The sequence below is a fragment of the Protopterus annectens genome, chromosome 9.part0 (genome assembly GCF_019279795.1).
Source record: "Protopterus annectens isolate FY-2018-M chromosome 9.part0, PAN1.0, whole genome shotgun sequence".
Lineage (NCBI taxonomy): Eukaryota > Metazoa > Chordata > Ceratodontiformes > Protopteridae > Protopterus > Protopterus annectens.
The window spans coordinates 1,862,764,087-1,862,908,265 of record NC_056743.1 but is presented as its reverse complement, the minus strand read 5'-3'; positions in this window follow the sequence as shown (position 1 = coordinate 1,862,908,265).

The following is a 144,179-nucleotide window of genomic DNA, read 5'->3' as shown; positions in this document are numbered from 1 at the left end:
TCAAACATGACCTTATTTTGTACCTCCATAACAACCCTATATGTACCTGTAACCATCCTACTTACCTCCTCCTTTTCCATATTCCCATTTCTTCACTAGACTTATCATTAAGACCATTTTCCTCTTTCTTATCTTACTTTATCGAATCTGCTTTTCTTTCTCTCCCCTCCCTCTTTATATAACTTACTTTATCCTACTGCTCTTCTTTTTTCCCTCCTCCCTCTAGATCACTTCATTCCTCCTCTACTCCTATCTTCTTTTGCACTTCCCTTCTTCTGACCTTGTATATAGCTATGTACTATTCTTTGGATTATATTTATTTTTCTTATCCATTGTATCCATAAGTTTGTTTTGCTCTTTATATTGTTAACTTGTCTCTATTTGTATGTATGAACTTGTCTGTATTTGTATGTATTTGTATGTTTTGTTCGGGGCTTTTCCCTTCGGGTCTCCACTGAAAATGGGTAATTTCTTACCCAGTTAGACTAACCCAGTTAACAAATGTGAAATAAATAAATAAATAAATAAATACATGCATCAAAAATTAAGCATTTTACATTTGGAAGACAGAAGTATAAAGGTGAATATTAAGTACAACACACAGTGATTGAAACTGTAGATTTATGTAAGGAACTGAGTATACAGGTTGATCCAGCTTGGAGTTTTCCAAATCATATCATAATCCCAGCCTGGAGTGCAGTTTGGTGTGGGCTGGAGTCAGTTTATGCAACAGTAAATCTCAGGTATAAGCAGTGCACCTCCCATTTGCATGCTGCTTAGAAATGCGTAAACACGCCATAATGCCACTGCGCATGCTAGCACACTTAGTTAAACAGACTCCAACTCTGTTACTCCTCATGCAATTTTGTTTAGAAAAAAAAAAAAAAAATATATATATATATATATATATATATATACAGAGAGAGAAAGAGACATATGTATGTATATGCATGTATATGCAGATCTGTATTGCCCTACATGTATGTGTATGCTTGTATTTCCCTACATACCCATGATATGTGCATGTAGGGCAATACAGACGTACCATTACATGTATGTATATACATGTATGTGTACATCTGTATTGTCCTACATGCCCATATCATGGAGAGTAAAGCTGCACTATGACACTCATAACATTAGACAAAAGACCAAAAATGAAAGGCTCAACATTAGATAATGCAGTTATAGAAATGTGGAAGTGCATTGAATAACATGTGTTACAATTGTAGGACTATTGGGACATCTGAAGTTCACAGTTCTGGCAGTCTTCTCTCACATCATGTGTAAATAATACTACATTGGACAGTAGACCACAATTTACTGTGAAATACACATAACCATGAGTTACACTTGTGTACTTACAAACATCTGGACAATGGTGAGTCATATCACGTCTCCCTAAGAGAGCATTTGAAACACTTGAAATGTGTGGCATGGTATATGAATATGTACATATATTTTGAAGCCATATGTTTGTATCTACCCCAGCAACAACACCCACATTCACTACAGCCCTCTTTGTCTGCTTGATTTCACCAAACACACATCAGCAACTGAGCAATTGGTGTAATGTATTATGTTGTGTGCTCACTCACTGACAGGGTAAAGTTTGTTTTACACAGGTTTGTCCATCCAAATGCAACCAGACACATATGCCCAATACATGTACCATGGTCGGGTCTACTCTATTTATGCGAAAGCTTAAAACAGTGAATGCATATACATCGATCCATATGCATCAAAAGTGTGAACCATTGAAAACTGAAAACAGAAATCTCTGGAGGTGAAAATTTCCATTTACTTCAATGTAGCACAATCTCAGAGTTGGCATATTTAAGTAGCGGGGGTGTGGGGGGTGCAGCCTCCATGTAGGGGTGCAAGGGGGGCTTGTCCCCCTGCCTACAGCTGTTACATGTCATGTTTGTTGTGTAGTTCCATTGTTGTTATGTTTCTATGGTTTCTCAGCTAAATGCATATGGTTTGATGCATATGCATTCACTATTTTAAGCTTTCGCATAAATAAAGTAGACCCACCATGGTCACATAGCTAGGCACAACATTTTCTGACTGTTAGGCTAATAGCTGCAGATGACAGTAGGAAGCAATGTGACTCTGCAAGCCTCAGAACCTGTTAAACACAGGACTTGTTTATGTTCTCTAGGATAACTTCACCTCCAGGTACTTACAAAGGAGACTTGACCCATGGCATGAGCATTAAGTACTGTCATCTGTAGTGTGTACGACTAGATTGGTAGGGATTTTAATCTTTCTCCAGCCCATTTGGTGTGTTTGTGTGTGTATGTACATCTCACCACAAAATAATTGTGAATCCCACACTGACTACCAAATTGCAATGGTTCTGCCCTGTACACTTGATGCAGGCCTCCAAATTCTTGTCCTCCACAAGGCATGCTGATGTCATCTACCATAAGAGTACCTAAAGCAATATCACTGTCAGACTTCTGCTGTGGCAAGCATAGTAAGTATTGTGGCATGTAGTGTGTAAGACCTAGATAGTTAGGGGAACTAATCTCACCCCACCCCACTTAGTGTGTTTGTGCATTTCCATCCCTTCACAAAAGAAGCATGCACCCCCACTGACTACCAAATGGCAATAGTTCTGCACTTTTTGGCCTTAGCACTTAATGCATGCCTCCAAACCCTTGTCCTCCACAAGGCTTGCTGATATCAACTACTACAAGAGTATCTAAAGTCATGTTAATGTCAGACAAGCTGTGGCACTTGCAATAAATACTGTGATCTATAGTGTGCAAAACTAGATAGGGAGGGGTTCTAATCTCACTCCAGCCCACGTCTGTGTGTGTGTGTGTGTGTGTGTGTGTGTGTGTGTGTGTGTGTGTGTGTGTGTGTGCATATTCATAAAAAACAAATATGAATCCCACACTGAGTTAAAATAGGCAGGGTTCTGTACTGTTATGGGCCTAGCAGGTAATGCAGGCCTCAGAACTCTTATACTCCACAAGGCCTGCTAATGTCAACTACCATAAAAGAACCAAAAAGCATGTCACACTTAAGCTGTGGTATGTGCAATAAGTACTTTGATCTAAAGGGTATAACACTAAATAGCTAGTGGTTCTAATGTCACTCGAGCCCACATGATGTGTTTGTCTGTGTAGGAAGTGTCACTTTAAAATGCATGTGAATTCTAAACTGCAATGGTTCTGTACATTTTGGTCCTTGCACTTGATGCAGGCCTCCAAACTGTTGTCCTCCTCAAGGCCTGCTGATGTCATATGTGATAAAAGGAGGTACTGCCAGCACAGGTATCTGGAATTTTGTAAATAATCATGTGCCATTTGTGAATATCAACATGATTCATATGCTTGTGTTACAAATGTATTACAACAGTACGTCAAATAAGATGGCTTGTACAGACACGTGTGCTGAAGAGATGTTTTGTAGAGTACTCAGCTTAGAGATGTGTCCAAGGTGTACCCTACTGGAGGAGAACAGAAGTGTACATAAATTATTGTAGCTGTGTAGGTATATGTATTTAACAGCGTAAACTGGAACATAGAAGATTAACTTGCAAAATTTCAGTAAAATGGTTGAAATTAAATTATTTTATAACTGCTCCAAAAAGATGGTTTTAATGCAGCAAGTAGACAGGATGTCTAAAACTAGGGAACCTTCTGTATTGTCTTGTAAGTATTTTATTGTTGTATGTCTTCCAGCAGCTGCAAAGGATCTGAGGGGTATGAATTTTCACAGTGAGATGATAAATGCTGGCAGTTTTTAACAATGGGGGTTTAGCTTGGGAACTAAAGTCAAATGACCAGAAGTGATGTCATCCTGCATGCTAACCCAGCAGTAATATTTGATATTAATGTAATAAGTCACTGAGAGAGAGAGACATGTCATTTTGAATTTTGTCACTGACCTGACAGCATCATCTGGAAAGACGCACACCATGTCAGGATGGCTGAGTGGTCTAAGGCACCAGACTCAGGGGTAGAACTCCTTCCAATGTCCATGGGAATTCTGGTCTCCATATGGAGGTGTGAGTTCAAATCCCTCTTCTGGCAGGTGAATTTTTGTGGGAGCGTGGCATAATGGTTATGGTGTTTACCTTAGAAACACAAGTTGCAGGGTTTGAATCTCACAGGGGATAATTGGCTAGGCTTAAAATGGTCCATGAGGGCAGTTAGCCTAGTAATAATTTATGACTATGTCTATGACTATGACCACCACATCAGTTTTGCCTGGTACTGTAAGTAGGTTAAGTAGGGTACAGCAATTTCTCTTAGATTCAGTAGGGAATATACTGAAGTACAGTTTAGATGTTTTCTGTATTTATTTGAGACTGTCCTATAATGTTGTTTTAAATATTCCTGTGATTTTGAATTCCGAACTTACTGTGATGATTTACTGAGTATTTTCTTGTTATTGTATTATTATTATTATTATTATTATTATTATTATTATTATTGTTATTATTATTAAATATATTTAAACCTATCAGTGTAGCTGATATTTGTGAGACATATTTAAGCTCTTAGAGTATTAACATAATTATTTGGTGACATTGTGCAGGCCACTCCTAATAGCCTTGTTCTTGGTCAAACTACCATTTGTATTGATAGCAACATTACACAGTAAGCTTGGACACCCCTTGTTAAGGACCTTAGAGTAGCTAATAAAGCATTGGCTGGTGGCAGTAATAACCAACTTATAGCCTGGGCAAAGGGGGGCATAGTAAACCTGTGCAAGCCTTTTCCAGGTGTGTGAGTGCGTGTGTGTGTGTGTGTGTGTGTGTGTGTGTGTGTGTGTGTGTGTGTGTGTTTGTATATAAATCAGATCTCAAACAGTGTGTGCCAGCTACTTGGGCAGGGACACGAATCACTGGTTGGACAGAGAGGGTGATGGAGGTCTTGGCTTGGCCACTCAGCTGAGATCTCATCTCTATAGCTGTGCCAGTGGGGAGTCTTATTTGGGATCTGGAGAAAGAGGGAGAAACCAGCCCCAGACTGACTGTGGTCTCTGAGTGCTCTTAGAGAAAATTGCAATTTATGCAGAGAGCTGCATCTGGAAATTCTGTGTGTGTGTAACTTCTCGTCCTCCCAATGTGTACATCCCACACTGTTGCCAGTGGTGAGGAATGAAGCTCCTTGATTACTGGGCCAGTGGTGAGGTGTCACATATAATTGGTTGGCAATGGTGAGATAGCCATATATTATGATTCAGTTGTGTGGATATTGAATTCCTGCAGAGTGTAAATGGTGGTCACTGAAGAAGGTGTTTGTACTCTCAATCAGCCACACAGTGAACATTCAGAGTTTCATATCACAATAGTTTTATTTATTTATTGTTAGCTTAGTTAGTCAGAGAGAGCAGGCAAGGATGTCAGCAGAGGAGTATGGCAAACTGACAAGGAGCCAGTTGTCTCAGATGTGCTAGGAAAGGACTTGTGCATGCCAACCTGACTAAAGCAGAAATGATTACAGCCTTGGGCTCATCTGCATCACAGACCAGCAACAAGAAGGACAACCAGGCTGGCCTTGAAGATGTACAACTCAGAAAATGGACAGTTCAGCCTTTCCACAGAGGACTTAAAATATGTCTGGAGTTAAAGAGACTTGAACTGGAGGCCAAATAGTTAGAACTAGAATCAGCAGAGAGACTGCCATGTTTGGAGTCTGAGGAAAAGGAGAAACAGATGGCACTAGAATCAGCAGAGACTGCGACATCTGGAACATGAAGAGAATGAGATTCAGAAGCAACACAAGAAGGAGATGCTGACTATTCACCAAGGTCATGGCGGTAACGGGGAAGGGAATAATTGAACTCCAAAAGCAACAAATGTCAGTAAATTTCTTCCATAATTTACAGAGGATGATAACTTTGATAGTTTTATTCATATGATTCAAAGGGTATGTAAACAGTATAATGTTAACCAAGGGCTCTAGGTATGATTCCTGACCTGCTTACTCCATGGTAAAGCTGTACCTACTATTTGTAAATTGTCTGATACTGATTGCTTAAATTATAATACTGTTAGAAATTGTCTATTATAATGTTTTAAGTTAACACCTGAAGCTTATAGGAAAAAGTTTTGTGAGCACAGACACAAGGCAGATGAAAGTGTGTGTGAATATATTGCTGAACTAAGCACTTATTTTCATAGGTGGGTGTCAGGTCACCACTTTTGAAAGACTGGCAGACCTTTTGGTGAGGAAAAAGCCCTTAGCACTTTGCCTGAGGACATGAGAATCTGGTTAGCAGATAGACAATGCAATACTGCAGATGAGTTGGGGAAGAAGGGAGACTTATGTCTAGCAAGCAGGGCATCGCTGCACAGGAAATGGATACCAAGTGCTGTTCATGGGTCTAAGGGAACCCATGAAGGGAAGCCTAAACTGCTGCAACAGAGTCAGCCAGTAGCAGGGGAAGCCACTTGTCCAGGTACACATTCAGGACTAAGGATTAAATGGTTAAAATGTCAACAGTGGGGCCATGTACATGCACTGGAATGGTGCAGTGGTGCAGCGGTAGCATTGTTGCCTCACAGCAAGAGGTTCTGTGGTTCACTTTTCAGCTTGGGTGCCTTCTGTGAGGAGTCTGCATGTCCTCCCTGCATTTGTGTGGGGTTTCCTCCGGGTGTTCCAGTTTCCTCCCACGTACAAAGACATGCATCTGGAGTGTTTCTCCCTGGGCCTCTGCTGAAAATTGGCTTCATTCCAAGTCAGACTTTCCTGGTTAACAAATGTTAAATATTAAATGTAGTATGTAGATGTCCAAGGAGGCAAGGTAGGGAACAAAAGGTGGGAGATCCAATAAGTGGGAATGACAGAATGCCAGCAGTAAGTTGTCTTGTGACTGCCAGGGTACTAAACTACCACAAGAGGTTATATCCTATTTTAGTAAATGGGAAACAGGCCACTGCTAAGAGACACACAGCCTCTGACATAACCATTGTGAAGCCAGAAATTGTTAAAGAGGACCACTACTTGCTTGGACAGTCTACTCCTGTCAGAGCTTTAGGAGGAACTCCATTCCAAATATCTTTGGCAAGGGTTCACCTTGACTGGGAGGGTGGAAAAGGAAACCAGCAAGTAAGTGTGTTTTAGGATACTCCTGCAGATATCCTGATAGGGAATGTTTTTGTATTGCAGTACCTTCTGTGCATACAGTGGCACGCAGTCAGGCTTGGAGACAAGCATATGGGTCTGGTAGCCTGGGGGGATGCAGAAAGACCACAGACTTGAAGCCAGGACTGGTGTGGTGGTTACTTCAGGGAGAGATATCCTGTAACAATGAGACTGAAGGTGAGCCACAGCTGCTTGTGGGTACTGATGCTCCCTTGGACAGAGTGACTGCAAGGGCAAAAATGAGTAATAGTACTCAGGCTAACAGTAAGGCACCGCTGTCAGAAGATACCAGGCTTCCTGTGGAAGGGGAGCCGGGAAGGGTTACTAAGAGAGAGTTGAGACAGGTTCACCTCTCAGACCCTACATTACATGACCTGAGAGAGGCAGCCAGTGAGGTACCTGATTGTCAAAGAAAAGGGGAATCTGTATACTGGGTCAAAGGGTTACTATATAGAGAATGGACTCCTGAGGGAGGGCTAGAGGGTGAGAGAATACAGCAGTTGGTAGTGCCCAGAGCCTACCATCTGGCACTTCTAGCCATAGCCCATGACATTGTATTTGCAGTTCATATGGGCATAAAGCATACAAAGAGACATATTATGCAGAACTTTTATAGGCCTGGGATTTCTAGAGGTGTAACAAGGTACTGCAGGACCTGTGAGCAGCGCCAAAAGGTAGGCAAGGGAGGAGACAATGTGAAAGCTCCTTTGATGCCTTTGGCTGTGATTGAGGAGACATTTCAGAGGGTGTCTATGGATATAGTCGGGTCTCTGAGTGCCCCAAGTTCCACAGGGAAGAAGTATATCCTAGTGGAAGTAAATTATGCTACCAGATACCCTGAGGCAGTGCCATTGTCCTCCATTGAGGCTGAATTGGTGCCAAGTGCTTTGTTAGAGATTTTTAGCAGTGTAGGTTTCCCAAAGAAATACTGACTGACAGAGGTGCTAATTTCATGTCAAACCTGCTGGCTTGTCTGTGGAAGCACTGTGGGGTGAAGCACCAAATGACCACCCCCTACCATCCCCAGACTAATGGTTTGATGGATAGGTTAAACAATACTAAAGACCATGCTACAGGCATTTGCAGGCAAGTTCAAGAGGGAGTAGGACAAATATGTGCCCAATATGTTATTTGCTTACAGAGAGGTGCCCCAGGAATCCATTAGTTTTTCACAATTCAAGTCTTTTTATGGGCATTGGGTGAGGGGACCTCTAGATTTAATTTGAGATGAGTGGGAGGGTGAGTGTAAATTCCACAAGGAGTCTGTTGTGTATGTCCTAAACCTCAGTACAAGGCTTAGGGGACTCCTGGGCTTGGCCCAGGAGAACCTGGCAGAAGCCCAACAGCAGAAAAAGGTCTGATATGACAAGTATGCTTGAGCTAGAGAGTATGCTGTAGAGCAACAGGTAGTGGTTCTCATTCCTGCCAGACGCAACAAGCTGCAGGCAGCATGGGGGGGGCTTCAAAGTGGTTAGGAAGGGCAGTGATGTTAACTACATGGTAGAACTGCTAGGCAGGAGGCAGGCACACAAACTGTATCATGTTAATATGATGATACCTTACCATGACAGGGAGGTCCTTTTGCTAAGTATTGGCAGTAGGAGGCAGGAGTAGTCTGAGAGGGATCTATAGTTATAGGGAGCCAGCCAGCCAAATCCCAGATTACTTTGGTGGAGCATAGGGTTGCACGCATATGATCAGACAGTGAAGCACTGTACTGGGGTCAGCAATGTCAATCCAGCTGGAATGTCAAGATAGGGAATGGGGTAATGTATCCCCAGATAGTCATCCCTCTCAAGCAACATTTTTCAAGGATCACTTGAAAAATTAGCTTGAGACTTCAAGGGTGTGTGTGTGTGTGTGTGTGTGTGTGTGTGTGTGTGTGTGTGTGTGTGTGTGTGTGTGTGTGTGAGACAAAATGAAGTAATGCCTGCACAGCTAGCTGGGATTTTGTAAATAATCATATGTAATTTGTGAATATTAACATGACACATATGCTTGTGTTACAAATGTATTAGAACTGTATGTCATATAAGATGGTTGTACAGCCATGTGCTGAAGAAATATTTTGTAGAGTACTCAGCTTAGAGATGTGGCCACAGTGTGCCCTACTGGAAGAGAACAGAAGTGTACATAAACTATTGTAACTGTGTAGGTATATAAATTTTTAACAGTAGAAACTGGAATATGGAAGGCAAACTTGCAAAACTTCAGAAAAATGGTTGAAATTAAATTATTTTATAACTGTGTCATAAAAGATGATTTCAATGCAGCAAGGAGACATGATGTCTAATACTAGTGAGCATTCTGCATTTTGTTGTGTTGTATTGCTTTATGTCTTCCAGCTGCTGCAAAGGATCTGGGAGCTATGTATTTTTCACAGGGAGATGCTAAATGTTGCAGTTTCTAGCAATGGGGGTTTAGCTTGTGAACTGAAGTCATATGACCAGAAGTGATGTCTTCCTGCAAGCTGGCCCTACAGTAATATTTGATATGAATTTAAGAAGTCTCTGAGAGAGACAGAGAGCATTTTGTAGTTTGTCTTTGATCTGACAGCATCAGCTGAAAAGACCCACTTACCACATCTGTCTTGCCTTCCTCTGTATGTAAGTTAACTAGGGTACAGTAATTTCTTAGATTTAGTAGGGAATATAGTGACGTATAGTTTAGATGGTTTCTGTTTTTATTTGAGGCTGTCCTGTAATGTTGTTTTAAATATGTCCTGTGGTTTTGAACTCTGAAGTAACTGTGATGATTTACTGAGTATTTTCTTGTTCTTTTATTATTTATTATTAAATACATTTAAACCTATCATTGCGGCTGATATTTGTGAGACGTATTTAGTAACCTGCGGTGGTGGTGCTGCAGTAGCATTGTTGCCTCACAGTAAGACACTGTCCAGTTTGATTCTCAGCTAGTGCGTCTTCTGCATGGAGACATGCGTGAATGGGTGTACCTTAGTTGAAGGTTGTGCGTCAGGGCTGGTAACTCGGCATGTAAAAATCAACTACCAATCATTAGTGGATCGGAGTTCCACTATGGTAACCCCTAACCAGGAAAAGCCAAAAGACACAACAAAATCTAAGCTCTTAGAGTACTACCATATCTATTTGGTGACACTATGCAGGCCCGTCCTAATAGCCTTGCCCTTCATCAAACTACTATTTATCAACAATTCACCCACCAAATAGATGAAAAACTTCCAGGAAGGCAGCAGGATATCCAAAACCATAAAATATATAAATATATAAATATTTATTGAACAAGAACAAGAAACGTAGCATAAATCGACAATTCACCCACCAAATAGATGAAAAACTTCCAGGAAGGCAGCAGGATATCCAAAAGCATAAAATATATAAATATATAAATATTTATGGAACAAGAGCAAGGAACGTAGCAAAAATTGACAATTCACCCACCAAATAGATGAAAAACTTCCAGGAAGGCAGCAGGATATCCAAAAGTATAAAATATATAAATATTTATTGAACAAGAACAAGAAACGTAGCAAAAATGACAATTCACCCACCAAATAGATGAAAAACTTCCAGGAAGGCAGCAGGATATCCAAAAGCATAAAATATATAAATATTTATTGAACAAGAACAAGAAACATAGCAAAAATTGACAATTCACCCACCAAATAGATGATAGGGCGAATTGATACAAACTACTATTTATATTGATAGTAGCATTATACAGTAAGATTGGACACCCTTTGTTAAGGCCCTTAGATTATCTGCTAAAGAGTTGGCTGGTGGCAGTAATAACTACCTTCGACTCTGGGCAAAAGGGGGCATAGTTAGTAAGCCTGTGCCAGCCCTTCCCAGGTGTCAGTGTGTGTGTGTGTGTGTGTGTGTGTGTGTGTGTGTGTGTGTGTGTGTGTGTGTGTGTGTGTGTGTGTGTGTAAATCAAATTTCAAAGAGTGTGTGTGTCAGCTACTTGGCCAGGGACATGAAGCACTACTTGGACAGAGAGGGTGCTGGAGGTCTTGACTTGGCCATTCAGCTGAGATCTCAGCTCTAAAGATGTGCCAGTGGAGAGTGTTACTGGGGATCTGGAGAAATAGGAAGAAACCAGCCCAAGATTGACTGCAGTCTCTGTGTAAACTTAAGGGAAATTGCACTTGATGCAGAGAGCTGCATCTGGAAATACTGTGTGTGTAACTTGTCATCCTCCCAGTTTGTATGTCTCCCACTGTTGCCAATGGTGAGGATTGAGAGTCCTTGATTACTGTGCCAGTGATGGGGTGTCACATCATATACCATAAGAGTGCCTAATGCCCTGTTAATAGCAAAGATAAGCTGTGACATACACAGTAATTACTATAAGGAGTAGTGTGTAAGACTAGGTAGGTAGGGGTTATAATCTCACACCAGCCAACTTGGTGTGGTTGTGTGCTGTCCAGTATTCTGTACACATAAATAGAAAGTGGTAATGTTCTCACTGCAGCCAAGTTGCTGTGTGTGGATGTTAGTCAGTATTTTATGCCAGCCTATGATATTATAGGATCATTTTAATTTAGGCCCTAGGGCCTTTAATCCTAGCCAATATCTTACCCTTATCAACAGGATTAGCACCTATTGCCCCTGTCCAAGAGGTACACAGGTGGAACCCCCACGGTGTAATTATGGTCACCCATCTAATATTATAGATTGGATCTGAAAAGGGCCAATGAGGTGCTCTGTTTGACATGAAGTGGGAGTCTGTTCCAAAGGTGTGTTAAACTCTGGTAGACAATTCTCTCCTTCCAGCAGGTTTTATTAATGTTACATACCAGGTTAAGTTCTTAACTGCAAGTAACCTGTTTAGCATTTAACTTACAGATTTGTAGCATTTCCAATACAGCAGGGTCAGAGATTGCCTCATATGCAAGGCAGAGATCACCTCTGAGTAGTCTGCATGACACACGGTAAAGTAATGGTAATTTCAGACAATCCCCATAGGACAGATGCTGAAGACTTGAATTTTCCTTGTGGTTTCTCCATTTGCCACAGGTGTTTTGAGAGGTAGATACCAAAAGCAGCACTGCACTGTGATATTGACCTGATGAGGGAAGAGTACATGGAGGTTGTAACTTAATTTTCTGATGCCCTCATGTATGATATGAACGAGCTAGAATGCCCTTCTCACCATTTTTTAATTTTTCCAAATCTTTTGGGTTTCCAATACTATGATGGGAATGGACCCCATTGCTAAGTCAAAGTACAATTAAAGTTCATGAAATTAGTATTATTTTAGTCTTTGATGTCAGCCAAAAGTGCTTTTTGCAGTACCGGCAATGTGCCCAGTAATGACTCCTTCTGCAATTCATATGTGGTTACATGGATTGGTAACATACCTAAATACGATTGTAGATTCTTTTTTATAAGTCTCATTGCTTTTACTACTTCTGGAACTATCTGAGTATGTTTCTTCCACATTGTTCTCATTTCTGCCTGCAGATTCTGCAGATCCTGATATTTTATGACTTTGTGTCTCTCTGTACGCAAGACACTGCAGTCATTGGGTGTGGCAATTTTAATGATCAGTGCTATCGTTGTCTTCTTTTCATGGACCACTATATCTGGTTTTCTAGCATCTAGCTTTTGAACTGTTGGTAATGCGTGATCCCATGTGATTCCATGTGATATAAACTTCATCATTTTCCATGATACTTTGTGGTTCATTTTTCCAGTGTTTTTCAGCCACTTTAGTACCATAATGTTTGAACAACCCAGTACAACAGTTTTGCAATATTATTATGCCTTTCAGTATACAGTCCTTCTGCCATTAGTATGTCACAACCAGCAATGAGTGTGCGACTGTTTCCAGTTTGGTTTTACTTACATTTGTCTGTTTCTCCCACATCTTCAATGGCCAAGTTGTATGTAACCCACTATCTTGGGCTGCCAATATTAACCTTTCATCTCTTGGTTTGAATTCACCTCTCCTCAAACATACCTGCATTCATTCTTGATCAACATGAGGTTCTGCCAGAAGTTTTCTATACTTGCAACTATATTTATGCTTTTCCACATTTCTTCCCTCCTCATCTGGTCCTTCTCCTTTTATTCTTTCTTTTGCTTTTTCTCAGATTCAATTGCTGCCTGATTTTTATCCACTTCTGGTTTGATTTCCATTCCTGCTTGATGCCAATATGCTTCTGCTAAATTAAGCAGAGAAGTAATGTTAGATTTCTTCTCCTCATGTTTCAAAACTTTCACTATGTTTGGGTTTTGTGAGGTCAGCAGACATGTGTGAAGTCCCATGATTGCAGATCTTTACATACAATTAATTTTCAAGGAGGCCCATCCCTTCTTTAGAATGGGGAATATATAATCTTGGTATGCACTGATTTTTATAAATAATTTAGTGAGCATGAAGCATCCTTCTTGTTTTCCTATCTAATCTATCCAACACATTTTGGGGCCAGTCAATCACCCCAAAAATGTAAGTTAGGACAGGAAGAGCAAATTGTTTATAGCTTGAATTTTGTTCCTAGATGTCAGTGCTGTTTTCAGGATTAATTTAAGTCTTCTGAAATATTCCTAAGTTTTATTCGCATTTGTTCATATTTTATTGTTGATCCTTCATCATTTCTCAAGTATTTATACACTCCTTCTTGCTCAAGTTCTTTTATATCACATTCTTCTCCCAAACAGATGTTTTCCTGCGTAAAGTTTGCTTTTGTACATTTATCAGGACCAAATGGCATTGTTAGATCATCTGAAAAAGTTTTGACAACTTGCAGTTGTGCTTTCAGTTCCTCATCTGATGAGCCATACAGTTTTAAATCATTGACAAAAAGAAGATGAGAAGTATTTACACTTTGTTGTTTTCTAGGAGCCAAATTATAGCCATGGCCTAAACTGTTAAGTAGACAGCTTAATGGGTTAAGGGGTAGACATGGTGATCTAAGGTAAAGTAGCTGGCAACACATGTGACTAGGTCTCTCACCCCTGAGTATGTTCTTAAGTAGTAGCTATTGCTGTGGTACTTAGCAGGAATATTGCTGTTACTGAAATGAATGATAATACATATATTTGTATTGAGTGTAAGGACATGTGTTTGGCAACAATCATCTGTGCATTTAGGACCTTCATTTGGAGATTCTATGACCACTCCCAGTTTTCTGGCATCAGCAAACCTTGTCTGTCACAGACATTTACTTTGCGCTTCTACTTTGGAGAAATTGATTCCAAACAGTAGAGGACCCAAGACTGAACCCTGTGGGACACCATTGGTTACAACCCTGCTATTGGAGATGGATTTCTCTGTTTTGACTATATAACTTCTATCACTGAGACATTTAACAACCCCTCTAATGATATAAGGGTTGGAGCCTATTTAGATGAGATTGTCAATGATGCCTGAGTGGGGGATAGTGTCAAATGCCTTGTCTAAATGCAGGTAGGCTGTATGCACAGAGTTCCCCTTAGTCAGGTCCTTGATGACTGTTTCAAAGAAGTCCACCAGGTTTAACAGGCATGATCTCACTTTGACAAATCCAAACTGTGTAGAGTCATCTTACCTACATCTTTGTTGATAATGTCCATGATGATCTGCCTCATGTCCATGCAGATATGGCCAATCAAGCTAATAGTTATATAGCTTCTAGGGTCAGTGGATGCACCACCTCTGTGCAATTGAATAACAGTGGCTGTTTTCCAGTCAGCTGGGATGAAGCCAGTGGTTACACTATGTGAAGAGTTTCAAAGGGTTTTAGCAATCCATGTTGGAGCCCATGTAGGACACAGCCTGGGATGTTATCATGTTCCATAGAAGCTGTGTGTTTGTCCTTATAGAGGCCATTTATGACCTGCTCTTTAGAAATTCAAGGTAGGTGACAGGAGTTAGGGATGTCATGGTGTACATGTGGTGGGGACAGGGGAATGAAGTTTTTGCTGAGCAAGTCAGCCAAAAGGTTAGCTACGTCTGCAGCCCCAGTATATGTGGTATCATTAAATATGACTTTGGCACAAATCTGGGCCTTTTCATTTAGGTTACAGATGCAACTATAGAATGCCTTGTTGTTGTCCTTTGTGGAGGAGGCTAACTTGGACACATACTAATATGATTTTTATTTGCTTGTTTATGCTGAGGAGGGAGTGTTTCCATTTTAGGGGCCCCCCCTCCCTCCCTCCCATTCTTAGACAGCAATGCCTTCCTTTTATTGTAAAGCCTGTTAATGGCAGCTGTCCACCAGACAGGTTTCCTCTTCCATGAGGAGCTTGTTTTGCACCTGTCAGGTACAGCTGGTTCCATGCAGTTATACAGGTGTTTGTATAAAGCATTGGTGTACAGCTCAGCATAGTTGCCAGTTACATCTGAAGGAGGAGGTGCAGCAAAGCTATTTATACCATCCTGTGAGAGGTTATAATCTGCTTTGGTGAAGTTTATTACTTTATTTGCTGCAAGGGGGGTTTCAGGTGTGATTCTTACTTTGAATGAGACCGATTACTTGTTAGATCTCATCAGACAGGACCACACAGTGGGGGTGCTACTTTGGTCCTCCATATTGTAAGCCCCTCATTAAGTATGTAGGCTCCCCTTGTGGGGGTGTCAACCAGCTGATCCAGGGCATTGTAATTAATGACGATGAGAAACCTTGTGCAAGTGAGTTTGAGCACTAGTAATATACCCAGTCGGTGGGTAGTTAAACTCATCTAAAACCATGGTGTCCAGATGTATCTTGATAGACTCAAGTACATGCAAATAAGCAGAGTGGGTGTCCTGATTCATGGATGGGGCTCCTGTAACTGGCAATTTCTTGACTAGGTGCCCAACAAACAGTCAATAGCACCTGAAATGTTTCCAGGAAATCATATTGTGTAACCAATCTAGATGTGTATGCATCCTTAAATAATTTTTATACACTGCCTCCATTAGTGTGCACGCCCTTAGTTTGAGGTCTGCATGTATGGAAGGAGGTGTAACCTGGTATGGCTGTGTTGGTCTCCACAGCCTTGGACCAGGTATCTATGAATGCAAAAATGTCTGTGTCTTCCAAGGTGAGTACAGCTTCCAATGAGTGGCAATTCGTGTTGACACTCCTAGCATTTAACAGCCTAACCTTGAGGTTGTTTGTAGATGGTCTTTTTAAATTGGAAATTTTGTCTTTGGGGCACCACCTAAAAAGGGCACTATGGGGGTGGCAAGAGCTTTGTCAAGAAGCTGAAATCCCAGAGGTGACAGATGAAGCCCATCTCTGGCAAAGCATTGAGGTCTATTGAGCATGTCATCCCAAGATGACAGATAGTGGATCCTCTTAGAATGACACCAGATGCTAAGCCAATTATTGAAGTCAATTATTTTCTTTTTGTATTGAGGCATCATCCCCGGTAAAGGTAAAATGAAGCTGAAGGTGAAGGGCATACCTGGCTGAGGTGCAGTCTGAGAGCTCAGTCATGTCTCTCTTCATACAGGACAGAGAGGTATGTCTCAAGTCGTACACACCAACAGGGACTACAACATAGTCATACCTCCCGCCCCCATTGGTCCCACCTTTATTACACTCACAAACCCCTCCCATCTTTCCAGTAGCCAACCACAGTGCTAACCCAACTCTACCTCCTCCATCTTCCCACTACTATCACACCTCCTCAACTAACATATACAAGTATATCTTACCTATGCTCATTGCATGCACTCTCCTTGCATATCTTACATCCTACCAAAGCTCCATCATTCCCCCACTCACCACTACCACTGTACTACTACTCACACCACCACTCATGTCTCACCCTCACTCAGCTCCCCTCCCACCGACTCAAGAACCATCCCTATGCAACCCCCACATATTCTACCAACTATATTACTCAAACATAAAGCATCCCTACAATTTAACATAGTAACCCTCCCACCATGCCTATTACCCAAAGAGCACAATCATAAAGTTTCCCTTATAAACAAACACATTCAAAAACTGAGAAAACTAATAACCTCATGAATATCAAAACTAGCCCTAAGTGGAGATATCCACCCCAACCCTGGCCCTACCATCTCCAACCCCATTCCTCATAATCAGACTAGAAACCACAACATCTCCCATATTACAGCCAATAGAAAGCCAAGTGACTTCCTTCTTCTAAGCCTAAATATTAGAAGTATATCCAACAAAGTACATGAACTCCATGCCACCATAGACTTGTACTCCCCAGATATAGTCATCCTGACAGAAACCTAGCTAAAACCTCACATTACCAGTGAGCAAATACTCCCTACAGGTTATGACATACTAAGAGTAGATCGGCTAAACAAGAAAGGAGGCGGTGTAGCTATAATATTTAAACAGCATCTAAACATCCAGATCTTAAAATCAGCAGCTCCATAAATAGGCAATGAAGAAATAATATATACCAACCTCAAAATAAACCAAAACAAAACCATCAACATAATTGGATGCTACTTCCCACCTGGCCAAAACATCCCTCCACTAGAAAACCTCCTCAGCTGGTCTACCCACCATCTCCCCCAAGAAACTATCATTTTAGGTGATTTCAATATTGACTGGCAATCCTGTTCTGGCAGCCATCCAACCCATCATGTAAACCTTCATGGTTTCACCCAACTAGTCCAGTCACCAACCAGGATAAATAAAAACTGCAGCAAGCACACTACCCTGGATTGGATACTAGTTAGTAAGAGCCCCCAGTCATATATAACAGGCTGCTTATCAGATAGCCTCAGTGATCACTCCCCAACATTCCTACTCAAAAAATACCTATACCAAGCTAAACCTGTCATCTCCCATCAAATACACAAAAAAACTAAGCTTTAACCCACTCACATTCATCTCATTCCTCAAAGAATGTAACTGGCATCCTCTAAAGTACCTCAGTCTTGATGACGCAGTTGAATTTTTTAATACTACCTTCCTGAGCATCCTTAACTACCATGCCCCCATAAGACTTTCCAGAATCAAAGCACAACCCTTCCCATGGCTACAGAAAACCACTAAGTCAGAAATGAAAAACAGGGATAAAGCCTGGGAGCACTGGTGCAAAAACCAAAACCCTCTCAACTAGACAGAAATTCCTAGAACTACGTAATAGAGTCAAAAAGCTAATAACATAGGACAAATTCCGATACTACCAGTCTGCCCTAGACTCCTCCCAACACAGCCCCAAACAATTCTGGTCCTCCATAAACTCCATCATCCACCCAGGTAAAGTCAGTACCCCTCCTCCTAACATCCCTCACTCCTCAGAAAATATTGCTACCTCATTCAACAAACACTTCACACAAACCATACTATTACTAGCTAAACAACACAACCCCCCTCCTCTCCAACCCACACATTCAACTAGTAATCTCCCCACTGCCTTTTCTTTTTCTCCTGTACCTACCTCCAACATAAAAAAAAACTCTTAACTAAACGTAAGCCCACCAAATTAGCAGCAGACAACCTCCCAAGTGAATACCTATAAATTGCAGCTGATGCTCTGGCCTACCCAGTATCCATCTTGATTAACCGATCTCTGTCAGAAAGTTACGTTCCCACACTGTGGAAAGTATCACATATAATTCCCCGCCACAGAGGCGGACCCTCCACAGAACTAACCAATTACCACCCCATAGCTATTCTCTCTCCACTCTCCAAAATACTAGAGAGATGGATACACTCTCAGGCTACCTCCATACTAACAACCTCCTTTCCAATACTCAGCATGGTTTCCGACCAAACCATAGCACCACCACTGCCTTACTCTCCTTTACTAACACTATCCTTCAGCATAAAAACAATGGCTATCTCTCCTCTGCTACTTTCCTAGACCTATCTAAAGCATTTGACATGGTCCCACACAAACAACGTATCTCTGTCCTCAATAACCTATCCTTCTCACAATCCGTCACCAACTGGTTTCAGAGTTACTTGTCTGACTGCCAACAATCTGTTGTATGGCAGAATGGCATATCTCCCCAACTACCTGTCTCCATAGGGGTTCCCCAAGGATCCATCCTTGGACCCCTACTCTTCTCTGTTTTCACCAATAATCTAACCTCTGTCACCAAACATGGCACACTCATACAATATGCAGATGACTCGACCATCATCTGCTCAGCCCAGTCCCTACCAAAACTGCAAAAAGTCACACAGGAAGCCTTTTCCTCTGTTGAAACTTGGTTATCCGATGCCCAATTAATACTCAACCCAAACAAAACTAAACTACTCATCTTCCAACCCACCAAACATACTCAAAACAACTCTCACTTTAACATCATGGCAAAAGACAGCACCACTATATACCCAACTGAACACACCAAATTGCTAGGAGTGGAAATAGACAATAAACTAAATTTGACATTCACATATCCATGACCATACAAAAGTCCACAAAAAACTAGGAGCGTTATACAGAAATAAGCAACTTCTCACCAAAGCAGCAAAGATTTCAATAGCAAATTCCCACCTTATCTCCATCCTACTTTATGCCTTTCCAATATATACCAACCTAAGGCAATGTGATCTAAACAAGCTAGAGACCTGCTACAACAAAATCACCAAATTCAGCACAGAGGCATCCTACCGTAGTCACCACTGTCTCTCACTTGCTGAACTGGGCTGGCTTGAACTCCCTCACTTCCATCAATGGTATCAACTCTCACTCGCCCACAAACTATTAAACCATCCACTAAATGTCCCATCCCTCCAGAATCTACTCCAACCCTATCACACCACCAGACCACTAAGATCCAGCAACAAAAATCACTTGCAAATCAATAAAGCCAATAACTCTGCTGGTGAAGCACTATTCTCTTGCACCATAGCCAAATTATGGAACTCCCTCCCACCCACAATTACCTCCATACCATCTTGCTCCCACTTTAAAACTTTACTAAAAGCACACCTAAAAACATGCTGGCTATGCCCTTCTAACACCCACCCCATCCAACCATTACCTTTCTTCCCACTCCACTAACTACCTTGATTATAGCAAGCTTAGATGCTCATAAGCCTAGTACTTATTATACAGCAGGAACTTCTTATTGTAACATTTGTTAATGTCTGTTATGTACTTCACAGATAAAGATTCTAGTTGTCTACTGATGTATATGTTCTTCATCTGTAAATATGTTGTAAGTAATCCCTATGTAAATTGTTAATCGCTATGTTATCCAATGTAACTACTGTCTGTTTATTTTAACTGGGGAGCTTTTCTCCCCAGGCCTCCACTGAAAATGAACCTACGATCAGTCGGACACTCACAGTCAACAAATATAAATAAATAAATAACAGTACCTGCGTTGACAGACTTGAGTGCATGTGTGATATGGAGTATCCTTGCACCTCACAGACAGCTGGATGTAACCTTTCCCTTATGTAGCCTGTTGAGATGGACATCAATATGTCTCATTACATAATCACCTATTATGTTTGACTTTGTGTTTTGACCTTCAGGGGTTTGAGCGGTGAGACAGTGGTGCATGAGTTATTATGTGCACTGATCTGCAGAGGTAGTATTATGTGTAGAATGTTTGTGTTTCTGTTGTGAGGTGTCTGGTGTGTAGGTATATATCTGTTAAGGATCTCCACATATGTAGGTATGCATGATGTGGGTTTGGGTGGAGTAGAAGGTGAGGTGTGAATGTTGTCAACCCGGTCATTGTCATATGTACCTAATGGTGTGTGAGAGAGCATGGATTCAAGGTTTCTAATATAGTTGCACACCTCACACATTGTGTTTGTGTGGACTTCGAGTAGAGGGTTGGGACGCTGTCTGCATCTCCCCAACAGTCAGTGATAATGCTATTATCAATAGATTATTGCTTGTGTATACATCACAGTAGGACATGGTTAGGCAGTAGCCTGACAGAGGCTTAAATGTGACATGTTATGACCTTCATGGTGTCATTCTTAGTTAAAACAGTTCCTGATAGTGTGGGATAACATAGTAAATTGAGTATGCTGCTTTGCCAGGCATGTGGCACTTGAACCATGATCCTGTTATTAGGCAGGGTCGCAATAGCATACTTATAAAACTGGCCATGTACAACTATAACAAAGTAAAGGTCATGCTGCTTCACCGTTGCGGTTCACAGCCTCAAACACACTCTCTGTATGCACTCAGTGAATTGAAGATGTGGATATTCTTGCATACACAGCAAACTTGTTCAACTTTGCAGTCATTACTTTGGCTTTGTAATTCTACAATGCCTGTCAAACAACCACACAGCAAATGGATGTTGTGTGAAATGATGTAGGAACACCGAGTTGTGTTCCAGGAACATAAATGTACAGTATGATATAACTAGGACCCATGGGAGGAACATCAATATTGCCCAAAGGTGATGACTCTTCTTTAATAGACCTCACATCCATGTCATTCAGATCACCACCATGACACTGTTGAAGGGCAGGCTGCATGAATTGCTGTGAAACTATTACTTCACATGGCTCACTGGTGCTGTGGAGCTTGCTACAGCAGCCTTGGGCATCTATGCCACGTGACATTCAATATTATATTGTGATGCAGCAGCTATGCTCCTAATTGCCATCAGGTCAGTGCCCTAGTCAAATCCTACAAGCCTCAGAACCCAAGGCATAATACATGCAAAAATCAAATGAGTGGTCTGGTTAATAATCAAGGTATCTACCTGGAAAAGGCTACAACAAGCCCACAGAGCCTTGCATCATCTGGGACAAGTGTGTGGATCAACAAACAGGCTGTGACCTGCTTCATATCTTGAGCTTAGTGCTAATATTCTGCTTCTGGTAAGAGAAAGAAAATAGGAGCTTTGTATCCCAGCAAATTTAGGCTGTGGTGTGACCAGGAGTAGTAGTAGCCAAGCAGCAGCAATTCAGGTGACTCCTCTCTTTTCAGCAGTTGTTACAAGGCAATTCTTTGTTTTCAGTAGGCACTGCCTGATTAGTGTATAACTTCAGAATAACTGCCTAAATACTCCATCCTTAACTTTATAGGGTGCACATTAGTTCCCCCCAGTATTTGGCAGTGCTCTGTACAGACTCAGACATGTTGGGTGCCATTTTTCTTGGAAACCATGATGGAATTAACTCCAATACCGAGTTGCACACAGGACAGCCAGCATGCAGTGACAAGCACTTTCCCCATAGTTGAGGGAACAGACACTCGTGACATTGACTGATATTCTCAATACAACTATGTCATCAATATAAAGTATCTGTTGCCATGGATATTGACTGTGAAATTTTATACCTTGGACTAATTTGGCATCCTGAGGCAATGTAGAAATTGCATCATGTTTACAGACAAACACTTCATTATCAAAAAACTTTTATGGAATATGACAGCTTTATATACACAATGTCACTGGATTCAAAGCTCTCATGTTAAAATACTCCTAATGTAAATAAGGTAGTCAGTAGAATACATGCCAGAACCATCACACAAAATTCAAGGCAGACATGAGCTGCTGAAGCACTGACATGGGGTCCACTTCAGATGGTCAAACTTTTAAAAGATCAACTTTCATATAGCTGAGACCATATGATCGACCTTTTAAAAGCCCGACCGATCTGAATGGAGATCTCCATGCAGTGCGGAATGGGAAGTTTCACGTTACTGCAATGTAGTGTGATCTTGGACTTGGTATATTTAAGTAGCGGGGGGTGTGGTGGGGGCTGCCCCACACATGGGGGTGCAGGGGGGCTTGCCCCCCTGCTAAACAGAGTTAGTTTTTTTTTTGTGTATTATGATGTCTACTTTACATGGTCGGTGTTTCAAATGTTCGATCATATAGTCTCAGCCATATGAAAGTTGAACATTTGAGTTGTTGATCATGTAAAGTAGACTCCTGACATGTAACATTTATAAATCCCAAAGACCTTTTAGAGAAAGCCCAGACAAAAATTTGCTTCAGCATTCCCATATGCACTCTAAAAAAACACACATATGAACACATACATCTACATGTCATGAAGGACCAAGCTATAAGCCCATAAGGCAAGCAAACACACAATCCAACATCCTGGACTTTACCTTTACCTAGGATGATGCCTCAGTTTAAATAGAAAGTGATTGACCTCAATAATAACCTCAGTTTCTGGTGTCATTCTAAGAGGATACAGTATTTGTCAGTCTGGGATGACATGATCAGCAGACCCGGATGCTTTGCAAGACATGTTCTTCCTGTGTTACCCCTGGGATTTTGGCTACTGGCAAAGTCTCTGGCCACCCCCATAGTTACCTTTTTATGCAGTGCCTCAAGAACAAAATCACTGACATGAAAACTCCATATCACAACAACATCAAGCTTATTCTGCTAAATTCTGGGTGTCTTAACATGAAACTGCACTCACTGGAAGCAGTCCTCACCTTGAAAGACTTACGCTTTTGTGCAGTCACAGTGACCTGATTCACAGCTGTGGGGAGCACCCCAATCATATCAGACTACACCTCCTTCCACATGTTCAGACCATAAACTGAAGGTGTGAAAATTTAAGGAGGGGGTGTTTCCATAATCATTACAGATGACTGCACATCCACATTGGTGACACAGTAGCATTGCCTGGGAATACTTCAGGTGCAATTAGCTGTTGGTAGGACGCCTATTCATGTCATTGCCAACTTCATGATCCCCCTTTGTGAATCAGGACAAACAGTCTGCCTGTTTGGATCTACTTCAGTCTATCAAGATACATACCAACACCTTGGCTTTGGTCGACTTTCAATACTCATCCATTGATCGGGTAAATTAGTCGTGGTTTAACTCACTTGCCCAAAGGTTCCTCGACTTTGTTCATTGCAATGCACTGGACCCCAATAAGGGCTGAAAGCATCCTGGATCTGGTGCTTACCAATATGTGGTGCCACTCTAGCACCCCCACTATGAGGTCTTCCCTGGTGAGATCAGACCACAGGTCAATCACATGTGAACTAAGTATCACATTCCCCTCCACCCCAACCATGAAATGAATTACAACACTTCTCCAAATCACATACGTATTCCTTACAATGGTATAAATAGCTGTACTGCACCCCCTCACTCTCAGATGGAACTGGCAACTATGGCCAGGTCTACACCAATGTGTCATACAAACACCTGTCTAACTGCATTGACTCGGCTGTACCTGACAGGAGCAACACAAGCTCTGCAAGGAAGACCAAACCTGAGTGCTGGATAACTAACATTAACAGGCTTTACAATAAGAGGAAAAATGGCTGTCTAAGACTAAGAGGGAGTGAGTTTTAAATTGGAAATGCACCTTACTCAGCTTAAATAATCCAATGAGTTCTTGTGAAGTCCTCAAAAGCAAACTATGACTTCAAATTAGCTTCCTCCACAAAGAACAACCAAAATGTGTTATTTAGTTATATCTGTGACCTAAAAGGACAGGGCCAGATCTGTGCCACACTGGTAGTTAATCATAGCACATATACTGAGCATGTGGCAGTTGACAGGTTCTGTGCATACCTCACCCCCTGTCCCCACCACATGTATCCCATGACATACATACTATCTGTCCCCTACCTTGTATCTCTATAGAACAAGTTGTAAATGCCATCTGTAAGGTCAAACAAACATTATCTACAGGACATGATAACATCCCAGGCTGCATTCTACATGACGTTGAACAGGAATTAGCAATACCATTAGGTACTCCTTTCAAATGTAGTCTAAGCACTGGCTTTGTCACAGATGAATGGAAAATGGCTACGATTATTCCCTGGCACAAAGGTGATGCTTCCACTGACCCATGGAAATATTGAGCTATTAGCCTGACTAGCCTTATCTGCAAGACCATGGAGCGAATCATCATGGACCTTGTCAACAAAGACATAGGTAAGGCCAAACAGCTGCTGCTAGTCAGTTTTGATTTATCAAAGGGAAATAATGCCTGTGAAACAGTGTGTACTTCTTCAATACAGTCACCAAAGACCTGGATTAGGAGAAATCTATGCATACAGCCTACCTAGATGTAGCCAAGGCATCTGATACTATCCCCAACTCAGGCATTATTGATGAAGTCACCCAGCTAGGTATCAAGTCTTATATTATTAGATGGTTCACTAACTGGCTCACTGATGGAATCCACAGAGTGAAAACAATGGAATCTACCTCCAGCAGCACACCTGTAACCTGTGTTGTTCCACAGAAATCTGTTGTGGCACCTCTACTGTTTGGAATGTAGTTCTCCAAAGCAGAAGCTAAAATTAACTGTCCATGGCTGCGAAAAATGACTGCAAACTGGGAGTGGTAATAGAAGTTCCAGATAATGACAGCATACTAAAAGAGGGTCTTGCATACACAACTGATTGGTGCCAAACTCATGTCCTTAACATCAATGCAACAAAACTGTATTAACATCCCTGTCAGTAAATGCAATGTTCCTGCTAACTCATATATCACTAAAAACACCTTGCATATGCACTCACCAGTGAGAAACCTGGTCACACAGGTTTACAGTAACCTTAACTTTGATGACAAGGTCTCCACAGTGGTAAAAGGGCATTCTATAGTGCTCATGTCATAAGTAAGGTCATTGCACCCAAAAGAGTAAAAGTAGTTATAACCTCTCTGTACTCTCCCCAATCAGGCAGTAATGGAATAGTGTCCCTTTTAGTATGTACCTTTGCAAGCACTTGCAGAAACTGTACAGACCACAAAGGTTCCTCACAAGGGTAATTCAAGGTTTTCAGCTCCTGTCCTATATGGGCATCTGAAATCACTTTTGCTTTATTCTGTTTCATGCAGACTACTCAGAGGATATCTCTGCCTTGCACGTGAGACAATCTGTGACCATGCCTTATTGGAAATGCTGCATATCTGCATATCAAATGGTGCACAAGTTGCTCACTATATACACCTTAACCCGGTATGTGACAGTAAGACAACATGCTGGAGGGTTAGAGTTGACTCTCAGAGGTCACAACACCTTTGGAATTGACTCCCACTTTATGTCAAACAGAGCACCACATTTGTTCTATTTAAATGCAATCTGAATGATGGAATGTGCAATCATAAATTCACCCCAGGGGTTGCACCTGTGTCCCTCTTGGACTGGGACAATTGTTTTCTGATCATGTAAATAAGGGTAGAACTTGGGTAGGCTTGTAAGAACCCAAGGGCAATCAGTCTATTAAGTTCCTATGCTCCCATGAAATGACTCAGTCATAGTCCATGTGGGAGTACATGACCTGTGACATAGCTCCCTTGACTATATGTACAGATACTATTTGAGCTCTGGGAAGACGTCTTTGTGGTCACTGACACACAACTTAAAGCCATGGAGAGCACAACAACAGTGTAAGATTATTATGCCTTTCACACAGTTAGACTAGCTTCTTTACAGGCAGGGACTGAAAGTGGAGGTTTCTCTCTGTACATCAAAATTAAATGCACCTCAAGGTTGGTCAAACAGGAAAATACACTTGAGTTGCACTTGGTTCAAATCACAATAGACAAAATCCAGTACTACATACATGCAAGATGTAGGCCCTCATCTATGGCCCAGCAAATCCATATCATGTATTTAAACCTACTGATAACAGTCCAAACACAAATGTTCTCTTTTGAATTAGAAATAAAACAAGGCCCCCATATACACATGGAATATTCAGGAACTACTGTAAGGCAGGCCTCCAGCTATTAGGTGATGCAATGTCCAAATCTCAAGCCTCCATACACACTGAGAACATTGAGGCCTCTGCAGATGTGTTCACAGAAACCCTGTATGAGCACGTTACTGGCTGCATAGAGGCAGCCATACCCACCAGGGAGAAGTACAGACCTAACTCAAAATCAAGCCACCCTGATGGAATCACAGAGTCAATAAGCTGTATAACAGAAGGAAGAAACTTATGCCGAAGCATAGGGTGCTGCACACAGAAGGATAAAATCACTCTCAAAGAAAACAAATAAATCAGAGGACAAATGACATCTACCACAGCCAGATATGATGTATGTTTGGGCTCCCAGGCCAAGGACAACCACAAAGCATACTTTATCTATGTCCACAACTAGTGTTAAGACACACTTGGGTACATATGTCATTGTAATTTGAACCACCTATAATGGGGCAAATGATATAGCAAACTTCATGGCTCAAAACTGGGCCCCTACCTTACCACTCTCATTCCCTCAACCTTCTCTCAGGAGATACCATCAAATATAAGTACCCCTACTATCATTCAGGATCAGGTCCTTAATGCACTCTCTAAGACCAAGTACACTGCATCAATGGTCCCACACGGTATCTCATCATGCCTTCTATATAGCATGACATATGAGCTTTCAGGGCCTCTGGAATTAGTATTTCACCATAGCCACCAAACAGGCATTGTGCTTTGTGAATGGAGAACAGGAACAGTCACCCCTTTGCACAAAGGTTGGCCATCTACAGACTCCGGTGACTACATACTTACAAGTCTCAGTAGTTTGATATGTAAAGGAATAAAAATAATTATCTTTTAAAAGATCAATAGAGATGAAGTACACATACAGACACTGGGCCAAACCCAGTTTGGTTTCACCATGGGCAGATCATGGCTACCCTACTTGATGGTCCTATTTCAGAAGGTAACTAAAGCAATGGATGAGGGAAACATAATTCACTCTGCCTACCATGGCCTGACAGGCATTTGACACATTAACACTATCAGGCATTGTTGACAAACTCAAGTGGTTAGGTACAAACTAGTATGTTAGCTGATGGATAGCCAAGTGGCTGACAGGCAGGATCCAGAAAGTTAGCACTAGAGAGTCCACCTCTACAATAAGGCCATTCACCAGTGGACTCCCTCACAAACCATTCCTTGAACTGCTCCTTTCAGGCATTTACTTCTCTGCAGGCACAGCCTCTATCAGTGATCTCTGGCTGACTAAATTTGCTGATGACTGCAAATTAGGACCTGTCATTGAATCCCACACTGACACAAAGGTTATCCAGGAGGAGCTGACACAGACATACAGTTGCTGTTATCCTTTGGGTCATCATCCACCCATGGTAACTACTGTATTGACAGCAGACCTCCAACAGTTAACCCAGTAGTCAGGGACTTATGGACACATTGATAATGATCTAGCTTTTGCCTGTAACATGTCTGTAATATTGGGGTAATCATTCCATGTTGCACAACCTATAAACAAAGGTTTGGCAGGTAAATCCAAAGAAATCATTGCTCCACTGTATTCGGCATTCATCAGACCTATCATTGAGTGCAATGCCACCTTTGGCATATAACCAATGAGGCATATCCGACAACTGTAACATCCACAGAGGTTCCCACTAAACCACTACACGGTGTATGTAACATGTCCTATGCAGATTACATCAAGTCCCTATCTGTGTATTCTATCTCATACATGCTTTGGAGGGGAGGTGTATGCCTGCCACGCAGTGCAGTGTCAGACCCCATTGTGGACCTCCTGCATATTCATGAAAAACTAGCACCAGAATTACCTGTTCTACAGACCTACACCTTGTCTGTGGTATAAATGGGACATGTTGGAGAGACAGGGATGTCACCCAGAGACTACACCCTATATGGAACAGGCTCCCTGTCGATGTGAAGCAGAGCTCCACCCTAATGCAAATCAAGTGTAAGTTACACAACTGGATAGGGAGCAGGACAGTAATACCTGGTTTAGGACCAATGTCTCTAATGGACACAGGCAAACTGGAGATGGTTCATCTATCATGCCCTGGGTTGTGGATGTCTCAGCTCCCAAAACCCTGCTTACACTTATGCAGGGTTTCAGACCTTGTCAAAGTTTAGGCATGCATGGCTAGGCTTCAAGAAGCCCTTGTGTTGGTTAGCCTATTAAACACATATTAACCTATGAACCCATGAACTTATAGTGTTTTACCTTTCTGGTGATATTTTTCTTCTGTGCTGACATTGAATCCTGTGCTCTGACATTGATAGTTTGATTGTAGATGTGTAGACATAAGTTAGTCCTACAGAATTCTCGAAGTGAATAGTAAGCATTTTCATGAGACACCTTTCATTGTGTGACTATACAGCCATTACAACAGCATCCATGGTAACGTACACACATTATTATGTTAAGCTCGTTATAAATGGTAATGTACAATATTTGTAAATGACCAGTACAAGTAGCTTGTGAAAAGCAACAATGGATGATACAAATTCATATTAATGTAGATAGTCACCTTGTAAATCAGACACATAGCTTTATTTCCCTGCATCCATGAGAAAGATGACAGGGATGTGGTACAGATATCATCACTTGCATAGGGTGTTATGTAGGGGTGCAGGGGGCCTAGGCTGACCCACTAGCATTGGAAAGCTTGTATGAGTCAGTAAGGGAAGCCGGCAAGATGGACTATGGAAATGTGGTATGTTTGTCTGTAGCTCACCTGAATGTGACAATTGTGTGTGATTGTGTGTGTGAACACAGCCAAGCTCAGTGCTAGCCCTATGTGTCTGTATGTTGGACAGTTGTGAGTTGTGCATTGTAGAACTGACAGTTCATTGTTTCTGCCCACAAACACGTGAAATGGCACCCACATCATTGATATATCATGTGATGGATGCCTGGGAGATGTCCTGTGTTCATAGGCTTGTCAGCAATTCCTCAGTAGGCTGACAGTGATTGTTCTGTAGCAGGACCACCATCAGTGACACCATGATCCCTGGCCATGTCCACTGCTCTTCTTCTTGTTTTGTGGATCATATTGGTGGCATGGTGTCACACGTGCTCATATCTCCTTCTCTGGTTACCGACAGCATTAACATTGTGGACCAGGCCAGCCCACAATGCTGCCTGCTCTTGTCTGTTTGCCCTCTGACTGTACAGTAGCACTTGATGATGTTGGGGCAATGTCTCCAGGATGATGTCATTTTCTGCCTCTGTAAAAAAGGCTCAATGTCAGGGATGCATATTTCCCGAAATACAACAAAATGAGAACACATCAGGATCACATATGTGGGATTACATTATGTAGAGATACAGCAATAAAGGAAGGCTATCAGTATTCACTGCTTGATTATACATCTTATATTCATCAGTGTGCCAAACATACAAAGGGTGCGCACACAACAAGGATAGTAACAATAGTCACCTATTCCTGTTTGTGCCATGACAGATACTGATGTATGATCAGACACCCAACACAGGAGTCCATTGCAGTGTGCCCCATAGGAGTAACCCGCTTATAATCTATAAAAAAAACAACAGTGCCAAACAAATAGCAGTGTGCTATTACAACTGCTATCAAGGGAAGTATCCAGGAGACCTGTGTATCTATTTAACACAAAGCATAATACCCTTGCTGTACTCTAGTTCCTCTGCAGGTGTAACACATCTGGCAATCAATGACATGTTACCAGTACAGTTCTAAGAAAGGCTTACTGATGTAATCCCCATTCCCCCTATGTATATTCAAATATATGTATCATGTTGGAAATAAAATGGTCATATACCTGATGGAGTACAATAGTCCTCTGTTGACTGATACTGCTCTGAAATCTCTGAGTCAATGAGAAAACTATGTACGTCTCATATACAATGGTTCCCCTAGCTAAACTTTTGCCTTTTTAAGATGGCTCTCATTAGCATGTGATTGCCTCTGAACCAGTCTGTGCTTCCTAAATGCTAATTGTAATCTACACAGCTGATTTGCAGTATAATTAACCAATCCCATGCAACTACTCAACAAGATATAAGGCCTCAATGTAGATTCCAAATCCTTTCTCATATGTTGTTGTGGAAATTACTGGGGTAAAGATACTACATCATCACAGACAGAATGTTTGTAGCAAGTACTTTTTAGATACAAATGGATGTGCTACAGGCTGAAGCTAAAGCTGGCATAGCCAGAGATGGTGATGACTTTGCAGGACAACAATTTTAAGAGTAAGTGTGAGACATGTGGCAGTCTTGGTGTACAGCCAGAGCCACATTGAGAGAACACATCCCACTGTAAATTAAGGAATGTATTTAAGGTAAGTATGTTAGCCAAAAGGATCATTAACAGAGTAAAAGGCAATATGCTTGGTGTGTCCTAGAGAAAGGTAGGGGGTACATTAACCATTATGTCAAGCAGTTGGACAACTGCCAAGTCAAGTGTTATGTCATGGCAGACACCTGTAATGTATATTCTGGCAACCCTTGCATCTATCATAACTCCATTTTTGTATGTTGCTAGTGCAGCTGTGGTTGTCTGTAATATCACTAGCAAATCATTGTGGGCTGCACTCTGATTTTACTGGGCCACATTACACACTTCGAAATCCTCTGGAAATTCAGGCTAATGCATAGGAGTATTATTATGTGTATAGCTTTATTGTGCTGTATTTCTCTACCAGAGTTTCAGTTAAACTCTTATTTTTCCATTAATGTTTTAGCAGGTGTACTTTCACATGTTGTAGATAAAATTTCAGCGTTAACTACTGATAGATACCTCAGTTATGTCTATTCTTATGTGTATGGCTTTATAGTGTTGTATTTATCTACCAGAGTCCCAATTACACTATTTTCTATTAATCTCATTAGCTGATATGCATGATGCAGCATGAAGTGCAGCATTGATTAAACACACGTAATGATGGAAACTTAGCAATTACTATGTTTTGATTAAAACACCTGTGTTAACTAACAGCTGTGTGGCGTGGCTGGTAGATACACTGTTCTGCAGGTGCAATGGTCCTGGATTTGAAATATAGCACAAGTGCAGTTTTTGAACGTGATTAATATTTTTTCAAAAACATATATCACTATGCGCCATTTAGTTTAGCTCAGAATCACACAAAAATTATTTAAAGAAAAAAATGGGGAGATAAGACAGTTATGAAATGGGTTGCAAGCAGAGGGAAAAACAGTGAATGGCAGGTAGGTATGTGCTAGAAGGGTATAGAAGAGAACCATGGCTATCCATTTCTTGTACAGCAACAACAGTGCACTTTAACAGATTTTTTTTGGCTGAATTTGAACTGTCACCCCCAGAGAGATGGGTGATGATAAAATAAGTGCATTGTCAAGACAATTGCACCAAATTAAGTGTGCCCAGTGGACACGTGCAAAATGGAGAGCTATTTATGGGACGATTTTTTTACTGTATAGGTACCCATTTATTTTTTATAAGGTGAGAGTGGAATATTGGGGAAGGGACATAGGTATATGTGGGGAAGATCAGTTGGGAAAGTGAGGAAGCTTTTGCAGACAGACAAGACAGACAAGTCAGACAAAGCAGACAGGGTTGATGTGTGACACAAGAGGGGGTGAACACCTTATTTGGGAAGGCTGTTGTAGAATCACAGTCCCCTGGACATCAGAAATGGTAGCAGTGTGACTCATGTCCTCACCTATGGGACTGTCAACACTGTACCTTCACCAGTCCTATGCAGGCAATAGTTGTCATTGGCACGCCACCAGGATGGACAGCATGCTCCCTAAATGGCATAGGTATGTCTCAAGAGTTTGGCACAACAGTCCACCCACCATGCCTGCTCAATATTGCTAAATAACATGGTACATTGTGCAAACATGCCCAAAAAAATTTTAAAAATCTGATTGAATGCATGCAGTTTAAATTTTAGATGTCTGGCACATGTCTTATGACTGGGTCACTAAGCTAAGCATAGTTAGCAATGCATCTCACTGTTCAAACAAGCGCAAAAAATATTAAAATTGAATGCATCTATTTTCAATTTTAAATGTCTGATGTTTGGTTCCACAAAGCTAAGCATAGCTAAGTAATGCACCACACTGCACAAACAAGCAGCTAATGGAAAAAATATATAAAAAATCAATTTAATTTCGTGACATAAAATGTCTGATAGACATTTTGAAAAGGATTAATGGGATGAAAGGTATCTGAGTGTACTATCACTCTTACACCAATTCAGCATCCATGTTGATGGGACCTTTCTTAGGCATTCACCATAATTAATATTTATGGCATGCTGCTGAAGGAGAACTATGGTCATGTGCATGGATACATTCCATGTAGGCTGTACACAGAGCCTACATGGATTTTATTGACTCTAGACATCAGTCTTTTATACATAATGGGGCAGAGAATTTTTGTGACTTAACATATGAAAATGAGGGACTGATGATGAAATTTCTAGAACTAACACAAAGAAGGCCATTTATCCATAGAACAATTATTTGTTTTCTTCTGGTAGTAACATAAATGTCAAAAAATGTTAATTTGCAGTTTAGAACTGGTGAACTGGAAAAAGATGGTGTTAAAATGTATGCAGAGTTTGTGAGAAACTCTTGATAACATTGTGAAAGATACAGATGAGATAATCTTATTTAATTAAAGGTGAACATTGGAGGATGTTTTAAAATGTGAAAACAAACAAAAAATGTGTATCACTTGCCAAGTGTTATTTTTGTGGCTGGTCCTAGAGTGACATAAAGATATGGCAGCCAGCCTAAATCATATTTCTTTTGTGGGGACTTTTCTAAGTTAATTAATGAGTGTGACAAGGTACAATATAACCAATGTGGGGAGAAAGGATGTACAGTGAAAAAGTGTGTGCCTGAATGCAGGTTGTGTAAAATAAAGTCACACTTTTGGATGAGTTGTCAAGAGCAAACAGTAAATAATGAAAAATAAGGGAAAAGGGAAGAAAACATACAAGAGGAATGACAAAAATAGTCTGTGGAGATGGTAACATAGGTGAAGAAGAAACTGTAGAAGAAGAAAAAATGTGTAGGGGAAAATGAGGAGAGACAGTACATGCAGGAAGAGAGGTCAGAAGAAGGGACTGAAACTAATATATATATATATATATATATATATATATATATATATATATATGTGTGTGTGTGTGTGTGTGTGTGTGTGTTTTGAATTTCAAGCCAGTGGAAAAAATCTGATTCTGAGGTTCAATGATTATTTATACATAAACCCAAGAAAAAATATTCAGATGGGGAAAGAGTAAAAATAAAAAAATGGTAATGTAAAAATATTTCCCATAAACTTATAAAGAAGGACAAGCAACAATTTTAGAGTACTTTTAGTAAATGGAAACAGTTTATTAACATTGCAAGAAGGACAGGGGCACTGCAATGGTGTGATGAATGCAATGTGGATGTTATTCTGTTAGAGGATATAAGATCCTGGCAATTAACACAAATGTGGTGTGGAATGTCACACTGATTAAAGCCTAAATACACATTTGCATTCCAGAGCATTTTCTGAAATGTTTGTACTGTGTGGTATCCTAAATTAAGTCTTTGTGCCATTTTATTAATATTTCCCTGCCTTTTTAAATTCTGCCTTTTATAAGCTGGTGAATCACTTAGTTAAGGAAGTCAAACTCAAGGTAGATCTGGACACCATAAGGTGTTATGGGTGTTAACTGGAAAGGCGCTATAGGCTTGAAAGACTGCAAACAGAAGTATTATGGGGTGGAAATATAATATGTAACTTAGGAAGTGAAAGTTGTTCTGGAGTGGCTGTGCTGTGTAAAAAACTGAAAATACTAGATGTGATGTTGGTAAGGATGGGAATGTTAACTGTTGTTGATGTGAGGTGGAAGTAACATTTTTTATTGAATTATAGCATTGTAGGTACATATACCTAGCAGGGAAAGAGAGGATCTTTTCATCTAATATTACACTATATGGTGCTTACAGTGAAAATTGTAACTGTAGGGAACTTTAATTGTGATTTAAGGGAAAGATGCAAAAAGAAAGGGAACAATATAAAAAACAGGAAGTAATAAACTGTGTTAAATTAGCTGTGTGGAACAAAGTTCACAGGACTTACACAGGGGAGGGGGCACTTGGATCTGAAATTGATTATTTTGCATTATCGGAACATTTGGGGGTATCAGATGGCAATACAGTTGTGGCGTTTTTTTCAGATCATTTTACAATATGGATGGAGGTGATGGGAGAAAGGGAGCACATTAAAATAGGAAAAGAAATAAATGACAACTTATGGGATGACATTGGAGGCTAGGAAGTATGGCAGTTATGAAAGGATCATATAACCATGGAGGACTGCTTTAAAAACTGGAATGAATAGTGGGGAGAATTTAAAAGAAGCATACAAATGTTTTTTTTTTTAATTGCAGAGTGATGTAAGAAAGGAAGAGAAACTGATGTATGGGAAAATGTATAGAAATGTATTACAGAATTTAGAAAATGAAGACTCAAACTCCATCGGCAGCAATAAATATCCACAGACAAAAATTTGATTTTTATGCGCTTTCATTCTTTAACTCATTCACTCCAATTGAGCTCAGGAAGTTTGCACTGTAACTTCCAATTGGTGGAGCCTAAGTCTTTTCACAGAATCAAATTATGTTCTCACATTTCAAACAAACATTCATATCTCTGAAACCATAGGAATTATGAAAGAAGTATAAATGGCAAACTCTTCAGCACAAACTATTTTTATAGTGGAGTATTCTTTAGGTTCTTGATCTTAAACTAAATTTTATAAGTCACATTAAACACAGTCCCCCAGATTTAATAAAATCCATGTAGGTGTAGTGTAGAGCCTTCATGGAAGGTACCATGTCCGTGCATTCTGTTCCTCCTTGGTAACGTACCATGTATATTAATGATGTCATGTTGCAGATGGAGAGCTTTTGAACATGGTTAGTGAATCAGTGTAGGGAGTGTGTGTTCTAACTGTGTCCACAGGTGAGTAACAGACTCCCTGCACTGTCCAATACTTTATCTGAATGCTTGTTAGAAATCCATGCATAATGGGGTGCTTTTCTCCCTGCAGCTGCAGAGGAGAGAGCTTGCAACATTGAGACACATGCTGGCACTTGGTCAGGCTGCATCATGAGTGTGGTGAGTACAGATGCATTTTGCAATCTATAGTCAAGTAATCAAGAAAGAGTAAAGCATTAACTGCCAATAGGTATATACAGTAAAGATTTTTGTAATGCAATGAATGGAAGACTAAAGCATTAACCCTGATAAAGTAAATTAAATAAAGTTTATACTGCAATAATTGTGGAATTACAACTGTATTGCAGCACCTGCATCATATCAACTGTTGTGCAATAAAAATCTGTGTTGTGCAATATGTGTGTAATTAGGGCTGTTTTGCATGAACTTGTTTACGACAACTGCTCTGAAATAAAAACATGAAAGAATACCAGTACTTGCCTTAAGGTATAGCTAATAAAGAGTGTTATGCAATAACTATAGATTCAGAGCTGTATTACAAGAAATTAATTATGACACATGTTCTGCAATAACATATGAAACAATAGCAATAACGCCCAAGGTATAGTGTGTATATCAGGATTGTCTTGTTTTAACCATTGCATTTCAGCTATATGCAGTCAGGCTCCAAGATACAGTGCTGCAGACAAGTATAACAGTGTAATAGCTGTAGACTGCAAATATACTATCTGCAACTGCATATGGGTGAGGAAGCCAATCCAATAATCTGATATGGTTTGTAGACTTTACAGATATTTCCACCCACTAACAATATATTGTGTACACCTGCATTCTATGTAATAATGTATAGTTATCTTGTACCTCTGTCATGCGTGAATTTCATGCATGTGTATTCAATTGCCACTGCTGTCTAGTATAAATCTATAGTACTATTACTAGGTCATATTTTGTTTCCAGGTAAGCTGTAGGCAAATATCAGTCAGTTAGTAATCAGCAAAGACTCAGTGGTTCAGTTTGTTAAATGCTCTGTATGAAGTACATTTTGCCCCACACAGACCAGGGTTCAAATTCAGTGCCATATAGTAATAAATATTACTGAATCATTTATGTATTGATGCCAGATGTTCTCTCCACAGGAAATACAGGTAAATGGGTGAGGTAGTCCATATTATGAGTAAATAACTTGTGTGTTCAGATGTAACAGACTGTTAACAGCATTGACCAAGAATATGATAATACTGCATAACTTAAAGGTAAAATGTATAATAATAATAAAATAAAATAAATAAAATGTGTAATCTTGGCATGACTGTATGCCTGGAGTGTCTGTGAAAGTTTGCTCCAGTTCTATCCCCATGCCTGCCAAGCAAGGCAAGATAGTTGTTTATTCTCTGTACTGTACACATACATGTCTCTCAAGTATCACACTATCATGGCATATAATTAATGTTGAGTACTCCCTCTGTCACAGATGTATCATCAACATGATTATGTCAATAACAAGGTAACACTTCATCAGTCTACATACACCTTGATAGTTATAAAGGTCCACTCTCTCTGTAGTTGTGTACCTGCAGGTGTTACTGCTTGATCTATACTGTCCAATGTGGATAGCTTGAGAGGTATGTGAGTGCTACAGCAGCTATAGGGCAATGTTATACATAAAGGAAGGACAGACCTGTAGAGCAGATAGCAGCAGTGTTGTAAACTATATAGCCTATACCAGTATTAATGTACTTTATTTCTCTCTTTCTCTCTCTCCCCATTCCTTATCTTCATCTATATTTATTATTGTTATTCACTGGTTATGGTTTACTGTTTACATATGTTGTTCTATAAACTTTATTTTGGGGCATGTGTTTTATTATTGTTATGTATTACAATGGTTGCATATTAACATATCTTGTTGAATTACCTATGTTGTTGGCCTTATGCCATAACTGTTACTGGCATGCTGTTAATATACTGCTATGTTATTTATTGTTGTGTTCCATATAATATGTATTGAAATGTTACTGGGTTATTTCCAATGTTCTGGCATGCTGTTATAACTATGCAGTGGTGCAGCAGTAGCACTGTCACCTCACACCAGGAGGTTCTCCAGTTCGATTCATGGCTGGAGTTCTTTCTGTGCAGAGTCTGCATGTCCCTGTGTTTGTGCGGGTTTTCTCTGGGTACTCAAGTTTCCTCACACATTACAAAGACGTGTCTGGAGCATTTCTCCATGGGCCTCCACTGAAAATTGGCTTCGTTCCAAGTTGGATTTTCCCCAGTAAACAAATGTTAAAAAAAAAGCCTAATAAAATGATTTGTTCATAACTAACCTATACACATTGCTATTCCTCTATCACCACAGCATGACAGGGTAGGCTGGTTCCTACTGATCTGCCTACTATACGTCAGCTGGCTGTGGCAGTGAGTATCAGTGTGTGTCTGGGACATAGGCCAGTGATGGCCCCTCTGCTGGGCTTGCACCACCTTTGCATGGGACTGCCTCAGGGAACAGTCCCTCCCCTGGAAGCAGTGGCGGAGGGACGGTAATCACTCAAGCTCAACTACCAGCCATGGTGTACAGGATTGTGCATAGGATCTATGAGAAATGTGTGTTCCAGATTGAGGGGAGAGTCAGCAACCTGCTGGGGCCTAGTGGCCCTGGCACCCAGCCTCCAGGACAGCCACCTTTGGGGCAGTGAAGGAGCAGTGTTGACAGCCCATGGGTTGGGATGGCAGTCACTCTGCTACCATCTGGAGGTACATGCATCTCTGATTCCATAACACCCTCACCATCCAAGGTGTTTACTCCCCTCATGTGTCACACACTACACCTGTATGCTGTCTTGTCTGTCTGCAATTGCAACCTCTCCTACCCAGCTTACCTCCCCACACATACCTACATCCCTTCCCCAACATTCCACTCTCTCATTATAAAAAAAAAATGGGCACGTGTCCCACAAAAAAAAATATCACCTCATACAGAGCTCTGCCTTTCACACACATATCCACTGGGCAGAACTAATTTGGTCCAATTGGCTTGACAACATATTTATGTTGTAAGCCCCTCACTAACACTCTTCAAGAAAAAAACTTGACGAGTGGATGGTTAACAGAAAATAGACCCCTGGGGTTACTTCATTGGCTCTTCTTGACAGAGGTGCAGTTAATTAATCAATGGGGTGGTGAAATCTGACACACTCTGATTAGGTTTATAAATGCCCTCAGGCAGACAGCCTAGTACCTATCTATGAACCTATGAACCCCTCTCTCTAGAGTTTGAGAGTCCAAATTCATTTACACAATCCGTAACAATGCACAGCTGTTGCTATACAAGAAATAGAAAGCTATTGCTCATTCCTACACCATTCCTGCACATCCCTACCTGCTTTTCAGTATGTTTTTCCCCCTGCTTGCCCTCATTTCACCACTGTCCTATCACCCCCTTTTCTTTTTAAATTTTTAGCATGGTTTGTGTGGAGCTAAGCAGCACACCATGCAAACCTGTGCAAACCCACTTAAATGTGCTTTAATAATGATCTTATGTGTTTCTTACAGTGCTAGGCACATCTACAAAGTAATCACCCTGCTAAATTTCAAACCCATGCCCCTGTCAGCTACAGCATATGGTATTAGCCCAGTATGCCACTCATATATTGATTAAAATAGTTGTTTCCAGCAAAATATACTGGTTGCCACTGAGAGACTACAAGTACATATAATGGGAAACATGGGAGTGTACCTGGGACTGTGATACAAAATGTACATCAGTACAAAGCCAGATAAATAATAATGGATGTATGTGAGGCCTGGGGTAGCAGATAAATGTTCCTTTTTATCAGCAGCATCTTTAAACACACCTACTAAGTCAGCAATGGCAAAGTTCATGTGTGCAAGTGGGACCCTGCTGCATGACAACTGCCTTTGAAAGCCATGCACATACTGATGGAGGCAGACAACACGTGTGACAGACTGTACGTATGCACATATATCTTGCAAATACAGATGTTGCAGCATAGGTTCATAGGTAGGTACTAGGTTATCTGCCTAAGGGCATTTATAAGCCTAGCTAGAGTGTGTCAGCTTTTGCCGCCCCATTGATTAATTAAATAAGCCTCTGTCAAGAAGAGCAAATGAAGTGATCCCAGAGGTGTATTTTCTGTTACCCATCCACTTGTCAAGGTTTCTCTTGAAGAGTGTTAGTGAGGGGCTCTGCCTAATGTAGTTAGGAATTTTGTTCCAAAGCATGGGGAGTCTCTGTGACAGGAATCTATTCCCCCTGCATGTTCTATTTACTGTTATGGTGAGGTTTAGCTCACTAGAGTGAGTGGCTTGCAGTGATTTGGATTTCTTTAGGTGGAGCATGTCCATCAGTTCTGTGTTGGACATGGCTTTGTAAGTCAGGCAGAGATCACCTCTAAGTAAGCGATATGCCACTGAGTACAGCTGAAGTGTTTCCAGTCGTGCTGCATAGGACATATGTTTAAGACCAGTAATCCTCTTGGTGAGGTACTTTTCTGGGCTTTCCAGCTGTTGGAAGTGTCTTGTGAGGTACATCCCAAATGGGGCATATGATGGGTCTGATGAGTGATGAGTAGAGGGGCACTATAACCTCTTTATTTCTAGATGCGAACCCTTTAGTAATTAGATGGGCTACATAAAAGGATTTCCTAACTACTTTGGCAATATGATTGTCAAAGGAAAGATTACTATCTACCTTGGTCCCCAGATCCCTTATTGTCTCTTCTGTATTAAGGGGGCTGCCACCTATGTGGTAATTCATGGGTGTTTTGTTTTTCCCAAATGGGATGACTATGCATTTTTTGGCATTTAACTTAAGACCATGACTATGACACCAGGTGTCCGTCTCAGTAAGGCCCTTTTGGAGAATGTCTGTGTCAGCCGGAGACTCAATTATGGCTCCCAGTTTGCAGTCATCAGCAAACTTGTTTAGCCATAGTCCTCCTGTGTTTGCCTGTACTTCTGAGAAGTATATGTTGAACAGTAGGGGTCCCAGGACCGAGCCTTGTGGGACACCACTTGTGACTGGTTTAGAGTCAGACCTGGAGCCCGCTATTCTTACCGTGTGAGTTCTGTCTGTAAGCCAGTTGGCAACCCATCTCATGACATAGGGGTTTATGTTCAGGCTGGTGAGTTTTTCTATAATTCCCGACTGAGGAATGGTGTCAAAAGCCTTGGTGAGGTCAAGGTAGGCTGTGTGAACTACCTTTCCCTCATCTATGGCCTTGGTGACTGTCTCGAAGAAGTCAACCAGGTTTAGTAGGCATGATCTGCCCTTAACAAAGCCAAACTGGGTTGGGTTAAGTATTTGGAGGTTCCCAATGTCTTTGTTAATGAGTTCCATGATGATGTGCTCCATAGCCTTGCAGACCAGGCTAGTCAGGCTTATGGGGCGATAGTTACCAGGGTCAGTTGTGGCCCCTCCTTTGTGGAGCGGAATAACCGTTGCTGTGTGCCATTCTATTGGCATGTAGCCTGTGGAAGAGGCTGAGGATGAACAGTGTGTTTAGGTGGGGGGTTAGTTCATTCCATAGTTTGTGCAAGATACAGCCTAGGACACCATCTGGCCCCACTGACGCTGTGCTTTTGACTTTTGAAAGGGTTGCTTTCACCTGTGTGTCTGTGATTTTCAGGAAACTACACTTTTCCAGTATTGTTGTGGGCCCTTTTGTGGGTGACGGGGGGGGGGTGAAGTTTGCACTGAATCTATCTGCCAGGATGTTGAAAATATCAGTGGGTTCAGTATATTTTGTGATATTTTGCACTAGCTCAGAGTATATCTGTGAGTTGCCACTTAAATTCTTGACATAGCTAAAGAAGGCTTTGTAGTTATCTTTTGAATCCTTGGCTATTTTTGTTTCGAAGTTAGCCTTGGAGGATTTTATGAGAGACCTTAGTTTCTTACTGATACTGATCAGGGATGTCTTTCCTTCTTGGGATTTGCTTTTTTCTGAACTAGTTACCTCCTTCTTTTGTATAGCCTGTTTATGGCAAGGGTCCACCAGACTGGTTTCCTTCTCTTAGGGGAGTGAGTCTTGGTTTTGCTAGGGATGGCATGATCCATGCATCCTTGTAGGTGCTCATAGAGTGTATTTGTAAAGGTTTCTGCATCTTGGGCAGCATTATCTTTTAGCATGGGGGCTGTGAAACTTACCACCTCTGTCTTAACTATGTTGAAGTTTTCTTTAGAAAGGTTTTTTACTGTGGTTTCCTTAGTTGGGGGTGGTGGTGGGGTGTGGACATCCAGAGTGATAAGTCTATGGTCTGATCTAACCAGTGATGGGTTGACCTTTGGTGTGGAACACCTGTCGCCCATGTTGGTGATGACCAGATCCAATATGTTTTCACCTCTGGTAGGGGAGTTTACCAGCTGATCCAAGGCATTTGAGTTGATAAATTCCAGGAAATGCTGGACCTGGGAGTTTGTACTTGAGTAGTTTTCCCAGTTAATGATAGGGTAATTGAAATTGCCCAATATCAGGGTGTTCGGTAGGACCTTCATGTTTTCCAGTGTCTCCAGAAAGACGGAGTGGTGGTCCTGGGTCATGGAGGGTGATCTGTAGCAGGCCACAATTTGCATTACAGATTTGCGTGATGTTAGTTGCACATGGATGATCTCTGAGGTATAATGCTGCACCACTAATCTGGAGGTATAGGTATCCTTGATGAATATGGATACACCCCCTCCTTTTGTGTTTCGGTCCATGTTCTGTGGCCAAAATGTGTGGTATGAGTTGTAGCCTGGTAGTGCTGGGGTGCTCTGTGGAGCCTTGAACCAGGTTTTTGTTACTGCACAGATGTCGACGTTCTCCATACTAAGGAGTGCTCTGAGCGCATGCATTTTGAGATTTAAACTCCTGACGTTGAGTAGCATAACCCACATTTTTTTATTTGTGCTGTTTATGGAGGTGGGTTTGACTTTTGAGCCTTGCCTAAAAAAGGCACTATGGGGGCAGCAAGAGCCTTGGCCAGTATTCGAAAACCTAGGGGTGACAGGTGCAAGCCATCTCTTGTGAAGCAAGAGGTCTGTCGAGCATGTCGTCCCAGGCTGACAGACACTGGATCCCCTTTCAATGGCACCAGAAGCTTAGCCAATTGTTGAAATTGATCATTTTTTTCTTTATACTGCGGTATCATTCTGAGGGCAGGATGCTACTCAGGGTCAGGGTCATACCCGCCTGGGCTATGCGATCAGAGAGCTCTTCCATGTCTCTTTTCATGTAGTCCAGGGAGGTACATCTCAGGTCATTCACACCAACATGAACAATAACAGAGTCATATTTGTACTTGTTCTGGAGTGACCTGAGTACTTGTGTTATGTGGCGGATTCTGGCTCCCAACAGGCAGTTAACAGTAACCTTCTCCTTGTCCAGCCTAGTGAGTGGGACATCAGTGTGCCTGACTATAGAGTCACCTATTACTAGTGTGTTAGGCATGTTATTTCGCCTTAAGGGCTGTGATTGTGCAGCACACTGGTTTTGTGTTTTATGTGTTGTCTGGTTTGTGATGAGAGGTGCAGATTTTTTGGGTGTATGCTTTGCAGGTCTGTGATGCTTTTGCAGGTTTTTATTTAGAGTGTCCGAGTATGATTTTGTGTATTTATGTGTATTTTTTGTCAATGCTGGTTTAGTATGTCTATGTGAGGCTGGATGTGTGGAGCAAGTGTTAACCTTCACCTCATGACTGCTTGTTCCAGTCTTGGGTGGAGAGAGCTTAACCTCCAATTTAGCTATATAATTGCATCTTTCGCATATGTTAATGTTTTGTGGTAGGAGGAGAGGGTTGTCTGTGTACATAAGGCAGCTGTAACATTGCCTCAGGATACCCAGGTTCATCAGCTGTACTGGAGAGTATACCTGAAATTGCCCTTTGGTCATGCCTGAATAGTAGGGTGAGCTGCTTAGTCACTTGGTTGGTGAGGGGTGAATAATGTGCATTGCCCTGCTGGGCAATCAAGTGTTGGAGTATATTAGTGCTTGCTATTAGGTCTGAGCAAGTGCTGGACTGTAGGATGCTTTATAAGTGCTTAGCTTGAGAGTTAGACTACTTTCAAGGGAAAAACTGAACAGGAGACTTGGTGGAGCTGGGATAAATTTACCCCTAGCTAAATGGCACTGACTGGACGGGCAAAACCGTGCAAACATGGTTTTACAGCAGGGAAATTAAAGAGATAGAAATTAGCCCAAAATGGCCCACAAACAACTAACTTCTGGGCTGGAACCACTCCTCCAGGGACAGATGGCTGCTCAAAGCTCTCTCTCTCACAGGTGAACAGAGAAATATCCCTCTATCCAAGTAAGGTATGGGCAACTCAGAAAATTGTAACAGCCCTGAATTCAGCAATAGCCTGAAAACTGGACTATAGTAGCTTAGAAAGGTCGGAAACAAGGACATTTTTTTTGAAAAGATAAGGCAAAAACAGTAAGAATACACTTAAAACAGCTTTAAACGACTACAAATAGTAAAAAATACACTTAAAACAGCTTTAGATGACTACAAGCAATTAGAAAAGGCTTTTAAATAAATTACCCAATTAACCAGTAAAAAAAATCTCAAAACTGAGCCCTGTTCCTTAGTCTTCAATCAGACAAGTTCTAACTGCACACTCCTGCCACATGGGTGCAGGGGAACCTTCTCCAAAATGAAGGTCTAGATTAGTGCTCAAGTTATACAAACAAAGCTAGATTCAGCAGCCCTGGATCTAGTCTATGCTACAGCAAACAAGGTGCACCAATTTCAGTAAGAAACAGATCAAATATACAGGCACTATAAGCCTTTAACCAGAAATTCCCAGCTCAGAAGGGCAGATTTCTGCCTCTCCTCCCTCAAGTGTGCAGACCACGAACCTTCTTAATGTAAAATAACTGGCCTGAAGCTCAAGTGCTTAAACCAGAACTAATACGCTTTCAGAATAACAGACACTGATCCCTCAATCAGCAGTTCCCAACTTAGAAGGATGTAAGCTGCCTATCCTATCACAATGGTGCAGACCACAAACCACCTTAATGTAAAACAACTGGTCTGAAGCCCAAGTGCTTAAACTGAAAGGCTTAGAATGATAGCTACACTTTAATCAGGTTACTACCAAGCAGTAATAAATACAACTGAATACTTTTAAGAAGGCCTGGATTAGTGCTCAAGTTATGCAAACAAAGCCAGATTCAGCAGGCCTGGATCTAGTCTATGCTACAGCAAACAAGGTACACCAATTTCAATAAGAAACAGATCAAATATGCAGGCACTATAAGCCTTTAACCAGAAATTCCCAGGTCAGAAGGGCAGAGTCCAGCCTCTCCTCCCTCAAGTGTGCAGACCACGAACCTTCTTAATGTAAAATAACTGGCCTGAAGCTCAAGTGCTTAAACCAGAACTCATACACTTTTAGAATAACAGACACTGAGCCCTCAGTCAGCAGTTCCCAACTTAGAAGGGTGTAAGCTGCCTATCCTATCACAACGGTGCAGACCACAAACCACCTTAATGTAAAACAACTGGTCTGAAGCCCAAGTGCTTAAACTGAAAGGCTTAGAATGATAGCTACACTTTAATCAGGTTACTACCAAGCAGTGATAAATACAACTGAATACTTTTAAGAAGGCCTGGATTAGTGCTCAAATTATGCAAACAAAGTCAGATTCAGCAGGCCTGAATCTAGTCTATGCTACAGCAAACAATGCTCACCAATTTCAGTAAGAAACAGTTCAAATATGCAGGCACTATAAGCCTTTAACTAGAAATTCCCAGCTCAGAAGGGCAGAGTCCAGCCTCTCCACCCACTAGAGTGCAGACCACAAACTTTCTTAATGTAAAATAACTGGCCTGAAGCCCAAGTGCTTAAACCAGAACTAATACACTTTTTAGAATAACAGACACTGAGCCTTCAATCAGCAGTTCCCAACTTAGAAGGATGTAAGCTACCTGTCCTGCCACAACAGTGCAGACCGCAAACCTTCCTAATGTAAAACAACTGGTCTAAAGCCCAAGTGCTTAAACTAAAAGGCTTAGAATGATAGCTACACCAAGTAGTAATAAATACAATTGCGTACTTTTAAGATGACGCAAAAGCAAAATAAAGTAGGAAGAAACACAAATACAGTAAAAGCAGATGAAAAAGGTGCAATTTTTTTTTTTTTGTTTGAGTGAGCAAATGAGATGGGCCCAGGAGGAGTATCCAAATGCAAATTTACAAAAGAGGAGCGGGCAGTTTCAAAGCCACCAAGATTAATACCAAAAACAAAACCAGGGAGGGTGAGTAGGGAACTAACTGAAAAAACTGAGCCACAACTCCCAGCTAGATAGTATTCAATGCAACACAAATAAATCAATTTAAATGCTGTATTATTTGAACAAAATACAGATAAAGAATTACATAAATTCACTTATACGTCCAGTTGATTTGATTTCATGTAGGTCTTAGCAGGCCAAAGCTCAGAGTTTAAGCAGAAAATATTTCAAAATGTACCACTTATATAAGGCAGGAACTGAATAACAATGAAGTAAACTACCCCCACTTATCACTGGCTATTCAAGAATTCTAACAAGCACTAACTGAAAAAATAGAGCCACAACTTCCAGCTAGATAGTATTCAATGCAACACAAATACATCAATTTAAATGCTGTATTATTTGAACAAAGTGCAGATAAAGATTTACATAAATTCACTTATACATCCAGTTGATTTGATTTCATGTAGGTCTTAGCAGGCCAAAACTCAGAGTTTAAGCAGAAAAAAATTCAAAATGTACCACTTATATAAGGCAGGAACCGAATAACAATGAAGTAAACTACCCCCACTTATCATGGCTATTCAAGAATTCAAACAAGCACTAACTGAAAAAACAGAGCTACAACTTCCAGCTAGATAGTATTCAATGCAACACAAATAAATCAATTTAAATGCTGTATTATTTGAGCAAAGTGCAGATAAAGATTTACTTAAATTCACTTTTACATCCAGTTGATGTGATTTCATGTAGGTATTAGCAGGCCAAAGCTCAGAGTTTAAGAAGAAAATATCTCAAGATGTACCACTTATAGAAGGCAGGAACCAAATAACAATGAAGTAAACTACCCCCACTTATCACTGGCTATTCAAGAAATCTAACAAGCACTAACTGAAAAAATAGAGCCGAAACTTCCAACTAGATAGTATTCAATGCAACACAAATAAATCAGTTTAAATTCTGTATTATTTGAAAAAAGTGCAGATAAAGATTTACTTAAATTCACCTATACGTCCAATTGATTTGATTTCATGTTGGTCTTAGCAGGCCAAAGCTCAGAGTTTAAGCAGAAAGTAATTCAAAATGTACCACTTATATAAGGCAGGAACTGAAAAACAATGAAGTAAACTACCCCACTTATCACTGGCTATTCAAGAATTCTAACAAGCACTAACTTCAATGCAACACAAATAAATCAATTTAAATGCTGTATTATTTGAACAAAGTGCAGATAAAGATTTACTTAAATTCACGTATATGTCCAGTTGATTTTATTTCATGTAGGTCTTAGCAGGCCAAAGTTCAGAGTTTAAGCAGAAAATAATTCAAAATGTACCATTTATATAAGGCAGGAACCGATTAACAATGAAGTAAACTACCCCCACTTATCACTGGCTATTCAAGAATTCTAACAAACACTAACTGAAAAAACAGAGCCACACCTTCCAGCTAGATAATATTCAATGCAACACAAATACATCAATTTAAATGCTGTATTATTTGAACAAAGTGCAGGTAAAGATTTACTTAAATTCACTTATACGTCCAGTTGATTTGATTTCATTTAGGTCTTAGCAGGCCAAAGCTCGGAGTTGACTCAGTAGTTCAGTCTGTTAAATGCCTTGCATACAGTACATTTTGCAACCCACAGACCTCGATTTGAAGTGTGTTGCACTTCAATTACATTGTTGTGAACACAGCAAGTAATGACTTCTTCATGCAATTTTAACCCACACAGGTTGCTGCTACTGAATTAACTGCTACCCATGTTTGCCGGTTAAAGGCCTGTAGGTAGGGACACACTGCACATGTTTATATAGCCTAACTATATGTCGCCTACTACTATGTTACTGACACTGTTACATGACAGATGTACCTTAAGCACATGCCTCGACTGGACTGTAAAGGGTACCCTTACCCTGGCTGTGCTGTGACGACAAGGCTAACACTGCTGCTACAGTTACACACACAGCTTGCTATCCTACAAAGTGTTCACACTCCCCCCTATGTTTCCTAGGCTGTAGCTGCAGCCTGGAGCATACACAGCTGTTTGTTAAGCTAGCTGCTACAGACCTGCCATGCCTCACAACCCCCTAGAACAAGGTATGCAGACAAAACCATACATAAAGGGGAGTGGGCAAAGGTCCAGCGATCAAGATATGTTTCACAGTTTGCCCCTACAAAGATAGTGAGCTGATAGAATAGCAGCTACTGCATAAACATGCATATTCTGATGGGTATGACATCTGACACTAACATGTCTCTCTCTCCCTACTGACTTGAACCCATAATGTTTAACACTGAATGGCCAGACAATCACAATGTCATGGGACAATGGCCAAACATATCAGGCAAAACTGGACATACCTCATAAATCTTAACAGTGAACAGTATTTGTACCTACTCTCTGTGATGCTGTAGGTTCCACATCTCACTAATGTCCATTCCAAAGACTAAGAAAGGGGCCAAGGCCTACATGAAGGCCTTAAATGTTGCAATGTGGTGCCATGTCATTGGCTAATGAAAGTACAACTCAGCTATTTTGGATGCAATTAGCAAGTCTGAGCCACAAATTGTTGCACAGACAATTGCATGGTAACAAGCATTACCTACAAAAGGCAAGCAACTGCTTATGGACAACAGGTCTGTATTCTGTTTTCCTCAAACAGAAAATGGTTTTGCAAGATGTCTGCAGAGGTACACATCAAAAAAGGATTACTTAACTCTACCAGGTATATAATAGATGTCCCCATATAATGGAATGCAGATGGGAGGATGGAAACATGGGAAATAGGGAGTACAACAGTAGGCCTGTAATACATCTATGGTATTGACATGTTGGTAATACTCTGCTGTCCAACAGCTACAGGTATGCCTCTCAACTGTCCCTTCTTTGAATCATATTACAGCTCTGCCCCTGTTACTCCCTCCTACAACAGTCGGGTGTTGTAGGAAAGATAGTGAATTATGAGTTAGACATATTTACACTAAGTAAGGGTGTACACAGCTGTCATATCAAATGATGTACTGTAATTCACCTCATCTCAGTCTGTCAGTGTCACACAGAAATAGTTCAGACATTGTAAAGTTGTCCTTGACTGTCCCTGATGTACTCTGGCTAGGTCACTGTTTTGTTGACATTCATACCTCATTGCTTAAGAGCTGTGGCTAACATACCTGTCAACCCCTTACAGCAGGAATTCAGGTCATAGCCATAAATAGTGGGGGAACACAGGCCCAAACTCAGCAATGGAGTATACATATTGGCCATGCAAAGTAAGACTCTGAATAGACTAACAGATATTATTCTAACATAAGTGTTTTCTCAGGGGTTTGGCATGTGACAGCCAGATTGTCTATTTTCTGACAGCAACCATCAATGATTCACCTGTTTGTCAGACATCCACATGTTTGTGGCAAAAGGACTGAGGCACGCATTCACATTTCACAAACATCTGTGTAGGGGAGAGGTATGATGCCTACAGGGAAGATATACTACAGCAGGATTGATTTGCTGTCTGTCATTGTGGCACACTGGTGCTTCTGGACTGTCCCCATATAGTTGTTGTAATAGCACACAGCTATTTGTCTGGCAGTGGCTGTATGACATAGTAGTGGGACTTTGCCTGTAGGGGACATACCACAGCAGACTGCAGTGACGAGTGCAGAGACATACAGCAGAATCTGTCATGACACACAGGAATATACCCAATGTTGCTTCTATCTTGATGATAGCCACACATGTAGTGTGTTGCTAGACTGCAGGGTATGACATGTGAGGAAGCGGTGGATAGTGCAGTGAAATGCATTTTTGGTGAAGTGGGCTGCCTGAAATCATTTTTGACCAAATGTAATTTGACCAAAAGCACTAGACCCATATATGTATATATATATATATATATATATATATATGTGTGACATACTGATAGATAGGGTAATTATGTGTGAAGGGGTTAGGGTGAGACAAGTATGTATACATAGCTGTCTGTATGCACAGACATATTTCCACATAGCAGTTCTATGGGCAGATGAGGCAACAAACATGGGTTCAAGTTAGCTAAGTGCAGGAGCATGCCCAGTGTGACTGTTAGTACTTACAAGGTGACTCCAGCCCAGACCTACCTGTACTCCAGTCTGGGATTTTGTGTGCTGCAGCCAATTGGCTGCTGCACCTGTTTCCACAGTCCAGTACCTCCCTGATATTTTGTCCAAGGCATTCCCCGGCTGTTTGCTGAATGTAATATAGGACTCTTGCCTGTCAACTGTACTGATTGTAATAGAATGTCCAGAGTTTTCATCATATTTTTGGTACATTTTACATGGCATTGTGCTTTTCTGGGACATTAGTAGCAAATCATTATAGACTGACATTAAGAAATGATGGCAGATATTTGAGTTTCTGACTCCATACATATACAGTCTGTTATTCTCTGAACTTTTCACATTTGTCTGGGCAATAGTTAATCCTTCTCCTTATATTCGGTCCTCTGTCCAACTATTGTTCATGGCTTTGTCCAGATTTCCTGCTCTAAGAGGTTGAGCAGTATGATGTGACTGAACACCATAGACAGGGTGACATTCTTAATACCTTTCACTGTACATGTTTTTGCAGAATGTCCAGCATTCCACCCCATATGTCTTCTCTATTCCTCATACAGTTGTGTTTTTCTGGTAATATGCTATAAAATGCAGTCCACTGAGTTGTTGTAAGTACTGAAAGAGTTAAGGGATGGCCTTTCATCCTGCAGCTAATCTAACCTGTTGCAACCTGCTTTATACTAGCCACCTTCTAGGTTACTCAGAGCATGTATAATGTCTTGTAGGTTTGGCCCTCTGTCCCCCCATTTTCTCTGACTTTGTCCAGCTTTCTTGCAACAACATATTGCATCATTATGACAGTCTGTGGGACTCCTATCATGAATAACTCACATGCAAAAGTTGTAGAGGCGGCCAGCTTCGAATCATCAACACCATCAACCATGCTAATGTCCTTAGCCCAGTGAGCCACACCAGCCACCAGCAAGTGAGGTTTAATTCCTCACACTATCAACAGCACACAGACATATACTGTGACCCCCTGCTGTGAACCCTGCATTTTGTGGAAAATACAGCACGTGTCCAGGTTCTATGTGACAGCCCTAGGATTGTGCAGTCTGCTGATATATCCTTGAAAACATACTGTTACTGCAGTTTTTTTTTATTTCTCCAAGTCTTTTGTGTTTCTAATACCATGACAGGAATGGACCCCATTCCTAATTCAAAGTACGATTAAAGTTCATGAAATTAGTATTGTTTCACTTTTTGATGTTAGCCAAAAGTGCTCTTCGCAGCACCCACAATGTACCCAGTATTGACTCCTTCTGCAATTCGTATGGTGTTACATGACTTGGTGACATATCTAAATATGATTGTAAATTCTTTTTTATAAGACCATTTGCTCCTACTACTATTGGAACTGTCTGGGTATCTTTCTTCCACATGGCTCTCATTTCTGCCTGCAGATCAAGGTATTTTATGATTTTGTGTCTCTCTGTATGCAATATACTGTAGTCACTAGGTGTGGCAATTTCAATGATCAATACTACTTTTGTGTTCTATTCTTGGCCACTATATCCAGTTTTCTAGCATCTATCTTTTGGACTGTTGGTATTGGGTGATCTCATGTGATGTAAACTTCATAATTTTCTATGATTCTCTGTGGCTCATGTTTCCAGTGTTTTTCAGCCACTTCGATACCATAATGTTTGCACAATCTCCAGTGTAACAATCTCGCCACATTATTATTCCTTTCAGTATACAGTCCCTCTGCAATTAGAGAGCTGCAACCAGCAATAAGATGTGTGACTGTTTCCATTTTGGTTTCACAAAACCTACATATGTCTGTTTCTACCACATGTTCAATGGACTTAGTAAACCAGCATGTATGTAGCCCACTATCTTGTGCTGCCAATATCAACCTTTCATTTCTTGATGAAAATTCACCTCTCCTTAACCGTTCCTGCGTTCTTTCTTGATCAACATGAGGCTCTTCCAGAAGTTTTCTATACTTGCAACTATATTTATGTTTTTTGCACATCTCTTGCCTTCTCATCTGGTCATTCACCTTATATTCTTTCTTTTGTTTTTTAGAACATTCATTTGCTGCCTGGTTTTTATCCAGTTCTGGTTTGATTTCCATTCCTGCTTGACGTCGATATGCTTCTGCTAAATTAAGCAGAGATATCATCTTAGATTTATTCTCCTCATGTTTCAAAACTTTCACTACATTTGGATCGTGTGAGGTCAGTAGATATGTGTGGAGTCCCATGATTGCAGATCTATACATGTAATCAATTTCAAGAAGGCCCAGCCTTCCTTCAGAATGGGGAATATATAGTCTTGGTATACACTGATTTTTATAAATCATTTGGCGAGCATGAAGCATCCTTCTTGTTTTAATATCCGATCTATCCAACACTTTTTGGGGCCAGTCAATCACTCCAAAACTATAAGTTAGGACAGGAAGAGCAAATTGATTTATAGCTTTGATCTTATTCCTAAGTGTCAATGCTGTTTTCAGGATTAATTTAAGTCTTCTAAAGTGCTCCTTACTAAGCCTTATTCACAGTTATTCATGTTTTATTGCTGATCCCTTGTCAATACCCAAATATTTATACACCCCCTCTTGCTCAAGTTCTTTTATATCACATTCTTGTCCCAAACTGATGTTTTCCTGGTGCTGCAATTTTCCTTGTTTAAAGGTTGCTTTTGCACATTTATCAAGACCAAATGACATTCCAATATCATCTGAAAAAGTTTTGACAACCTGCAGCTGTGCTTTCAGTTCCTCATTTGATGAGCTATACAGTTTTAAATCATCGACAAAGAGAAGATGAGAAGTCATTAGACTTTGTTGTTTTCTAGGAGCCAAATTATAGCCATGGCCTAAGCTGTTAAGTAGACAGCTTAATGGATTAATGACAAGGCAAAATAGCAACGGTGAGAGGGAGCCACCCTGGAGTAGCCCCCTTTGGATTTTTATCCCTGGGATAATAATCTGTCCTTTATCATGGCTTAATTGCAAAGTAGTCTGCCACTGTTTCATGGTTACTGTAATGTAATCAGTCAGTGTAGGATGTACCTTATACATTTTTAAGCACTCTTTTATCCATGAATGTGGGATACTATCAAATGCTTTTTTATAGTCAATCCATATCATAGTTAGATTCTTCCCTTTCTTACAGTTCTCCACTATAACTTTATTTAACAACAAATGATCCTTTGTTCCATATGACTTTCTTTTATTGCCCTTTTGTTCTACTGCCAAAATTGAGTTTTCTTCTAAATGACTATAAACTGTCGGCGTCAATCCCTGTGTATAGTTTATACGTCGTTGGAAGAGAAGTTATTGGTCTATAATGTTTAGGGTAGCTTGCAGGTTCACTCTTAAGTAAGAGCATTGTTTTTCCTGTTGTTGACCAGTGCAGTGTCTGTTTGGGGTGTGCATATAAATAGTTCTTACTCATGGCTAGATCCTCGTGTAAAGAAGTTAATACTTTAAGCCAAAAGTTAGGTACTGCATCTGGGTCTGGGGTTTTCCACTTAGAGGTTTTCTCAACTTTGTTTCAGTCTCTCTGGCTGTTGTTTCATCCCATTTCATATCCTGTACCTTTAAACTTCTTATTCTTTCTTTTACTTCTTCCATCCATTTAGCATCTTTGTTATGCTCCACAGGATCTTCATAGATACTTCTCCAAAATGTATCGACATCCTCTTTTTTTGGCGGTCTATCAATTCCTTTTACCTTATTTCCCAGTTCTTTATAAAACTGTTTTGGGTCATCAGTAAATTGCTTATTTTGTGCTTTTCCCTTATATTTACCTTTGTATCTTCTGAGTCTTTCCGCCTGTTTTGAAATTTTTAGTTTGTTATCTCCAATAGTGCATAATAGATCCTGGTCTGTTCTAATACTGCACATTGCTTTTATCACATCTATCTTTCTTAATATTTTTGTTGAACTGTTGCCTCTTCTATAATCTTCTAACAATGACACTTTGTGCCTTAGCTGCTTTATATTTTTCTCTATTCAATATTTCCAAGATGATATTCGCTTTCACCTCTCCCCCCTTTCCCTCTCTACCCTATGTTCCCGTGGTAGAATTTTATCAGTTATTAATTTAGCAGCACAGTAATATATTCTGTTTACTTCTGTTATATCGCATGGATCTCTATGGACAGTCCTAATTACTGTGTTCATTTGTTTTATGAAGCTTCTGACTTTTAGGGTTTTATTAACCTTCTGCAGTCTGTTTCTCTCATTAATCTTGATATATCTGTCTTTGTCTATTAAATCAAACAACTCTTCTCTTAATTCCTTTTCTTCCATACTGAGGGCACATCCCTTGTTTTCCATTTCCTTGGGGATTCTATAACATCTTCTTGTGGCAAATTCTCTTCAATTTCATCCAGTGTCATCTGTTGCTCTGTCATATGGGAACTCACTGGCCTATCACTCCTCAACATTGACTGCATCAGAGTTTCCACGGTTTCCTGTTCCTTTTTCTTCCTGTCTAGCGTCAAGTGAACTTTTATACTGGTTTCCTGTGGGAAGGCTCCAAAATATCTTGATATGGCACCTGACCTGTTGCTTCCTGTTCCACTGGTTTCCCCTTAATTTGGATATCCATTGGTCTATCCTGTTGCGGTGCTTTCTGCATTTGATTTTCTATACTGAATCCTTCTCTTTGCAGCTGTTCCATTACCTCAATTTCTATTTGTTTGACTTCTCCATCACTAATCTCTTTTTCTACTTTTCCTCTTAGTCTTCTTATTTTTTTGTATTGTAAAGTTTTCCATATCCATAGTCCTTTACCTTTATTTTTCTTCAAATATCTTAGGTGCTGCTCTTTTTGTATTAGCTAGTTTTGCTTTCTCCTTTGCACAAATATTGCACCATATTAGATCTCTTTTCCTTTCCCCTGTCCATATTTCTTCTTCGTGTGTCTCCTGATCTTCTTGATTTTCCTTATTCTGGGGACTCACTCCATCATGCTGTGATGTAGTCTGTTTTAGACCTTCTACATTAAAATCTTTCACTTAGCAGGCATTCCATAACTTCAACTTCTATTTCTTTAACTTCTACTTTACTAATCGTCTTTTCTACATTAAATATTTGTGCTTTTAGTCTTTTTTACTGTCAAATTTTCCATACCTGGATGCCTTTGCCTGTATTTTTCTTCAAATGTCTTTGAAACTGCCTTCTGTATATTAATTAACTTGGCTTTCTCCTTTGCATAAATATTGCACCATATCAAATCTCTCTTTCTTTTCCATGTCCATATTTCTTTTTTATATTTTTCAAATATCTCTAGGTTTTGTTTTTTATATTTTCTCACTTCCTCAGAGGCTTTTTTTCCAAAGAGATCAAAGTTTCTTGATCTATATACTGTTTTTCAAAAATCTGTTGTATTAATGAAAGCAAACTTTTATTTGAATCTTGTGACAGTTTTTCCTGCTGAAGTATTTTTGTTTCCTCTAATTTCTCTCTTAATCATTTTGTATATCTTGTGTCTGGAAATTCTAGGATTTTTACATAATAATAAGTCCAAGAAATATCACTCCCCACAGGATTAATGCTACCTGTGCCAAACTCAGTCCAAGCACATAAACTAACATGAAAGGCACAGTAGTGATGCAGGCAGTAAACACAACACTAACCAAAATGCAGGAAACAAAGTTGAAAATAACACTTTCATGAACTTTAAAATTCTGATTTATTGTGATACAAACAGAAGACGTGGTAAGCACTTTTACTTGAATAGGCTTCTTCAGACCAAAAGAACCCCCCATCTTGTACACCCTTATATGGCAAAAAAGGCACCAAAAACAGATAAACCATTAAAGGCACAGTACAACTATCATAGTACACAACATAAAGTGCTTACTCTAAAATACATTAACCATAGTAAAATAAAAATGCCTATACCATTCATAAAACATGAACAGCAATGTATAAAAACAAAAAACTGCATAAATTCATACTAATTGCACAACACTGACAATAAATGCTCTCATAAAAATGCTCTCATAATCTATGTAAAAAGCAGTCATACATATTACTTCAATCTCCTGGTCTTCAGGAAAGGTCTCAATGGTACTTTTTCATTCAGTCCAGGAAAAACATCTGCTCTAAGTCTAACAATCCATTTAGATTCATTACTCTAAGTTCGTGTTGTGCAATTAGTATGAATTTATGCAGTTTTTTTTGTTTTTATACATTTCTATTAATGTTTTATGAGTGGTATAGGCATTTTTATTTTACTACGGTTAATGTATTTTAGAGTAAGCACTTTATTTATGTTGTGTACTATGATAGTTGTACTGTGCCTTTAATGGTTTATCTGTTTTTGGCACCTTTTTTGCCATATAAGGGTGTACAACAGGGGGGTTCTTTTCATCTGAAGAAGCCTATCCAGGTGAAAGCACTTACCACGTCTCCTGTTTGTATCACAATAAATCCAAATTTTAAAGTTCATGAAGCAGCGTTTTTTTCAGCTTTGTTTCCTGCATTTTGGTTAGTGCTGTGTTTACTGCCTGAATTGCTACTGTGCCTTTTATGTTAGTTTATTTTTACATAATAATAACAATACATAATTTATTTCTTATCCTCAATAGTTCACTCTGTTGTCTTTATGACTCTTGCTTGGCCAATCAATTTTTATTGTTTTTGTGCACTACTACTTCCTTCTACAACAGGGGGGCCATCCTCCCCCTGAGCATGGCCAGGCCCCATTGTAGGAATGTTTTTGCATTTTGAGGATTCTACACTGTCATTTTTTCAAGTCCTGACACTAGTGTGCCTAGCAGGATTTTATTGTGGGTTTTGTGCACCTAGCTATCTTTTTTATTTTTGATTTACTTCTGTCCATGATATATGCTATATGCTATATAAATGCAGTCTATATATCAGTGTCACCTTGGTGAGATTTTGTGAAAAACAGGGTCCACCTCACAAAGGTAGTCACCAAGACTTGAGGATGAATTCAATTTCAGCACTACTATGCTCCTTTGCTTGCTGACTTTTCATCTCTCCATCAGGATCCCATACTGCAGTTGTATGGGAACACTGATGTGTTGGGAGTAGGGGACTCTGGCACTGACAGTTGTGCCTCTGTCCTATGACCCCACTGTTTGGCATTTCCCTTGCATAATGCAGTGGGGTGTCCAGCCATGTGGCCTAATGAATATTATGAGACACTAAGTATTGGACAGAGTACCTGTTGTCCCAAGTAGCTATTAGTTCTCTGCAAGTAGCCTAGTAGCTCACTCTATTTCCTTGCATACATGCAGCAGGTCCATACATATGCAACCGTAGTCTAGTACCCTGTACATTTATTTTATAGGAGAGTGATTTATCTTGCAAATGCAACAGTTGAGAGATCTGTGTTTTAGGGCTGAATCTGTCTGATGCATGCAGTATGCAGCCAAAACATGGTCAGGTACAGGTTGCGTGGTCTGGCTGGTATCGTTTTTACTATGTATGTGAGTCAGAGTAAGGTGCCAGTCCCTAGGACCTTAGGTTGTCAGTGCATGTGCTATGCATTGTCTCTTGGTCAAGGCCAGGGCATACTGGGCACACCTACATCTGCCTACAGGGACAACCTCAAGGGGTTCCTCCTCTGAGTCCCCCTTTGGGTGTGGCTGTGGGGACCTCGGCACCAGTGGGGGCTGTCTGTGTATCCCTTCCCTCTGATGACCCTGCCACAGCTGTTTCTGCAGGATCATATTGTGTAGCATGGTACATACTGTGAACATCTGTGCACATGTAGATGGAGAGTACCGCAGGGCTCCACCAGATATATCGAGGCACCAGAACCGTGAGTTGAGCAGCCCAAAAACATGCTCTGTAATGTTCCTAGTTTGTGTGTGTGCCTCATTTGGCACTTTTCGGTAGGTGTGTGTGCATTTCTGATGGGTGTCAACATCCATGATTCCAGTGCATAGCCAGCATCCCCCAGTAGATGACCATACAGGATGTCCCCTCGGCAAACATCAGGTGCAGCTGTGATGCATGCCACATATGGGAGTCATGATCAATGTCAGGGCCAACGTACACATTCGTGATAATGCTCTGGGTATTGCACATGACCTGGCAGTTGATGGAGTGATACTCCTTGTGGTTGACATATACTCTCCCATCCTCACCAGGTGGTGCTTTGATGTGTACATCAGTGCAGTGTATGGCACCTACTACCTCAGGGTAGTGTGCTACATGGTAGAAGAGATGTGCTTGCATGGCATCCAGGAACTGGTGGAGTACCCTGGATGAGGATGCCAGTGAGACCCCTAGCATGTCCCCAGTTAGTCTATGGAAAGTGCCTGTAGCTAATATCCTAAGGGCTACACATACCTTTGTTTCCACTGGGATGGCCTCCCCTCTGTTGACTCTGAGTCTGAGTTGAGGGTGGCAGAGCTCAGTGTGTTTTTGCAGTATGTCCCTATCCACCCTGTAGCACTCTACAATCTGCAGCTCATGTAGCTCCTGGAAGGTTACCCAGGGCCTGAACACTCTTTTCCTATTGTTAGCAGCAGCATTCGCAATGACCTCAGCATCAAGCACAGACAGATGTAGCAGAGCCGCAGCAGGCCCTAGCATTGCTTTACTTAAAAATCCCATCTTTGTACTTCACTGGTGCAGAGTATGGGGGTGAAATCAGATTGTAGAGTGTAATGAAATCTTTTGTATGGAGAGGCCTAGCTGTTTTTTTTTTTTTTTTTTTTTTTTTTTTTTTTGTGGCAGAAATAATCAGACTAGTTTGATCTAGCTAAAAGCATTCCCGCATCATTGTTATTTTTGATTAGATAATTGGGCTGGTTTCTGTTTCTCTGCTTTTAATAGCCAGTGTTTTAAACCAGTTGTACTTATTTGCTCAATCTGTTCAAAGCTGCCGTGAGAGGCCTTCTGCCATTTGCTCTTCTGTGATATTGGAAAAAGATAAGTGCTTATTTTCAGCTGTTTTCTGCCCTTCTGTTTTCCCACCCAACTGTTGGTGGTCTTAAGTCTTGGTGGCACTGGGTTGCCCGCCTCTAGTATAAAGTTGATACTGGACATTCCCCCATGTCACTGTACACCAGCTCATTCTACTGTTATAGTGAGAACTTAGTAAAGGCCCACCCCTTTAGCTTCTGAAACTTGAATTATCTCATTATCTTCTGTCTCTTCACTTTCGACTAAAAATAAATAAATATATATATATATATATATATATATATATATATATATACCTCTTTCTACTTCATTTTGCTCTGTTTATTATTGCTTGTTGGTAGCCTCACTAAATTGATGTATTTTTTCATACTGTGAGTTCAATTCTTTTGACTGTAAGTGTGTGATTCATTGTGAGTTTTTTTCTTATTGAGTTCTTAACTTTAAAACTGAGTAGCATAGTCTAGGCACAGTTCTGCAGCATCCAGAGCTTCAGCTGCATGGTTTTTAACCCTTTTTGAGGTATTCCACCTACAAGTTTTCCTTTAGTAGCACTTGTGTTATCATCTAGTAGTGCTACTCCTAGACCTTCCTCCCTTTACCCTCTTAGCCCTTTCAGTTTTTGATAAATATGGATGGAAAATGTCCTACATTTTCTCCTGCCAGTCTGCTCAATATAGGCATACTGAGACAGTGGAGCAACTGACTCAAGTACACCAACAACCCTCTACTACTACCACCTAGGAACACAGTTTGTGAGAAATGCAATTACATCAAGCACCTAGTGTCATTGCTCTCTCCCCCACAGACCAGTATATCTGACACTGAGAAGCTTGGCAACATGAATACCACACCTCAAACATCACCCACACCTACACAACACACTCCCACATATACAGAGGTCCTCAGCAAATGCATACCTAAACAAAGAAACCTCTGAGGCATAAACACACACAAACTCCACTGCCCACCACACCACACACCACACATAGTCCACACACCTGTGTCTCACAGCCACTAAGAACTAAACATAAACCCAACATATTAGTCATAGGAGACTCCATTGTGAGACACACAGATGTGCCGCTCACCAGGCTGGATAAGGAGAAAGTCATGGTTAGTTGTTTGTCGGGTGCCAGAATCTGCCATATCACCAATGGACTGAAGTCTCTCAACAGGGGTTATGACTCTGTCATAGTCCATGTTGGAGTGAATGACTTGAGACATACCTCCCTGGACTACATGAAGAGGGACATTATTAAGCTTGCTGAATATGTGTCCCAGGCAGGTATGTTCCTAGCCTTAAGCAACATTCTACCATCACCCAGAATGATGCCTTAGTACAAACATAATATGATTGACTTTAACAACTGGCTTAGTTTCTGGTTTCGTTCAAAAGGGATCCATTACCTGACAGCCTGGGATGACATGATTGACAAGCCACAAAGCTTTTCCAGAGATGGTCTGCATCTGTCTCTCTTGGGCTTCAGGCTCCTGGCAAAGGCTCTTGCCTCCCTCATAGTGCTTTTTTTAAGCAATGCCATGAGGGCAAAACTGCCAACATGAAAATTTCATCAAAAACACAAATTAAAGGTCATGCTGATGAACTTTAGGAGTCTCAGCATGAAACTGCACTCATTGCAAGCATTCTTAATACTGGAAGGAGCTGACATTTGTGCAGTCACAGAAACTTGGTTCAAAGCTGTGGAGAGCAACCCAGCCATACCAGGTTACTCATCCTATCATTCATTCAGACCCCAAGCCGTGGGCAGCAAAACAAAAGGAGGTGGAGTTGCAATATATATAAAAGACATACACACCTCTAGGCTTGTCAAAGAGTATGATGCACAGGAAATACTCCAGATGCAGTTAACAATTGACAAGACCCCTAGTCAAATCATAGCTAGCTACAGGCCTCCAACTCTGACTCAAGATGCCCACTCCACCTATCTGGACCTCTTTGAATCTAACAAGATTCAACCCTTTACCCTGATCCTGGGTAACCTTAACTATCCAACCATAGACTGGAAGAAATACTCATGCCAAAACACAAATGCCCAGATTTCTTGATTTTGTCAATACAAATGCCTTGGACCAGCTGGTTGACACTTTCATAAGAGGTGAAAGCATCTTGGACATGATATTAACCAACACGCGTAACCACTGCAACATCCCTGCAGTGCCATCCTCCCAGGTAAGATCCAACCACAAAGCAATCACTTTTGATGTCAACATCTCCCCCGACCCCCGACCCCCCCCCCCACTAGGGTCAAACAAAAAAACTTTTCCGAAGCTGATTATAACCTCCTGAGAGAAAGTGTAAAAGGCTTCACAGCCCCCTCTCCCACCACAGAAACTGGCACATATGTCCAAACTTACACCAAAGTACTATATGAGCATTTATATAGCTGCATGGAATCAGAAATACCAGACAGGATGAAATCCTCCTCCTCAAAGAAGAGTAAACCTGTCTGCTGGACATCTACAATAAATAAACTCTATAATAAAAGGAAAAAAAATTGCTGTCCGGGACCAAGAAGGAGCAGGTGTCTAATTGGAATCAATCTTTCCTTAGCCTGAACAAGCAAATAAGAGCACTAGTAAAATCCTCCAAAGCAAACGTCAAGTCCAAACTGGTCATATCTACTAAAGACAATCATAAGGCTTTCTTCACATATGTCCGCAATCTCAAGAGAAGCACCCAGATCTGCTCAGAACTGGTGTTCAAGGACACCACATACACAAACCCTGTAGATATAGCCAACCTGCTGGCAGACCAATTCAGTGAAAACTTCATTCCTCTGTCCCCCATCAGTAAAACAGGACATCCCCAGTAGCTGACCCCCTCTCTTTATCTCTAGGGAGCAAGTCATCACTGCCCTCTCAATGGCAAAAAATACAGCCTCCATGGGACTTGATAACATCCCAGGCTGCATCCTACATGAACTCAGGCAGGAACTTGCAGCACCATTAGGCAACCTATTCAACCAAAGCCTGAGTACCAGCTTCATCTCAGCCAAGTGGACAACAGCTACTGTCATCCCTTGCACAAAGGTGGATCATTCACGGATTCAGGAAATTATAGACCCATCAGCCTAACTAGCCTGATCTGCAAGGCCATGGAGCAGATTATCACGGACCTCATTAACAAAGACATCAGCAACCTCCTGCACACCACCTACCTTGACCTGGCCAAGGCCTTCAATATTATTCCCCACTCAGGTATAATAGATAAATTCTCCCAACTAGGCATTAATCCATATGTTACCAGATGGGTAGCAAACTGGCTCACTGATAGAAACCTAGTCAAAATAGGGGAAGCCACCTCAAGTAGTAGACCTGTAACAAGCTGTGAACCCTACAGGTCGGTCTTGGGGCCTCTGCTGTTTGGGATATACTTCTCAGAGGTGTTAGCCAAATCTAGTGGGCTATGGCTGACCATGTTTGCATATGACTGCAAGCTGGCTGCTGTCATCAATTCCTTTACTGATATGGACATCCTCCAAGAGGGTCTCACCCAAACAAATGACTGGTGCCAGAAACATGGCCTCAGACTGAATGCCAAAAAATGCAACATCATCCCTTTTGGGGAGAGCGATGTCCCCACAAATTACCACATTGATAATACTGAACTAAGTATGCAATCAGTTGTGAGGGACTTGGGAACCCAGGTTGATAGCAAACTGACTTTTGACCACCCTAATGCCTCTGTTGTATTCTAATGAAGTCCTGAATTTCCACAGACGAAAGCACTTGACTGGAGGTTTGTATTATTTTGGATGGAATATTGTTCAGTGGAGTACCATTAAACTTCTCCTACTTCAGGTGGTTTTTGGCTATTTCCTAAGAGGTGTTGGTGTTTTCCAAGTTGTGATTTACCTCACTGTGCACACTATTTGTTATTCCGTTGTATAGAAAGCTTTCTACATGGCCCACCTCATTTGTAAGGGTATCTCATCCAGGGACAAGGTGGTCAAAACATCCCTGTATTCTTCTCTTATAAGACCAATTTTTGAATAGAATGCCCCTTTCGGCATGTACCTCACAACACACATGCAGCAGCTGGAGAGACCACAGAAATTCCTCACCCAGAGAAACCAGGGCCTCAAACATCTACCCTAAACAGATAGGCTAAAAGCCCTGACCCTCTACTCAGTTTTTGACAGACTCCTCAAGATGACCTCTGCCTGGCATGCAAAGCAATCTCAGACCCCACCCTGATGGGACTGCTGCATATCCACAAGTCAAGCTCTGATGAAGTAACCCACATGTGAGATGTCAATAGGACTTGTTAGCAGAACAGATTTCTATCCCAAAGACTCCCCTTTTGTGGAATAGACTCCCTCTCCACAGAAAGCAGAGTACCTCATTAAACCTTTTTAAGGACAACCTAAATAACTGGATGGGGAACAGAAAATACACCCCTGGGATTCCACCTATGTCCCTGCTGGACAGTGGCACAGGATGCTGACTTGTTGGAACATGGGCTAATTTTTTGGCTAAGCTTGTAAGGGCATCAGGGCCAGTAGCCTAGTAACTTCCTATGATCCTATGCAACATTTCTAGTGCTTTGCTCTAGGTGCAGCCTCTGTGATTGGCCACCTATGATGCATTACACCTGCCACGTACATCATTATAAGTGTTTTAATGGGCTAGTTTAAGTGGTACAGGGGTCATCAGTAATTTATATATGATTAGTTTTCCCAGGCAATTTTTTTTAACAGCCTTCTCTGCTAAGCACTGCAGTGTGGCATACAAACCCATGCCACAAGTATAAACAATGCTCAGCATTCAATAGACACCCCTCCCCCCATAGACAGGCATGCTCAGCACAGTAGTGCACCATGCAAACACACTCAAACCCACTGAAACATGTATCCTGGAGGTAAACAAAGCTTACCAGGCACTGGACATACCCCCCCTGCTCAGTGGCATGCCGCACAAACTGGTGCTGCTGAGCTCCAATGTGCTTAAAGAAATAGAGACACACCCCCTTTTGATGTCAGCTACCTCTTCTGTGGACACCAACATTGTTCTGGGGCTACAAGGATGGGCTCTGTGGGCACGGATACCCATTTTTGATATTCAGTAACCCCAGCTCATTTGCATACTGATTAGTGCACACATCCAGAAAACTATACTAGTCCAGGCCCTGCCTCCTTAGCAACAACATACATCTACCATTGTACATACTCCATGCAAGGATCTATAATGCATTATTGTCACATATTTTTTTTTTGTTTTTACACTTTAATTTTTTTTTGCATAATGGCATGTTTGCTCACTGCTGTGTGCCATGTAAGCATAATATGCATATTAAAAAAATCATTTATTTTAAATTATTTTCCATTACATTTTGGACACATAGGGCATAGTTTTGCACATGCCTGTGTCTGCTATGCTATTTCTGTCTTTCTAACTGGACTTTTAAAGCCCCTATTTTCTTTTTTATTTCATGTACATGGAATTTTTCTGTGTACACTTTGGACACAAACACAGGGTCTGCAGGACTGCCTATTTGTTTGCTGGATTGCTCCAACACTTTCATTGCATGCAATTCACCTGCTTATAAGGTGATTTGCATGCCATGGACACTTCCGTGTCCGCACACTTGCGCACATCTTTCAGCTCTGTTTACTGGATCGCACAGTTGCTTACTTCAATGTAAGCTCTGTGTCACTATGCCTACAAAGAAAATAAATCCATGTAGGCTTTATTTAATTCCCCCCGTAAATATTACATTTGTAATATTTTGTAAACAACTTACAATATCTCAGCAACCACCCAAGTTACGCACATACTGTCACCAGCATTTTATTTATCTAGCTGAGAGCTTTCATATGAGGTTAAGGAGTTCTGTTTGTGTTACTTGATTGTTGAAATATTTAGAACAATGTGAAAATTATATCTATATAAATTAATATCATAAAAAAAAAAGTTAATATCTATTTACCTGCACTAGACAGAGGACAAATATTAATGCAGCTGAGTTTGCTATTGTTGAAGCTTTAAGATGAAATTATATAGCATGGTTTTGGAATTATTGAAACAAATATTAACAAGGAATATTTGACACCTAGAGGCATAGTTAAGAGTTACCTGCAGATGCACCTGAAGGTGTCACTTGGATGTAATGAGTTAATTTCATTAGAACTTCATCAGATGATCTGTGGATATTCATTGCTGCCGGTGGACTTTGTTTGAGTCTTCAGTTTTTAGTTTTGAGTTTGTGGTGCAGTGTTTCTATCAGAATTTAGAAAATAATACTGTGATGACCGTGCCCTGGCCCAACAATCAAGGAGCCTCAATCCTCACCACTAAAACCAGGGAGGCCGTTTCATATAAGAGGAAAGGATAACAAATATGCACAGTAAAGTACAATTTCCCTTAAGTGCACACAGAGATCACAGTCAGTCTCCGTCTGGTTGCTCTCTTGCTCTCCAGGTCCCCAATAAGACTCCCCACTGGCACAGCTATTGGGTCCAGATCTCAGCCTAGCTGGCAAGCTAACCTCCAGTACCGTCTTTGTACCACCAGTGCTTCGTTTCCCTGCCCAGGTAGCTGACACACTACACACACACTTTGAAATAAGTATTTATACAACTTCACAGACACTCCTGGGAAAGGCTGACACATATTCTCCAGCTGTGCCCTTTTACTCAGAATATACAGTAGCAATTTCTGCCACCACCAGCTAATGCTTATCAGCTACCCAAAGGCCCTTAAAAGGGTGTCCAATTATTACTGTGCAATATTATCATCCATTTGGCAATGTGACTATTCAGTCTAAGGCTTATTAGAGTGGCTTATTACAATAAACTCTGCAATGTACTCTAGAGCTTGCTTAACTCTACTCAAACCAGCCACAGGTAAAAGGTTTTAAAAATATTTAATAATAAATAATTAAAAACACAAGACAATACTACTACACCACAGTGATATCTAAGAGTTCAGAGATAATACAGAAACTTAAAATAATACAATATGAACGTTCTACTACAACAGAAAAATACTTGTCTAAATTTCTTTTAAGTTTCTAGCTATTACTACAAGAAAATATATTTCTAAGACACTAATTACATACGGCAATAGGCAGAGTGCTGATAAATGGGATATCAAGATCAAAATGCTCACAGTCTCTCTCTGAACAATAGTTTTTAAACTCACTAACAAACATCTTTGCTAGGCTCTCCCAAATTACATCACTTTGACACTTAGGTTTTCCCAGTATACGCATTACATCATTTTGACACTAAGTCTGGAGTTCCCAGGCCAACAAACTGCATCATTTAGCAATCTGACACCTGCTCAGGAAACTACAACAATAAAAGACATTTCACATGAACACTCTAACAATTATTCCTTCAGTTAAGACAATAGAAAGAATGTGTTCAGCCAGCCACTTTGGCACCACTAGTTATATAATTTTAACTTCAAAGGACATTTGAAATGCTTGGCTTAGTTTTCCTTACAGCAGATGGCAATGTTGCAACAATCTTGAAGTTCACATTTTACAGTGTTTTCTTTCATTTAAGAACACAAGCCTTTATTTTACATTTATATATACAAATGATAGAATTGTGTATCAAATTCTATTTGACTAGGCTGGCAGCCTTCACCCATCTTTCCCCAATCTTCACAAATACAACAGAGTATTATGATGTGGAAATAGAAATCTGTAAAAGAAATCAAGAAAAGTAATGCATTATTGTTTCCAGACAAATTACTTACATGGAAAAAGGGGAAAAGGTATCTGCATATTTGGGTAAAATAGTAAAGGAGAATATTAGTACAATGAGGAAAATGAAAAATGCAAAAGGAGAGGTAAAATAACATGAGAAAACTATGAGTATTGTAGTACAGCATGTAGAAAATATGTATACAAGTAAAAAGAAAATGAGAGAATGGAAAGTAAAAATCGAGGATGCAATAAGGAAGCATTTGAAAAAAATACTATTAGTGAATTGGATGAAGTGCTTAAGAAAGTAAATTTTGAGTCAGTATCAGACCCAGACTGTATAGGGTATGTAATGTATAAGGAATTAATGTACTGACAAAGACAGTTTTTTGGAAATGTAGTGAATGAATCATTGAAGGAAGGATTTATTTATGAAGAGTTATGTAGTGACATATTAAAATGTATATATTGTGGATATTATAAGTATGATATGTGATATTAACAAGGTGTAAGGTACAATAGGACATGATACCTGGGGGTCTATGTCATAGCACTGACACCCATATAGTGGAACCCATTTTACTGCAAACTCACTGAAAAGCAGCTCCGCAAGAAATATATCCTAAAATGATGTTTTTGCTGCAACCTCTACATTCCCTAACTTATATATACTAGCTCCATAATTTCACACCCATGAAGAAAAGAAAACCAACACTGCAGACAGTGAATCAGAGCTTAAGAGAGGGCCATGGTGGTGTAGTCGTTAGCAATGCCACCTCACAACAAGAGGTTCTCTTATTCAATTTTCAGCTGGAGCAGCTTCTGTATGGAGTCTGCATGTCCTCCCTGTGGTCGAGTGATGTTAAAAGACATGCAGGTAGGTGCATGCACGAATGGGTGTGCCTTCTTTGAAGGTTGGGAATCAGGCTGGCAACTCGGCACTGTAAAAATCCACTGTCAACAATTAGTGTACTGGAGTCCACTGTGGCAACCCCTAAGTGGGAAAGCCAAAAGACAAGCAAACATGGGCATATACAGATCTGGGTTTATAACATGATGCTGACCACTGGAATTCACACATACTGTGCCAGACTCACTTCCCTAATAACTCCTATGATAAGAAATTACACCACTGCATACTTTCTGCACACTTCTACACTTTTATATGAAATTATTTTTCACTGAAATGGGTTTAACCATCTGAGTTTCAGTGAAATAAGTTTTCAGTGTTATGATAGGGACCCAGTTCTTTGTGCAATGTTATGGAGAAGTATGGACTAGGAGAGACTGTGCATGAGCATGTCAATATAAGAGAGTGAGAGTGTTGGTGAATGGGTGGCTGAGTAAAGAAATATGCATAAAATGTGGTATAAGACAAGGATGTCCCATGAGTGGAATATTGTTTGCTTTGGTAATGAATGTGATAGGGAGTGAAGTAGCTCATAAAATGAAGGGTGCAAGATATGTGATGCAAAAGGAGGTGGTGATTCCAATAGTTTGGACATATGCAGACTATATTATATTAGTCTTAGTTTCTAAGAACAAAATATAGATAAGGGAAGCATTGGTTTGCCTGAATGGATGTTTAAAAGAAATGAGAATAACCATGAATAAAGATAAAAGCAAGGGTTTAGCTGAACTGGTGTAATTTCAGGATATGTTTTTTTCAATGAGCTAAGTGTCTTTGCTGGAAATAAAATTTGGGAAAATAATGTAATTATGATGCAACTGGGGGAGGGGTTGATAAAAGAAATGAAAGAAATAAGTCTAATGTGGAAGGATGTATATATTAGCACTAAAAAAAGGTTTATCGGGTGATTTCAGTATTAATTGGAAAAATAGCATACAGGTCAAATGTTTATATGATTCCAGAAAAATATGAAAAGGAAATTGTCCATTTGGCATGTTCTTTCATATGGTGTTCAAAACTGAACCCAGTAAAAAGAGATGTGCTATATATGACTGAAGATGAAATGGGACTGGGGTTATTAAATCCAGTGGTTTATCCTGCTTCTTTAAACTTGTGTAGAGTATTAATATGGTAAATGAAGTGAATGAAATTTTTATAGGGAGAATGTTTAAATATAAGTACAAAGCATTATGGAAGATGATGAAAAGAAAAATAGTATTTAAGTGAATAAAGCAAAATTTAGCAAGAAAAAATACTAACAAAAAATACAAAGAAAGAATGATATGGTATAATAATGTGATGAAACAATATTATGTAAATCCATGGAAGAGTTTACTAGAAGAAGCAATTAGCGCTATTAAAGTAAGGAAAAAGTTGTGTACCAAGATAACAGAGAGTCAGGATTTCCTATGGACTCTAATAATAAATGAGTTACTAGTAAAGGGAATTATGTCATATAAAAAAGAAAATTGAAAGAGTGTGGGCAGGATTCACAAAACCTCCATGTAAGAGTTAATATGTCTTACATGGAGGCTGCAGTTAAACGGAATGATGTCAGCATGCCATGCATATTCATGAGGGCATGTTGAATCACACCCTAGGCTAACACGGTCCGTGTAGGAAAGTAGGGGGCATGTCCGAATGCCGAGAATGTCCGACACGCCGCCAGAAGAGTCAGAGTCCTGAAAGTAAACTCCAATGAGCGAGTCTGCAGAAATGTCAAGAAACACAACACCATACATGCCCCCACAGACTATAAACCCAACTGTAATGTAAAACGTAAAAATAGTAGTTTAATTTTTTTTTTTTATAATTTCCAAAATGTTTGCCCGCAGTTGTGCTTATTTGCGTGGGTATGCCCTCCGCTCAGCCACAGTTAGCAGTCATTGAAAAGCATATAAGATCTAAATATGCAAATTAAGCCAAGTAGCAATAGCGTAGTGGTAGAGACATTGGCCAAAGAGGAGGTAGTCATGGTTCAAGCCCCCACATCATTTTCTATTTTTAGTTAAATAAGCATGAAACAATCCCCTGACATATATAATTTAAGTAAAATGTAATGAAATGGGCCATGTATTTTTGAAGAAACCCAACACAATAAAATATAAAAAAAACTTTATAAGTGCCCATAGCTGAGCAAGGCTTTAAAAATCTGAATATGACTGCCCATAGGTGAGCAGCGGTTTAACAGATGTAATATGAGTGCCCAGAGTTGAGCAGTGCTTTAACATGCTTAAAATGAGTGCCCATAGCTGGGCAACACTTCACACAGCGTAATATGTGTGCTCATAGCCAAATAATGTGTTACCCAGTGTGAGCTGTTTGCGCAGAGCTGCGCAGCGCGCCAACCGGCTTACTGGCGGGCAACGTTGAGCAAGCTGTATCAAAACCGCCTTTACACAGACACACCTTCAAGCCTGTCTAGACAGTTGTAAAATAAAAGAAAAAGCAATGACCAGGCTTGAACCCAGGATACTGTGCACCATATTCAAAGTACTGAACCACTAAGCCATGAGAGTTGTATTGAGGAATGCAGTATTAGCATATATATAGGAATGAATAGAGATAGAAGCATGACAAAGCAGGTTTTTTAAGCTGATAAATTTCCAAAATGGCCAATCACAGATAAGTGCGGGTAAACCAGCATATATAAGCCCCATAGGCAGGAATACACAGCATAACTGATTGTGGTACCCATCTGCAGTCAGGATGGCAGGTGCAGGATAGGGCAGTCACTTTAGAGCACAGAGGTGGGGTGTTGAGGAGTCCAAATATATGGTTTGGCTCCTAGTCCATGATCATGAGGCTCAACTCATGCAGGGCCAGGTTCCCTGGGGTGCATACAAGGCAGAGGCATGGAACCAGTTGGCACATGAGCTCATCAGTGCCACAGGCATATCAACGACTGGTGAACAGGTCCGTCACCACCATGTGGACCTGAAGAGACGTAAGCAGGACCAACTGAACTGTTGGATCCAGGATGCCCGGCAAATGCCCAATGCCCCACTACTGAGCAAGTATCCATGTAATTAAGTATGCAAGAAATTATCCTAGCCTATATTATAGAGATGTATGTTCCAATATTACTTAATCTATATTACAGCTGCAGGTGTCCATTCCATGAATCGGCGAGCCTATGCTGATAGGCTGCAGAGTTGCGCCACCAGGCAGGTTAGTAATTATTTGCTGGAATTGTTATAGAATATAAGTGAGACAGCTTGTAAAAGAGTTCAGTGTTGTTACATATTAATAAAGTTCAAATAAGCCTAGAAGAAACATTCTGCTAGTACTGTAAGATTATATAAGTGATGCAGTCTGTAATCCAGAAATAAACATTAAACAAGTCTGAAATAGAGTTTCCCCCTGTATTGTAATATCAGATAACTGCTTCAGCCTGAAAATAAGTGCTAATCAATCTACAAAGGATAGACTTGTGTCAAATACATCCCCTTTTAAAATCTGCCATATGAAATAAGTGAGTCTGTTGGAAAGGATTGTTGTAACCAAGTAAGAAATGTTAATAATGCCTAGAATTAAGTACCATCTTGAATTGTAAAAATAAAACAAGTGAGAGTGTGAGAAAGAGGATATGGATTGACCAGGAAAGCTGTAATAAGTCTGGAATAAAGTTATACTGCAGTCAGTACATAATAAAATGAATGAGACAGCCACAACCAAAGAGTTAAATGGGTGTAATAAAGTACTGAATTTGGATATGTTGCTGTACCCTTGCAATATGGAGATAGTATGGTTGTATGAAATACTGAACATCCACAGTTGTCTAGAGCCATATAAATCAAATGTAGCAGGATGCTGTACCTGAACACAGCCAGATATGAACATGTATAAATAAAAATGGAATTTATATTAATGTAGCAGTAACATTCCCATCACCAACATTCCTAAGGTTACATACAGGAAACTGTACTAATACATGTAAGGGATATATATCTGCAGCTACTAGGAATGTACAGCATATGTATATGAAGTTTAAGTTGTTAATGTAATATTTCTTCACCCAACCCTATTTTCACAAATGATGCCATTCCACACCAAATTGGGTGTATGTATACACAATAATTCCCATGGACATTTGTCCTGTTGGTTCGTACATATTTGCATGTACGTTGATGCATGTGCCCTGTTCACATATCCAGACCTGATGGCCTGTTGCCATCAATCAACCCTGCATGCTGTTGGATTGTGTACAGTTGTTCTAAATATGCATGTGTTATGCTTGCTGTTCAATGTTTGGAATTCATGGGTGTTTGGTTAATGGGAATACTGATGCATGCTGTTACAACTAATTTTGAAAGGTGTTGTTTGTTACTAACCCAAAATGTCATAAAATACTGATAAACATAGGACAACAGGGAAGGCGGGTTGCAGCGGACCCACCTCTCCCACCTCAGCTGGCGAGTGCACCTGGCATCAGTGCCCAAGCCGGAACCTCCTCCGGTGGCCCTGTGCCACCTTTGGGTGGAAATGCTGCAGGGGATGGGGCTCATCCCCCCTCTGCAAGCGTGGCCAGAGGAGAACGTCCACTCACCCTCCAAAGTGTCCGGTCTGTGGTGCGTAGCGAGATCAGGCGGTCTGTGCTTGATCCCCTTCGCCAACTTGAGGCGAGGGTGGCGCAACTCACGGGTGTTCCTGCCTGTCCTATACAGCCCCCAGCACAGCCCCATCCTGGGCAGTGAAGGCGCTGTGGTAACTGCCCATGGGTGGGGATCTCAGTTCCACTGTTGCCATCTGTGGGCTCATGGGCTTGCGATATCCAAACATCCGTCACCGTCAATTGTGTTTACCCCCCACATGTGTCATACTCCGCCCCTGTATGCGTCTTGTTTGTCTTGTCTGTTAACCTCCCCTACCTACCTCCCCAAATATACTTGCTTCCTGTACCTCACATTCCACTCTCACCTGAAAAAAAAATAAAAAAGGGCACTCTGTTCCCACAAAAAAATTACGCGCCATACATAGCTTCCCATTTTGCAGACATGTCTGCTGGACATGTCAACTGGCAATTAAAATTGGCTGTACAACATATTTTGTTGTCCTCGCCCCTCTCTCAGGGGTGGAAGGTTTCAAATTTCACACCAAATTACACACATATGCACAGCTGTTGCTGATAAAGAAATGGGCAGCTATGGGCCTTCCCTACATCTTTCCTGCAAATCCCGAGCTTGTTTTCCTACTGTCCTACCCTCTTTGAGCCCCCTTTTTCACCACTTTCCTATCTACCCATTTTCTTTTCTTTAAAAGAAATTAGCGCTGGTGTAAGCGAGAGTAAGCACTTTTAAGCAGTAGTCAGCGGGTGTGCGCTTGTGTGCACTTAGCTAAGCGTGTGTGCGCAAAGCTAAGTGACTGAGCGCATGCGTGAGCACCGCACAAACCCGCCCAAACTCACTTACAACTGCTTAAATGTGCCTTAGTCACTCTGTATGACAAGGCCTGTAGTCTGCTCATCAGCAAAATAAAATTCCCCTGTCAGTCTTGAACCCAGGACCTTGGAAACACTAGTCTGCATGACTTACCACTAAGCCATGACTGATATACAATAACTTTGTGCTGAAAGCAATATATCATGAATGTAAAGGGAATATAGGAAGGCTATTACACAAAGCTTGTTTCTTGTATATTTACTGGCAATTCTTGTGGAATTGCATTACATTAGTGTGATAAGAGAAACAGCCATGCTAGGAGGTAACAATGTTGGAGTAGCACCTTACAAACCACACACGGTATCAGAGCAGGATAAACACCACCATATTTGAATAGGTATGAGGCCAGAGATCCCAACTGTGACTGATTTACAGGGATGTCCTTCATTAGTCAAAAAATGTTACCTATGCCCCACTGACTCCCTGTGAAAATGTACTAACAGTAAGCAGAAGGTGGGGAATCCCATGTGATGGTGACCGTCAATAAGTTAAAGTACACACTACTTGCATGTCAGAAATGGTGTAGTAATACATATGCTCAAAATACCCCACAGTCACAACTGCAGAATATCTGAAATATATCACGGGTGTATCCCACTGATATGTACTGTTCCCTGAGGCTGCACAAATATATACCTGAGAGTATCTGAGGCCTACAAGTGTCAGAAACACACAGGCATATCAGCCTGTCTGCTGTTACACACTCTGCGAATAGCTGTAGAATTGCTTCCACAAGCACACCCTCATGTAGGAGTACAACCCAGAAATATCAAAGGATGAAGCCATCTAACAAACTAAGGACAGTATAGCAGTTTACAAGCACTGCATGTGCCTGATATTCATAACTGTTAGTACAAAGTACAAGGCCCCACTACTGCTCAGCAGCAAAATAAGATACCCTTGTAAGTGTCAAGCCCCAGACCTTGGCCTCACCAGACTGCATGCAGTGCCACCAAACATATAAGAAATTACTGCTGAAAGAAATATATCATGCATTACAAGGAGTGAATGCAAATGGAAAATAGGAAAGCCATAGCAACACATTCCAGTAAAGACAAATATCAGGCCTTCAAGAAGTGAATGTAAAGGCAAAATAGTGAAGCCATAGCAAGAACTTGCAAGAGCTACTATTGTATACCAGTTAATCCACAAGTCCCACAGAAAAGTACATACTCCCATGTAAACAGTGTTAGCATTATTAGGTGTGAGTTAGCATACACACTGAGAAGAATGAACTGGAAGAAGCAACAGTCAGGTTTCAGTACAACATGCATTTCAGTGGCTACAATACAGCCTTAGATATGAGAGATGTACCAACCTTTTGACTGACACAACAGTGTCCACAGCAAACCAGCATGGTCCCCACCTTGAAAAACTGAAAGGCCTACGCCTACCTAACCTAACATTTTATAGCACTGTCCTGAAATCACAGTGAGAACTGCAATTACCAACAGCAGGCTGCATGCAATTAGTAAATGCTGGCCAACAATTGGTGCAGAGGCCATCACATGCACATGTGCAGATACCTACAAAAGCAGCCTGTACCCCCAGTCCACACATGCAATAATATAATTGCAGCAACTGGAGGGAGAGAGAGAGAGACAGAGACAGAGAGAGAGAGAGAGAGAGAGAGAGAGAGAGAGACCGACCAAAAAACAAACAAACAAAAACAAGCCATCAAGCCAGCAGCAAGCCAGTTAGCAAGCCAGCCAGCAGCCATTCAGCAGCAAGCCAGCCAGAAAGCCAGCCAGCAGCCATCCAGCAGCAAGCCAGCCAACAAGCAAGCCATCCAAAAAAGCTGTCAGAAACAAAGGTAATGTAAACTACATAATCTAATAATCTACATACTGTGAACCCTCCATATGTATTAGCAATCTGTATCTATATGTATATGAAGATGTGCATAGGGCAAGAGACATACTGCAACTGCTAGTGAAGGCTGGACATACATATGTAGTTGAAGGTTGCTATGTGCACATATCAATGTAGGTTGTAGTACAATGTACAATGTACAATGTAGGTTGTACAGCAATGGATGTTTAGAAGTATGTTAGTGTGTGTATGTGTATGTATATATATATATATATATATATATATATATATATATATATATATATGTGTGTATGTATATATATATATATATATATATATATATATATATATATGTGTGTGTATGTGTGTGTGTGTGTGTGTGTGTGTGTGTGTGTGTGTGTGTGTGTGTGTGTGTACATAGATAGAGAGGTATGTATAAATAGATAGACATGTATAGATAGATAGAATATGTATATACATATAGATGTAATAGACACATACATATATATATATATATATATATATATATATATATATATAGATACATACACATATACAGACAGATATGAATGTCTATAGATATGTATGTATATGAATATATCTATCTATATATATATATATATATATATATATATATAGAGAGAGAGAGAGAGAGAGAGTAAGAGAGGCACATGGGGGCAGATGTATTGCAACAGGTGCCTGGTGAAGAAGGCATGGACTGAACACCAGTGTGGATACTGAAGTACCATACCCCATTTCAAAACACTTTAACCACTACCTGCCACATAGGTGGTTGCCTGGCTACTACTGGAGGTGTCAGAAGGGAACATGGGGAGCAAGTGTACAATAGCCTCCCCTTTGATATTCACAGTGGCACACTAGTCTTGTAATCCCTGTACATGGTATGTGTCATCACAAATGGTGTGTCAGCTAGGGAAATGTAGGTCAGTGTACCCCTCTACACCTCACTATGTCCTACATGGTATGTACCTCCCATGACAACTACAACAAGGGAAAAGGCCACAGACATACCTAACAAATAGTGATAATGCCCTCAAACACATTCCCTATGCAGAGTGACTGACAAATCCACAGATAAAGTGCCTTTCATACTACCTACACAGAGGTTACCACTGCTGGATATACAGAGTTATGTCACACCCATACCAGTTGTCAAACCGCCATGGTAACACCTCACAATCTGTCCAGCCTAAATGACCTATGGCCCTCATCCTTGTCACCGCAGTAAAGAGCAAATGCTGGAGGTACAGGTTCCTATCCACAAATAAGCCATACCCTGGACTAAACCACCCAGCATTAACAAGCAAGGCTCTTTATTAGTAGATGTCAGACATACCACTGATGAATGTTATGCAGATAGGTAATATGCAGTATGAGTCACCTCTGTGTAACTGTTTGACAGGAGCAAGTACAATCACATTACATGTGTCCCAAGGGGCAGGGTAGCATAAGACTATGCTGCCATAGGCCCAAGGCCAATAGCATAGTTCCTACCTATGACACAATGCACACACACACACATGTACTCATTGCAATACCAACTATGTGAGGTGGAATGAGTGTGACACTGACTGTGTGCAAGGTCTGTAATGGTGTGATTGCTTAGCATGACTTTGTGTCTGTCATGGTAGTGTATGTCCTTAGTGTGAGGCCAGAGAAAGATGTGTCAGTTATTGGGATACAAACATACTACATGTGCCCGTGTGCATCTGTGGTAATATTGTGTACACATTGTAAACTGTGTTTCCTGTCTTCCTCTCACAGGTTCTGGTGTTGCTCTGTTGGCGTGCAGCAGGGAACCTGAAGCCACTGCTGGGGATAGTGATAATGATGATACATGTGTAATGGCACAGGGAGGCGTGAAAGGGTCTGTTGTTGGTCAGCCAATCGACAGTACACAGCAGTCAACCCCATCAATGCGCACAGTCATCCTGCCGATACATCCATTGTCACCAATGTCCTTAGCTGAGGGACAGCATACAGTGGGCATTGACCAGGGTAATATGGTATCAGTGGCACATGCATCCCCTCACAGCAGCCATGGCCAGAGTCCTGACATGGTACCACACAGGCAGATGTCCAGGGGGTTCTCGTTGGAGCATCTGTGGTCGTACTGCCCCTGTAAGACGTGTCCACAGAGGTCTTTCAACCTCACCTATGTTCTGGGCTGTAATGCAGGCACAGGCACGTATGGAAAGGTACACCAGACAGGGTCTGAGGGAGCTTAGAGCACATTGCACTGCTATGAATGACACTATGCGTGACGTTGCAGCTACCATCCATACTGTCAGTGAGGTCATTGACAGACGTTGGGGGGACACATTAGATCTGTTCCACAACTACATGTCCATGAGCCAGGGCAATGCAGGATGGTTGAAGCATCAACGTGGACGTATGCCAGCAACATCATCAGCTGGCAGTCATCGCAGATGACAACAAACCCGCAACCACTCCCATAGTGCCAGTACCAGCCCCAGCAATGCTGGGTCTGTGCTGTCATCAGACCGCCCTAGAAGACCACGTGCACGTGGCTCTGGACAGTCCCAGCAGGGACATGTGTCCAGTCATCAACCAACTGCTTCTGATGACAGTACCCAGTCTGGCTTAGTACCTGATACTGTCCATAGCACCCCTGCCAGGCACAGGTACCATGTCCGTGGCCAGAGACAGTGATCTGTATGACCAGGCAGGTACAGTCTGTGGCTGTCCACAAACACCCGCATATGGCAGCCATGAGGTGGAACTGTGTGCATGCATACACACATGCATAATGCTAACACCTAGAGCTAACACATACATACACACACCGCATCAACATTGCTCCATGTTGCACTGCTGTCCCTCTCTAACACACACACACACACACACACACACACATACATGTTGATTGGATGTGTCAATGGCAGACTCTGGCATACCAAATACACAACCAATGCATATGATGAAACTGTGCCTCCTCCTGCAATCTGTAACATTGATGCAGGAACAGAATAGCATGGTGCTGATGTACAGGGTGACTACATAGCACTGTAGTAATAGTATTATGTTGTTAACAGTACAGTGTAATGATATCATTGTGGGTATATCCCAGCATGCCTGATGCATTAACAGTATGATTGTCATTGTAGTTTTTTATATACCAATGTTAATTCCAAAAGTGTAATGTCTGCACATGTTTGCATTCTGGTGGTAAGGCTGAAAACACAAACCCACCTACATAGGTAGCACAGGGATAAGAAAATGGAAGTAATGATACTCAATGCTAGACATGTAAACCACAAGATGCATGCAGTCCAAACTCTACTCAGCATGGAGAATGTTGATATCTGTGCAGTACAGAAACCTGGTTCAAGGCTCCCAAGAGCACCCTAGCACTACCAGGTTACACCTCATACCATGCTTTACAGCCCCAAAACATGGAACTAACTATGAAAGGAGGGTGAGTATCAATAAATGTCAAGGATACCTACACCCCTAGGTTGGTGCCACAGCGTGAAGCATCACAGACTATCCACGTGCACCTAACAGTGGGTAAAACTGCCTTCCAGTTCATAGCCTGCTACAGACCACCCTCCTAAACCCAGGAAACCCACTTGGCCTACTTAAGAACATATGAATATATGAAGGTGTCTCCAAACAACATTATATTTGGCAACTTCATCTACCCACACATAGACTGGGAGCATTACTGTAGCTCCAACACCCTAGGCCAAAGGTTCCTAGAATTCATAAACTCAAATGCTATGGAACAACTTGTTACCACTCCCACAAGAGGGGAAAACATACTGCACCTGATCATCACCAGCATGGGGACTCTATGCTCCAGACCATAAGTTTATCCCTCACTGGTAAGATGAGACCATAGAGTAATCTCACTGTATATTCACATACCAACCCCAGCCCCTGCCCAGAAAAACCACAGTGAAAAAGTTGTGTAAAGCAAATTCCACACAGCTCAAAACCGAGACAGAGGTGTAATCCTTCAAAGCCCCCAGGCCTGTGGAAAATACGGCCACACTGCTGAATCCTTTATAAACGCATTCTATGAGCACCTTCAGGAATGCACAGATCATGCAATTCCAGATATAACAAAGACCCAATCCTCCAAAGACAGGCGTTCTTTCTGGTGGACCCCAGCCACATAACAGAAAACAATAGAAGGAGGAAGCTACTACATGATCAAGCAATATCTCACAAAGGGAAGGCATCTCTGATCAGTATTTGGACAAAAATTATGGGCACTCATAAAATCGTCTAAGGCCAGCTTCAAAAGAAATATTGCACAAGACACTAAGAATAATCACAAGACTTTCTTTACTTATGTTAGGAATCTGGGTGGGAATTCCCACCCAGATATGCTCAGAATTTGTCCTAAATGATAGCAAATATATATCCCAGCAGAGTGATGCATCCCTGAAATCTGAGATGCTCAGTTGCCCTCTCCAAAGCAAAAACACAGCATCAATGGGAGCAGACAGTGTCCCAGGCTGCATCCTACATGAACTCCAAGAAGAAATAAACACAAACATAAAACTACTATTCAATCCCAGCCTTACTACAGGATATGTACCCAAGGAGTGGTGTACAGCAACAGTGACCCCTCTCCACAAAGGTGGTGCCTCAACAGATCCTGGAAAATATTGCCCTATACACCTGACTAGCTTGGTCTGCAAAGCTATGGAAAGGATCATCATAGACCTCATAAATAAAGTTATTGGGGACCTACAGACACTGGATCCTACCCAGTTTGGCTTTGTTGAGGGCACATCCTGCCTCTTAAACCTGGTTGATGTCTTTGAAACAGTCACCAAGGCCAGTGACAAGGGGAAGGTGTTCAACACAGCCTACCTGGACCTCACAAAAGCCTTCAATACAATACCTCACTCGGGCATTATAGAGACGCTCACCAGCATAACTATAAACTCCTATGTCACTAGATGGATTGTAAACTGGCTCATGGACAGAACACACATGGTCAGAATTGCTGGAGCCATGTCACACTCCAAACCGGTTACAAGTGGCGTCCCACAAAGTTCAGTCCTGGGACATCTCTTGTTTGGTATATATTTCTCAGAGGTACAGGCCAACACAGAAGGACTGTGGCTGAGCAGGTTCACAGATGACTCCAAACTGGGCGCCATAATCAAGTCACCAGCCAACAGAAGCATCCTACAAAAGGGCCTTATAGAAACAGACAGCTGGTGCCAGAGCCATGACCTCAAGCTAAACGCCAAAACCTGTATAGTCATCCCCTTTGGCAAAAACAAAGTGCCCACAAATTAACACATAGGTGGTAAGCCGTTAAGTACTGTACACATGATTAGGGACCTGGGGACCCAAGTTGATAGCAAACTGTCATTTGACAACCACATGGTTGTAGTGGTTACACAGACAGTTTATACAGGCCACCTAATCATGAAGGGATTCACAGCTAGATCACGGGAGGTCATCGTGCCTCTTTAGTCATCCCTCATCAGGCCCATAATTGAGTACAATGCCCCTTTTGTGGTGTACCTTACCAGACACCTGACCTGCAGCAACTGCAAAAGTCCACAAAAGTACCTCACCAAGGGGATCAAAGGGCTCATACAGATGCCTGACATATAGAACAATGTCCAGCCTGGAATTAATGGACATGCTGCACCTCAGAAAATTCAAATCCCATGGAGCTATGCGCTCATGACACTTGCACCTCAGCACTTACATAAATAGGACATGCTGGAGGGACAGATTCATAACCCAGAGGCTCCCTTCACTCTGTAATAAAATCACAGTTCAGGTTAGGCAGAGTCCCTTAATGACTCTCTGCAAGAGGAATGTTGCTGAGTGGATGGGAGATTGTAGGTTTACCCCAGGTATCACTTCTGTGTCACTGTTACACAGAGGCTGAGTATACTAACCTGGGAAAAAGGCCATATCAAAATTCATTTAACATGGGTGGTGAAAGACAAACACAGTCTGGCTAGGCTTATAACTGCCCTAGGGCAGATAGCCTAGTATGAACCTATGAACCTATTACATGATGTATCCTCAACTGATACACAGATGTAGGAAACCCAGTGTCAGTGATATCCCTGCAGTACTACACTATACCAGTAGCCATTCTTACTGAGCCCCACACATCCCTGTGAAGAATACTGTTTGGCATATAGCAGTCTCACGTACATGCCAACACACTAGCGATATGTTAATCCACAACTGGAAATGTATACAGTGGCCTACAATGCATTCTGCACATGACACACATGACCACCACAAGGGTATCATACAGATGGATACCTGTTGTCCAAGCTATGCTCTATTACTGTAACACAACTGTAACTTTGTCATCAGCATGTACTTAACATAGTATTCCAGTAGTACCATGTAGGTGGCAGCACCCATCATGTAGAATGGGTAATGGTGTGTACATATGGACAATTGCTTTCTTGTCTATCCAGTGATATTCACATTTCCAAAGATATTGTGCAGTCCCTTGGTGTATCACCTAAGCAAGAAGGTGTCTTTATGCATATCAGCAACAGTTGCCATAAACCTACACTGGATGTCCATTACTCACAGACTTTGCTGTGTTATAACATGTGTGACATATACTCCAGACATGAACCCTCAGCCACATTAATATATCACAGCTTTCATGAGTATGTGTCACCCAGTTGGCCTAGCACACAGATCACTGCAGTAGCCTGCATTGTCAACAACATACATGTATGGCATACAGTCTGGGAATCTGCAGGACAAGCTGGCACAGGTAACAACTGTATTCACATGAGGCAGGCTTCACACAAAGGAACTATTGAAGGTCACAGATACATATCTGTATGTGGCACACACATACCTGATGTGTGCATTGAAATTACTGTTATAATTATATGTCATACAATAATAAAAGCAACACCCACCACACACTGACAAACTCACACATGGCATTTGTAGGATTCAACCCCCTACCTAACTATGTTATGACACTTGAGAGAGATGCATTAGCAGAGCATGCTATTCACATTACTGGGTGGTTTCGCTTCTCCTGCTATACTTATTGGGTGCTGACATCATCAGTCTTTACAAAGAGGAAAGTACATCATGTAGTGTGTTATTCCAGTTGCCAAAAGGGCCATTTCTTTCAAGGAGAATTGCATACACCCTGCAGATAAGGCTCCCCTCAGTCTGGAATTGAATCCCAATTAATGTTAGACATAGCCCCTCACCAACCCTCTTCCAGCAAACTCTAGCCACATGGATGTGACATTGCAAATTCAACCCCTGGGATCTCCACTGTGTCCCTGCTTGATGGAGGCACAGCACACTAGCCTTAAACGGTGCCTTCTGTGACCTACTTTACAGAGGCACAGTAGGCTACTGTACTGGGAAGGCAGACGCCAAATACACTCTGGCTAGGCTTATGTATTCCCTAGGGCAAACAGCCTAGTATCGACCTCTACACCCATATGTTTATGTTTCGGATGCACAATATTTGTTGCTGATAAACTGTTTGCAGGTCTTTATTACCATAGCTTTCCCTGTTTCTATGAACAACTTGTGCATCTGTGGAAGATGTTTGAATATGAGAGGGTTCCAGTATATTACTTATGTTTCTGTTGTCATTTAACTGTGTGCACTGGGCAGATTGCTGTATTGTGGGAGGTTCCTGGCTTAACACATACAAATGCCAGATATGTGTGGCCAACTGCTATACTGAGACATGGCTTAAGTGTGTGAGCATGCCCAGTTCAGGCTTTCCATGGTTTGTTGCCTGACATATGTCTCATTTATCAAAGTGTGTGAGCATGCCCAGTGTGACCTTTCCATATGTTGAGATCTGAGGTCCACCACATTTGTGGTTGTGTGTGAACTTGAACAATATTTGACATTTATAGTTGTGTGTTGGAAGACATGTTGTGTTCTTATTGCCCAACTGCTTTGTGTCTGAACCCAGCAGGGATTATGCTGTGCCTGAAGGGTTTCCATGGGATAGTTTGCATACACTTGTCAACATTCTTTCATACTGACCAAACACTGTCATAGTGTAGTGGTTCAGTCCTTTCACTGTGGTGCACAGTATCCTGGGTTTGAGTCCCATCACTGCTTTAAATATTCATACTGAGCACACCAGACTGGTTAATGGCCAGTTGTGCAAATATGACCATGTTGCATTTTGTTCAGCTATGGCCTACTTAAACCAGGCTTGTCCAACTTTAGTAGTGTATTCCACAACTTGGGTGGACATTGACAAACACTAGGCTATGTGCCCTAGGGCCTTTCTAATCCTACTCAGAGTGTGTTTGTCCTTCAACACACATTTTAACTGGAGTTTGCCATGACATTTTTCAAGGTTAGTATACTCTGCCTCTGTCTAACTGTGACATAAAAGTGATACCCAGGGTAAACCTACAATCTCCCATCCACTCATCAAGATTCCTCTTGAAGAGAGTCAATGAGGGACTCTCTGGCTAACCTGGACTGGGAGTTTACTCAAGAGTGGAGGGAGCTTCTGGGTTATGGATCAATAACTACAGCATGTCCTATTTATGTCAGTGCTGAGGTTCAGGTCTCTCATGTGCTCAATGGGATTCAGATTTTACAAGGTGCAGCATGTGTATTGATTCCAGGTTGGACATGACTTTATACATCAGGCACAGATTGCCTCTGGACAGGCAGTATGCCACTGTGTGGAGCTGCAGTTTGTTTAATCAGGCAGCACATGGCATCTGTTAGAGCCCTTTGATCCTCCTGGTGAGGTACTTTTGGGGTCTTTCCAGTTGCTGGAGGTGTCTGCTAAGATATATCTCACAAGGGCCATTGTACTCAATTGTGAGCCTGATGAAGGATGACTGAAGAGGCACGATGACCTCCCCCCTGATCTAGATGTGAATACCTTCATGATTAGGTGGGTATATGAAATGTTTCTCTAACCACTATGGCCACATGGTTGTCAAATGCAAGATTTCTATCAACTTGTGTCCCCAGGTCTCTTATTACTTCTAAAGTACTTAATGGGTTACCACCTCTGTGGTAATTAGTGGGCACTTACTGTTTTTCCAAAGGGGATGACTATACACTTTTCTGCGTTTAGCTTGATGACATGGCTCTGGCACCAGTTGTCTGTGTCTATGAGGCCCTTTTGTTGGATGCTTGTGTCAGCTGGAGGGTCAGGTATGGCACCCAGTTTGTAGTCATCTGCAAACTTGTTCAGACACAGTCCTTCCATGTTGGCCTGTACCTCTGAGAAATATATATTAAACAAGGGAGGTCCCAGGACCGAGCCTTGTGGGATGCCAGTTGTAGCTGGTTTGGAGTCTGACATAGCTGCAGCATTTCTGACCATGTCAGTTCTGTCCTTGAGCTGGTTTGCAACCCATCTACTGACATAGGGGTTTATATTTAAGCTGGTGAGCTTATCTATAATGACCAAGTGGGCTATTGTATGGAAGGCTTTTGCAAGGTCCAGGTAGGCTGTGTGGACCACCTTCCCCTCATCAATGGCCTTGGTGACTGTTTCAAATGACTCAACCAGGTTTAAGGGGTAGGATCTGCCCTTAAGAAAGCCACACTGGGTAGGGTCCAGTGTCTGTAGGTGCCCAATATCTTTATTTCTGAGGTCCATGATGATCCTTTCCATAGCTTTGCAGACCAAGCTAATCAGGATTCTGGGGTGATAGTTTGCAGTATCCATTCAGGCACCACCTTTGTGGAGAGGGACCACTGTTGCTGTACACTGCTCTTTGGGTACATATCCTGTAGTAAGGCTGAGATTGAGCAGTAGTTTTACTTGGTGTTCAATTTTTCTTGGAGTTCATGTTGGATGCAGCCCGGGACACCATCTGGTCCCATTGATGCTGTGTGTTTTGCTTTGGAGACATTGGCTGTTACCTAAGCATCTGCGATGTCAGGGGCCCAGCACTCTGCTTGGATAGATATTTGGCCTTTTGGTGGGGGGTGGGGGTTTGCACTGAACCTGTCTGGTCGGATGTTGGCAATGTGTGTGGGTTTGGTGTGTTGTTTGTCATTTTGGACTAATTCTGAGCATATCTGGGAATTCTCACCCATGTTCCTACCATCAGTTAAGAAAGCCTTGTGATTATCCTTAGTGTCCTGTACAATTTTTATCTCGTAGCTGGCCTTAGAGGATTTTGTGTGGCCATAGTTTTTTGTCATAATACTGATCAGAGATGCCTTCCCTTTTTGGGTTTTGCTCTATCATGTAGTAGCTTCCTCCTTCTCTTGCATGGTTTGGTAATGGCTGGGGTCCACCAGACAGGATGCCTGCCTTTGGAGGATTGGGTCTTTGTCTTATTTGGGATTGCATAATCCATGCATTCCTGAAGGTATTCATAGAATGCATTTATAAAGGGTTCTGAGGTCTGGCCCATATTTTCCACAGGCACAAGGGCTTTAATAAATTCTACCTCAGTTTGGAGGAGTGCAAAAAATTTGCTTTACACATGTTTTTCACTGTGGTTTTCTGGCCAGGGACTGGGGTCGGGATGTGAATATCCAGTGAGATTACTCTATGGTCTGATCTTACCAGTGAGGGATACACTTCTCGTCTTGGGCATAGAGTCCCCATGTTGGTGATTATCAGGTCCAGTATGTTTACCCCTCTTGTGGGAGTGGTAATAAGTTGTTCCATAGCATTTTGGTTTATGAATTATAGAAACCTTTGGCCTAGGGTTTTGGAGCTAGAATAATGCTCCCAGTCTATGTTTGGGTAGTTGCAGTCACCCAATATAATGTTGTTTGGAGAGACCTTCATATTTTCATGTGCTCTCAAGTAGGCCAAGTGTGGTTCCTGGATTTAGGAGGGTGGTCTGTAGCAGGCTACAAACTGGGAGGCAGTTTTAGCCACTGTTACTTGCATGTGGATAGTCTGTGCTGCTTCATGCTGTGGCACCAACCTGGGGGTGTGGGTATCCTTGACAATTATTGATACTCACCCTCCTTTTGTAGTTTGTTCCATGTTTTGGGGCTGTAAAGCATGGTATGAGGTGTAACCTGGTAGTGTTAGGGTGCTATTGTGAGCCTTGAACCAGGTTTCCGTTACTGCACAGATATCAACATTTTCCATGCTGAGGAGAGTTTGGACTGCAAGCATCTTGCAGTTTAGACTTCTGGCATTGGGAAGCATTACTTCTAGTTTCTTATCCCTTGTGATACTTATGGAGGTGGGTTTGTGTTTTGAGCCTTTCCTATTCAAGGCACTATGGGGGTGACAACAGCCTTTGCCAGTATCCAAAACGCCAGGGGTGATAGGTGCAAGCCATCCCTAGCAGGTGGAGCATTGTGTCTTGCTCAGCATGTCATCCCAGGCTGACAGGCATTGGATCCCCTTTGACTAACAACAATACTTAAGCCAATCGTTGTAATTGATCATCTTGTCTTCATACTGTGGCATCATGCTTGGTGAGGGTAGGATGTTAGTCAGGGTCATCAAGTTTGCATATACTACATGGTGTTACATTGCTTAACACATGGCAATCATGCCTCAGGTGGTGCTGCAGGGCAGCCTATGTTGGATGCACATACTACACTCCCTGTACATGTTTGAAAGCAGGTTGTGTCAACTTAGGCATCCCTTTTACTATATGTGTGAGTCAGAGAGAGGTATAATTTTCAGGGTTCCTACTGAGCCAGTGTATGTGCTATGCGTTGCCTCATTTCCAAGGCCAAGGCATGCTGAGCACGCCTCCTTCTGCCTACTGGGGCAGGCTCAGGTTGTTCCTCCTCTGAGTCACGCTCTGCCTGTGATGGCCTTTACAATGGTGGGGGGCTGTTTGGCCCAGGCCTATGCTGGTCCTGCTGCAGCTGTTTTTGCAGAATCATATTATGTAGCATAGCACATACTATGACAATTTGGGTACATGTAGTTGGTGAGTACTGCAACACTCCACCAGATGTGTCCAGACACAGGAACCATGACTTGAGCAGCCCAAACACACACATTATTACATTACGTGTTTGTGCGTGTGCCTCATTATGGCGTTCCTGTTCAGGTGTGTGTGCGTTTCTGATGGGTGTCATCAGCCACGGCACCAGTGCATAGCCAGCATCCCCCAGTAGGTGACCATGTGGGATGTCCCCATTGGTAAATGTCTGGTACAGCTGCGTCAGATTGCAGATATGGGATTCATGGTAGCTTCCAAGGCAGCCAGCACACACATTCATTATTATGCCCTGGGCATCACACACGGCCTGGCAGTTTATGGAGGGGAAGCCCTTGCGGTTAATGTAGGCCCTACCCTGCTCACTGGCTGGTGCTTTGATGCATATATGCGTGCAGTCTATTGCACCCACTACCTCAGGGTATTCCGCTATTTGCTGGAAGAGATGCATATTGCTGGCCAATACCTCACGGGAATTGGGGAAAATATACATGATCACCGACATGTGCTGACATGGCATCCAGGAACTGGTGCAGTACCCTGGATGCCTGTGATATCCCCATCATATCACCAGTTGGTCTCTGGAAGGTACCTGTTGCTAGTATTCTTAGGCCGACACATACCTTGGTTTCCACTGGGATGGGTTCCACTCTGTTGGTTCTGTGTGTGAGGTGTGGCCTGCACAGCTCAACTATTTGCTGCAGGAGGTCTCTGTCCACTCTATAGTGCTCCACTATCTCCAGCTCATGTAACCCCTGGTAGGTGACCCTGGGCCTGTACACTTTTCTCCGTCTCCTCACTGTGGGTTGTCCGGCATCATTTGCATTGTCACCACCCTCAGCATGTTCCATATGTCACCTTATAACAGCTATGGCAGCCTCTAGCATTTTTTGTCTGAGTGAAGCTTTTATAGTTTTCACTTCTAATAGCTTACTCCAGTGTTGCAGTGTCTCTTGAGGAAACATACTGCACTGTTGTTTGCAGAGTTTTAAGTGCTGGGCTGGGCTACTGTTCTGCCTGTGTAATTGCCTGCTTCTGATTGTTTTCACCTGCTAGCTCTGCTAGTATTCCCTGGTAGCTTCCTACAATTTCTTCTGCTTCCTGTTTCCTTTCTGTTTACTCAGGGGGAGCGACACGCATGCAAGTGCAAACATGCTCACAGCAGCTCACAAGTGTGCACACATGCTTACACGGACTAAAACTTGCTTATTTGGGTTAAAACATGCATGCACCAGCACAAACAAGCTTACAGGTCTTTAAACAGGCTTCTACATGCTTACTCCAGCTTAAACGCGCACACTCACGCTTACACGCACGCACTCTATCTTACTCGGGCCTCCCAGCACGCACACGCGCGCATGCACGCTCAGCTAGAAACTTTGGTGTTATCCACAGTGTACACCTTCTATTTCTTGGCTTTCCCATGTTTACCTGTTGACACACCTCTTTCCATGATGTGCGACTGACAGCTTTCACATGCCACTCTGCTCCAATGAGCTTCATTTCTTTCATACATACCCCGCTGTGATGTCACCTATCTCCTACTCTGTTACTCCCCCTTATCCTACTCCTACACTCCAGGGAATGTGCTCATTTGCTATGTGAAAGTGCGATTCACTATCCTAACACTCATTTACATAAGATTGCCTACTAATGCTTAGTTACATGTCTTACACTGAGCTTCCCCCCTTAGCAACCCCTACTCGGTGGCCATGTTGTTTTCAGCCTGCTATTCCCTTACATTGTAAATTGATGGTTTGCATAAAACCCACATTTGTGGGTTTTAAATTTTTATTTTTCTGTTTTTTTTACAGTGCAGCCCGTTTGTGCGGCGCTACGTTTAAACATTGTCTGGTTATCCTCAGTCCACACCTGATGCTGTTTAACTAACTGAGAAATCTATTCACTTGTACAGAGTTCTCCTCTGGCAAAGGAAAATTTGTATGACCAGGAAAATAAGGACACTTGTCTCTCTAGTCTCTTTTCTGCTTAAACCTCTTTCCTATATGCTTCCCCAGTGCTCCCCAGGCCCTAGCACTGCTGTTTTCCTGAACCAGCAAGTTTACTTGCTCAAATATAAGAAGCTTTCTTCAAGACAATGGTTTTAATTCACTCATTTAAAAGTTTGTGCAAACAAAATTAAGACAATTGACTTTCATGACTCATTACTGTCAAAAGCCCCTTTCCTGTATGCTTGACCAGTGCTTCCCAGACCCAAGAAATGCTTTTTTACTGAACTGGGTCTCAACACCAATGAAGTCTACTCAGAAGAAGGGTTTTATGTTCACCAACTGAAAAGTCTGTGCAAACAAAAAAAATAAGAAAACGCGTCACCTGTGCCTTTAATACTGAATGATATTTCTCTGTATTTTTGCCTGGTGCTCCCCATCTCCTGACTCTCACTGTTTCACCTAAACAGGATGTCTGCAGGTTCAACAATAGGGGGTTCTGCATGTGATGAGAGCTTCTGTTCACCTATTTAATAGTTTGTCCAGTCCATATAGGAACATAACAAACTCACCACTCAGTTAAAAGTAAGATGTGTATGTTTAGTTGACTGTCTGATTGACCTTAAATAATATCCCATATTGCCTAAAGGGAAAAAGCAAATTGGAATTGTGGCTCTAGTTTACAAAATTAAAAAAAGAGTCTGAAATCAATATACCTGTTTAAGTATATTAGATTTTTGAAAGAGACTCAGCTTTTCTTTTTATATTTTCCCACAACAATGCTAGTTTACTAGATTCTCCCCCAGATTTACTAATCTTCTGTGCAGGACTAGTCTAGTCCTGCAAAGAAGCACCCATTTAGGAGCAGGACAGCAGCGTACCATGCATAGTAATGAAGGTGCACTGCCTGAGCTCCCAGGCTTACACAGAGCATGTATGAGTGCAGGGGCTGTGTCTGAAAGCAGAGCTCTCAGAATAAACACACCCCTGCAATGTTGAACAGCATAAAGTCTGCGAGCAGAGCTCTCAGAATAAACACACCCTTGCAATGTTGAACAGCAGAAAGTGGAAATAAATGAGCGAGACCACTCATAGGTGTCCACATATCCCACCAAAAGTCCCCCATGTGTATGACAGCAACAGGACATAAAAATCAAAAGAAGAAACCCATGTATTGTCCTCTAAAACTCCAGTACAGCTAATCATAGGTGCACGTGTGTGCCCATTGCTTAGCTATGGTTAAAGCAGCTGAAAAGGCTGAAGAGGATAACAAGGACGACATATGCAAATTAAGTATCTCAGCAATAGTGTAGTGGGCAGAGTGGTCGTCTAACAAGCAGGCAGTCCCAGTTCGAGTCCCACTGCAGCAGAGTCTATTTTACATGGCAAAGCATGGTATAAGCAATATTTGTATTGCAAAACCCACTAAATAACATATATTTATGAACTGGAGTACTGCAGGAAATGCACATGTGAAGAGTCAGTATCATAATAAAGAAGACAGCAGTAAGCAGGTGTAAACACAGATAAGCAGTAGTAAGCATATGTAAGCACTAGTAAGCATGTGCAAGTGTGTTTGCATGCAGGTAAGCACTGTCTACACAGATTAAGCAAAGGAGAAGCTAACTGGGTGTAAGAAACTGTGGCTGGAAGTTAGCAGTGCTTACCTACACACAAACCTGTGCAAACCTGCTTACAACCGCTTTAAAGTGCCTTAATCACTCTGTATCCAACAGCCGGTGTTCTGCCCAGTAACAAAATAAACAGCATCTGCAAGGCTGGAACCCAGGACCATGCACGCCATACACAAAATGATTTACCACAAACCATGCCAGATATGCATAAATCGTATGTTGTCAGAAACATAACCCCAGCCCAGTCATGCAACAATACAGAGAATGTATATCTACATGTAGATGGGCGTGTGTGTGTAAATATATTACTATCCAAATGGATACCACATATCCATAGATGTAGTCTTACACATAAATATATATATATATATCTATATCTATCTATATATATATATATATATATATATATATATATATCTATATATATCTATATATATATATATATATATATATATATCCAGAAATATATGCATATATATATATATATATATATATATATATATATATATATATATATATATATATATATATATATAGATATATGTGTATATATATATCTATATATATATATATATATATATATATATATATATATATATATATATATATATATATATATATACACAAATATATGAACATATATACATGCAAATGCCGACATCTACACATATAAATGTCAACACCTATATGTCCACATATACACAGTAAGTTGCATATATGTACGCAGATATATATCTCCGTAGGTATATACGGAAATAGTTAGAAATATGTAAGCAAATATATATACCCATATAGGTATATATGGCCAGACAGCTGTAGATAGCAATGGTAGATGAATAGAAACATATATGTCCACATGCACCGTTAATGGGCTTGTGAGGCCCCAAAAAATATATGTCCCGTACGAATTGCTATACCCCCAACCAAACACGTCCATCCTGCAAGACACTACCAAGCTTATTGTATTGTAAGTGTTAGTCCTCTCTTATGTTACACATTTTGACATCACATTCCCCCCTCCCCCACCCACTAGGCGGGCCGACCATTACAGGCCCATCCAACCCAGGCCATCCTCGACCCCTACATTCATTACCCACAGTTCTGCTCCCACCCTTTCCCGCTGCACACACGCAGCCACCATCCCTTCCCTGGTTACCAGCCCATAGATACCACACCACCACACATTGCCCTCCCTCCACTCCCCCCTCCTTGGGATCCATCCTGTATGTTGTCCCGACCCAAGTATCCTAAGTGTGGCATATGCTGTCGTCCTTGCACATAGCCATGGGTACCTTTGCAGCTCTGTTTTTTGATGAAAGCTGAATACCCAATTTTTGTGTTGTCCTGCATGGAATGAATGTTTCCCTAGTACTTACAACAGATTTCATGTGTGACTTTGTTGACACTAATGGATTTATTTATAGGTACTGCAAAGCATTCGTGGCACACAAGGTTGGCCGGTATGCACACGAAACATAGTATCTAGCAATGCCAGTCTACATTACAGGAGAGGTGTGTGTGTATGTGTGTGTGTGTGTGTGTGTGTGTGTGTGTGTGTGTGTGTGTGTGTGTGTGTGTGTGTGTGTGTGTGTGTGTGTGTGTGTGTGTATATATATATATATATATATATATATATATATATATATATATATATATATATATATATATGTATATATATATATATATATATATATATATATATGCATATATATATATACCCATAACTAAATAGAAATATACCTCTCCCTCTCTGTAGTTCATATGTATACATATATAGACATACATTTATATAACTACCCACATATAGCTATATACATATGCAGACACCCATACATCCACATGTCGTTAGATATATATATATGTATATATACAGCAATAATATATATATATATATATATATATATATATATATATATATATATATATATACGTGTGTTTGTGTGTGTATGTGTGTGTGTGTGTGTGTGTGTGTGTGTGTGTATACATACATATATATATATATATATATATATATATATATATATATATATATATATATATATAGCAATGATATGATACAGCACATAAGAATGACATATGGTCACAGGCCGTGCCAATGGGTGTGAGGGCCCACTCAACATACGTGTAACACATAGCATTAACCCCCAGCCAGACAGGGGAAACAAACACACAAACAAAGTAAACAATCAACTGCTCCCCAAACCACAGGCAGGACACAACCAGTGGGGTGAACACTGTGTACCCGCAATGTCTAATCTTGCAACAGAGACAGGACCGTCCCTTGTGAGATACCCCAAAATTTGTGATGTTTGGAGTCCCGTCCGTGCAATAATTTATCAAGGCAGGGCATGTATGTACTTGGACTACAAGGTTGGGAAAGTGTGATGACCCATGGGTCGAGACAACATATGAGATGGGTCCCGAGAAGTGGAGAGTGGGCAGTGTGTAGTGGTGTGGTTAGACCCGAGCTGCACCAAGAGTAAGGAAGAGTGCTGAAGAGGAGGTGCGGGGGGGGGGACTATGGATATGAAATTATGGGTTGAGGTGTGCAGGTGTTGGCTGGAGTGGTTCTATTCGGACTGCTCCAGGGATGTAAGGAATAGTGTAAACTGGGCAGAGCTGCCACCTAACAAGCAGCTATTTCCAATATGAGTCCCACTGCAGCACAGTCTATTTTACATGGCAAAGTATGGTATAACCAGATGTGTTGTTGCAAAACCCACTACATAACACCAAAGAACACCTGGTTGCAACACCCCAATGTAGGCATGTAAGCTGATCTAACTGGCATCACAAGTTATTATTGTAGTCCTCACCCCCACCCAGGGGTGTGAGTGTCCAACTCAAACTCCAAATGCAGTGTATATGTACAGCTGTTGCTGTATAAGAAGTGGCCAGCTGTGGACCTTCCCTTCAGCCTTCCTGCACATCCCTGGATAATTCCCCTACTATCTCTCCCTCTTTGTGCCCCATGAACACCACTTACCTATCAACCACTTTTCCATGTCTATGAATGTTTAATGTTACAAGTAGGTGACACCCTTTTCCCCAGCTATATTGACATAATCTGGAACCCCCTGCCCACATGTATTACCTCAGCTGTCCCACAGGACACATGTAAATAACACGTGAAGGAACACCACAAGCACACTTGGATCAGCACATGCTCACCACCTGGTGAAACCCCCCCCCCCCCACATCTTGCACTATATATCCCTACATCAGCTAGTGAACTGACACCTCTTGTCCTGTCTCACATACAAATCCCAACATCCATCAAACATTCCCTATTGCTCCCCCACCAATCATTCCAATGGCTTACTATATAGTTACAATGTCACCCCTTCTACCCCTTCACTATTCTCTTCTACTCTACCACACAGGTATGGAATAACTAATCTCCCCCTCTACCTACCTACCTCCTCCTTCACTATTCTCTTCTACTCTACCCCACAGGTATGGAGTAACTAATCTCCCCCTCTACCTACCTACCTCCTCCTTCACTATTCTCTTCTACTCTACCACACAGGTATGGAATAACTAATCTCCCCCTCTACCTACCTACACCTTCACTATTCTCTTCTACTCTACCCCACAGGTATGGAGTAACTAATCTCCCCCTCTACCTACCTACCTACACCTTCACTATTCTCTTCTACTCTACCACACAGGTATGGAATACCTAATCTCCCCCTCTACCTACCTACCTACTCCTTCACTATTCTCTTCTACTCTACCACACAGGTATGGAATAACTAATCACCCCCCTCTGCCTACCTACCTACACCTTCACTATTCTCTTCTACTCTACCACACAGGTATGGAATAACTAATCTCCCCCTCTACCTATCTACCTACTCCTTCACTATTCTCTTCTACTCTACCACACAGGTATGGAATAACTAATCACCCCCTCTACCTACCTACCTACACCTTCACTATTCTCTTCTACTCTACCACACAGGTATGGAATAACTAATCTCCCCCTCTACCTACCTACCTACTCCTTCACTATTCCCTTCTACTCTACCACACAGGTATGGAGTAACTAATCTCCCCACCTACCTACCTACACCTTCACTATTCTCTACTCTACCACACAAGTATGGAGTAACTAATCTCTACCTACCTACCTACTCCTTCACTATTCTCTTCTACTCTACCACACAGGTATGGAATAACTAATCTCCCCCTCTACCTACCTATCTATACCTTCACTATTCCCTTCTACTCTACCACACAGGTATGGAATAACTAATCTCCCCCTCTACCTACCTACCTCCTCCTTCACTATTCTCTTCTACTCTACCACACAGGTATGGAGTAACTAATCTCCCCCTCTACCTACCTACCTACACCTTCACTATTCTCTTCTACTCTACCACACAGGTATGGAATAACTAATCTCCCCCTCTACCTACCTACCTCCTCCTTCACTATTCTCTTCTACTCTACCACACAGGTATGGAATAACTAATCTCCCCCTCTACCTACCTACCTCATCCTACACTATTCTCTTCTACTCTACCACACAGGTATGGAATAACTAATCTCCCCCTCTACCTACCTACCTACACCTTCACTATTCTCTTCTACTCTACCACACAGGTATGGAATAACTAATCTCCCTCTCTACCTACCTACCTCCTCCTACACTATTCTCTTCTACTCTACCACACAGGTATGGAATAACTAATCTCCCTCACCTACCTACCTACACCTTCACTATTCTCTTCTCTACCACACAGGTATGGAATAACTAATCTCCCCCTCTACCTACCTATCTATACCTTCACTATTCTCTTCTACTCTACCACACAGGTATGGAGTAACTAATCTCCCTCTCTACCTACCTACCTACACCTTCACTATTCTCTTCTACTCTAACACACAGGTATGGAGTAACTAATCTCCCCCTCTACCTACCTGCCTACACCTTCACTATTCTCTTCTACTTTACCACACAGGTATGGAGTAACTAATCTCCCCCTCTACCTACCTACCTACACCTTCACTATTCTCTTCTACTCTACCCCACAGGTATGGAATAACTAATCTCCCCCACACCTACCTACACCTTCACTATTCCCTTCTACTCTACCCCACAGGTATGGAGTAACTAATCTCCCCCTCTACCTACCTACCTACCTACTCCTTCACTATTCTCTTCTACTCTACCCCACAGGTATGGAATAACTAATCTCCCCCTCTACCTACCTACCTACACCTTCACTATTCTCTTCTACTCTACCCCACAGGTATGGAGTAACTAATCTCCCCCTCTACCTACCTATCTATACCTTCACTATTCTCTTCTACTCTACCACACAGGTATGGAGTAACTAATCTCCCCCTCTACCTACCTACCTACACCTTCACTATTCTCTTCTACTCTACCACACAGGTATGGAATAACTAATCTCCCCCTCTACCTACCTATCTATACCTTCACTATTCTCTTCTACTCTACCACACAGGTATGGAGTAACTAATCTCCCCCTCTACCTACCTATCTATACCTTCACTATTCTCTTCTACTCTACCCCACAGGTGTGGAATAACTAATCTCCCCCTCTACCTACCTATCTATACCTTCACTATTCTCTTCTACTCTACCACACAGGTATGGAATAACTAAATCTTAACCTGAATACCTGAGTGTAACCTATCCAGAACTGTTAAACTGGAATCTGACTTCACCTTAAACTGACCTTTGCCAACAGTCATACCTGACATGTAAACCTGACCTAAGCATGTATAATACCTACATGTTAACATAAACTATGAATGAATAATATGTTACTTAGCAATGTTAAGTCTGCTACTCTCTATGAATGTGAACACCTCTGTATTACTTGAAATGAGCAGCTGGGGTTTACTGTGGACCTCTACTCCCCGGGCCACCGCTGAAAATGGACAAGCATCCAGTCGGATTGTCCTTGTCTAGAAATGTAAACTAAATACCTGAAGTGGCAAGGGGGTATGTGGGAGCATGCGGGTTTAAGCCTGTTTGGACAGTGGTAAGCAATGCCCACACAGATTAAGATACGACACCGCAACCGGAGGTCAGTAATACTGAGCCTTGTGCAAACCAGCGCATACCCGCCTACAATTGCTCCACAGTGCCTTAGTCACTCTGTAGCCAACAGCTCTCATCATGCCCATTAACAAACTAATCTGCACTCCCAGGTTGCAACCTCCGACACTGCACACTATAGTCTAAGTGAGTTACCACTAAGCCATGGCAGATACGCATTCAGCTGCTGTTATCACAAACATATTATCCAGCAGTCATTCACCAGTATAGGAAATGTATGTAAGTATGTAGATTAATACCAGCAAACATGTGTACATTGCTCAGTCACAGTATTTTGAGCAGTCTATGTGTATCAAAGAACAGTGCCTGTCCAATTATACTGTGAGAACAATAGTCTTGGATAATACCGAAGAGAATAATGAAAAATGGTGCATGCAGTGGGGGTGTGTGGGCGTGCTTCATGCACAGAATGTCACACCTGGGGCGTCAGTTCCGCGGAACCGGGAGATGAGGCTGGCCAGGTATGTGAGCAAAACATTGCTTCTCACACCCCTGGCAGGATGCTACCAGTGGGAGAAACAGTGTAGACCAGCTAAGTCTACTCGACACAACAACAGGTCCGTCCCTGGTGGGACGAACCAAACATTGTGAGTCACATCGATGTCTCGACCAGTATCAGAGGAGGATCAAGGGAAGACTCGTATGTACATGGACTAAACAGATGAAGAGCCTGCAGAAGCTTAGGTCAAGACAGTATACAGGTGGAGTACCGAGGTGTGCAGAGAGGGAAATGTGTGGAGGTGTGGTATGGCTGGGCTAGCAACTGGAGAATGGATGAATGCTGTGTACGTGGAGCCTGGGGGCCGGGGGAAGGAAACATGGGTATGACATTATGGTAGAAATATGCAAATGAAGCAGAACAGCAATAGTGTAGTGGGTAGAGCATCCGACCAATGAGCAGGCATTCCTGGTTCAAGTCCCACTGTAGCACAGTCTAATTTACATGACAAAGCACGTTATAACCAATAGGTTTGTTGCAAAACCCACTAAATAGCATATATATCTATCTATCTATATATATATATATAGATATATATATATAGATATATATATATATATATATATATATATATATATATACTGGAGTACTGCAAGAAATGCACATGTGATGTATCAGTGTCAGACAGAATAAGGCACTAGTAAGCAGGTGTAAGCACAAATAAGCAATAGTAAGCATTTGTACGCACTAGTAAGTGGGCTTAAGGCCTTACAACTGCTTTATAGTGCCTTAATCACTCTGCATCTAACAGGCCTTTGTCAGCCCAGCAACAAAATAAACAGCCATGCAGGTCACGAACCCAAGACTCTATACATCATAGTCCCAGTAGCTATCCATCAAGCCATCACAGAAATACAGAAGAATGAGGTAGTACTAAACATGTCCTCACCGTAGTATAACCAAACTGAACCTGTGAAAGGCATCAGTAGACAGTCATATGTGCCACAACTGACTACAGAACATACATATGTGAACTGGAGTACTGCGGTAAGGCCATATGTGAGGTGTTATTGTAATTAAGTGTAGAAGTTCCCAGGACCCCATACAGTGTACGTACACATGTCTCAAGGATACAAGACACATATATAACATGTGATGAAGGGAAAAGCAATGCCAAAAGGCAAATATCATGCATACAAATAATATGCACCACTAAGCATAGCACAGCACTGCCCCCCAGACTACTGGCAGGATACTACCAGTGGAAGACACAGTGTCAACCTGCTAAGTCTAATCTTAAACAAACACATGTTTGTCCCTGGTGGGATGACCCAAATATTCTGATAAAAAGAGTCCTCGGGGTAACATACCATGCCTCAAAGGTAAGCAAAGACAGTAACATATGTTCACGGACTACATGTGTGGGAAGCCTGAAGATCCATGGGTTGGGGCAACTCAGGAGAAGGGTCCCGATAGGTGGAGAGTAGGCAATGTGTAGCGGTGTTGTTAGATTCAGCTGAAACCTGTAGACAAGATGATTGATGTGGAGGAGGAATGGTGGGAAGGGAATGATGGATATGACATTATAGACCAAGGCGTGCCAGGGTTGGATGAACCTGTACTAATGGGACCGGCCCATGGATGTTAGCGAGAAAGGAGGAGGGGCACAGGGAAAGTACTGAGACATACTATTTCCCATGCCAAACCACGTTATGGGTAATATGTATTGCATAACCCACGGAATATATATATATATATATATATATATATATATATATATATATATATATATATATATATATATATATATATATATATATATATATATATATATATATATATATATATATATATATATACATATATATATATATATATATATATATATATATATATATATATATATATATATATATATATATATATATATATATATCTATGAAATGTATGAAATGGAGTACTAAGGCCACAAAATAACATATACACATATATATATATATATATATATATATATATATATATATATATATATATAACCTGGAGTACTGCAGGAAATGTACATGTGAGGTGTTGGTATCATAATGCATAAAGCAGTAGTTAGGTTAAGCAGCAATAAGCTGTAGTAAGCATATGTCAGCACTGGTAAGCGAGTTTAAGTGTACAGGCTCAGCACATCTGATGCAAACTATCTGTAGACAAATGTAAGTGGAGGTTTGTGTGAGTCTATGTGTACAGGCTCAGCACATCTGATGCAAACTATCTGTAGGCATATGTAACCAGTGGTTTGTGTGAGTTTAAGTTTACAGGCTCAGCCAATCTGACGCAAACTATCTGTAGGCAGATGTAACCAGAGGTTTGTATTTGTACGATGGTAAGCACTGCGTACATAAAGTAGGCAAATTTAAGGCTAACCTACAAATATGTAGCTGCCCTGAATGTGCTGGTTCTCCTGTAAGAGGTATTGTTAACACTGATGCCCACACACAGGAAGAACTGTACAAACATCCACAGAATGTCCAGGTTATGTCATCACATATAACCCCTACTGTACATAACATGTGAAGCAGTCTGATATCTCACTGGCTTGTTATCAGATATGATGACACTACTTATGGTGTACAGCACATATGCACCACGTCATGCACAACATATGTACACAGGTTGACAGAGTTGTGTCTGATAGCATATACACAGGGCCAATAATGACATGTTGCTGTGATAACCTCATACATATACTGTTGTAACAGGGTTTGTGGCAACATATGCCATATAATGGATAAGAAGCCGGTAACTGTCACAGCATTTGCCGTCTACAGACTGCAATTCTCACACTACCATTTGCAATCCACAGATAGATGCTCCATTGGTAACACATGAAGCCAAAGCACAACACATTGCCCTGTCTGCAGCTGACCCTGCAGATGGGGATTCCACATGAACATGGAACTGATATGGGAGCTATGGAGACATGTAGGAAAGTCATATCCACACACACACACTGTGAAACCAACAGTACTCCACATGCAGTATAGCAGTACTTACAGTCTGTAGTTAGGTCAGGCACATCCCCCTCCTGTGTGTTGCCCTGTTTCCACAGTGTCTGTTATTAGAGGTATATTCCCAATCCATCTCAGATGCTGTTTGCCAACCAACAGATCTAGTTCCTGCTCACAGTGAATGACAAGGGCCAACACCAACATAAATTTCCTAGATAATGGAGTGTGTTCCCATGCAATTGGCTATGGGAATGTTACCACAGCTGTTCCACATGCAATCAGCTAGGGGAGGGCTGCAATTTGTGCAGAGGCCGTCATCTGATCCTGAGCGTCACTTAAAATACACATGCTGCTGCCTAAGCAAAGCAGGTGTAGGTCTCTATATCCACCAGAGAGGGAGTGAGAGAGGCAGACAGAGGCAAAGACATGTCAGGGAAGGGCAGGAGAGTAAAACTGTGCTTGTTTGTGTCACACACCTACCTGCACAGGGTATCAAACCCTGGCAACTATGTAGTGCTATCACAGTTCGATGCAGTTATTGGATGCACCACATGGGTTACCTGTTATGGAGTCCTCAGAACATATATGTGATGGTGAGTGATATCTGCAACAGGGATACGGTAGCTATACTGTAGATGACATACACATGCCTGTCCACATGAACAGGTGCCAGTGTCAACACAGCCATACTCTCACAGGGAGACACACACACATCGACACAATTGGCAGGGCCAGGAGTACAAGTCATCTGTAGCGGGATTGCCACAACACATCACTGTGCAGGTATCACATGCACAACACGGGTCATACGGAGGTTGTATGGGCAAAGGGCATGAGGAGGTGTCTGACATCAGACATCATGGTTCATTATGCCCATGGAGGTTGTAGTGAGTGTGGATACAAATGTACGCACCATACAACACACAGACAGACACACAGGATGCCAGCACTGACATGCATGGGTGCATGTCTGCACCGATGTGTGGTGGTCAACTATGGCAGCAGGCTATACAAAGGTAGGCTGTGGGTATACCTTGGTATCAGGCCACATGACAGTGGTCCGTATTGTGTGTCAGGGCTGTAGTGTCTGCATTTGCCCACGCAGGTGTGACTATTGTGTGTGGCCAATGCTGTGCATCACTTGCCATGTATGTGGTCCTTAGTCCATGACATGGACGGTGTCTGGGATGTGCACACCTCCCACATGCATGTACAGTGACATGTGGAACTGTACCTGGGGTGTCTGGCCCATGTCGTGAACACACATTAGCATCATATGTGCCAGTCATGCCCACCTGTGGTGGGGACCGGTAATGGGCATCAGGTTTACTCTGCACCTACATTGATAGCATGCTTACATCATTCCCTGGTGTCAGTGGCATCTGTCCATACAGGTCATGTTGTCAGGCAAGGTATGTCCATTGTGGGTCACATGTGATGGCACCACAGGTGGTGCAGGTGTCCAATGGGGAACATGAGGGAGGTGCACTATCAGCATGTACGTGCATATTGGACAGATGGACAGGGTGACATGGCCACTGTGGCCCACTGTTATCACTCCATAGCTACTAGCAGTGGCCAATATGCAGTGTACTACCCATATATTTGCTGTTGTCTAGGCATATGTGTGTGTGTATGAGACATGGGTTGGGAGTGTGCCCTGGGTAATACTGGGGTTGCTAACTGTGATTGCCTGGCCTTGATATCACATGTATGGTATGGCTTTGCACCCGAGCCTCTCAGCTATTTCACATCTGGTATCCCTGTACAGTGGACATTGTGATATATAGTAGGGCCACCATATAAGAAATATGCAAAACCCACTCCACATTGGCCACAGGTGTCAAACACTCCCAACCACCTCCCTACAGGATATGAGTTACAAACACACACACGCACACACACACACACACACACACACACACACACACACACACACACACACACACACACACGCACACACACACACATGCTCACATGCACATGCACACCTGTCATGTTTGGGAGTTGGACCCCTACCTAACTAGTTTATTACACCACAGTACTATGAAGTTATAGTATGCGCCATGCACATTCCCCAAAGGTATATTTCACAATGAATGACATCAGCAGGATTGCCGAAGTAGGTCATTTGAAATGTACTGCAGGTGACTAGCCTAAAATGCATTGCTCCCTACACAGACAGTGAGACACACACAAAACAACCACATCCAACATGTGTGGGTATAGAGCTGCTGACAGAGGGCTATATCACACTACAGCATGGAGTTTTTATATTGGTTTTATATTGTTTTAAACTATTTTTCTATCTTTAACATTGTTTTTTAACATTGTCTCTTTAAACAAGCAGAGGCTTACTGTTTGCTAGCAATTATCTAATCAGTGCTTAATTGGTTAGTTTGAGCACCAAAAGTTTTTGTTTAAAAGGTTGTTACTATTAATGTTTTATTACACCTGAAGAAGCGTAGTATACCTCTGTGAAAAGCGCTGTTTTTTACTCCAAATAAAGAAGCTTCCTGTACCAGTGATTATCTCCGTGTGGTGACTCCAGTAGATTTTGTGTCTTACAGCATGGAGTTGTTAAAGGATGCACCAGGGGGATTACTAGAGAAACTGTCCCCAATGCTGTATTTCACAATGGATGACATCAGCTGGATTGCTAAAGTAGGCCATGTGAAATGTACTGAGTGTGACTAGCTTATAATGTATTGCTCCATATACAGACATTGAAACACACACACAAAACATCCAGAAATGCCATGGGTGGGGATGGAACCCTACTACAGTTCTAAATCACAATCCAGCAGTAAGCAGTTACAGGACACGCTAAAGAGATTACTGGGCTACAACCTTCCCAGAGGTGTATGTCTTGGTGGGTAACATCAGCAGCCTTGCCTAAGTTGAGTATTTCAATCGTAAGGAGTGTGAGTACCCTAAAAAAACATTGCTCTCTACACAGTCAGAGACAGACAGAAATGCACACAAACACACACACAATCTCACAGTTGCCAAATCTGGGTTAGAACAACTACCTAGCTAAGTTATCACACTACAGCAGTACGCAGTTACAGGATGTGCTATGGAGGTCACTGGGCTACATACTTCTCAGAGGTGTATTTCCAGGTGGGTGACATCAGTAGCCTTGCCAAAGTTGAGTATTTGAATTGTAAGGAGTGTGAGTACCCTAAAAAGCATTGCACTCTACACAGTCAGGCACGCACACAAACATACACAGTTACCAAGTCTGGGGTTAGATCAACTACCTAACTACTTTATCACACTACAGCAGTACGCAGTTACAGGATGCGCTATGGAGATTACTGTGCTACAACCTTCCCAGAGATGTATTTCTAGGTGGGTGACATCAGCAGCCTTGCCTAAGTTGAGTATTTTAATCGTAAGGAGTGTGAGTACCCCAAAAAACATTGCTCTCTACACAGTCAGACAGACATGCACACAAACACACACACAGTTGCCACGTCTAAGGTTAGAACACCTACCTAGCTACTTTATCACACTACAGTAGTACGCAGCTACAGGAGGTGCTACAGAGTTTACTGGGCTACAACAGTCCCAGAGGTGTATTTCTAGGTGGGTGACATCAGCAGCCTTGCCAATGTTGAGTATATGAATTGTAAGGAGTGTGAGTACCCTAAAAAGCATTGCACTGTACACAGTCAGAGACAGGCAGACACACACACAAACACACACACACACAGTTGCCAAGTCTGGGGTTAGACCTCCTACCTAACTAGTTTATCACACTACAGCAGTACACAGTTATGGGGCGTGCCACAGAGATTACTGGGCTACAACTCTCCCAAAGGTGTATTTCACATTGGATTATCTCAGCAGGCATTTTATAGTAGGTCTATGGGGAGGGTGGTGTGTGCATGGGCCATATCCATTCATGTGTAGGTTGACATGCCACATGCCGGTACACACAGGGTCATATATCAAAGATATGTGTATTCCGCTGCTGGATGAATACTTACTTGTGCAGTCATGTTACACAGCTGGCACATGCACCACATAGTCTGTAATGATGACAGATACTGGTGGCTAGTATCTGTAGTGAGTGACATGTGCACCTCATGTGTTTGGGGCCCTTTGGCTGTGTGCTGGTTGGGACATGCCTGGATGGCTCCTTGTCACAGTCACCCTTTCCACATATCTATGTACATCTACCTTTGCTTTATTATAGTGTGTCACCCTGACGTATATGTCTGTATTTCTATCCACTGTGTGTGCAAGGCATGAGCGGTGCATAGTGACAAGTGCCTGCACTAACATCTGCAACTACCACATATAGGTTCATAGGTTCATAGGTAAGTACTAGGCTATCTGCCCAAGGGCATTTATAAGCCTAACCAGAATGTGTTGGCTTTCACCACCCCTTAGATTAGTTCCCTGTGCCCCTGTCCAGCATGGCCATTAGTTACCTGCACCACTGTCCAGCAGAGCCACTTCAGTGATCCCCAGGGTAAATCTTCTGTTTCCCATCCACCCATCAAAGTTTCTCTTGAAGAGTGTTAGTCAGGGGCTCTACCTGATATATATTGGAATCCTGTTCCAAAGCATGGGAAGTCTCTGGGACAGGAATCTATCCCTCCAGCATATTCTATTTATCGTTGTGGTGAGGTTTATATCTCTAGAGTGTGTGGCTGCCCAGGATATGTTTTTTTTTAGGTGGAGCATGCCCATCAATTCTGGGCTGGACATGGCCTTGTATGTCAGGCAGAGATCACCTTTGAGTAAGTGGTATGCAACCGAGTACAGCTGGAGTTTCTTGATTCGGGCTGCATAGGGCATCTGTTTGAGGCCAGTAATCCACTTGGTGAGGTACTTTTGTGGTCTTACCAGCTGTTGCAGGTGTCTTGTAAGGTACATCCCAAATGGGGTGTTGTATTCTATGATGGGTCTAACGAGTGATGAGTAGAGAGGCACAATAACCTCTTTTATTCTAGATGTGAACCCTTTTGTGATTAGGTGGGCCACATAGAAGGATTTTCTAACCACCTTGGCAATATGAGTATCAAAGGAGAGATTACTATCTACTTGGGTCCCCAGATCCCTTATTACATTTTCTGTATTTAGGGGACTACCACCTATGTGGTAGTTTGTGGGTACTGTTTTTCCAAAGGGATGACTATGCACTTTTTGGCATTTAGTTTGAGGCCATGATTTTGGCACCAGGTATCTGTCTCAGTGAGACCCTTCTGGAGGGTGTCTGTATCAGCCGGGGAATCTATTATGGCACCTAGTTTGCAGTTGTCTGTGAACTTGGTCATCCATAGTCCTCCTATGCTTGCCTGTACCTCTGAGAAGTATATACCGAACAGGAGGGGTCCTAGGACTGAGCCATGGGGGAAGCCACTTGTAACCGGTTTAGAGTCGGACATAGAGCCTGCAACTCTCACCATGTGGGTTCTATCCATGAGCCAGTTGGCAATCCATCTCATGTCATAGAGGTTTATATTCAAGCTGGTGAGCTTGTCTATAATACTAGAATGGGGAATGGTGTTGAAAGCCTTTGCGAGGTCTAGGTAGGTTGTGTGGACCTCCTTTCCCTCATCTAATGCCTTGATAACTGTCTCAAAGAAGTCCACCAGGTATAGGAGGCATGATCTGCTCTTAACAAAGCCAAACTGGGTAGGGTCCAAGGTTTGGAGGTTCCCAATGTCTCTGTTAATGAGTTCCATGATGATGTGCTCCATTGCCTTGCAGACCAGGCTAGTCAGGCTTATAGGGCGATAGTTCCCAGGGTCTGTTATGGCTCCACCTTTGTGGAGCCGGATAGCTGTTGCTGTGCACCATTCTGTGGGTACATAGCCTGTAGAGAGGCTGAGTTTGAACAGTGTGTTTAGGTGAGGGATTAGTACATTTTGGAGCTCTTATAAGACACAGCCTGGGACACCATCTGTTCCCATTCAAGCTGTGTTTTTGGCTTTGGATAGAGCTGTTTTAATCTGTGTGTTGGTGATTGACAGGGCCCTACATTCTTCTGGTATGGTTATCAGCCCTTTAGGGGGTGAGGGGGTGAAGTTTGCACTAAACCTGTCTGCCAGAATGTTGGCAATATCAGTTGGTTCAGTGTATTTTGTGCCATTCTGCACTAACTCAGAGCAGATATGAGAGTTTCCACTTAGGTTCTTGACATAGCTAAAGAATGCTTTGTGGTTATCTTTGGAGTCATTGGCAATTTTTCTTTCAAAACTAGCCTTGGATGATTTACTGAGAGATTGTAGTTTCTTGCTGATACTGATCAGGGATGTCTTCCCTTCTTGGGATTTTACTCTTTTCTGTACTAGTTTCCTCCTTCTATTGTATAGCTTGTTTATGGTAGGGGTCCACCAGACTGGTTTCCTTTTCTTGGAGGAGTGATTCTTGGTTTTACTTGGGATAGCACAATCCATGCATTCATGCAGATACTCATAGAGTGCCTTTATAAAGGTTTCAGCTGCTTGGACAGCATGGGGGCTGTGAACCTCTCCACCTCAGTCTTAAGTAATGTGAAGTTTGCTTTTGAAGTTTTTCATGGAGGTTTCCTTGATTGGGGATGAGGGCAGAATGTGGATATCCAAAGTGATTAGTCTATGGTCTGATCTAACCAGCGAGGGGTTGACCTCCGGTGTGGAACACCGGTCGCCCATGTTGGTGATGACCAGGTCCAATATGTTGTTCCCTCTGGTGGGGGTGTTGACTAGTTGATCTAGGGCATTCGAGTTTATAAATTCTAGGACGCGTCGGGCAAGGGAGTTAGTACTTGAGTAGTTCTCCCAGTTTATTTTTGGGAAACTGAAATCACCCAGTATTAGGGTGTTTGGTAGGACCTTCATATTTCCCAGTGTTTCCAGAAATGTGGAATGGACATCCTGGATCATGGTGGGTGATCTGTAGCAAGCTACAATTTGGATTGCAGTTTTGCTCGTTGCTAGTTGCACATGGATGATCTCTGATGCAATGTGCTGTGCCACTAACCTGGAGGTGTGGGTATCCTTGATGAATATGGATACACCCCACCTTTTGTGTTTTGGTCCTGGTTCTATTGCTGAATGGTATGGTTTGAGTTATAGCCTAGTAGTGCTGGGGTTCTCTCAGGAGCCTTAAACCAGGTTTCTGTTAGCACAGATGTTGATGTTCTCCATACTGAGGAGGGCCTCAAGTGCATGCATTTTGAAGTTCAGGCTTTTGGCGTTGAGTAGCCTTACCCTCAGTTTTTGGTTACTTGTGCTATTTATGGTGGTGAGTTTGTCTTTTGATCCTTGCCTATAAAAGGCACTATGGGGGCGGCAAGAGCCTTGCCCAGTATTCAAAAGCATAAGGGTGACAGGTGCAAGCCATCTCTTGCGAAGCAACGTGGCTTGTCGAGCATGTCATCCCAGGCAGACAGATACTGGATCTCCTTTGAATGACACCAGAAACCTAGCCAATTGTTGAAATTGATCATTTTTTTCTTTATACTGTGGCATCATTCTTGGTGAGGGCAGGATGCTACTCAGAGTCAGGGTCATACCAGCCTGGGCTACATGATCAGAGAGCTCTTCCATGTCTCTTTTCATGTAGTCCAGGGAGGTACATCTCAGGTCATTCACACCAACATGGATAATGACAGAGTCGTATTTGTACTTGTTCTGGAGTGACCTGAGTGCTTGTGTTATGTGGCGGATCCTGGCCCCTGACAGGCAGCTAACTGTAACCTTCTCTTTGTCCAGCCTAGTCAGTGGGACATCAGTGTGCCTGACTATAGAGTCGCCTATCACTAGTGTGTTGGGTATGTTGTTTTTGCCTTTAAGGGCTGTGATTGCGTGGCACACTGATTATGTGAATTATGTGTTTCATTGTTGGTGATGGGGTGTGGATGTTGCTTGGATGTCTGCTTTGGAGGTCTCTGTTGCTTTTGCAGATTTTTATTTAGAGCCTCCGAGTATGTTTTCATGTATTCCTGTGTGTTATTTGCCAGTGTTGGCTTATTAGGTCTATGTGAGACTGGTTCTGTATTGCAAGTATTACCTTTCTCCTCTTGACTGTCAGTTCCAGTCTTGGGTTGAGAGAGCTTTGCCTCCAGTTTGGCTGTATAATTGCATCTCTCACGTATATTAGTGTTTGGTGGTAGGAGGAGAGGGTTGTCTGTGTACATGAGGCAGTTGCAACATTGCCTCAAAATGCCCAGATTCACCAGTTGGACTGGAGAGTACACCGGAAACTGCCCTTTGGACATGCCTGAATAGGTACAGTAAGCTGTTTTTTCTGACTGGCTGGTGGAGACAAATAGAGAGTCGTGTCCTTCTGGACAGTATAGGGGGGGTCTAGTGCTAGGGTTAATTAGTGCTTGCTATGAGTTTTAAGCAAGTGCTTGACTGTGAAATGAATGGTTTGAGTGCTAAAGTTGAAGGTTTGTCTAGATTCAAGGGAAAAAATTGTAGAGTAGACTTCGTGGAGCCAAGAATAGTTTAACTCTAGCTAATCTGCACTGCCCGGTGTGCAAAACCGTGCAAATGCAGTTTTTATAGCAGGGAAGTGAAAGAGATAGAAATGAGCCCAAAATGGCCAATAAACTACTAACATCTGGGCTGAAACCACTCCTCCAGGGACAGATAGGCTGCTCAAAGCTCCCCTCTCTCACAGGTGAACAGAGAAACTTCCTTCTATCCAAGTAAGGTATGGGCAACACAGAAACTTGTAAAACAGCCCTAGATTCAGCAATAACCTCAAACTGAACTATACTAGTTCAGAAAGGTGGGAAATGTCTGCTCCCCTGGTGTTTGCAGTCATGGCTTTCATGTATTTAAGTGTGTGAGCATGCCCAGTATGGCCATCTGTAGTGGATGTGTGGATCATGTCCAGGTAGTTTGTGCTGCAGTGCTGACCTTTGTGTTGTATACCAACATGTAGCATGCTGTGTTCTGCAGGGTATCCATCCATCAGTTGGCTTTGACTGTTACTACATTTCTGCATAGCTGGGGGGGGGGGGGCGCACCTGACTGTTTCTACATTTATACACAGGAGTGAGGGGAGGCACACCTGACTGTTACTTCATAACTATGTAGGATGGGGGGCACACCGGACTATTTCTACATAGTGTTGGGGGGGCACACCTGACTGTTATTACATTGCTATGTAGGATGGGGGTGGCACAAGTGACACTTGTACACATTTGCTATGACTCTACTGGTATGTCATGTACTCCATTTCATTCTGTATTGCTAACTATCATGCTGACTAGAGGCACACCAGTGTAGTACAGATCATGGCTTTGGTTGCCCTACATATTCATGTCTGACTTCCTACCCTTCAGAACTAACATCCCACTGCCTGCCCTGCTGTGGTCTGTCTGTGTAGGCCTGGGGGTGGGGTTAACCATAGTCATCATTCCGTGGCCATGGCACAGGTGTTGTTTGGGTTTGCCTACACCTGTCCTGCTGGCTGTGAACGTTGTTGGGTATGTGAACAGTCCTGACAGGCATGTGTGGGTCATATGGACACATATGTCGCTCAGCACAATACCTGCAGTGGGTTTTGTCACCCTGTGCAGTACTGGCTACTCTGGTGACTCCAGTATGTGTTACACATGTCAGGGTGCCATTATGGGTGTCTACTGTCTGCTGCCATAACATTCAGCCACCCAATTCCCTTGCATGCTCACATCCATACTGTAGCTACAGGTAATAACACATTCTACTCCATTTGGCAATTGGTAGGTTGATTGACTTACCTTGTGGGTGTGCCAGACTTGCGTATGGTGCTGGAGGGCTGCCTATGTTGGATGTACATAGTACACTCCCTATACATCGTTGAGCACAGATAGTGTCATGTTTGGCATCCCTTTTACTGTATGTGCGAGTCAGAGAGAGGTGTCCTTCCCTGGGTCACTACTGTGTCAGTGCATGCACTATGCGTTGCCTCATTGCCAAGGCCAGGGCATACTGGGCACACCTCCTTCTTCCTACTGGGGCAGGCTCAGGTTCTTCCTCCTTCAGGTCACTCTATGCCTGTGCAGGTCTTGGCATTGGCGGGGGGCTGTGTGACCCTGCCCCATGCTGTTCTTGCTGCAGCTGTTTTCGCAGGATCATATTGTGTAGCATAGCACATACCATAACAATTTGGGTGCATGTAGCTGGTGAATACTGCAAGGCTCCACCAGATGTGTCCAGACACCGGAACTGTGACCTAAGCATCCCCAACACCCGCTCTATTATACGTCTGGCCTGTGCGTGTGCATCATTATGGCATTCTTGTTCAGGTGTGTGTGCATTTCTGATGGGTGTCATCAGCCACAGCTCCAGTGTATACCCAGCATCCCCCACTAGGTGACCATAGGTGATGTCCCCATTGGCAAATCTCTTGTACAGCTGCTTCAGATGCCATATGTGTGAATCATCATAGCTTCCAGGGCAACCAGCACACACATTCATTATAATGCCCTGGGCAGCACATATGATCTGGCAGTTGATGGAGGGGATGCCCCTGTGGTTGATGTAGGCCCTAACCTGCTCACTGGGTGGTGCTTTGATGCATATGTGCATGCAGTCTATAGGACTCACTACCCCTGGGTATTCTGCTATTTGGTGGAAGAGATGCATATTGCTGGTCAACACCTCACGGGTGTTGAGGAAATATACATGCTCACTGGCATGTGCTGACATGACATCCAGGAACTGGTGGAATACTCTGGATGGTGATACCTGTGTGATCCCCATAATATCCCCAGTTGTGCTTTGGGAGGTACCTGTGGCTAGTATACCAAGGCCTACACATACCTTGGTATCCACTGGGATGGGTTCCCCTCGGTCAGTATGGTGTGTTAGGTGTGGCCGGCACAGCTCTACTATTTGCAGTAAGAGGTCTCTGTCCACCCTATAGCGCTCCACTATCTCCAGCTCATGTAGCCCCTGGTAGGTTACCCTGGATCTGTACACTCTTCTCCATCTCCTCACTGTGGGTTGTTCAGCAGCATTCACATCCTCACCACCCTCAGCCTCTTGCACATGTTGTTCTATGTTGCCTGCTGCAGCCCTTCTCATTTTGTAGGTTTGTTTGTTAAAAATTCCCTGCTTGTATACACCGGTGGTGTAGAGTGTGGGAAAAACCAGTGAGGAAGGTGTTTGCTTAGTATATAGTAGTGTTCTTGGCTGGGCTGGGCTGCTGCCTGTGTAATTGGCTGCTTCTGATACATCTCACCTGCCAGCTAGGCTAGTTCTCCTTGATTACCTTCCTACTGCTGTTTTCCCTTCTCATTGCCTCCCTGTTTGAGCCTGTGTGTGCGCCGCGCAAACGGAGTGCTCAAATGTGCACATTGCAGCTATTTCCTGGCTTAACTTAATTCTTCTTCCTGTAGAGCCCGGTGCGCGGTGCATACACACACGCTTACACTTTTTAGAGAGTGCTAGGCAGGTTTTGACACACCCCCTAGCTTAGCTGTGCTATGCTAGGAGCACACCCGAGCCACAAGCCTCCAGTTTGCTTACAGTATGCCTGACACACCCACCCATGATGTCACCTACCTCCTAGTCTTGCACTCAGCTATTCATACTCTTACACTGTTGGGACCTGCCTCACATGCTGGGGAAAACTGGGATCCACTGTCCTTCCCCTCATTTGCATAGGATTGCCTGCTAATGCATAGTTACATGTGTCACACCGAGCCTCCCCCCTTATCAACCACTATTCACTGGCCAGGTTGTCTTTTGCCTGCCATTGACTTGCATGGCAGAATACTGATTTTAGTTAGAATGCTTGTTTTAGCTTTATTTTCTTATTTTCCCACAGATCCCATTTGCACGCTGCTGCCCTATGCTTAAACAGCCGCGATCGGCGAATATAAAATAAAAGTTGGATTTTTTACTTTTTGTATTGTTTGCAATGCCACTGGCCTTGTACTTGGCCATTGGCATGCTTCCTCAATGATATGCAGCCTTTATTTGGAGCTGTCATGTCTCCGTTTTGGATTTTGCAGAACCGTACTCGGTTACTAACCGAGTACATTTCTACAGGTTACGCTAGTCCTGCACGGCCTGATTCCAGCTTCCTGGATAGCAGATTTACCTCATTTGCATGGTTTTCACCTGCAAATGGGGTAATTTGCATACAGAGGCTGGGAATGTGCAGGACTAGTGCAAGAGCGTTCATGCATGTCATATGGGCATGTACGTGGGTCGCTCGGCCGCCATATTGCCAACATTACCTCTTACACTAATCATGCACACCATGCAGGGCTTGCTGAATACAGGGTCTGTCTATCTGTCTTATTCCACAAGCTGTGAAGACTTTCTGTAGCTCATTCTAACACTGTATTCATTATTGTAGGGTAGTTACAGTATGGGCAACACTCTGTTATGTTTTATTTATTTTAAAGATTTTCACCCTGGGGATCACGTTAGTCACCCTACTAGACAGGGGTCCAGGGAAGTATATAGTTTGAGAAGAAATAGCCAGGGAAATTGTTATGGCTAGGCTTGTATAGGCCCTAGGGCCGATAGCCTAGTACCAACCTAAGAACCTATGAACCGAAGAGGAGGAGTGCATTTGTCTTTATTTCTAATGCCTAGTATACATGAGATTTTATTTTGAGTAAACATTTTAAATTGTGGAAGATCTGCTAAGTCCATTTGGAAGTTGTTGCTAGTTTTAAGTTTTAGACTGCAATGCATCTCATGCCTCACCTGTACATTGTATACTAATTCTATTTTAACCAGTCTGCTGTTCAGATTCATAGGAGGGCATTGACTCTCTTACATCAATTTTAAATTGTTTTGGTTTCATAAATTTATAATTAAGTACCAGGCTAACTCCGGTTGTGAGCCATTTTAAGCCTAGTCATTTCCCTTGTGGTGCTTGAATGAACCATATGATGTTAAATTGCATTACCCATCCCATAGTCACTAATTATAAATTACCCCTGGTAAGAATAACTGGGATCATAGCATAGATAATTTGAGGGGACTCATACATAGGATAAACCATTTAGGAGCTGTCTCTGTCCATTGATAGTATAGGGGGCAGTACTGAAGTAAATGCTCTGTTTTCCAGCGGTAGATCCAAGTTGCAATTTAATATAGATGGGGGATAAGCTTTGCTTTACTTGGGTGTTGCAGAGCAGCGGTATCCTGTGCAAGATATACCCCGCCCCTTCAATGTAACTCATTGCCCACTGCTATTATAATTTTACAGTGTGTATGTCTCTGTGTGTGTGAGTGTGTGTGTGTGTGTGTGTGTGTGTGTGTGTGTGTGTGTGTGTGTGTGTGTGTGTGTGTGTGGACACTCTGTTTCTGTTTTTATTTGTGTTTCCTGTAGGAGTTCGATAGCAGAAGCCTAGTCACAAATGGGTAAAGAACACATCAGCCAAGGGAACAATAGCTGTGCTATTTTTATTTTAAAACTCTGCTCTTTCATATATATTCTACCCTCTTTAATAAAAGCTTCTATGAATATGAATCTGGTTTTGCAAGAAATAATATTTTTTTTTCCACCCTCCCTCTTTTTTTCTCATAGACTTAGTACCTGCAGATTTGACAGCTGTTGTGTTATTTTTGTCAACATCTGATTCTTGCGGCTGAAGCTACACTGATTGAAATGCACTTGTCTGAGCTGTGCTAGTTATGGTCACATTACAGCTGTCATTATTCCCACAACAGTTACCACAATATAGACCATATTTCTGGTAACCATTTGCTGTTTTTCATTTAGCTCTTACCCTTACAGCTTCTGTATTCTATATACTTAATCCTCTAATATTCTCTATCCCCACAGACCTTTCCCCTTTCTGCCTGTCCTCTACTTCTTGGCCCCACCCCCATACAGTTCTGCCTCACCCCCATACAGTTTTGCTGAAGCAGAAAGTCTGTGGACCCAATAATAAGGCATTCTTCTCAGGACAGAGATTTCTGTTCACTCATATTAAAGTCTGAGCAAGCTGAAAAAATAGGAACTTATCTTTCCCTCTCTACACTGCTGACAGCGAGAGGTCTACTTTCAGTTGACTGACTGGCTAACCTTTAATAATAATCAAATTAGTTTTGAAGGGGAAAAAGACATTGAACTTGGAAGCTGCAATGTATAAAATTAAATTCTGTTCCATGAGCTAAAAAAGTAAAGACAATTTTTTTAACAACAATAGGTCCTGGAAATAGTCTTCCTTTTCTGTTTTTACCACCCACCCCGCCCTACAGAGTAGGATTAATATAACATGTTTTAACCTACACTTTTAATCAACAACTTGTGTGGAGATTTCTTGCAAATGACAAAAAAAAAAAAAAGAAAAAATCTGTTACCCTATATTTTTACTTATATTTCTACTACTATCATTATTTATACAATTTCTCTGTATATTCTTCTAATATTGTGGTTCTGAAAACCATTGCACAATTGCACATGACTCTAGCTTTGAACTCATTATTTTAGGGTTACTTACTGAAGAAGAAGAAGCATTCCACAGAATCTCATCTTTCAAATGGTTATTTCTAGTAAGCTGGCTCAGGAATTCTTTCCCTCATTTACTAAGATGGATGAGGATTTCCATCCCTGATTATTTTGTACTTTTCTTCACTCTGGGGTTCTTCCCATAGATATGACTGTAGAAATGCTTTGGTGTTATGATCACCTGTGACGACTCTAGGCATCATATTTAACAGTTTCTTAACCCTCCCTAACAGTATTTCTTTCTCTCCACCAACTACCTTTTGATGTGAGGGTCTATTTAAGCATATTGTATTATACGTTTTCATTGCCTCTCCCTCACTCTTTATTATTTTAATGTAACTCAACATTCCTTTTCAGGTGCAATGCAAACACATGAGCAGCTGTTAAGTATCTAAATAATATGGCACTAAAGTAGTCAACTTTCCCCAGTGTGTCTTCCTTATTTGTGCAAGTAAGAAACAGTACAAACTGCATAATGAATAGTACGTTTCAAACCTTGATGATTGTTTTTGGTGATTATTAGGTGATAATGTGAAGCTTCCAGGTGGCATAGTACTGCTCCACTCTCCAACCCTGTTCCCCCCTCACCCCCACATCATTACATTTATACCCAATCAAACCCCACCCAACATAAACAATCCAATCTAAACAAGTTTCTAAAAGCACTGCCCTCTTAACTAAGACATCTTCCAAGAGCTCATAGCACTCCACCTGCTTTTTCTCCATCCAGAACAGGAATCCGTTTTACTTGTATCATAACTATTGTCAGATACCCTACAAAATCAATTCACCACTTTTGCCTCCTTCCATTATTAACCTGTTTTACTCCTGCAACATGTTTCTTCAAAACTCTAAACCTGGATCCTCCTCTCCACCCTGCAATGTACTACTCTAAACTCTTATTATTATAAACCAAGACTGTCTTCTCTATTCTGCAATGTATCTTTTACATAGCAAGTCCCTTAAATAACACAAGACACATCTGTTTCCTAACATCCATACAACAAATGCCTTAGTTGACAGATAAGGCAATTTGTGAGGTAATGCCTTATTTATTAAACAATCTCTACTGTACCTCTCTTAACTAATCAACAGCCTTAGTTGAGGGGTAAGACTATACAACTCTTGGGCAACAGAAAAGATACTTTCTGCTGCTCTAAATGGTAAATAAGATATCCTTGAAATACATTCCTGTTCACTAAACTCCCTGCTATGTCTTTGTTCACTACACAATCACTACTACATATTCCTTAGCTAATCAGCAGCCTTACGTGAGGGATAAGGCCATGCTTGCTGTTCTAAATCTTGACGTAACAAGTACCCAAGATGGCGGCTGTGGTGCTGTTTTCTTCTTTCTCTTTCCTTCTTATTTTATTCACTTGCATTCCCTTTCCAGCAGTACAGCATTTCATTTTCATCCTCAGTGAATCCTATAAAGTTAATACCTACATTACTTATGATTGGTCTACTACTATTTTGTTCTGTCACACTAATAGATAATACTTCACAATATTAAAACCAACCCCAACCTCTCTTGTTCGGTACATACTTCTCTGAGGTTCAGGCTAACACAGGGGGATTATGGCTGGCAAAGTTTGCAGATGACTGCAAACTGGGAGCCATAATCGAATCTCCAGCTGACACAAGCATCCTCCAAAAGGGTCTCACGGAGATGGATGCTTGGTGCCAGAGCCACGGCCTCAAGCTAAATGCTAAAAAGTGCATAGTCATCCCCTTTGGGAAAAACAAGGTGCCCACAAATTACCACATAGGTGGTAATCCATTAAGTAGGGAAGAAGTAATTAGACATTTGGGGACCAACGTAGATAGTAATCTCTCCTTTGATAATTACGTTGCCAAAGTGGTTAGAAAGACCTTCTATGTAGCCCACCTTATCACGAAAGGGTTTGCATCTAGATCAAGAGAGGTCATTGTGCCCTTCTACTCGTCTCTCATCAGGCCCATAATTGAATACAATGCCCCTTTTGGGATGTACCTTACCCGACACCTGCAGCAACTGGAAAGACCCCAAAAGTACCTCACCAAGAGGATCACGGGCTACAAACAGATGTCCTATGCAGCTCGACTAAAGAAAATCCAGCTATACTCAGTTGCTTACTGCCTACTCAGAGGCGATCTATGCCTGACGTACAAAGCCATGTCAAACCCAGAATTAATGGACATGCTCCACCTCAAAAAATCCAAGTCCCTTAGAACTACACGATCCAGGGAACTAAACCTCAGCACAAAAATAAATAGGACATGCTGGAGGGACAGATTCATTTCCCAGAGGCTCCCCTCACTCTGGAATAGAATCCCAATTCATATTATACATAGCCCCTCGCTGACCCTCTTCAAGCGAAATCTGGACGCGTGGATGGGAGATCGCAAATTTACCCCTGGGATCTCTTCTGTCTCCCTGCTAGACAGAGGCACAGTAAACTAATCTTAAAAGGGTACCTTCTGTGACCTACTTTAAAGAGGCACAGTAGGCTAATCTAATAGGGAGGCGAAAAACAAATACATTCTGGCTAGGCTTATAAATGCCCTAGGGCAGATAGCCTAGTATCTACCTATGAACCTATGAACCAAAAAGCAATAAACATAAAATATGTCTCAAAATTTACCATGAAACCTTTTGCATGTCTTAGAAATGCATGCTAAATAATTATTTCACACACAGAAGCAGTTACAAACACAAATGATCTCACTACAGAAATAACTTAGTTTTTCAAACTTTTGGAAATATAAATTATCCAGACTTTGCCTAGCTCACTTAAAACTAAAGCAAGCAGGAAATGCACATACTAACTGCTCTGCTACCCATGAGTCATCTGAAGTAGTCTTTTACCAACTTGCAAAATACAAATGCTTAAAATTGCTCTGCTGAAAATAAGGCTTTAATATTGTTATGGCTAAGCTTGTATAGGCCCTAGGGCTGATAGCCTAGTACCAACCTATGAACCTATGAACCTATGAAAATGCACACAACTCAGATTCTGGACCTTAACTGAGTAATGTAATATAACGGCTGTAACAGACACCTAGTTGACAGCAGCTTCTATGCCTTTTCTTTTATACTTAAAGATACTCTCTTCATGCAGACACTAGAACAGGAAGTAGAAGAGGAGGACTCTGTATACTCTTATGACATACAAATATAAAAGGCTTTAGAAATTCCAAAAATATATATCTCAGTCAAACAAAGAAAAAATATGACATCCTCCAATTTGCTAATATTATATGGAGTCACAAAACACTTTCTAAATGTACATTGCAAACTGAAGAAAACTGCAATACTCATTTTTAATATGAATGCTTTAGGTCCTGAATTAACTTAGTTTAATAGGCCACTCAGTGCAATGGAACTAATACAGCTGGTTAATGAACTCACAAAATTCCACCAATGAAACATGCAGCTCTCCTTGGTTACCCTAATAGTTAGAAACACACTCTATAGATGTTTAATACATCAGTTCAAGCAATCAATAGAACTGATCATGTATAACTTCTTTCCTCTCAAGCAGGCCAAGACGGGTTCCTATTAGCTTGTCAAATACTCAAAAGAGTGAATGCTCTTTGATCGACAGCTAATAGTCAAAACCACAAAAAGTCAAATGGCCGGAACAGCAATTTTATTTTTCCAGGGAAGAAAATCGCTGGGCCATTGTCAGGACTTTGCAGTTTCCTCCAATGTGGTGCGATCTCGGAGTTGGTATATTTAAGTAGGGGGGGGGTGTTGGGGCAAAGACCCCCACTTTATTTTGTTTGTAGATTTTTTTGGGGGGGAGCAGCAGTTTTTTTTCCCTGGGAAAAAAAATTGCTGTTCTGACCGTTCAACTTTTTGTGGTTTTGACTATTAGCTGTCGATCAAAGAACATTCAGTTTGACAAGGTAATATGAACCCGGGCAAGACTAAGAGGTCAAAAATGTCCTTGGCTCATCTCTAATATTAAAGTAACATACAGTCAGACAAAAACTAGAAGACATGGAAGGTAAACCTTCTGAGTGACAACCTTCATCAAACATCTGCATTATTAATAAAGAAAAGTAGATTATAAATAAATTCATCCAAGAAAACCTGTTTAGGAGTCTGGAACTTATCATGGCATCTTCACCTGGGCATCACTGGAACAGTAATCTGGAACAATGCTGGAAGCAACGTGAATACACTCAGTACTGATGAGCCAGAAGGAAAGCCAGCCACACAGGAGATGCCACACACTGATTTATTATGAAATGAATTGCACAACAAACTAGAATAATCTGAAGTATATAATTCTAAAAGCTTTCATCCCAACTTACATAAAAGAGTTTTAGTTTAGGGACAATTCTTTAGGCTTGCAAGAATGATCTCTGACAGTCTTACTAAGGAGTTTTATGGTTTATTACAAAAAATTCTTGATAGGGCTACCCCCAAAGATACAGATGGACATTTTAACTAGATGTAGTAATATATATGGACATTTGTTGGGTACTGCCCTGGGCAGAAATGATTAATTCACAACAACTTATGAAATTAAGAGATGGAGTTGGGTTTAACCAATGTTATCATTCCTTTGACAAGGCATTGGTTTTACAATACAATACTGAGACTCAAGCACTTAAACAGATTAATAAAAACAATTGGAATATTTTTAAAACAAATAATGCTTTGTTAAAACTACTGGGAAAACAACCCAGTTTTGTTTATAATATGGACAAAAGCATGAAAAACACTTATGAAACTTCTATGAAGCATATTAACTCACTTGGGTGTGTTTGTCATAATTGTTAAGGTCTTCACCTCATAGACAAAAGGCACAGGTTTGATTCTCATTTAGAGTTATTGGGCAATTAGACAAGTATTCTGCTATGGCCCTATGAACCTTTTTGAAAGGTACTACAAAATATGGCTTATGTAACCAAGGTAGGTATATATTGGAGGCAAAATCTGTATTTTTAGTGAAAGAGACTTGGACATTGGACAGTGAACAAGTGAAAATTAATCTAAAAGAAGGTAATTCTACTAGCACCTGAGTAGTCTATTTAGCTAAGTGCTGCACGTGCCCTACCATTTATGGAGGTAAAACCAATAGAGTTTTAAGGAAATGCATTTATGAAGACTGTAGGTTCGACTCCTGCCTGGCTTGGTTGGCACATTTTTGGGTGGCCATGGTGGTGCAGCGGTTAGCATTGCTACCTCACAGCAGGAGGCTATCTATTTTGATCCTCGGTTGGGGTGCCTTCTGTGTGGAGTCTGCATGTCCTCCCTGTGGTCATGTGGGTTTCTGGTTTCGTTCCACATCCCAAAGACATGTTGTAGGTGGATTGGACACTCTAATTTGGCCCTAGGCATGAATGCGTGCATGTGTGTACCTTCTGTGGAAGGTTGGGTGCCAGGCTGGCAAATCAACACTGTAAAAACTCCACTGCCAATTATGAGCAGACAGATGATCCTTCACTGTGGTGACCCCTAACCCTATAAAGCCAAAAGAAGAAGATTTATGAACACTATTATGATATCAGAAGCGCTAATAGTAATAATGCAGTTTATAAGCATTCCATGCCATGATTGATTTTGATATTCTTGATAACGTAATCCCTGACTTGAGTGTTAGAGCTTGGGAGACTACCCTTGAAAATAAAGAGCTCTTATGGCAGTTAAAGTTGACTGAAGCTGTAGAACCAGGTTTAAATGACCATATATCAGTTTTCTTCATTCTTAAATTAAAAGCTGCCAAATTATGAATTAGGTCTCATAAGATTTTTTATAGTATAAAAGAATGCTTTATGATTTTTTTTCGAGGAATAGATTATATTTATTTTTCTTAATTAGGTTTTAATGTGATGTAAAATGTATTTAAATGCATTTAAATGCATTTACTGTATATTTAAAATGTATTGAATTTGGTGTTTATGTATATTTCTTTAGTATTTGCAGACTTTGGTGGCTATGTGAGCTTACATTATAAGTTGATTGGCTATCTGAACAAGAGACTATGTACTGAAGAAGTCCAATAGTTTAGATGTATGAAAGTGAATGTGAAACAATTTTACTTTGTTGTGTGATTTGTTTCATAATAAACCATTGTGTGGTATCTCCTGTGTGATGCATTTTCCTTCTGGTTCATCAATACTGAGTGTGTTCACACTGTTTTCAGCATTTTATCAGGTTAATAATCATTGCTTCTTTTTTTTTGATCACTGGAAAAGTATATTGAATTGCAGGAAGCATACAAAGAAAAACAGGAACTTGGGCAACATAATTCTAAATAACTTCCTATCTGTGGTCAGTACTACACAAAATATAACAGTAACACCAAACACATCACATACAAGGCATACCAATATTCCAAGTAATTAATCTACTCAAAATTTACTGGCAACCCATCTACCTTGCATTGTGATACTACCTATCAACATTCCACTTCAGGAGAAATCATTGCTAAAGCACTAATTAAACATTAAGGTTGACAAAAAAATCAAACATATGCATACCTACTCTTCTGCATATTTAAAAACATTTCAGTTTTTCATCTAGAGAGTCCTTTTGCCCATATTGTTCACCTGTTAATCACTACTGGTTTAGTAAGGCAACTGAAACACTCTCTAATACTTCTTTATAAAACAACTGAAAAAAAGTCTTGCACTTTTGCCCTATTTCAAACAACAGCCCACACAGAAAACTACTTAGAACGCATATCTCTAAAGAACTCATATCAATGCCCATGGACTTTAAACAAATGTCCAACATGGCTTTACAGAAGGTTTCAGCATCATCTCTGTGGTTACAAAGTAACTGATATAATTGATAATAATATGAGCAATAACCTTTATACAGAGGAGAGTTTGTAGATATGACTCATGAAGCAGTAGACCATGTTCTGTTACTAAATTTAAATATTAACTTCTGTCCTGGTATTATAAACTGGTTTGCAAACAATCTAAGCAGCAAAACATTTCAATTACTAGCAGTAAATTTAACCTTAAGCACTAGCCATTTATCTTCACATGCCTGCCAGGTGTAAGTACTTCATGTGTCAGCCTGGTGTCAATACTTCACATGTCCACCAGGTGTCAGTATTTCATGTATCCACCAGGTACATGTCCACCAGGTGTCAGTACTTCATGTATCCAGCAGGTGTCAGTAGTAGACCTAGCCTCCTCCGCTTCTTTCTAAATGATTTCAACTTTTGTTTCTCAAACACTCACTGAACCATCTGTGTGAATGGCATCCTGCTTCTTAACTCCAGTAAATCTCTATCAAGTCTGCAAAACAAACTTCAGAATTCCTTTTAGTACACAGCACATGATAAACTGACAATTAACTATAAGATTATAGCCCAAATGATATTTGTAGTGAAGGATATAAAATCTATGGCACTTAAAGACCCACGTAATGTAATCTACTACAGATAGATGGACTTTGCCTTACCTTTCATACAGAAAAGTGAGAAAGCAGTTGATAAGTACTCCAAGTGAAAAGGATGGGAAACAAGAAAATCATGGACTAAAAATGTATTACTACCCAAACTAGAATATGTCCTATATGTCATCATGTTAAACTCCTCAGTTAACACCAACTTACTTCCAATTGCAGTAAATAAAATACACAGATTTATTTACCCGGCTAACTCAAGAACTCCTCATTGCTTACTGCTCCAAAGGGTAAACTATCTACCAGTAACAGCAAGAGGAGTACAACTGTTACCCACATTTCTATTTAGTCTAATAAACAACACACTTACCCTCCCCTAAGGTCATAAGTGATTGTAAGATATGGCACAGAGGTATAAATCCCTTACTGTGCCCCTGATAACCTCAATTTGACAGTGACATGAGTGCTGGAAGGACTAGGCTAGAACGTATGGAAGAGAGTGAACAATGTCAGATGGCTCATCCTGTGGGGAGGAAGTCTGTCTAGGCTCACTGTGACAACAGCATTAAGACCCTAGCAAGCTCCATGTTGAAAAAGGTATGCCACTTGGTCAGGAGTTTGTACATGTGCAGAAGCTAACATGGACCTCCCAAAGGCAGCTATCATGAATGTCACAAAGCTGCCACTCAGTGGGGATAATTAGGGCACAATCCCTGTTAGCAGTATGATACTGTGTCAGCATCCTTGACCTCATCATCCTGAACATGTTTGGTTGAGACAGAATTCTAAGGTGGGTCCAACAGACCTGGTAAGCAAGGACAGGAGCTATTGTAACTGATGCTCAAATGCGACGGTAGGAGAAATGATTGTAAGAATGACAACATGTGAATTAAGGCATCACAATGAACACAGTATATATCTTAAAAGAGCAGCTTTTGGTACTCCTGTAATAGAAAAGGCTTTCTGAAAAGTTAACATAACATGTTGGAACAGTCTAGTAAGATTGTGAAGCAACAGAAACTGACAGCTTTTTAAACTTTGCTGAAAACTATTTATTCAAGGAGTACAAATGCAAATGCTTGGAGCAGCAGGTTAGAATCTTTATACTTTTTAGAGACTGGAGTTCAAAATATGGAATTGAAATTGGTTGAAGTGGGATTGATTGAATAAATATTATTGAGTCCCTTTAGTCCACTACTAAATACAAATAAACTGACAAATAACACAGAACTTCAGTGCTAAGAATAACATGCCCCCCAAAAAAGCACTGAAGACCAGCCTCTGCCACACATACCTTAAATTAAGAGCTTAAGTCTCTTAAAATTACATAAAACTTCAACATATTTCAAATATAATAGAATCAAAATTAAAATAGTTTAAAATACTGCTATTGGAAACATTGGAAATCCATAAGTTTTGATGAACCTAGGAAATAAAATTCTGTTAGAAGTGTGAGGGAGCATTTTATTTAGTTGGTTTGTAATAGGAGTCTTGGTTCTTTTTCATAGTTCACATCAAAAAAGGCACCCTAGGACCAAGTGTCAGGTTGTCAAACCAAAGAAAAAAAGAGCGTGGGAGTTAAGGAAAAGGAAACTAGTTTAATGTTTTGTAATTATATATGCATAATCCAGCTGTTAAATATATATATATATATTTTAACAATATAAGTTTTTATCTCATGTTTTAATTAATGCAAAGCCCCTTTAAGGAATCTAACAACTGATTGACAACACTTGTTTTCAATTAATGTGTTACCCATGGTTATATAAAAAGGTTTGGCTTCAGCAAATGCTTTTGTACTCACTTGCAAAAGCTCAGGATTACCCTGAGCGAAAGCGCTTGTGTTTATTTTTTTTTGGACCTACTTGAATAAAGGATTTTCGCATTCTACATCAGCTTTTGTTTTTTTGTTCCTGGTGGCTGTGGAGTCGTGTTACTTGGATTTCTGGCATCTTTTTGAAATAATTGAATAAATAAATAGGCTTAAAAGCCTTAAGCTGAACACATATCCAAGGCAGCAAAATTACTTTGCTAAGTATACTGTCATTCTAATTGGTCTCAGTAAGTAAATGCTCCATGAATTTTGTCACAGTCTATAGTATTTTTTGCAAATCCCTTAAACACTCTGTATGGGAAATAATCAATACTTAGGGTTGTATCAGCTCCCCAGTTATCAACAGTCCAGGAGAGCATGTTAAATTGCAAAGAGAATCAAATAAAGTTTTTTAAATATGAATCAGGTAAAGAATATCTACTGATGGAATAGCAAAATAAAAAGATAGCAGTTTTTATTATTATATAGCAATGTGCATTATGAAGGTAAGTTAATTGTTGTATTTCTAAAAAGTTGATATGGAAAACATTATACAGGAGTAATAAAAATCAATGTATGTTTAGATTCTTTCGTTAATAGTCAATATATTTATTAATAATTATAAACACACCAGTCATTATTTATGCATTTTTCAAATCAGTTAGCAGCAAAACATTTTAGATTTTAAAGGCATTACACAAAATACAGACACTTAGTATTAACACACTCAGGATTGCTGCACTCACCTCTTAATTATAACATCAGTAATGCAATCACTTGGAGTGGGAAGATAACTCCCAGCCTGCTCCTCTTAAAGCAGTAAAAGTGAGTATATTACTTGCTCAGCCACTGATGCTGTCATAATGTAAATGTCTGTCATTTTATGCTACTGACTTCTCCCATTTTGGACTCTTTATAGCATGGATATCCCTTTAAAAGAGATTTCCAGTCCGACTTTGATTTTGTATTTCGTATGCATTGTGTTGCCCTATGCAGCCATATCGAGCTTTTTTTTCATGTACTTACATAATTATCTCCATTGTATTATAGTCCCTTCATTAATTGTTTAGCACTTGGGAAGCGCTGATCCTGATGCCTCATCAAATTACTTCATTTTGTATAAACTTCAGGTGATAATGTGCCCACCACCTTTCCAAATAATATTTACAAATTAAATGATCAGCATATCTGTTTAGCCCCTGGCATACAATCCACTTTTCTCCCTGTATCTCGATTATTATTTAAGCATAGGGAGTTCAGCAGTTGCTGTTAATTTTCTCTGTTGTACCATCCAATGGGTCCTACAGTTACTCCTCATAAAATAGAGGTCAATATGATGGTATCCCCTTATGCACCAGAAATAAATGGGGTTAGTTACTTGATTATAAGCTTTGCTTATCTGAGGATTATTTGTAAAGCAGTCATTAAACATTCTGTGACAGTTCCTAGAATCATATGCTTCAATAGCAATTCTCAAGGTAAGCAACATGGGGACTCTATGCTCCAGACCAGAAGTGTATCCCTCACTGGTAAGAACAGACCATAAACTAATCTCACTGGATATTCACATCCCGACCCCACCCCCTGCCCAGAAAACCACAGTGAAAAACTTCTCTAAAGCAAATTTCACACTCCTCAAAACCGAGGTGGAATCCTTCAAAGCTCCCGGGCCTGTGGAAAATATGACCCAGACCGCAGAATCCTTTATAAACGGATTCTATGAACACCTTCAGGAATGCATGGATCATGCAATCCCAAATAAAACCAAGACCTATCCTCCAAAGGCAGACGTCCTGTCTGGTGGACCCCAGCCATAAACAAACTATACAATCGAAGGAGGAAGCTACTACATGATAGAGCAAAATCCCAAAAAGGGAAGGCATCTCTGATCAGTATTAGCAAAAAACTACGGACACTCATAAAATCGTCTAAGGCCAGCTTTGAGAGAAAAATTGCACAGGACACTAAGGATAATCACAAGGTTTTTTCTTTAGTTATGTTAGAAACCTGGGTGGGAATTCCCAGATATGCTCAGAATTAATCCAAAATGACAAAAAAATACACCAAACCCACAGACATTGCCAACATCCTAGCTGACAGGTTCAGTGCAAACTTCTCCCCCCCCCACCAAAAGGGCAAATATCTATCCCAGCAGAGTGATGCCCCCCTGAAATCTCAGATGCTCAGGTAAGAGCCGCCCTCTCCAAAGCAAAAAACACAGCATCAATGGGACCAGACGGTGTCCCGGGCTGCGTCTTACATGAACTCCAAGAAGAGCTAAACCCAAACATAAAACTACTGTTCAATCTCAGCCTTACTACAGGATATGTACCCAAAGAGTGGCGTACAGCAACAGTGGTCCCTCTCCACAAAGGTGGTGCCTCAACGGATCCTGGAAACTATCACCCCATAAGCCTGACTAGCTTGGTCTGCAAAGCTATGGAAAGGATCATCGTGGACCTCATAAATAAAGATATTGGGGAACTACAGACACTGGATCCTAACTATTTCCACTTTGTTAAGGGCAAATCCTGCCTCTTAAACTTGGCCAATTTCTTTGAAACAGTCACCAAGGCCATTGATGAGGGGAAGGTGGTCCACACAGCCTACCTGGACCTTGCAAAAGCCTTCAATACAATACCCCACTCGGGCATTATAGATAACCTCACCAGCTTAAATATAAACCCCTATGTCACTAGATGGGTTGCAAACTGGTTCAAGGAGAGAACCCACATGGTTAGAATTGCTGGAGCCATGTCAGACTCCAAACAAGTTACAAGTAGCGTCCCACAAAGCTCTGTCCTGGGACCTCTCTTGTTCGGTATATATTTCTCGAAGGTACAGGCCAACACAAAAGGACTGTGGCTGACCAAGTTCGCAGATGACTGCAAACTGGGTGCCATAATTGACTCTCCAGTTGACACAAGCATCCTACAAAAGGGCTTCATAGAAACAGACAGCTGGCGCCAGAGCCATAGCCTCAAGCTAAACGCCAAAAAGTGTATAGTCATCCCCTTTGGCAAAAACAAAGTGCCCACAAATTACCACATAGGTGGTAATCCATTAAGTACGGAAGAAGTAATTAGGGACCTGGGGACTCAAGTTGATAGCAATCTCTCATTTGACAACCACGTGGCCAAAGTGGTTAGAAAAACATTTTATATAGCCCACCTAATCATGAAGGTATTCACATCTAGATCAGGGGAGGTCATCGTGCCTCTTTACTCATCCCTCATCAGGCCGATAATTAAGTACAATGCCCCTTTTGGGATGTACCTTACCAGACACCTGCAGCAACTGGAAAGACCCCAAAAGTACCTCACCAAGAGGATCAAAGGGCTAAAGATGTCATATGCTGCCCAGTTAAAGAAACTCCAGCTCTACTCAGTGGCATACCGCCTGCTCAGAGGCAATCTGTGCCTGACATATAAAGCCATGTCCAACCTGGAATTAATGGACATGCTGCACCTCAGAAAATGCAAATCCCATCGAGCTACACGCTCGAGAGACTTGAACCTCAGCACTGAAATAAATAGGACATGCTGGAGGGACAGATTTATAACCCAGAGGCTCCCTTCACTCTGGAATAAAATCCCTTCACTCTGGAATAAAATCCCAGTCCAGGTTAGGCAGAATCCCTCACTGACTCTCTTCAAGAGGAATCTTGATGAGTGGATGGGAGATCGTAGGTTTACCCCTGGTATCACTTCTGTGTCACTGTTAGACAGAGGCACAGTATACTAACCTCGAAAAAGGGCATAGCAAAATTCATTTAAAATTTGTGGCGAAAGCCAAACACACTCTGGCTAGGTTTATAAATGCCCTAGGGCAGATAGCCTATGAACCTATTTTTGCCTATACAAGAGGCATTTTCAAAGTGAACCAAGCAACAGTAATGTCTAGTGAAATGATATGCACAACTGTTGTTTACGAGCAGTTTCAGTTGGTTAAAGAAATTGGTACAATAATAAATTGTATATCTGCTGAGCAGAAACTGATTCTCATTGTTTATATCAACATACTACATGACTCTAAGAAATGTGTCTAATAAAATGAAAGCTTACAGGTAATGTAAAAAGTAAGCATTAGTTATTTATGGGTTCTTCATTATTTATAATAACTAAAATACAAATTAAATTACATAGAGCAATTGCAGGTTTTCTTTTAACTTAATCGCATTCTATACAGCAGCTTAATACTGTATTACACATCTTATAAGTGGCAGTAATGTTTTAAAATATCACATATTAGAAGTTAATCCACATAAAACATTTCTCACCTTTGAAAATGCATAAAGGAATCAAAAGGAAGAGGAGGCTGAATGCATAATCCCAGCACTGCATGTTGTGATCTGTGGTTGTACTACAAGGCAGCTGAATTCTAACAGACTATCTCTCTCTCTCTCTCTCTCTCTCTCTCTCTCTCTCCCCCTCTCTGTCTCTATGTATATCTATATCTATCTATCTATCTATCTATATATATATATATATAAAATGAAGGGCGTTTCATGGTAAACATGTCAATACCTACTGAAAAAAGGGACAGAGAAACAGAAATAGAGGAAGGAACTTAATAATTCTTAAAGTAGCAATGCTGCTATTGATAATACACAGATAAAACTATCACACTGTTACTTTTTCTGCTGGGAGTCACAGTGTTATTTGCATGCTGTAATGGAGTCACTCAAATTTGAGACGGCTTGTGTGGACTGGGGCAGTAAATGTGCTTCTCCTGAGCTATAGTGGATAGAGTCAGCTGTAATTATAAAGGGTTGTGTTGTATGCAGTGGGAGGTATTACCCTGCACAGACAACTGCCATGGAATAGTTTTTGCTCAGTTTACATAAGATTTCCTGAAATGGTTTGATCACATTTCATACTTCTAAACAGGAAAACCATTCAGGTGAGACTGGCAGAATGAGGAGCTTTATACTGAATTGATAAAGTGGCCATTTTATGTTGCAAAGCTCCCTCCAATATCCTTCACACCTGAAGTTTCACCACTGTGGTATCTACTTATTATATTTAGCTCTCAAGAGACTAAACCTCAGGACGAAATAAAAAATAAGTAAAACACTTCTTGTTATTGAACATTGATTCAGTTACTGATAACTAAATGACTCTTGTATTAAAAAGCCGTCAGTCATATGACTTATTCTCAAGCTACAGAACATAAGGATAAAGTACACGAAGCAATCAGGTTATTTTGTTTCCAAATATTTACTCTCTCAGCAATGTTAGCTTCATGTAGGTGAAACCTCACTGCCAAAAAAAAACTTTACTGACTCCTCAGAATGTAAATGTGTCTTACAAATATTTACTGAACTATATAATATGATAATTTTGCCATTAAGACTGTGAACTGCTAACAATTTTCATCCTGTAACCCAAGGTTTGATTCCCTTAGCCACTGTTTACCTACTGTATGACAATGATCAAGTCTCACACATACACACCATGCATATATATTTAACAGATAGTTAGACAGAGATATAAATGTTCTTTAGAAATAGCTATAGATTGATAGATGTATATATGGAATAAATTTGGTTCTGGCAATAGATGCATATATGAAATCTTCTTCTTTCAGCTTTTCCGGGTTAGGGGTCACCACAGCAGATCACCTGTCCACTCATGACTAGCAGTGGTGTTTTACAGTGTCGAGTTGCCAGCCCAGCACCCAACCTTCCACAGAAGGCACACACACACGCACACACGCACACACACACACACACACACACACACACACACACACACACACACACACACACACACACACACACACACACACACACTCCACCTAGGGCCAATTTAGAGTGTCTAATCCACCTACAGCATGTCTTTGGGATGTGGGAGAAAATCGGAGAACCTGGAGGAAACCCATGCGACCACAGGAAGGACATGCAGACTCCACACAGAAGGCAGCCCAGCTGAGGATTGAATGAGAGAACCTCTTGCTGTGAGGTGATAATGCTAACTGCTACACCACCATGGCCACCCAGGTGTATATATGAAATAAATTGGGGAAAAGTTTTTTTTTCAAAAGTGTTGAAGGCATGACTCATAAACCAATTTCTGTAATGCTATTTCAGATTACTATTTCCTTTTCATTTCAGCAAAATTCAGCAATTGTGCATTTATTGATGAGGACTTTAAGCAATTTGCAAAGCATATTTTCTATTCTTTTCCTAAGGGAGGATGGATTCAGAGACTCTGCACCCATGTTAATAGAAAAATTAATGCAACTTAGTTACTTATCTAGCACAAAAGTGAATCTCCAGTTCAGAGACATGATAAATCCATATTGAGAAATACCTCAGTAAAGGTTAATTATTACATTTCTGAACTGAACACCATACCATCAGATGTGACATACCTAGTGTTCTCTCCATTGTTGTAGTGTAGGCACTCCCAATGTGCACATACACACACACACACACACACACACACACACACACACACACACACACACACACAAGCAACACTTGATAATACACTTGTATGTGCACATACAAATATGTACACATGTAGACAAACACACACACACACACACACACACACACACACACACACACACACACACTAACACATACACTCAGACACATTCAGATACCCCTACACACACATATACATGCATACATAGATACATACATACATACATACACACACACACACACACACACACACACACACACACACACACACACACACACACACACACACACACACACACACACACACACACACACACACACACACACACACACACACACACACACACGCATGCAAGAAGCCATAGACAAGCTCCTACACACTTTCTTGTATCACAGAAACACTCAATAGCACAAATGCATGCTCACACACGCACACACACAAACACACACACACACACACACACACACACACACACACACACACACACACACATACGCGCATGCAAGAAGCCATAGACAAGCTCCTACACACTTTCTTGTATCACAGAAACACTCAATAGCACAAATGCATGCTCACACACGCACACACATAAACACACACACACACACACACACACACACACACACACACACACACACACACACACACACACACAAATAGCTTCTTTACTACCTCCAGCAGGGTGACCACACACACCCACACACCCTCACATACACACACAGACATGAACCTACATACAGATACACACACACACACACACATACCCATCTATGCAGCTGCATTCATGCCCCTAAAGACAAGAAAACACGTGTCCATGCACATACACATATTCCCTTGGCTTCATGATACTAGCAGTTCCATGTGGTGAATGGGTTATTGCTGTCAAAAGATGGGTTTCACTTTTTCTTTTAACAAAGGAATTTGAAATGCTCTACCATGTTAATCTGCTGTTCTCATCATTTTGGGAGAGAGCACATGGCTAATTTTCATTTTGTAATACATATTCACCAGGAAGATTAGTCTATGTGCTATGGCCATGAACAGTGGAAAGTTATAGTTGGACAACAGTCTCTGTATTGCTCCAACTTACTGTATTACAGAAACCTTCAAATATAAAATGTCCAGGTTGTTGTAAGCCTTTCTGTATTCCCCTACTAATTTTTAGCTTTTTTTTGTTATGCCTCTTAACTTATGGCATCATTTAACATTTTAAGGAGGTTTATGTTGATATAGACTTAGCTATAATTTTAATTAATTTTAAGTTACTCTAAGGTTTTACATTTTAGTGTGAATTGTCATCTATACATTTTTGATTGATTACATGCAGTTTGTTTCATTTTTTTTGCTTTCTTTTTTAATTTCAGTGGTTTACATTTTAAAATGATTATATTTTATTTCCACTGATTAATTTCTATAGGCAGTACCACACACACTTGTGTCTGTGTATTTTTGTTTCTGTTTGTCCAGAGAGTTTATATTGATTAAGTTCAAAAATGTCTGGGCATACATGTTTGAGGATGTGCCAGTCTCAAGATTAATGGAAGGATATCTGAAGTCTCCTAGAAAAAAAGGTGCTTGGCTTAATATATAGGTACTCTTTATAGGTTAGGTAGGAGGAATAGCTGAGGGGACTATAGATGGGGTCCTGTAGGTAGCTATGATATGATAAGAGGTATTGTTAACTATGTTGACATGAAGAAGTGTCTAATCATGATCTTGTCTAATGAGTCTGGAGATGATTTTTTTTTTTACATTATAGAGACACAACCACTCTTAGTGCAGTCATCTAATGTGATGGGCCTGAATGTGTGGTAGATATTGAAGCCCTGCACTGATGGAGTACTATCACTGGCCTAGAACAAGATCTTTGTGATGATGAATATATTATTTTTTCCAAGGTAAGGAGTGATTGTAGGTTTTAATATACTTCTCAAGTGTACAGATTTCTGCAGATTGCCCAGATTTTTGCCTCATACTTTTGGTCTGTTATGAAATTGTTGTTTTCTGACAAAGTATTGACAAGTCATTGAAAATTAACATCAGAAAATAATGACAGACACTTGAGTTTCAGACTTCATACTCTTCAGAAAATGCATGCAAAAACAAAAGATGTTATACTGTCAACTTTCTAAGTTTGTAAGAGCAATATTTAAAATTGTCCCTATTTTTGGGCTTTCTTCCCCATAATTCATAGCTTTGTCCAGATATCTTGTTGTAAGAGGTTGAGATGTATGGGTTGAGGAGTTTCTAGTTTAGACTCCTAACATTGAGCAGTAAGAACTTTATGTCATCCAGGTTCTGTTTAATTGTGTTGAAAGCTTTAGAAGCTTGACATTGCTTAACAAGACGCTATGGAGATAGACAAGGATTTAGCCAATAAAAGAAAACCTTGAGGAATAGGTGCAAGCCAATTCTGTCAAATCCCAAGAGTTGATCCAGTGGTCAGGGATCTAGGTACACATGTAGACAGTAGGTTGCGAATTGGTGTAATGGTTAAGGGTTGTGGGTTGGTATAATGGTTAAGGTGTTTACCTTGCAGACACATGGTTCAGGGTTTGATTCTTACCTTTACATTGTAGCCTTACCTTTGACCACCACATGGCCACAGCTGTGAGGAAATCCTTTTATGGTGTAAAACCCATAAGTAAGGGCACAGCATCTATGTCCTAAGAGGTCATTATCCCACTGTACTCTGCCCTTATCAGACCAATCATAGAGTACAATGATTCCTTTAGTATGTACCTGACCAGACATATGTAGCAATTAGAGTGACCTCAGAGGTTTCTTACAAAAAGAATACAAAGTGTAACAAACCTGCATTATGGAGAGCTCATTAAAACCCTTTCCCTCTACTCAGTGTCCTTTAGATTGATGAGGGGTGATCTATGCCTGGCTTAAAGGCATCCACAAACCCCACACTTATGAATCTCCTGTCATCAAATAGTACCAGAAATACAAGGTATAAGGACCTGAATTTTGTCTGTGACTTAAAGAGAACATGCTGGAGAGACAGATATGTCCCAGAGACTATCACTTCTATGGAACAGGCTTCCCATCCATGTAAAGGTGAGTTTGTCTATTATTCAGTTTAAAGAGAAAAACAGAGCCAAACAAGTAAAACAAGCTAGGTGGACCTTAGAGTGAACCAAACAGTCTAAGTATCAGCAAGCCAACACAGACAGTGTTAAATCCACGCCAAAGCAAGAACTCTCCAACTTGTTTGAAAGGTTTATTGAAGCGCTTTTCATTTGCCTTCCTAGGCAAACTTCTTCAGAAAATAATAGTATAACATTGCACTTGCTTTAAGTATCATGACATCACTAATAAATTATTCAATTGCAACTAATTAAGTTAATTGCAGTAAAGAATGTAAAAAGGAAAATAACTTGTAACTTGTTGCCAATACAAATACATTTAAAAGCATATAAATATTTCTGTCAACCTAGTAAACATGTTAAGAGTGTGCCAAAAAATTGATATATGCACGCTATTTTAAAATTAGGCATACAAGTACAAAGTGGATGTAAACTTTAAAATTAAATTTAATTTAACTTTAAAAAGACTACAAGTGTGTCCTAAGTACTTAGTACTACCCACATATAAAAAATGATACAAAAAAGTATACTTGAGTGTCTCATACCAACTCAGAAACATCAAATACTATTTTCAACACATATAAAATATAAAACTGGTGTCTGATATAAAAATATATGACGCAAGGCAGACCCAGTAATGGTTTTAAGCAAGGAAATAAATGAGACAGTGCTAAATGATGACTGAGTGAGTGAATGTACGCATATTATATATAATGTTAATCTCATCCCATTTACGTCTGTTGAATTAGCACCATGTTCATCTCCTTAAACTCAACATACGAAGGACACAAGAAATAGAACAGGATTCATTCAACCCAGGACTGTGATATGCTTCCAGCTTAATCTGCCAGTATAATTCCCTCTCTAGTAATCTAAGATGAGTTGGTCCACCTCTACTGTCATGTGTAACCTGTTCAATGCCTATAAATTTGAAACTGTGTGTGGGGAATTCCTGAATATGTTTAGCCAAGGCATTAGTCTCTTTACATTTTCTGATCGCATAAGAATGTTCATAAATGCGCTCCCTGAGCCTACGCTCGGTTTTGCCTACATAAAATCCTAAACAGTTTTGGCATTGTGCCAGGTACACCAACATAGAAGAATTACAATTCAATCTAGATTTTAACTTAAATTCTTGATTTTGAACGTGAAATTGGTTAGATTCAAGTACAAACCAACAGAAATTACAACTTTGGCACTTAAACATGCCAGGTGATCTGACTTGGGACAATTTCTGTTCAAAAAATGATTTAAGGTTTTTGGCTTTCCTATACGTAATTTTGGGAACAGGCCCTAATTTTGAAAAAACCAAGGGGTCAGCTCGAAAGAAGTGCCAGTTTTTGTTTATAATGTGGCTCAACATTGAACTGTCAACAGAAAAGGTGGTAATAAATCTAGGTGCTTCTACAGATTCTGGTTCAGTGTTCCTCTCTGTGTGATGTTCTACTGTAACCAAGTTAATAGGAACATAAGGTGGCTTGAATGGTAAAAGGGGTTCATAAATTCTAACTGACCTCTTATGTGTTACCTCACTAATGAGGTCATCCAGTAGTTTCAGTGGGTAAGAACGACTTAGGAACATTGATTTCATTAAGGAACATTCCAGAGCGAAATCATCATCTTTACTAACCATTCTTGCAGCTCTCACCAGTTGTCATTTTACTACTGCCCGCTTTTGTGAAAAGGGATGACAACTAGAGAAGTGCAAGAAGGTATTGGAGTAAGTCGGTTTCCTGTGTAAACAAGCAACGAAACATTCTGATTCTAGATCTTTCATCAGTGTGATGTCTAAATAAGAAATCTTCTTGGTGTTAAATTGAAACGTGAAATCCAAAAAGTTAGTTGTGTTATTCAAAAAACTCACGTATTTCTCCGCTTCCAACTCACCTCCTTTAAATAGGATGAAAATGTCGTCCAAAAAACGAGTGTAAAATCCTACCTGTTCAGTGTAGGACTGATGATTTAGCACAAATTGATGTTCCCAGTCGGCCATTACCAAGTTGGCAACACTTGCCCCACATGGTGACCCCATAGCTACACCAATATTCTGCATGTAGAAATTGTCCCCAAACATGAAAAAATTATTAGATAAAGCCAAATCCAGGAGTTCACCTACAAGAGCGATATCATATTTACTAGCTTCGTGTGCTCTCATTCTAGCACTAACCCACTCTATTGCCACATCATGTGGAATACTCGTGTATAGGTCTCTAACATCGATAGTCAACAAATTGAATTGACTTTGAAATTCGATGTTATTTATTTTAGTGAGGAATGACCAAGAGTCTTTGCAAATTTGAGACTCTAATTTAACAAATTTCTGTAAGATGTTGTCGATAACTTTAGCACACGCATATGTAGGGGAGCCACAACTATCAATGAGAGGACGCATAGGAGGATTAGTTAAGTCCTTATGTAGCTTTAGTATTCCAAAGAGGTAAGGGAATCTAGGAAATGAGTTGAATAAGTAATCATAATGTTCCTGATTAATCCTACTTTCCAGAAACATTTCTTCAATGTTGTCCTTAATGACCTTGTAAGAATGATTCACTTCATTTCTGGAGCTTAAACTATAGGCTGGTGGTTTTAACATCGATGTCATACGTTCAAAATAATCATCTTGATTAAATATCACCACACCTCCTCCCTTGTCTGGTTTACAAACTCGAACGTTGTGTGCCCGAAAGGTGGAATGAAGATCCATCTCCTTAGCTCCTCTTGTTACTTGACCCCTACATGGCACGTTCCTAGTACTCCTAATGTCTACTTCACATATTTGCTCAAAAGTGGAAAGAAGGGGGTGAAGAGTAGGGTTGTAAGTACTAGGTACATGTAGTTGTTTATCTCCCCCTGTATACGCATTACCCCCCATCATTAATTGGAAGTTGAGCTTCCTAGTAAAAGTTTTAACGTCTGTTATAGCTTTCACTGTATCAAGACGTTGTTTCGGGACATATGTTTGGCCTTCAGCCAACAAGTCTGCCATTTCAGTGGAAACTACCATATGGGAAAAATTGTAAACCTTGAAGTCTCCTGATGAATTTACAATGACCTCTGGTCCTTTCGGTAACCCCAAAGCATCATTGTCATTGTTGTTAGACGTCCCAATCAAATAATCCGGTGAACGAGTTAGTGTCACTTCAAAAATATCACTGTTCAAAGAGGGACGCTTATTTACCTGTTGTTCCTCCTTTGATTCGGTCGATTCGACCAATGGTTCCTCTGTTTCGGTTTGGCCCCTAAAAAATTACTGTTATTGTTGTCGTTATTAGGGACTTCTTGTATTACCCCATTAAATCTCCCGTTCACATTATTCCTATTCAAAAGACGTTCACTTCTACGTAGTTCAACTGGTTGGTATTCAGTACTTTCTATTTCCCCCTCCTCACCTATTTGACCAGAGTTGTGTAACATTATGTCAGGTTGGGTGTGAGGTGTTGTATTTGCCTTAGAATTAGGAGGTCTAAAACTGCCTTTCCAAACTTGTCCTGAAGGTGGACTCGGGTAAGCTACCCCATCCCTATAAGCCTTAGTGTCCCTGTCCAATTTCTTGACCTTAATAGATTTAAGTTTGTTCAAATGTGCATCTATGCTAGTGAAAAGTTTAGCATAGTCATAAGAAAACTTTTCAAATAAAAAGTCAGTTTTAATGATGTTGTCTAATGTCGCTGCCTCCATGTTTAAATCACTAATTTGAACAAGATAGTGCTTAATCATTAAGTTTAATAGGTCCGCTCCATGTTGGTCAAAAAGACACAATAGTTCCTGATGGAACGTAGAGTTAATAATTAACCCAGTTGGAAACTGGTAGTGCCTCAAACCTTTAGGCACAATCCTCCATGCCAAACATTCATTAAAGTAGGCTACTTCCAGTTGCAATTATTCAGTTTAACTGCAAGCTAGATTAGTGGATCGGGAATAGAGAATTTACACTGGGCCTGGTGCCCATGTTCCTTATGGACAGAGGAAGCTTATAAATTCCTGACCCTCAATGTCCTATTTGGATGCAGGGTATCATTATTCTTTCTGGAAAACGTGGCTAGACTTAGAAAGGCTCCCTGGGCCATTAAACTAGTAACAATTGATGAATCTATATATGCATGAGTGTCTGTCATCTCCTCTTATGTTGGTATATATCATAACCCCTTAGAATGCCACCAGAAACTAAGCCAATTGATAAAGTCAATATTTTTATTTGTACTGCATTATTCTTGGAGATGGCACAATATAGCTCACAGCTAAGTTCTAATTCACGTTCTGTAAGTTCCATCTTGTCTGTCTTCATATAGTCCAGGGAGGTATGTCTCAAGTCATCCACACCCACATGCACTACTACTGTCTCATATGTGTAATTGTGGTGCAAGGACTAGAGTGCATGTGTGATGTGGTGAATCATGGCAACTGATATACAACTGATAGCGACCTTCTTGTAGCACAACCTGTTGAGTGGTGCATCAGTATGTCCCACTATGGAGTCACCTATGACAAGGATATTGGAATGTGTGGAGGTTTGCCTTATGAGCCTTTGAAATGAATCACTGTGACTCGTATACGTATGTTTCCTGGAGGGTGCTACCTGTGTTCTGTGTCTGTGGGGTTGCTGAGGGTACATGTTCATTAGGTTGCATTTAGGAGGCCTTTGTGGTTTAGGAGAACTCAGCATATGTAGGTCAGTTTGTTTGGTCTAAGCTGTGTTTGATGGTTTAGTCTGGTGTTATATGGTACTGGCAACCTGCATGTTAGTTACTGTGGTTTCACGTGAGTTTTGCAAAACAGAATTTGGAAATTCTTATAGGCTTATAGGTCATTATTATGCTATTGGTATCAGAGTAATTTTATGACTATCCAAACTTACCCAAATTTACCAAAATGTTGCTGAAGTGTCAATATTCCAAGGAAGTTTGGTTATGAAATAGGCTTTTATGTATCAAGTGTTCACAGGCTGCCCCTGTCCATTAGTGACATAGATGCCAAATCTCTCCACAACAAAGTTTTTACTAACATTAAAGAGATGTCTAATGCTTTTAATTATTTTTCTTAGAATACGTGAATATAACTATATTATACTGTCCTTATACCTTCATCAGTACCTACTGATTCATCAATCTGCCGTACAATATCCGTGGAGTTGTTGATCAGTGCACTAAAGAGGACAGATGATGCCAAATCTATGCAGCCTGACGATATTTCAGCAATAATTCTAATAGGAATCCACATGGAACCATGCCATATCTTGCATAAAATATTTAACATACTTCTGATATGTTCTGTTGTCCCTGGATGCAAGAAGAAGTCTATAATTACACTGATTTCCAAAAAGACCAACAAGTCAGAAATGTCTGATTTTCATCCAGTCAGTCTGACATCTGTAAATGCTATGAGAGATGCTTATCAAATCTTTTGCAAATCTTTTCTTTCACAAATATTTCAGATTCAGATAATACTCAGTTTGTGGAATTGTACGTTTACACTGTTGTTGAACCCCAACTCTATACTGAGGTCCATGAATGAATGTCCCCTTTATGCCCCAGTTTCCACAATTAGTTTTTGACCCAGTGATAAATGCTTTAATATCATTCCTAAAGGTTTTTACAATTCTGCAGTTTTGCAAGCCACCATATAGCCTTATTAAACAATCCATGACTGTGCGTGGGTATATCAAGATTTTCTGACAGTTGGTGTGGTTTGATTATGGGGGTGAAGCAGTACATCAGTGTAAGACAAGCAATGAAGAGCAGAGCATTTATTTTGCATTTTTTTTTTAGTTTTTTTTAATTTTTTTTACTGTTAAGAAAATATTAGAAAATTTTACAAGCGACATCACAAAACATGAGAAAAATCAGGTATGTTTCTGTTTCTTTAATTTTTTTAGAAGGTACCTGGTTTTCTCATATTTTGGTGTGTCATCAGTATAGGATACAGTTATCCAGAATATACTAATACAAAGTCTGGCTACTCAATGGTGCTTTAGTGGACAGATTTTTTTATTAGTATATGTTCTATTTATAACAGGCACTCTGGTTGGGCTGTCCAATCAGCATGCACATTTTTGATATGCTCCTGCATTATATAATTGTTAGTATTCAAGTTGCACCCCCCCCCCCCCCATACACTTGACTTTAGGAAGGGGATTAGTAAGTAGGAGCATTTTAGTAACTGATATCCCTTGTAAAATGTCTTCCTCGTTTTTGCCAACATGGTCTCATATGGTAAGTGGGCTCTTGGTATAAGATGTAGTGTGAAGGCCTGCACTTAAAGGCCTGAAAAATGATACACCACCCCACCCTTACAAAATAGTGTGAATAGAATTTGCTTATTTTTCCTTGTCTCCTTCAATTCCAAATCAGAGACCAATCCACAATTCTGTATATTCCTTAACTGTAAGTAAACATAATGCATGGATATTTGCCTTGTTCTATAGCATAGTCTAAAATGGGTCTATATTATAAGTTTGACCAGTTCAAAGTTGAGTGCAAATAGATTGACACATAAACATCAATCTACCTCTTTACTGAAGTGTTTAAACATCGAAGAAAATAATAGCAAACTGTCATAGAATAACATGTTTAATGTTATATATTCAATGCGCAGCCAGGGAAGCAGTGTTAGCCAGCTATGACAGTTCGCTGTTATGTGTTTCAATATGTAAACACTTTGGTAAAAAGGTAGAGGGACGTTTATGTGTTGATCTGTTTGTACTCGACATTTTAACTGGTCGTGCTTATAATATAGACCCATCTAAAACAGACTGGGACCATCATTTTTGGGTACTGACCCTGACCTTTACTGAAAGATTGAGAAATTTCCATATCTAAACATGGATCATCATATCATTTCATGGGGCTTATAGTTAAGCTTTTGCCCATTATTTACTGACCTACATAATACAATTCCCAGATAGCTAGGGGTTCCTACATTAGAAGAGGCAAGCTGTTGTGCTTTTCACTGAATGGATCATTCAGGGGTCATGCTCCAGTTTTGATTTTGTTAGTATTCTGTTGTAATCTGATGCAAATCTTTGCAGCATTTTCTGAAGTGTCTTGTACTCTTTCTGAGAGATATGGAACAGCATCCAACAATCACCTGTGAATAATAGGGTCTTGTGACACTTACTGAAGTATTCCAACCATCCTAATGTCTTGAATTCTTAAATCCACTGGAGAAGATGGTCAGTCACTGATAGATAACGCAATAAAGATTATGGTTGTACATAAACATATACGTATGTATGTACGTATGTAAGTATGCATTTATGTATTTAGATTTGTTAACCAAGACATTTGTACTGAGTAGAATCATTTGCTACAATTCAGAAAGGATGCAGCCATCATCATGACCAGCCCTTCTCTATTCACTGTGTACCTGATGAGCCTTGATGCTTATTAAGAATGAATAGTGACGGATATAAGATTAAAAAGTATACAACGTATGGCTGCAGCAGGAACTGCAGGAAGAGTAAATAGTCCTATGGGGAGGCCACAGGCAAAAACAAGCACCAGCAAGGCTTGTTAGTGTTGTTGATCATCTGTGTAATCCAATGCACACTGCAGTAGCAAGAAACCAAAGTTATTTTAAAGGGCCATAATGCATGTGTGCTGATCACTTTTTTGGCCATATTAAAGGTTGAAAATGAGAACATAAGAAAGTGATTAAATGGAGAAAGTAATCAGAAGGTACAACATAAGGTAAACAATTATGGAGTGAGCAAGATGGAAGTGGGAAAAAAAGGGCAATTTTGATTTTTGGTGTCTTTATACACACATACACACACACACACACACACACACACACACACACACACACACACACACACACACACACACACACAAAATGCCAACTGTTGCACCATTAGGCCACCATTTATTTTAAATAAAGAGTACACACACATATATGCACTATTAAATTCAGTCAAGTAAACTAACATGGCAGTACTCAATAAAATTACATCTATAAATAGAAGGATCAAAGTGAAGCTATCACGTGACAAATGATATGTAATCTAAAGTCAAAGACTGCACAAGGGTATTTGTTTGATCAAGAAATACATTGGCTACAGCAACATGACCAACTGCAGAAGCTTGATTTTTTTTTTTTTTTTTTTTTTTTACTTTGTCTAATAAGGAACAAAGTAGAGGAAATAGGAAATGTCATTTCAAAGTTTAGGAGAAAAAATGAAACATGGCACACTGCTGATGATGCATAGTATAATAATTTACTAAATGTCAACTAAAAAAGCACAAATATGTCCTTCATCAAGGATGAAAATATTTAAGTTATAGGAAGATTGAAAATCCAATATGATACCTTAAAAGTTCATCCAGTACATGAATTAAACTACATTTTTCATCCCTTATCTCTTAGGACCAGATACATTCAACAAGTATCATTAAAATCTGTGCCGTAACAGTTGCCTAACTGCAACTCCATTTGCTTTCTCAGCACAACAAAGTAATAGCGTAATTGTGTTGACTAACGTTATATTGCAGACATAAAGGCCTTGAGAATTATTCATGTATGTTGTGCTGAGCCTCAAAGGCATGATTAGCTCATATATTACAACTATTTTTACAATAAATCAGTCTAATGTGAGTAAGGATAGATACACAATTATACTAAGTTTTCTTTTGTAAAATTTACTGTATGAACAACTCAGCAAATAAAAGGAACCAATAGTTTGACCATCAATATAACTGCTATAGAAATGTATTGCTATTTTATATATCTGTACTTAGTATAATGCATCAGTTTGCAATTGCTTTAATATTGCTGCATTGCAGACTTTATACATGCAGTGCTACTTTGTAAAGTTTCCTTTAGTTTTCTCCGTGTTCTACATCTAATCTTCAGTTTTGTGTCTGTAACGTTTGCCTAAGTCGTATTAGAAAGCAGTATACTCCACCTTGTTCTCGTTACCCATTTAATTTCTATTATAGCAATAACCCACGCCTCGGTGTGGGTAATGCGGGATTTAACCACGGTTGGCATGGTTTGGTCCCGAGGGTGAAGCCCGAGGGACCAAACAAAGACAACTGTGGTTAAATCCTGCATTACCCACACCCAGAAGTGGGTTATTGCTATTATACTATGACATTATTTAAGAAAAGAAACAATTACTTTTCTTAAATAATGGCATTGTATAATGCCTCTTTGCTGCCCTTCCGCAGCTGTCTGGCATCCGCGGCAGTTCTGATGTACTGTGCATGCCTACACAGTACATCAGAGCTGTGGCTAAAAGCAACGGAGAAAGCAAGATCTTCATTGCTTTTTAACTGTTTCGCTATGTTAAATGGGTTTAACATAGCGAGACAGCTTTAAAATAAGCAACGGAGATGTCCGTAAAAATTAGCTCAATGCAGTAGATGAAATAACATGATGGGCAGCCATGTGTAGGACAGGAGTGATTCAGAGACATATGTAGCATGACCAAGCTAGACTGTGAAATACCGTGTCCAGCCTACTATGCAAATGAACACATAATGAAACAGAAATTCACATTATAAAATTGTGTGCCATGGTCAATGCAAGTGAGGCTAAAGAATAGCCTGAAGTGATTTAGGAATGTATAAGTATAGTACAGCAAGATGCAACACAAAAAAGACAGAGAAGAGGAAAGAATCATTCTGAGAACAAGATTTCAAAAACATGTCATGCAATAGCTGCAGGTTTACCTGACATGCACATTCACAAGGCAATCCTCACTGTCATTAGCCGCAAAGTTGCATTCTGTCACCCAGCTTGCCACTGAGTCATGGGAGTACTCCTAACATTTCATTCTCTATGACACAGAAGTAGTTGATTGCTATAATACTGACAAAAGCACCATGCAAGAGCTGGTAGAGATGTGCCAGCCTCAATCTCACATTCAGGTTTGTGTGATGCAAGGAGCACCTGTCCTGTCAACACAAGGATGTACATGGCTTTAAGAATACTGGCAATAAGGACATTCCAATGACCAACAGGAAACACATTGGGTGCATCCCAGGCATCTGCCTTAAAGATACTTCAGTTTCTCAGTGCTATTCTACTGCATGTGATGGGAGTATATGTGGTGTGCACACACACACCACAAAGGAGAGGACAGGTGAGGAGAGAAGAGGAAAGAATCACACTATTTGGACAACTTATGAAGTAACCTAAAAGTAAAGCATGTATTATGTGCATTAGGCATGAAAAAGTGATGCAAAATGGGTAAAATAAAACTTTGTTTTTTTTTGGCAGATATAGGCTGTTTAAGCAGAGTGCAGTGGCACACAAACATGCAATCTTGCAAAAAATAAAATAAAAATAGTTAAAAAGCAATTATAATGGTTAAATTATTTTTTTTATTTTACTGGCCAGCATGCAGACTCATAACAATGACAGGTAACAGTGGTTTCTAAGGACATAGGCTGTAATGTAGTGGTGTAACTAGGATAAACACAATTAGGTGTATGCAAATGAGCTAAGTTTATTGAACAGCAAAATGGGCCACCATGTCCACAGGTACCTAACCATGTAAGGGCTATAACATGGTAGTGTAGGCAGCAGAGGCAGCTGACATGAAAAGGTGGTGTGTAATGGTTTGTGTAAGCACATTGTAGCTAAGTGGCTCCTATTTGCACTCAGCTAAGCACAGCTAAGCAAGGGGGTATGACTGGGGCTGTGCTTAGCTGGCTTAAGGACTGCTAAGCATGCTCATGTACAGAGGAGGGTCAAATCTGCTTATAAGTGTTCACATTTGTGCAGCGAGTTTGCGTGGCACAGTGCAGAGCTTAAAAACACAGGAAATAAAAAAACTGGAAACAACTTTTTGAAAAGGCAATCAACTATAAATGACTAGTAATCCCTCTGACACTCACACTGGCCCATTCAAACCCCTGAGTAATGCAGCTGGCAGGTGGAATATATTCATAGTCATCCAATCATGCAGGCTGCATCTGCAGCATGCCAGTATAAAATATGCAGACACCCTTCAGTCTGTTTTTTCCCACATACTCTTCACCATTGGTGTACACACTTGGGAATTTTAACTGACAAAATGATAGGGGCTGCTGCTGCTTTGCTACATCTCTATGTGCTACAGACTGAGGGTGGTAATGAGGATGATGCTGACAACCGGCCCAGACTGAGGAGGAGAAAAGTGTTCAGACCCAGGGTAACCTTTCAAGGGCTACATGAACTGGAGATAGTAGAGCACTACAGGGTGGACAAGGATATACTACAGCAACTGACTGAGCTCTGCTGGCTTAACCTCAGACCCAGAGCCAACAGAGGGGAACCCAGTGCAGTGGAAACAAAGGAATGTGTAGCCTTAAGAATACTAGCTACAGGTACATTCCAAAGACCTACTGGGGACATCATGGGGATCTT